Source organism: Pelodiscus sinensis, chromosome 5 (assembly GCF_052426305.1).
Source record: "Pelodiscus sinensis isolate ZL-2025 chromosome 5, ASM5242630v1, whole genome shotgun sequence".
Lineage (NCBI taxonomy): Eukaryota > Metazoa > Chordata > Testudines > Trionychidae > Pelodiscus > Pelodiscus sinensis.
The window spans coordinates 12563402-12683685 of record NC_143056.1 but is presented as its reverse complement, the minus strand read 5'-3'; the positions used below and the strand labels follow the sequence as shown (position 1 = coordinate 12683685).

General features: G+C 43.1%; 1 protein-coding gene and 1 long non-coding RNA gene across 10 annotated transcripts; one reads left to right on the top strand and one right to left on the bottom strand.

Annotated features, from left to right (window-relative positions):
• Positions 1–3700: 3700 nt before the first annotated feature.
• On the bottom strand, positions 3701–113920 carry LRRC9 (leucine rich repeat containing 9). Of its 9 annotated transcripts, none has more exons than XM_075926333.2 (34): positions 113777–113920; positions 109115–109206; positions 106927–107145; positions 105794–105934; positions 101197–101260; positions 100517–100587; positions 97155–97337; positions 95148–95303; positions 88887–89095; positions 84647–84775; positions 79277–79456; positions 73313–73421; positions 70143–70275; positions 68572–68718; positions 67270–67391; positions 64784–64996; positions 62242–62361; positions 60814–61005; positions 58043–58168; positions 56854–56994; positions 53926–54103; positions 52334–52554; positions 51352–51474; positions 50916–51046; positions 48931–49039; positions 48175–48314; positions 36161–36297; positions 34883–35100; positions 34636–34704; positions 32298–32423; positions 28312–28495; positions 26519–26614; positions 20754–20925; positions 3702–4010 (listed from the first exon to the last, which is right to left on the bottom strand). In XM_075926333.2, the coding sequence occupies exons 2-34, from the start codon at positions 109166–109168 to the stop codon at positions 3962–3964; spliced, it is 4662 nt and encodes a 1553-aa protein (XP_075782448.2). In that variant the 5' UTR covers positions 109169–109206; positions 113777–113920; the 3' UTR covers positions 3702–3961. The 9 variants fall into 9 exon arrangements, with proteins under 9 accessions (XP_089634447.1, XP_089634449.1, XP_089634451.1 ...); XM_075926334.2 differs by lacking the exon at positions 3702–4010 and adding an exon at positions 10704–14838; XM_089778321.1 differs by lacking the exon at positions 26519–26614 and having other exon boundaries at positions 3701–4010.
• Positions 26064–40033, top strand: LOC142829061 (uncharacterized). The gene is made up of 3 exons (XR_016349579.1): positions 26064–26137; positions 27688–27858; positions 39899–40033. It is a non-coding gene; the product is annotated as an uncharacterized LOC142829061 (long non-coding RNA).
• Positions 113921–120284: the final 6364 nt, after the last annotated feature.

The window sequence follows — 120284 nt, the reverse complement described above, 5'->3', positions numbered from 1 at the left end:
CTTCAAGATAGACCGGAATGGAAGACTCAAAGCATGAGAACTAACCAGAATGGTTCTGGCTGCATTTGCTTATGATGGACTAAGAAACAAAGATAAAGGGACCAGGAGGGAGGAGGCCCAGGAAAACAGCAGGGCCGTGTCTACATTGGCGCGATCTTGCGCCAAAGCGGCCACTTTTGTGCAAAAACTTGCTGCCTGTCTACACTGGCCGCGAGTTCTTGCATAAGAACACTGATGTTCTAATGTATGAAATCAGTGCTTCTTGCGCAAGAACTCTGATGCTCCCACTCAGGAATAAGCTCTCTTGCACAACTGTTCTTGCGCAAGAGGCCAGTGTGGACAGGCAACATGAATTTCTTGCGCAAGAAAGCCCTATGGTTAAAATGGCCATCAGAGCTTTCTTGTGCAAGAGAGCATCTACACTGGCAGAGATGCTCTTGCGCAAAAGCACATCTCTTGCGCAAACGCACATGCCAATGTAAACGCTCTCTTCTGGAAGAGTTTTTGCACAAGAACTCTTCCGCAAAAGAGTTCTTGCATAAGATCATACCAGTGTAGACATAGCCCCAGTAGTATACTGAAATGAATAGTATCTGGCTGCTGTTTATATGGTCTATGGGCTGGAACCTGGAGTAGTAGGCAGGTTCAGGTTCCCCCACCAGCTATGGGCGAAGTGGCCTAAGCCCTGAGAAGGGGACAAGCCTTGTGTTGAAACCTGAGAACAGGGCTGCATTTAATGACTACAGAGTTGAGGCGGAGGACCGTGATGTGGGTAAATTAGACAATTTGTATTGGATTCTTTACAACTCTGTTGGACTTTGTGACTTGGCTAGAGGGCTGAGCCACTAAGGATCTGCCAAGTGAGGTGACAACTGACAGGGGGCACCAGAAACAGGAAACAGATGGCACTCCTGCAGAAGCAGAAGGTGCTCAAGAGGTAAATGCACCCTATTACAGGTTGTTAGTCCCAAACCATGTTTCTTAGCTTCTATACAGAAGGACAAGGGTTTGAGTAACTTGTGAGCTAGCACTATGCCATTCAAATAGATGGACAGATCTGTAAGTAGCCAAGAAGCCATATACGAGCATTATCTGTGCACTGAAGGTAAGATTTCAAGCTGAGAGGGTATGTCTACACTACAAAGTTAGTTCGAACTAACTTAGTTCGAATTAGTTAATTCGAACTAAGCTAGTTCGAACTAACGCATCTAGAACTAAAAACTAGTTCGAACTAGCGTTTTGCTAGTTCGAACTAGTAAGTCCACATTGAGTGGACTCTGAACAGGGCTTAAGGATGGCCGGAAGCAGTGCCGGCAGGGCATAAAAGGAGGACTTAGAGCATGGAGATGCTGTCTCAGGCTAGCCGAGGGCTGCGCTTAAAGGGTCCCGACCCCCACCCCGGACACACAGTTCTAAGGGGTGCCCCGCTTGCAAAGAAGTTCTGGCTTGGAGTGCCCTGAGTGCCCACACTGGGCACTCACACCACTCGGCCATCAGCCCGGCTGCACTTGCCGAGGCTGCCATCTGGGGAGAGGGAGTAATTGGGGGGCTGCAGGAGATTCCACCCCCAGAAGCCCGCAGAGCCAGCCCAGTCCTCCCCATCGGGGGCTCGTACCCCATTCCTCCCTCACCTCCTTCCACTTACCCTTCCCTAGCCCCCCTTCTTATTGATGTACAAAATAAAGATAACGTTTCTTCCAACATTGACTCTGTCTTTATTGAAAAAAACTGGGGGAGACTGGGAAAAGGAGGTGGGAGAGGGGAAGAGAAAGGCTGGGAGAAGGGAGGGCAACTAACATGATCAGGGGTTGGGAACAGGTCCCAGATGAAGAAAGGCTACAGAGACTGGGACTGTTCAGCTTAGAAAAGAGGAGACGGAGGGGGGACAGGATAGAGGTCTCTAAAAGCAGGGGTTGGGTGGAGAGGGTGCATTCAGAAAAGTTCTTCCTGAGTTCCCATCAAGAAGGACTAGAGGACACCAAAGGAAAGGAATGGGTAGCAGGCTTCAAACTAGTAAGAGAAAGTTGTTCTTGACAAAGCAAATAGTTAACCTGTGGAACTCCTTGCTGCAGGAGGCTGTGAAGGCTAGAACTGGAACAGAGTTTAAAGGGAAGTGAGATAAAGTGATGGAGGTTGGGTCAATGGAGTCCTATTAGCCAGAGGGTAGGAGTGGTGTCCCTGCCCAAAGTTTGTGGAAGGCTGGAGAGGGATGGCACGAGACAAATGGCTTGGTCATTGTCTTCGGTCCATCCCCTCCAGGGTCCCTAGGGTTGGCCACTGTCTGCAGACAGGCTACTGGGCTAGATGGACCTTTGGTCTGACCCAGTACGGCCATTGTAAGCTCAGGGCTCAGTGTCGGGGGTCTCAGTGGACCCCCTTGATTTTCATGCACACCTGGTCCTGGGTGGCCAGGCTGGCAGCTCTCCTGCCCTAGACGGCCACTTTCCTGTGCCTAGTGCGGAGATCGTGGACGAGGTCCACGATGTCCGCACTAGCCCAGGAAGGTGCCCGCCTCTTGCGGTCCAGGGCAAGCTCCCGGGAGCCGCCAGCCTGGTCCCGGCAAGAGGGGGTGGGCTGGGGGGCATCGGGTGGGTGGCTCTGTGCCGTGCCAGGTGCAGGGTCTGCTAGCTGGGTGCTGGCAGGCTTGCACCTGGCACGGGCACCGTAGCCAGCCCGTGCCCCTTTAAGGGGTCCGGGGCTGGGAGGGGGGCATAGAGTTTCCCTGGTGTTGGCCAGAGTGGCCACCAGGGAAACCTGGGGAGGGCTAGCCTCCCACTAGTTCGAACTAAAGGGCTACACAGCCCTTAGTTCGAACTAGCTAGTTCGAACTAGGCGTTAGTCCTCGTAAAATGAGGTTTACCTAGTTCGAACTAAGCGCTCCGCTAGTTCGATTCAAATTCGAACTAGCGGAGCGCTAGTGTAGCACCTATTAAAGTTAGTTCGAACTAACGTCCGTTAGTTCGAACTAACTTTGTAGTGTAGACATACCCAGAGAGTCCAAACAACTGTCCAGCCTGAATTTTTACAACAATTTCTGGTTTAGGAAGACTGTTGTCTTGTTTGTAGATGGCAAAATCAGGGATTGAATGAAGCAGGCATGGAAATGGCTGGAATGTAATTCTTATTGTTAATTCATGTAAAAATTGGTTTAATACACACAAAAAGAAGGTAGCCAAAAAGGGAGGTTATTTTTAGCCCAATAGATGGAGAATGAAAAAGGTTAATGGCATTTCCAGATCCTATTGTATCTCTGTGATAGGCCAAAAACAGATTTCAGACAAGTTCACAGAACAGATCAGAAGCTGCAATGCCCCGATTAACAGTCTCTCTGAGCTTCTGGTTATGTAAGAGAAGGATAAAACTTACTTGGCAAACAAACAAAATGCAATAACTGAAACGCAATAGAAGCTAATACTTCATTTTTTCACTGAAACAAAAAGTTCCAGCAGTTTGGCTGCAGCAGTGGGCCTTTCCATTTATTGGACTATATACCTGCTGACATGTATGCCTTTGTCACTGGCTGGAAGGAAGCTTGAGATTCAAGAGGGAAAATCATGTACCAATGCACATCTTTCTAACAGCAATAGTTCTCAAGTACATGATGTTCTATATTTAACTGTATGGAAATATCGCAACCAAGCTATTTTTCAGCTAAAAAGGAGCCCAGCATTTAGAAAATAAAATTATATATCCTCACATCAGAAATCCTTGTCATACATACACAGTCCTCCCAACCATGTTTCATTTGTTCTGACTGCAGTATGACTACAAGATCCGTATGTATCTATTCTTTCATCCAAATGCATTAGAAACTATCTTCTAATAATTTACCCAACCTACTTTTCAAATGTCAGCTTCTTCTTTCCCGTTTCTCTAACTTGTTTATTCTTCCCTTTGAAATACCCAGCTGCACAATATATTTTTTCTGATGTTTACGTGCATTGGCCAGCCAGATCTGGAGTTATCCCAAGTTACTCTTCTCTGTACTTGAATTCAATCTAAATTTAAACCTGAAAGAATAGTCAAAAGAAGTCAGCATGAAAGAAAGAAACATGTTCAGGGCTACTTATTAATGATGATGATCCTTACTTGGTCAGATTTGAAAACAAGAGGACTGAATGGTTCGGCATTGGCAATGGCACACAGCTCTTTTCAGTTCTAGACTCTCATTTTGAATCCAGCCCAGCATCCAGGTTAGCAGTATTTGGGTGCATCGACACTGCACCCTTATCTTGAAATAAGCTACACAATTTGAGCTACATAAATTGCGTACCTTATTTTGCGTTAATTTCTAAATAGCATGCTATTCTGAAACCTCCCTTAATCCTCATGGAACGAGGCTTACGAGGGCATCGGAATAGTGTGCCCATTATTTTTCGAAATGATGGGTTTGCTTAAAAGATGAAGAATAGCTGTCTTGGGATACTTCTGGTATCCCAAAATAGCTCCACAGTGTAGACGTAGCCTTTGAAAGCAGTTACTTTCTGAGAGCTGTTCAGTGTGATGTCATTGATTCCTCTTTTGGTAGTTTTAGAAGAGAGAAATAAGATTTAATAGTCATGGAAAACAAACTATATTCACACCCTTATACAAGATAAGTGTTGAGGAATATTGGGTAGGGCAATGTAGGGAATCTTTCACTGAAATTTTCAGGACAGTATCCATTCTGTTGACATATATGGGATTTGAGTCTCTAGGCCTGAAAACCCAGCACTTTTCATGAGTACTAACATACTAAATTCTCTTTTAAAAAAAAATCTCGTAAGGAGGACTCTCTACTAATTCATGAAACCAGAGCTCTTGCTAAGTCTGCAATGTATTATATTCGCATCTATCAGTACCTGTTAATTTTGTGCTTTGAGGGGCATGCAACTGCACTTTAAGAGCTTCCATAGGTGATGCTTAAAAGCTCAATAACGGCTACATGCTTAAAGTGAACTAAAAAAAAAATCACATTGAGAGAACACTAAGGATACTGGAGAGCCAATGGAAGCAATTACAGTTCAGGATTAAACCTTCATTTGAAAACACTAAGGTTTTCAGGGCTCCCTTGCTGCAAGACTTTTTGTCCTGTTGTGCAAGCACTGAATATTGATATAGCCCATCTACTATTACTAGGGAGAAAAACAATAACAGCAGCAACAACAGTCTGATCCCAACACTAAGTCAATGGAGTTAAAGCAGGGTGTGAAGCCGGATCAAAGACATGTCATGGTTTTTTTTTTTATTAACTCACTCCAAAGAAATGAGGCAATCAGCAAATACACATTCACATAGAATAATTAAAAGAATTAAGATAGGACTTAGTTTGTGTTGCAAACCAATATGTTCTTATGTGGAATTTCACCATATGTTCTCCAATACCTAGACACAAAGATGAGCCACCTTAACCTCCTTAATACGCCCCATTTTGCTATGCATTGGAGCATACATTGCTGTACATGGGTGGTTTAACTCAAAGCTTTCAAGTCTTTAAATGTCATTTTAATTGTGATTATATTAAATGATATCAACATTACTTGGGTGAATATTTAATTTTGTGCCATCAGTTATTCCACCATGTTTTTAGTCTTAAAGAGAAAGTAATACAAATAATAAAAATGAAGAAGGTGTGAATACATGCAATGCAAATCATTTTTGGGAGGAGGGGGATTATGTCTTCTTTTTTGTAAGCAGCTCTATTATATGCCATGCAGCTGCAACCAGGCTAACAACAACCATATGATGGAATATCTTGTAATCCGGTTGTAGGTTTCTGTCTATAGAGACAATCTCCAAGTAGATGAGTTTTAAATCTCCTTAGAATTAAGAAGGGTAGGGCAACCAAATTAATTGTTTTGGGAAAAATCCTTCTTTATGGATCGCGAAGAGGATTTAAAAAAACAAACAAACAAAAAAACACGTCCTCTGTAGTGGTTAGTCAGATGTTCTTTTGGAGTTACAATGATTTCTTCCTTAATTCCTCTTCTTGTTGACATTCATGTTAAAAGAATAATGAGTACTATGTTCACTGCCTTAATGCTACTCATCCTTGTGTACATTATGAAATCTTTGCATTAAGCTAACCAAATGAATTGAATCACAATGTAAGGCAGATGCTTAAAACAACTGCACTCAACTGTAAGATGGCATAAAGGCTTAGCATAAATTGATACACTACTGTACAAGTGTTAATAATTGCCAGTACACTGTACAGTAATTTGTTTTAAAGAGGTGCTTGGACCCAGATGATTGAAAGCATGCATCATACTGGCTTAGCGGCTCTGAACTGGTTTTGTATTTCGATTTTTAATGTTACATACTTACCCTTTTTCCAGTATCGCTGAGACACAGGTGATAATTTCCCAGGTATATGTCTATTTATATATATTTGTGGATATGTGATATATGTCTACAAAGGCTACATTACTAAATTATTCAATTTTAATGAGCTTTGGGATGCTAAGAAAAAATGTTAATTATTTCAGATTACAAGTCATAAACAGAGCTGGGCTAGTACTTATAATACTTTAATTAATATATAAAACCAGGAGACAATTCTTTTCTTTACATAAACTAAACATAAAATATACCAATTTTGACTTGATTTCTATCCGACTGAACTGTTTATTTGCTTCAGCTTTAAATCCTTCCACTCTGGTGTTCTTGAGCACCCGTTATAGAATTGAAGCTTGCTTTTCACCTATCTGTTAACAGTTTAACATAGATGTCTGGGTCCAGTCCATTGTTCCAATTGTATATAGTTTAAAAAGCTCTGCAGTATTTTACTCCTTCCATTGTATCTTAGCTTCCCTGAGTGCTCTGCTCGCTGCATTTTACTTGTACTGGTTATGTTTTCTAAGCCCATTTATGCCTTTTTTCTTCTGTACACACTTGTTCACTGGGGAGCTTAAATTGACTTCTCTCCATTCTGTATCCTTAACTAAAAATGCACCATTAAGGTTGATTGAAGTCTTTTGAAAACACTTCATAAAAAATGAAAGGCCATAAGAAATTAGGCTACCAGTGTTTGCAAATACCTGTTTTCAGCCAAATTGATGGGAAGGCATAAGAAAGAATTGAAAACTTAAAAATGCTACTGATACATGTTTATATGCTATCTATTTTTGTGTGAATTGGAAAAGCACATGTCAAACATTTTGGGGAATAAAATACTAAGAAATGCCAAGAAAATGTTCCATTCTCTAGGTTTTTGTTCTTTAAAACCTTTCTATCTCTTAAACATAAGGTATAGCTCTAAAGAGATTAAATGGATTAATTAACAGATTTATATAATTCTGTTATTATTTTAATTATTTTTTAAAGGAAAAATACTTCGAGTCCCAAAAATGTTACTCTTTAATTGATGAGTATTTTTTAAACTACACACCGTATTTGTCAGGTTTAGAAAGAGTAGATAAAATACTGCATTTAAAACTAAATAAAAACGTTCAGTAAAACAAACTTTAAGGCTTCTTTCAGCTAAAAGACTTATGTGCAATGACTGAAAACATTAGGCATGTCTAATGTTCAGTACATGGTAACTAATTAACAAAGAAACCTTATTTGGCAAGTCACACTCCAGGAGAAATGAGAGTAATTTCTGGACATCACACAATATGTAAGGGAAAAATTGTATGAGCATATGGAAATGAATCTTACTTTAAAAAGAGAAATATCTTGAGGGATTTATGCAAAGTTTAAAAGGAAACAAGTACTTCAGAATCACAAGTGATTTACGTCGAAAATGGCAACTAGGTTGTCAAAGCAGCTGAGACTGATCCTTTCAGTGAATAAGATACCAACCAATTAAACTGTTTCCAAACTCTCCCAATGTTGCTGTTTATTACTAATAAATGCATATTTAAGTGCTTTAGTGATTATCTGAAAGAATAATGATTGAATTTTAAATTTCTCATATTTCTTTTTCTTAACTATTTTCCTTTGCACCCTATAGATTTAATTTATAAGCTCTGCTAACAGTGGAATTTTTTTTAAATGTAGTTTGAAAAACAATCTATCCACAAATTCATTTTGGCAGTAGCTCCACCAAACTGAAATATCTAAAATTCAGAAGAATTTCTCAAAAATTAATCAGCAAATTGTAAGTTTAAAATTTTCTCCAAACTAGTTCTTCTTATCAGAGTCTATTAAAAATAAATATAACCTGTGATCATACCTTTAATTATTCAATGAAAGCATTGCCACAGCAATATAATGTTATCTTTAGCAACACAATTCATTTAGAGGTTTAAAAAAATATTACTATTTTATATAAGCAATGGAATAATTGCCAGACCTAAAACATTATTTAATGGAATAATGTGAACAGAAATTGCAGCAGAGTGCATGCTTTCCTTTAAGAATTCTCCCATTAATGGGGGGAAAAGAGCAGCAAGATCAACAGGAAAAGTAGCTAAGTACACGGAGGTCATTCAGAAGCTATGAGTTCTATAGCAGAGGTACAAGAAAAAACTGTCAGTTTCCATCCCATTAAACAAGCTATGAGCCATGTGTTAGACCCACTGGGATTACCAGCAAACCGTTACCAGGATGTGCGCTAGCTCCTGCTCACATAGCTCTATAAATTATTCAATTCCTTTTATGCAAATAATGTTTCTTAGACACATAGGGAATCCATAATGGGAGGAAGAGTAACATGCATTTAGAATTAAATGCTAGGTGAAACGAATGACACTTTGCAGACTAAAGTTACTGAAAATAGCACTGCTTTTTAAAGGTCTCCACACATACACACAAACAGAATAAGGAGCTTCCATATTTTCTTTTTATATATATATCATGATCTCTATGTATGTATGTAATCTAATATGTAAAGGAGAACGTTTGCATGTTTGTGCTCTAATAACTTGGACACTATAAGAGCTACTGCAACCAAACTTTCCATGGGATAACCTTTCGTCCAGGAGAAGGTTTTAAGGGACTGTGAAAGGGAAGAGATGAGAGATCAACACCTCTCCCCGGGGCTGCACGGAGCTTGGCAGTGCGGGGAGAAGCGGCTTCTCCGCCATTGCTGGAAGCATATGGAGGCCCCTCTTCAATAGTGCAATTGACTCGCAGTGGAGGGGGAGGGGCTGGTGTTACCGCTCAGCTGCCACTTTGAAAAAATGTCCAGAAGGAGGCGCATCAAGGACCCAGAGGTGTGGGGGGAGGGGCTGGACCATTGGGGGCGAGTGGGGGGTAGGGCAGGATTGGGGGGGCTGGATCTTTGGGGGGTGGGCTAGTCCTGGGGGGCTGGACCGTTGGGAGCGAGTGGGGGGAGGGTAGGATGAGGGAGGCTGAACCATTGGAGGTGTGTGTGGGGGGGAGGGGATGGATCGTTGGAGGGCCGGCTGGACTGTTGGGAGCGAGTGGGGGGAGGGAAGGATTGTAGGGAGGGTGGGGCTGGACCACTGGGGACGAATGGGGGGAGGGGGAGATTGTAAGGGGATAAAGGAAGTGGGGCTGGACAATCCTGAAGGGAGTGAGTGAGAAATGAAGCCCATGGTGGGGGGCGGGATCTCCTTTGAGGGGCACTGGTCCAAGGGGCAGCACTGGATGATGCTGGGTGGGTGAGAAATTAATCCAATGTGTGTGGGGGGGGGGAGATCCCTCAAATCTGGGCACTGGTCCTGGGTTTGATATTGGATGATCCTGTGTGTGTGAGTGAGAGAGAGAGAGAGATGCAGCACTGGCAGTTGCGGTGTGGCTGGAGGCTGTCAGGACCAGCTTCTGTTTTTCCAAATTTTGTTCCTCCAGTTTCCCAGGCAACGCTGGATAAGTCCAGCTAGTGCAGCAATAGTTGCTCTTAGAGACACTCCTTCCTACATTCACAGGTATGCACAAGGGTAAAATCATAGAATGAGGCCTCACAGAGAATTTCTCTAAGACTTCATTTTAAAACAAGAGAATTGTTTATAGGCAGCTTGGCTGGAAAAGGTGTTTTTAACAATGAGACTAGATTTTTTTGTAGCCTTTGGAGACAGAAAAAACAAGGTCCATTTCTTCACTACTTTCTCAGGTAAAACCTGCCATCAACTTCAATGGGTGCATACTGCCAAATTCATCCCCGGTGGAATTCCACTAGAATTCATTGAGTCAAAACCACAAATGGCAAAGGAACTGCAACTAGAGTTGCCAGATGGTTTCAACAAAAATATCGGACACACTTGACATCACAATCTACAATTACATCACAATCTACATTACATCTTATTTAGAAAATACTGGACATTTATATTTTCTCATTTATATTTTCTCAATTTGTTTCCTGAACAGAAAGCTCAAATACTGGACTGTCTGGTTCAAAACCAGACACCTGGCAACCCTAACTGCAATTCCATTGGTAGATGTGCACAGAACACTAGGGCTATGTCTACACTCGCGGCTTCTTGCGCGAGTAATATGCAAATGAGGCTAAGCGTGGAATATTGCCAAGCCTCATTTGCATACCTAATGAGCCACCATTTTTTTCAGAAGAGGCTCTTGCGCAAGAAGGAGCATCTACACTGCCCCTTCTTGTGCAAGAAAAACCCTCTTGCGCAATGCCGTTCTTTCTGAAAAGTAAAAGGTGTAACGGCATTGCGCAAGAGGGTTTTTCTTGCTCAAGAAGGGGCAGTGTAAATGCTCCTTCTTGTGCAAGAGCCTCTTCTGAAAAAAATGGTGTCTCATTAGGTATGCAAATGAGGCTTGGCAATATTCCACGCTTAGCCTCATTTGCATATTACTCGCGCAAGAAGCCGCGAATGTAAACATAGCCTATGTGTCTCTCCTGCCAGGGAACTGAATGTGTCTCCACTGTTGGATGTTAAATCCTTGGTCTTGGCTCTTTTTGAGGTTTCATCCTTTTTTTAAAAAATCAGTAATCTAATCAGAGAAAGTCCTTGTTCAACCACCTGTAAACTGTCTTCCCAATTAGGCATGATTTGCCCTAGCAAACCATTCTTGCTTACCTGTGTGTTAGCATTATCAAAATAAATATATAGATATAGTAGATATATAAAGATATAGATAATTAAGTTGAAGTGTTTAGTGTTTTATACAATACTTGCAGAATGCTGCATGTATTGTTCTTACTTACCTTTACCCCAGGTTGTAAAGCGATAACAAGCATTTGCATTATAAACCTGTGACTATGTAACTCCTCAAACTAGGAGAAAGGGCTTGACTAATGCAGACAATGGTCTCTAACAAGAAGAGGTTAAATTCTGTTCATTACATGCAAATGAACCATCCTACAAGATCAAAGATTGCAGACTTTGATAAGTGCATTCCACCCCATCTTTCCCCTCCCCCCAAGAAAAAGGGATCTGGGTGGAAACTGTTGCTATCAGCTGGGTATCTGAGGGATGAAGACATATAAATGTCTCACAAGGAAAAATGATAATCTCGTTGCTGTGTGAACTCTCACAGGGACAGTCTCTAAACTGAAACCAGAGCTCTCCCAGGGTTATCCCAAGTTTTGCTCTGAAAGACAATTTTGAATGGACAGGTCAATATAATGTTACTCTTATGATTTAATTTGCATCTCATTTGCTTGCTTGAATCTGCAAGTACCTCTTATTTCTTTTTCCTAGTTAATAAATATTTAGATAATTCATTACAGGTTTGGCTGCAGCATTGTCTTCAATCTAAGACAGTGGTGGGCATCCTCTTGCCCTGCACATGGCTCCTCAGGATGAGTAAGAGATCCTTGTTATCTCTCTCACAGCATCCATGAGAGACTGCCAGCTGATAATAGCCAGGCAGGTTAAATAAATAAATTCATTAATCTATCCAATTTGTTTATTTAAGAGAATCCTACACCCTTCAGATTGGTACGACAAAACGTATACACACAAGACCTGCTTCTGCTCCCAATAAAGTGAGGGGCAAAAGTTCCCAATGATACCAGTGATGCATGATTAGGCAGGACTATGTACTATGTACTGTAAAATCGCAAGTATAATGCGCACTTTCCCCCTGGTTTTTTTAGTGTCAAAGTCGGGGTGCGCATTATCCATAGGAGGTTTTTTTTTTAAGTTTTAAACTCACCCTCGGCGTGCACGAGCTGGGCGGGGGTGGGAGGAGGAGAGCCAGTAGGCTCGAGCTCGGCATGCGGGCAGCTGGGCAGGGGAGGCCCCCCCGGCAGGCGTGAGCTCAGCGCACGGGCAGCTGGGCGGGGAGCAGGTTTCCTTCCTGTTCCTTCCCCCCCGTTCTTCTGTATAATGGGTGTGTATTATACATAGGAGTTTGGTTTTTTCATGATTTTAAGAGTCTAAACTCAGGGTGCGCACTATACATAGGTGCATGTTATACTTGAAAGTTTATGGTATCCTATGTTTTCTTTCTTCACCCCTTGTCTCTCCTCTTCAGCTCCTTTGTTATCTAGTATTCCCACCTGGGGGACTGTGTCTCCAGACTGCAAACTCTTTGGGGATGGGCCTCTCTCCATATAGGTCTTTACTTTGCTTTTAACAGATTTTGGATCAGGGCCCAGGTTTGTATAGCTCCATCATGATAGGGGCCCCGAGGCATCAACATAATCCAAATAACAGTGGAAATCTGAATATGACATATGTTGCATCCTAGTAGCTAAGGCCCTGAATCTGCAATTTCCAATGCATGGGCAGACTGCCATGCCAGTGTAGAACCCTGTTGACTCTGCACAGAGTCAGTAGTCTGCCCTATAAATTGCATGACTGGGGCTTATGGCCTAAACGGTGAATAACTCTGCTATACCAATGGAGTTAATCTGGATTTACATGCATGTAACAGTGCAGAAATTGATCCAAAGTACTAACATGTTGTGGCAAATCTACTCTAGAAAATCCACGGTGCAACAAAGACACCTGGTGGCTGTCCTGCAAATTGCACATCTTTAAAATGACTCCACAAAACAAAGACAAATGCTACCATAATGGGCTATCTGACACAGGCAGGTCTGATAAGCAATCTTTAGGCATGTGTACACTGGGAAGTTATTTCAAAATAACTCCACTTATTTCAAAATAAGAAGCAGAGCATCCACACTGCCAAGCCCATTATTTCAAAATAAGGGGCTAGTTATTTCGAAATAATAATTTCTGCTTGTGAAGAGGATTAAGCTTATTTTGATATAGTTATTTCAGGAGTTATTAGTTCAAAATGCATTATTTTGAAATAATTTTGTAGTGTAGCCATGCTAATTAAATGTAAGAAACAGCTTAATTATATTATTTTAATTTTAAAAAAATTCTGTGATTTTCTCCTAAGATATACAATTCTCAAGAATTATACATTTTCAACATTCCAGAATTTTCAAAATATTAACACATCTCACTGATAACATTTAAAAATGCAATAATTTTAGTAACCATTTACTTTGGGCCTGACATGTAAAATATATATTGTAAAAATTACATCAAGCTCTAATGGTATATTCAATTACATTAGAACAAGAGCTCTAATGTCTTTCACTGCTTTAATTTCAATGTGTAACACGGAGATTTACTCAAATAATAAACTCATGCTACATTTTTAAAAAACTGAACCAGTTTAATGGAATTTCAGTGGCTTTATAACTGATGCTAGTGATATCTTCTATTTTAAATTTCTGTGATAAAACTTAAAATAAAATATAAATGTAAGAACCCAAATGTACCTGTTCCTAAATATTAAAGTCCATTTATTGGCATCAGCTATGCTTGCATGGTTCCTACTGACTTCAGTGGCCACACTTAAATACACGGGTATGTGAAAAGCTCACTGTTGCTAAAACAGGTACAGTGAAAGCTTTGTTATCCAGCACTCATGAGACATGGGGGTTGCCAGTTCACTGAATGTGCTGGATTACAAAGGTTATTGCTCTGCTCCTGCCTCCTGCTGGCAGATCTGACTCTCGGCAGTATGGCTGGCTGGAGAGGCAGGAGTCATGCGCACACACCTGAAGATGCAGAAGTATTGTGGCTGGGGGGAATGCCTGTGAACAAAGTTTCTGGTTAACAGAGTGCTGGATAACACAGCTTTCACTGTACATATATTATAACTGAGTGATAAGTTCAGAGTCATATTTTCAGATCAGTTGCCTAAATCCTGCATGGGAGTTCTGCCAGAGTTAAGATTTTGCAGGATTGCTTTCTTAGGGCATGTCTACATTACGGGACAAGGTCGAATTAAGATACACAACTTAATCTATGCTAATACTCTTCCTTCAACTTCCATTACTCCTCGTGGAAGCAGGACTACTAGTATCGACCAGAGTCCTCCTCTCAGTTCAAATTAGCTGTCTTCATTAGACCGCTAATTCAAACCCTGGAAGATTGACAGTGGCAGCTTCAATCATTCTCTGTAGTGTAGACATACCCTAAGCTACTGATACCATTTCTTCTCATTTACTGTTGCAAGATGACGTACCATGCTATGATTTTTTTCCAGCCTAGTTAAACCAAAGAGCAATTAATTCATATTTTTGTGAAAGTTCCTGAGGTTGTTGAAAAAAATCCTGTCAAAGAAGGAAATACCAAATTCTGCCTTCAGCTACATCAGAATAAATGTGGAGTAACTATTTACTTCAGGTGACCTTTCTCACTGAATTCAATGGATATACAACAGCATAAATGAAAGCGGTATTTGTCCTAAGGCATGGCTATTGTTTGGATCATGAATGTTTGCTTCTTCAGCCTTAGGAACTTGATTAATAATGATTGATATGAAGTGTGAATTGATTTTTTACCTCGTGACTGAATCTAAATAGAATGGGACAAATTCTTCCATGGTGTAACTCCACTAAAGTCTGTGGAGTAATGCCAGGGATGAGTTTGGCTTAATATTTCACTCATGTCCATTTTTCTTATCGAAGTTTACATTCGATTTGGCCTGGAGGGGCTATTGGCTGACATCCTGCAAGAGAGAAACATTACGAAGTCAAACGACAGTGATAGCTTTATGAAATAAGAAGGTAATGTAGAGCAGTAATGGAAACAACAACGATCACTGTTACAGCACAATAACAAATTCAACGACTTTGATATCTATTCCAATCATACGCTCAGTTGACAACCACCTTCCTAGGTGAAATTCAGGCCTTGCTGAGGTCAAAAGGAAATTTATTATTGACCTCACTGGGGCCTCCATTTCATCCTCTATGCTCTGTGAATACTTCATAGCTAATACAATGAAGTAAGGATTATGAGTAAAATTTTCAAAAGCATATAAGTCACCCCAGCCTCAATTTATAAAGGTATTTAGGCATTGCTCTGTATAGCAAGGTCTAAGTGATTCAGCTGGCATAATCCTATTCTGAAAAGCACTTAAGTCACTTATGAGCCTTTGACTTTAATTTCGGATTTGAGCTCATGATTTATGTTGTGACGGGGCATACCCCACACCAGCATGGATGAGGTTAAAGTGCCATGAGGAGCCAGCTAGCCTCAGGCCACACCTGCTGGGGAGCTAAGGGGCAATGAGACTGAGAAGAAAGCAGGAATAGGTGGGACTATTCTAAAGCCTACGAGTTGAGGGAAGAATGCAGTTGAAGGGAGGTGAGCCTAGTGTCATACTCCCTGATTCAAGACGTAGTAGGAGCCTGAAAACAGAAGGGTAGGAGCGACAGACTTGAACATTGCTGGTTTGCAGGTCCCTGGATTAGAACCTGGTGTAAAGGGTGAGCCTGGGCTCCCCTACCAGCCACTATGGGAGTTGCACAGTCACTGTAGTGGAGTTGGAGACTGCCTGAGATTTTGAGGAAGGAGTGTCTGGCAATACCCCAGAAGAAGCAGACAATGGTGATTTGGCCAGAGGGCTAAGCCATGAAGGAGAAGCACTGCAACTTTGGACTAGTGGGAGAGCAGTTGCAGTGTGAGTGACTGAGGTAATGCTGAGCAATTGCCAGATGGTGCGGACATTGCTGAATTAATTCCCCAGCTGAGCCAAGCAGTGAATTGTAGACCCCATGACATAGGTGCTTCTGAAAATGTTACCCTATGTATGTATGACCAGGCTGGTTCACAGATGTTAAGCAAATGAAATGTGCCATTACTGGCTTATAAATGACAACATTCAACATCTGATTATATGTTCCACTCTGATGGGTTTTCAGCCAGTTCCATCTTGGTGATGTCTTTGGAGACTGAAGGTATATCTGTACTACAGAGGGCTGGAGCTTTGAGGGTCCCTGAGCCCAGGTGCCTGAAGGCAAATTAACTGCCCCTTTACCTGAGCTGCGAGTGAGCCATGGGTTTCTAATTGCAGTGTAAACATACCCTGACAAAGCTTTTGACCAGCTGTTAGTGTGTAATCTAAATGTACACATGGTAACAGTGTCATTCCTGGCTCTCTGAGGTTAGCATGTGAATTGCAAGAATCCCTCCCAGCTTTAGAATGTGGGATTTGCTTATGCGCCCCTCCACTACCAAATGCTAGGACTTTTCATTCCTGTTAAAGGGATCTAGTGCCCTTGAATTGTCTCCAACTATTAGCTTAACTTAGAAAGAAGTAAAACCAGTATTTTAAAACCTGGCTGTGCACTGCTAGGTGTTTACAATCCTCTTTAGGCATCTAAATGGAAATGTACTGATTTCCCGCCCCCCGCACTCCTCCCAATGCCATTCTTATTAACTTGGAAGCATCTCACTGGCATGAAGTTTCTTTTAGACTACAATATACAAATGAGATGTTTTAATATTCAGCCACTCTAGGGAACCAAGACAAGAAATACATTATATTCTGAAGGTGCTGTTTGGGATTTCAGAGTTGAGGTTTAAGTTCTATTTTGCACTTAAATCAGGGATTCAATCTTTTTGTTTTGTAGGAAAAATAGGGCACATCTCCAAATTTACAGCACTTGCTCTCCGACTACAGAATTAATTTTTGAGAATTTACAAATAAGTCTTATTCATTAGTTTAAAAAATTAATTAAAAGTTGTGTCCTTTGAAAACTGTTGCATCCTGCAACAAGACTCTTGTCTTTTCTTTGAAAAAACTTTAAATTTTTCATAAATGTAAAATTAATTGAAGTCATATGCAGACTGAAATTGGGCAGACATTCCAGAAAGTCCTCATGGGATGGAGTTGTATCAGCTACTGTGAGCAATAAAGTTGCTGCATGCACCCTGAACAGCACTGTGAATGGTGCTGGGCCACTGACTCAAGCAGTATCACTTTCAGTATCACTCTTATCATCCTGATACCCGTGGCTAGGTGAAAATCCCACAGCAGTCCCTAACGCAGGGCAGAACTGAGATAAACTGCTGGAAGAGGTAGGTGGCAAGGAATCAGATATCTCTGGCACTTCAAAGGCACTGGTCCCTGGATCTAGGCTGATGTACCAGCTCTTTTCTATGGCCAGTCTGGCACACCAGTTCACCCTGGATGCACCTTTTGATCTGTCTGTATCTTTGGGCAGGCTGCAAAGGACAGCTCTTCAACTATGTTCTTGGAGAAGGTGGGTTTGCTTCCCCTGTGCTGAAGGGAAGTAAAGGAGCTCTTTTCTTTAGTTGGCAGGATTCCTTTCTGAATCATTGTAATGTTACTGAGGTTTTATTGTATTATTAATTATGTATTAGCTCTGCAGGGCTTTGCAGGGGCTTCTTTTTATTATTTAAATTGAAGCAACTATATCATGCTTGCTTTTCAGGCACCTCTCACTGTATTGGCACTGAGGAGGAAGTTGCTTACAAATGGTCTCTGGTATCCTGTTCTCCATGCGTCTTCTCTAAGCTAAATTGCTTCAAAAGAGTTGCCATGGCAACAGTCAATACTACTGCTTGCATTGGACCCTTTGGTATTAGAGACATTTATCAGAACAGAGGAGCCCAGGGCCCTTTGGGGAGGGCTTTATGCAGCTCTAACACCTCAGCACCAACCTCTAGAACTTGGGAGTTTATCTTCCCCCACTCACCCCTCAACATTTTCATAAATATCACTGGACTCCTTTTTCTGGTGTGTTTTTTCACCAGATAGCCAGATTTGAACACATTATTCAAGGTGAAGCGTGCACCACCAACTTACTGAAAAGCAAATTAATATTTTCAGTATTTTCTATCCATTCCCTTTATAGCCTAACATTTGATTTGCTCTTTTGATTGCCATTGTGCTTCGAGCAGGAGGGTCACAGTGTGATCCTCCTTCTTCATGCAAATTTCTCTAGTAAAAAAAGCATGGAATTAAATCTTAACTGTGACCTGCAGAATCCTTGCTATAGAGCACATTTTGAAATTTTCTTTGTGAAATCAACTGATTGCACACTTTAGTGCAAATAAAATGATAAAAGAAAATGTATTTAAGTTGCCTAGAATTGTCTGTTCTTTAGGTATAATAATGTGCAAAATTTGTCCCATGAAAAATATCCTCTTGGGTCCTGATCATGCAAACACCTGCTATTTAGCGTAGTTCTTATTGCAAAGTACAATACCTAGCATAATGTGATCCTGCTCTGTGACTAGGCTTCCTAGATATGACAGTAATAAGAATAAAAAACCATTGCATATTATTATTATTAATTAAGTCTCAAAAGCTTGTAGTCTCAAGATAAAAAGTACTAGGCTTGGTAGTAAGCGTTAGTGGGATCGGGCCTTTGTTCTGAGATGACTGTTTCTAACCCTGAATACTCCTGGTCACAATAACAAGTTCACTCTTGATTGTTGCTACTTAGATATATTTAATTTTTAAAACAGTAAACAAAATATTATGAACTGTGGAGAAAACAAAAAATGAAACAGGATGCTTTGAGTAAACAATAGCAAAGAGTCAGGTTGGATCTGTGGGACAATTGCTTGCTCCTGTTCAGTACGTTATGCAAGACACATGCCAAATGAGTTCTCATTCTAGCTCTAACCCTTTCATCTGGTCTTACTACAGGTTGCACCCCCCCCAAACTGGAATTCTCTTGTCCGGCAACATCTGCGGTCTGGCAGGGCTACGGATGTTCCTTGATCAGAGAACCCCAATAATCTAGTGGCAGGAGGGCAATCCAGGAGGGGCTGGGTTGAAGCAGCAGAACAGGGCAGAAGCTGGTGGCAGCTCCTGACAGCCTATGGCACTGGGACCAGGATGGGGCAGCCCCCAGCAATGCAGGGCTGCGGCCAGAACCCCAGGCAGCCCATGGAAGCGGGACCAATGCCGGGCTGAAGGCAGCCCCCAGCAGTGTGGGGCTGGAGGCCCAGACAGCTTGCAGAAGTGAGGCCAGAGCCTGTGGGTTGCTGTGGGGCAGGAGCCCACACTCTTGGCAGCCCATGGCAGAGGGACCAGGTCTGGGACTGGAGAAAGCCCCAGTACCCCATGGCAGCGTGGGGCCAGGATCCCAGACAGTCAGCAGAAGCCGGGCTAGAGCCCGCAGGCTGCCATGGGGCTGGGACTGGAGCCTGAGGCCCTGGCAACCCGACCAGGGCCAAAACCAGCTCCCAGCAGCCAGTGGTAGCATGGGGCTGGAGCCTATGGCAACGTGGGTTGCTGGGGCCCAGCAGGCAGTCCGGCTGGGGAAGCAGCAGTGGGGTCAGCGACTCAGCAGACAGCCTGGCAGGGGCTGGAGGGAGTCCCTCCGCCTCCCCAGCTACCAGAGTCGGCAGCTGGGGGCTGTGACTGGGAACCATCTCTGGTCTGGGGGGCAGCTGTATCACCAAGGGAGTGATCAGCAACACTGGGGTCCACAATCTTGCATGCCAGCACACTAAGAAGCTCCCCACCCCAAAACCTTTCTTTCCCTCCCAGCCCTTGGCTGCAGCACCGGGGTGAGAGGGAAGAGAGAAAAAATGCCCTTGGTGACTGGGTGGGAGGGTGACAAAAATACCCCTGGCAGCCAGGGGAGGTACGGGGGACACAAAAGGACTATGCCAGATAGGACCTCCCATCCTGAGCCCCTTCTTACCCTCACTCTTGCACCTTCTCACCCGTCTCCTTCACTCCCCCCCCCCCCCACACATCCCCAAGGCCCTGCCCTAAGTCCTGCACCCCCACACTGCCAGCCCGCTGCCCTGAAAGACCTGGGCAATGCTGGGTAAGTCTGCTAGTGATTTTATATACAGGCAATATGATATTTTCTGTCTTATTATCTATTTCTTTCCTAATGGTTCCCAATATTCTGTTAGCTTTCTAGACTGCCACTGCACACTGACCAGATGTTTCGGGGAACTGTCCACAATGATTCTAAGATCTCTTTGTTGACTGGTAACAGCTATTGTAGAGGCCATCATTTTGGTATGTATAGTTGGGTTTACATTTTTCCATGAACATTATTTTGCATTTATCAGCACTCAATTCCATCTGCCCTTGTGTTGCCTAATCACCCAGTTTGGTAAGAGCCCTTTATAAGACTTTGCAGTCAGCTTTGAACTTAACTATTCTGAATAATTTCAAGAATATTTATGAGAAGTTTAACAACACGGGTCCAAGTGCGGATCCGGCCAGCAAACCACTATTTATTCCTACTCTTTCTTCTCTTTTAAGTGGAGTACCTGGCAATATTTTCATGATCTAATGATCCTTCAGTTACTTGAATGACAGACCCTTTGTTATCTTAATCACCCTGCCACCCTCTGTTTATAAACAAACCCCGGCCCCAAAGGCAAAGCACTGCAGTTAAGAACTGCTTCTGGGGCTAGGGCATGGGCTTTGAGCAGACCTCAAGTATTAAATTCAGGGGTTCTACCTTTAGGGGGGCTACTGACCCCCATGCCCTCCCATGAACGGCACACTTTTTTGTCAGCCCTGGAAAGAAGAAAAGGTCAGAGTTTCTCAGATACAGAGTGCTTAAAGAGGAAGAGAGGCGGTATGCTAGTAAAAATAGGAAAATCAATGTTTATTGCTGGTAAGAGCCTCACCTGCCGCCATTTTCTCTGCTGCCCTGGTGGAAATGTGCAGTTCGGAGAGTGCCGTGTTGTGTCAACTGGTTTAGAAGATTAGCTGTTGCTCCTTTTACTTGCCTGAGAGCTATTTCTGCATGAATGCTTCGAGGATTATTTGTCACCATTCCTGGGTTCTTAGATTTCTTATCTGAAACACAAAATGTATGTGGATACCCTCTAAACATAACAGCAGTAGTCCAGCCAAACCCCCACATGCCCATTTCTAATCATCAGCAACTCCATCCATTCCTCTTTTCCTATCCACATCTATAATTCTGTATCTTTCTTATTGTTTCCTTACAGATATAACAAGAACTCTGATGCTCATGTCATCACTTTCCTTTTGAGCTTTTAGCATAGTTAGTTCTTCTTCGGGGATGTCCCCGCGGGTGCTCCACTATGGGTGCTGGACTTGCCCCGGCGCCGCAGAAGGAAGCTTGTCATTAGCAGCGTCTGGCCGGACCACGCATGTGCCGCAGGCTCGCGGCTTTCGCGCTCTTTCTGTCACGTGGTCCGGCCCCCCGCCAGTTCCTCTTCACCGCCTCAGGCTGCAGACGTTTGTAACCGCGCTCCTCACTTCACAGAACTAGACTGCTTCTAGTTCTCCTTTTGTATATAAAATTCCCTTTTCCTCCCTCTCCCCTCTCTTTCCCCAAAAAGTAAAAAAAAAAAAAAAAAAAAAAAAAGGTTTTTCAAGAGAAGAAGGACAAAGAAAGTATCGGGAGTAAAAGCAGAGACCACTCTTACCTCCCGCCTCTCAGCTGTTCTCCTGTCAGCTTCACTGTAGAGCAGGGGTGTCCAAACTTTTTTCAAAGAGGGCCAGATTTGATGAAGTGAACATGCGTGAGGGCCGACCATTTTGCCTGACATTCTTTGAACCATTAAAATTAAATGCAAATTAACTATTTTATGCAAAGTTTATTGCAAACGGCATACTTTTCATTTCGTCACATGGATGACAAATCTAAACAGGTGTTAAATCACTCTGCCTTTCATATCTGAAGGCCAGATGAAAAAAAAAATCCAGGAAGCTGAAATATGTCAGGAACATTGTAAAGTACATTACATATTATTGGTAATAAAGGTTGTCTGTCAACTTTTAAGTTCAAAAAATATGAACAGGAACAAAACACCAAGTATACATGTTGTGTCCAAATATATTTATAACTGATTTAGACCAACTGACATTAACTGAGATTATACAATGTATTCATCTCAATACATATGGATTCGTTGGGGGCCATAAAAGATAGATATTGCCAAATTACCTGGGGGGCCATATTAAACCGGAACACGGGCCACAATTGGCCCGCGGGCCGGACTTTGGACATGCCTGCTGTAGAGAGACTGTTAAGATAAAAAAGAACAAAGATAGCTGGGTAGAGTCATTACCAGGCTATCAGCTTCAACAACTACCTACTGTTTGGAAAAAAAAAAAAAAAAGAATGCCAGCCTCAGACCGCCATGCAGAATGTATCCATTGCCTGGGGGAGTCACATCCCCCAAAAGTGTAACCATTGTTCAAGGCTCACTTCCAGAGCCAGGAAAGATAGGGAGAGGCACCTTCGTATGCTCCTCTTTGACACAGCCCTACAACCACAGCAAGCTGACTCTAATCAGCAGCTGCATAAACGCGGGGCTTCCTCTCCCACTACGGGACTTCAAAAGGAAATGACTTTGTCCCCAACGAGATCCCTGCCAGCTGCCTTTAATGGCAGGGAGGGCCAGGCAGAGACACCTGGGATGTCTGGCATTGTGAAGCCACGTCCTCCTACCTCAGCGGCTTCAAAGCCTAAGCGGCCACGGGAGCCTTCAAAGACGCCGGCTCCCCAGGCGGCAGCAGCTCAGCCGCTTCTTCCTCCTCCGGCGCCGAGCGCTGAGCCGGCGCCGAGAGCAACCTCGTACCCGATCATGGCACCGGCCCTGACACCGGTCCTGGCACTGCCCCCGAGTCACCACGTGGTGCCGGACTACACGGCGCCATCCCGTTCCGCAGCCACTGCGGTGCTGATCATTCCTGCCCCGCCGCACCATGAGCCAACCGATTCAGCGGCTAGCGCCTCATTCACCCCGGAGCCCTGCTGCTCTACATTCCCCATACCACATTCCCCATACCGCCACAGCTGCTCCCGCTCTCGCTTCTTCTCCCCGGCACCATCCTCTCTTCTGCCGGCACTCTGATCCCCACGCCGGTCTTCTCATCGGTGCCGGTCTCCTTGCTGCTCTTCAAGACTGCCTTCCCCATTTCTGGCAGCTGCATCTCCTCACCGCAGGCACCGGTACAGGCATCTCTCTGCCTCTCCTGCCTCCTCCAGGGCATCACACCTCCGCTCCTGTTCGCCCTGCTCCCCTTACCATTATCGGTATGGCAGCTGCTCCAGCTTCCATGATGACTGTTCACCGCGGCATGGCACCAACCATCGCGACGATCGCGACTCTCGACATTCTCACAGCAGGTATTCTTGCCGACCACGATCCGCCTCTGACTACATTTCACGCAGATGCTCTCCAACCCCGGCTCCCCTTACTCCTCCGCACCAAGCATGGTCCGGCCAGACACTGCTAATGACAAGTCTCCGTCTGCGGCGCCGGGGCAAGCCCAGCACCCATAGTGGAGCACCCGCGGGGACACCACCTCGAAGAACGACAGTTACTACACCGGAGGTGAGTAAAAGCCTCTGTTCCTGAAGTCCTTCGGAACTGGCTCTATGGCACCCAGAGAGAGAAGGCGGTCGACCTCTAGTCTGAGGAGTTTCGTGAGAGGGGTCCCTGAAGAGGGACGGTGTGGGAGGAGTGGTTGGTGGGATGGCTATGAGAGGGATAGGATAGCCGAACTGAACAATCTCGAGGACCCATTTGTCCGCGGTGATTTTTGCCCATTGATGTAGAAAGGGTCTTCTTGGTGGTGGAATAGCTGGGTTGAACGATTCACGGTGCTGCCTGTGGCTGTCTGCTCGCCCTTGACCAACACATCAAACCTGTTGCTTGCTGTTGGAAGGCATGTTCGTTCTGCCGGTTGGGTTTTGGCGTCGTTGAGGCCTCTGGCGAGAACGCTGGTTGTCAAAAGGCCTCTGTTGTTGGTGCTGTTGTTGCCACTGGTGTCTAATGTAGGGGTAATCATATCTGCGCTGATAGGGTGAGTACCGACGTCTCTTAAAGGGGAGCGTATACATCCCCAAAGTTCGCAGGGTTGTCCAAGAGTCTTTAGAGGAGTGCAGGATTGCGTCCGTGTCTCTGCAAAGAGCTTATCCTTGTCGAAGGGTAAGTCCTCGACTTTTGTCTGTAGTTCCTTTGGAACTCCTGCCGCTTGAAGGAAAGAAGCTCTACGCGTAACAATAGCCGTAGCGGCAGAAAGAGCCGCAGTATCAGCCACGTCCATGGCCATCTGGAGGGACGTTCTCGCTGATGTGTAGCCCTCTTGGATGACTGATCTCAGGATCGATCTTTTTGAATCGGGGAGGTGATCCATGAGGGGAGTGAGGCGTGAGAATGTATCGAAGGTATGATTGGAGAGATGCGCCGAGTAATTGGCGATTCTGAGGAGTAAAGTCGCTGAGGTGTATACCTTCCTGCCCAGGATGTCGAGCCTCTTTACGTCTTTATCAGAGCCCTGGTGTTTGAGGTGAGGGGCTCTAGATCTCTGTTGAGCTGCGTCGACTACCGAAGAGTTAGCCTGTGGATGGGCAAAGAGGAATTCCATGCCCTTTGGTGGCACGAAATATTTCTTGTCGGCTCTTTTGTTGGTGGGAAGGGCCGACGCTGGAGCATGCCACACCTCGTCAGCCAGTTCCAGGATGCCTTCGTCGATAGGTATGGCGAGGCGTGAACTATGTCGTGGTTGGAGATTCCTGAAGAGCTTATGCTGCTTATCTTTCAGCTCTTGTAGCGGAATCTCCTGTGTAATACCTACCCGCTTAAATAATTCTTGGAATTGACGGAGGTCGTCTGGAGGAGAGCTGTCATCGGGGTTCACTGCATCCTCCGGAGGAGATGAAACCGGAATGGAAGACCCCGCGGTATGGTGCATGAAGAGAGTATGTTCCGGCTCTGAAGAGTGGTGAGATGGTGATGGCGCATGATGCGGAGGGGTAAGGAGAGCCGGGGTTGGAGAGCGTGCAGCGTAGTCGGAGACGGATCGTGGTCGGTAAGAATACCGGCTATGGGAATGCCGAAAGTCACAGTCGTCGCGATGGTAGGCGCTATGGCGCGGCGAACAGTCATCGTGGAAGCTGGAGCGGCTGCCATACAGATAATGGTACGGGGAGCAGAGCGAGCAGGAACGGAGGTGTGATGCCCTGGACGAGGCAGGAGAGGCAGAGAGATGCCTGTACCGGTGCGATGGGGAGATGCAGCAGCCAGAAACGGGGAGGGCAGTCTAGACGAGCTGTGAGGAGACCGGCACTGATGAGGAGACCAGCGTGGGGATCGGAGTGCCGGCAGAGGAGAGGACCGTGCTGGGGAGAAGAAGCGGGAGCGGGAGGAGCTGCGGCGGCGTGGAGAATGGGGAGCAGCAGGGCTCCGGGGTAGCTGAGTTGCGGCATGCGCTGAAGCGCTAGCCACTGAATTGGTTGGCTCCTGGTGCGGCAGGGCAGGAGCGATCGGCACCGCACCGGCCGTGGAACGGGTCGGTGCCAGGGCCGGTACCGTGGTCAGGTCCGAGGTTGCTCTCGGTGCCGGTTCAACGCTCGGCGCTGGAAGAGGAAGAAGCAGCTGCGCTGATGCAGGCTGGGGAGCCGGCGTCTTTGAAGACTCCCGTGGCCGCTTAGGCTTTGAAGCCGCCGAGGCAGGGAGACGTGGCTTTACAATGCCAGATGTCCCAGGTGTCTCTGCCTGGCTCTCCCTGCCATTAAAGGCAGCTGGCAGGGATCTTGCTGGGGACAGGCTCATTTTCTTCTGGAGTCCCGCAGTAGGGGAGGAAGCCGGGCGCTTATGAGGCTGCTGATTAGAGTCAGCCTGCTGCGGTTGTAGGGCTGAGTCAAAGAGGAGCATATGGAGGTGCCTCTCCCTATCCTTCCTGGCTCTAGAGGTGAGCCTTAAGCAATGGGTACACTTTTGGGGGATGTGAGACTCCCTCAGGCAGCGAATACACTCTGCATGGCTGTCCGAGGCTGGCATTACCTCCCTGTAAAAGCCGCATTTTTTAAAGCCGGTCCCTGACATTTGCCCCGCCCGCTGCTTCTTATCTTTTGTTTTTGAACAGTAAGTAGGTGGTTGTTAAGGCTGATAGCCTGGTAATGGCTCTGGCCAGCTATCTTTTGTTCTTTTTATCTTAACAGTCTGTCTTTTTTTTGTTTTTGTTTTTTTAGGTGAATGGAGCTATATATGGAGAAGCTGACAGGAGAACAGCTGAGAGGTGGGAGGTAAGTGGTCTCTGCTTTCACTCCTGATAGTTCTTTCTTTGTCCTTCCTCTCTTGAAAGAAACTTTTTTTTTTAACTTCATGGGGAAAAGAGGGGGGGGAGAGGGAGGAAAAAGGAAATTTTATATACAAAGGAAGAACTAGAAGCAGTCTAGTTATGTGGAGTGAGGAGCGTGGTTACAACTGTCTGCAGCCTGAGGCGGTGAAGAGGGACTGGCGGAGGGGCCGGACCGCACGACAGAAAGAGCGCAATAGCCGCGAGCCTGCGGCACATGCGTGGTCCGGCCAGACACTGCTAATGACAAGTCTCCGTCTGCGGCGCCGGGGCAAGCCCAGCACCCATAGTGGAGCACCCACGGGGACATCCCCGAAGAAGAACTTACCTTCACAAGTGGCATAGATACTCCTCCTGGTGTACCTCGAACCACCACGATCCGACACGTCCGTCCATTTCCTCCGCACTGGACTATGCACTGCACCTAAAAAACAAGGGTCTCGCGTTAGCCTCCATCAGGGTGCACCTCGCAGCAATATCAGCATTCACACCACCTATAGATGGCGTTTCTATTTTCGCCCATCCTACAACTAAAAGAATTCTCAAGGGCCTCATCAACATGGATTCACCGCGCAACCCAGTCCCACCTGTGTGGAGCCTGGACGTGGTACTCGACGCCCTAATGAGGCCACCGTTCGAGCCTTTGGCGACCGTATCCTTACAATTCCTCACTCTGAAAACGGTTTTCCTGCTCGCAATAACCTCTGCACATAGGGTTAGCGAGCTTTCCGCCATGATGGCCATCCCACCATATACGATTTTCCGTAGCGATGGAGTAGTCTTGAGATTACATCCAAGGTTCTTACCCAAGATTGTCTCCAATTTCCACATTAATGAACCAATCATCTTGCCAACCTTTTTCCTGAAGCCCCATGCCTCGCCATGAGACGCGGCCCTACATTCCTTGGACATCTGCAGGGCCTTAGCATTCTACATAGATCGCACTAAATCATTCAGGCTTACGGACCATTTATTCGTCTCCCTGGCACACAGGTCAAAGGGTCAACGCCTATCTTCCCAAAGAATTTCCAATCTCGTAACCGCATGAATAGTGCAATCATACGCAACAAAAGGTTTACCCCTAACGCCCAACCACACACTCATTCCACTAGAGCCATGGCCACATCTACAGCATTCCATAGAGGCGTATCTCTGAAGGACATTTGCAGAACGGCGACTTGGTCCTCTCATGGAACTTTCGCTAAGCATTATTCTATCTCTCTCTCTCACTCAGATGGGGCAGTGGCGACTGCGGTGCTCTCCACAGTGGATAAATAGGGTCTCCTTGCCCTCCTTCCGTTTCTGGCGACTACCGCTATGCAGTCACCCATAGTGGAGCACCTGCGGGGACATCCCCGAAGAAGAAAGTGAAGTTACTCACCTCTGGTGCAGTAACTGTCATTCTTCGAGGTGGTGTCCCTGCGGGTGCTCCACTACCCGCCCTCCTCCCTGCTTCAGAGTCCTTTCTCTCTCTCTCTCTGCTCTTGTCTTTTACAGACTCCAAGGCGGTTTCGAGGAACTGGCGGGAGGCCGGACCACGCGATAGAAAGAGCGTGAAATGACTGGCTTATGACAAGCTTCCGTCTACGGCGCCGGGGCAAGCCCAGCACCCATAGTGGAGCACCCGCAGGGACACCACCTCGAAGAATGACAGTTACTGCACCGGACGTGAGTAACTTCGCTTTTTCTTTCACAGACTGAAATTAAATAACTCCAAAAAGTTGAAATATGACAATTCTTATGTAAATTCTTCAGGTTGACAGATGCCCCCAAAAGAACTCCAAAAAATGACAAAAGCTAGAAAAACTACAAACTGTTTATTTTTTCTCTGAAAACACATGAGTTTTTCATAATCCTCTGTAGGATAGCACAAAGATTTAGTTATATATAAGTACTGTAAAATAAAGTCAACTATGAATGAACTGATATAATTTTTTTATGCAACTGAAATACCATTAGTTCCAGATCAGTCTCCAAAATATTTTTGCCAAGTTAAAATGTCTTGTCCAAATTATTCTATTTATCCTCTATGTAAAATGTAATGAACAGTACTGGAAAATATATAATGATATTTTACTTTCAGGAAAGAAAACAGAAATACTACTATTTGTTTATACTCACGTTTATTTGCCTCATTCAGTAAAGGATCCTCAAGTACATGTGGAAACACGAGGTCAGATCCAAATAAATTGTTGATGCCTTCAAGCAGATTCACATTTGTTACTCGTAGGGGAGGCTGTTTCGAAAAAGTAATCGGCAACCCAGAAAATCCACAGTCCATAGGTGAATTTGCAATTGGGATTCCCTGCATAATAAAACAAAAGGCAAGTAAATAGATCTTATGATTTGGTCTTTGAGGCAAAATACATAAGCTGTATAGATACCATAGTAAGGTAAGATCCTAAAAATTCTCATACACAAATAATTCTTACTAAGCTAGTATTTGAGAGGAAGAATGGTGTTGGTGGTAAGACACTGGAGTTGAACTGACGAGAACTGTGTTTGACTCCTGGTTCTGTTGCAGACTCCATGGGACCTTAGGCAAGTGAGATAACAGCTATGTTTGTGGCTGTGAAATGGGGATGATAATATTTTGCTTCTCCCACCTTTTCTTTTTGTCAATGTAGAAAGGTAAAATGTTTGGGACAGGAACTGTCTCTGAGTTAGCAGCAAGCAAAATGGAGCTCCAATTTTGTTTATTGAATCTAGGCACTACTGTGATACAGGCTGTCCTCACTATAAGTCCAATATACATTCCAAAAAATTTGGACTTGTAGCGAAACAACTTAAAACGGAAAATTCTTTTCCCCCGGCTGATTTCCATTTGCGCAAATTGGGGGGGGGGGGGGGGATTTTGCGCACGCGACTTAAGAGCAGGGAATGGGTGAACTTATAAGGCATCAGTTCCTACAAGAATCAACTTATAATGGGGCAACTTATAGGAAAAACTTTATGTAAAGAATTGTTGGATTGGGCAATCAGTCTGCTGTTGCTAACTTGAGATTTAATCATTTTAGTTGCTAATTGAACTAAAATAGCACAAAAAATAGTTAGAAGCTAGTTAGAATAGTTGAATGGGTAGGGTCCTACCAAATCCACGGTCCACTTTGGTCAATTTCAGTCATAGGATTTTAAAAATTCATAAATGTCATGATTTCAGCTATTTAACTCTGAAATTTCTTGGTGTTGTAATTATAGGTGTCCAGCCCAAACAGGAGTGGATGGATGATCGCAAAGCTATTGTAGGAAGAGTTGCAGTACTGCCACCGCAACTTCTGTGCTGCTGCTGCTTGTGATGGCACTGATTTCAAAGCTGCATCACTGGAGAGCAGTGGCTGCTGGCCAGGAGTCCAGTGCTCAAGGCAGAGCTGCCACCAGCAGCAGCGCAGAAGTAAGGATGCCATGGTATGGCTGTGATAGTCTGTATCTTGGAGAAGTATTCTGTAACTCTCATATTTCTCCTTTATAATCATGATCTTACATATAAAGCATGCCATCAAAGATATCAGGGAAAGGTTATGAACTGCTGAAACCCATTGTTCTATCTAAATATATATGTCCTTAGTGCATACGAAGTTATGAGATTGTATTACATAGTTGTCATTAAAACATACTGTAAATTGGGGAATCAGCCAGATATTATCTCCCCAGAGATAACATAAAGAAAAGTAACCAACACCCGTCAGGTGTGAAACAACCACTAGCAGCCATTATCCAGCAAGGGAGCTACAATTCAATGAATCACCCCCATAAGTCCACACCAAGGAGTTGCTCAGTCTTGCCTGAAGACTCAGCAATGCACACCAGACCTGCTGGTTTAGTTGGTTAAAAGAAATTTACTATTTTTAAAATGCAGAAACAAATTGTAAAAGAAACCCTTACAAAATATGCAAGTAAATTGACTGACTGTCCATCATTTCCAAGTCAATAGTGAAAACAGTAACTATGGGAGATAAAAAGACGCATAAAGACGAAAAAGAATGGTATACTATGTACAGAGTGTTCCAACAACAATCTAAAGTAGTGGTAAATAAGGTGCTAACCTACTTTGTGCTGAGAAAATTTCTTTTGAAGTTTAACATCAAAAGCGTTTTTTCTGCTTAAATGACACTCCTTACTTTCTAAGCACTTGAAAAAGCACAACTAGAATGCATCTGACAAACTTGAAAAATCTTTTGTGTTGTTCCACTTCAGTGATCTAATGAGATAATGGCTCAGTTCTGTTCTAGCTAATGAGATACAACATCTTCATTGAACCTTCATATAAAACAGAGCTCTCTAAAGCTAATGTTTTAACGTACTTCCCTTGCTTTGCTAATCTTGCTATGTTTTTTATTTAAGTGATGTCCAATGTATAAGAGCACAGGTCAGTTTTGAAATAAAATATTTACACATGAAGTGACTCAATCCACAAATGCCTTAAACTCTCGTATACAAGCACTATGGCTTCAAGTGGCAAAAATATATTCACTAGCAGAGTAACTCACTAAGGCTCTGATCATACGTTTATATTGACATGCTAACATATCCATAAAGAGGTCTGTGATAGCATGCGTTTCCAAGATCAGGTTTAAAACAGAATCTGATATACAGGGATTTGGACATAACTGGATTGAGTATGATTTATTATCAATATCAGGGAAAGCAATTAATACCCTTAAAAAAAAAGCAGACACCTTTAGGGAGCCTTATCACAATAAAGTACGTCATAAACAAATGATAAAAAGACTGTTTCTGCCCTCAAAACATACAGTCTAAATGTAAGATGAGAGAATGAGTAATTACTATAAGTAGATGGGTAGCAAAAGGCAACAGTGAGATTATTAGGATTAGTGTAAGCCGTGGTCACAGTGACTGCTTAGCCATTGTCATATTTTGTAGGTATCCTGGAGGAGTTGAGTTTAAGGCAAAATCTGGGGTATAATGGCTTTGTAGATGTTATGCTGAGCTTCTCTCATACATAAGGGACAGCATAGGATGGACACATTTGGGGGGAAAGTTGGACTAATGACAAATATAACCTGTCTTCACTGGTGCTTCTGATAATCTTGATTACTTATAGTATTTTATCCAAATTCAAATTGCTTTATTCAGGTGGGCTCTTAGAGATCTATGAGATAGGTCTGACAATTTAAGGCGCAGCAGGTACTCAAACATTCTACATGTGGTCTTCCATTGTCCAAATTCCCTGACTAGAGGTCCAGATTGAGAAGTGTTTGAACAAATATATTTGATCCAGTGCACTAGTTTCTATTATTCAGCAGGCACAATATCTCTTTTCTGCTTTATCTAACCATAGGGTGTCCATGCCATTAGGTACAGGCTGTCCAGCTCTGGGTGCTATATCTAACCACAATGCTCTAATAGAAGATTTGGAAGGAGGGAAAGAAGTCTTGTAAGCTGGAATGATAGACTGAGTTAGAATGGCATTACACCTCCTTACACAAAGGACTGGTTTTGGTCCATCAAGCCTACACCTGAAATCCACATTTCAAGAATAACATCTATGACTCTAAAAGAAATTCAGGTTAAGTCAGAAGGAACTATCATGATAATATGACCTACACAGACCACAGTAACTTGCTCAGTAATTTCTGCATCAAGCCAGTAACTTCTGTTTGAGTTACAGTATCATCCAGTCTTAACCTGACCACAGTTACAGTGTTAGCAAACTAAAAGGCAAGTGTACTAAAGGGTTCACCAAATAACAATGACAAGATTAAGTGTAACTTGAAAATAAGAGGCAGACTGAACAAAACAAGACACTCAAACCCTTATTTTTCTCTGAAAAAAAGGTTGAAAACTGTCACAGGTGGCAAGAGATTTAAGGGCAATAGTGAAGATGTAAGGGTAAATGGAGGGGACCCCTGAATGCCTCGTAATCGACTGGTCGAGCCCTCACAATCAACCAGTCGATTGCGATCGACCAGTTGTCACCACGGGGTTATGCCATAACCTCTCAAGTGACATAGTGGGATTTCCACTAATTGAGACCAAATTGAACAATGCATAATAGTGTTTGTGAAAACAATCCTTCATTAAAAGAGAATACTGCCAGGATCTAACAGGTCTTTTCAATTCAGAGTTCTAGGATTTCAATTTCTTACTTGTTGTTCTATTAAATGAAGCTCAGCTCTTGCCCGCTCCTCCATGTTCACTGCAATTCCATCTAGCACTTGCAGGCTGGGCAATCGGAATATGAGCAGTGGACGGTGGGTCATCTTGCGAGAAACCTGAGATGAACATAAATTATCCTAAATATGGAATCCTGATCCAAAAAGATAACCTGAGAATAACTTGCCTCGAGACTAAATGTCTGAATCAAACCATAGAGTGAAATATGAATGGAGATGACTATACACTGTTCTTGTCCTGGGCAGTGTTACAGACAGAAGACAATATACAATTTATTATCTATAATTTAGCACAAAATAAGACCAAAAAAGATAAATGTGTTATCTGTAAATAGGCTTTTCCTGATATTCCACCCTATTAGTGTCTGAACCATGCTGACAGATGCTAACAGAGGCTTGCTGATTCACAGTAGCAGGTGTACCTTTTATCACTACCTTGGATAAGAGAGCTGAAAGTGCCCCTCTGGAGCAGAATTGTAGGGTTTGGAGTTAGGTAATTCTAAGGAAGATACACCACACACAGCTAAGTCTGGAGAGAGAGTCTGGGTAGGAGTTGATGCTGCTTGGCTACCTGAAGCTTCTGTTGAGCTTTCTGCTCCTTCATAAATGCAGCCAGGTTTTTCCCTGGGCTACAGCCTGAACTTGCTGGAGTTGATTCTGCTGGGTTTTCATCTCTTTTAGAATCTCATTCATTTTCCCTTTTTACAGCAACCTGATTTGCTTTTTCTGTGTGTTTCTAGCCAATTCTCATTTTAAGGTCAGACTCTTCAGATTTACTATCCATAAAAATACTACAAGAACATTTAGGATTCTGGCTTTTGTAATCCGATTCTGCGAGGTGCTAAGTGTCATCTGAGATGCCTGAAACTGTAAACTCCAGTGATCCTTGGTACTTAGATCCACATTTATAGTGCTAAATTTGTTTTCCTATTATGAGATATTTTTCTCTTTCAAAATCACAACAGAAAAGTTTTTGTTTGGTGCTGCTTTTAAGTGTGTTAGTTAGAAGGCAAATTATATACATCAGGTGGTAATCCTACAATCCTTACTGAAACACGTGGTGCCATTCAGATCTATCTTGCTCCTTTTTAAAGTCAATCGCTATTTGACTGATTGGACCCACTAATGTCCATAAGGATTGGCAGGATCCATAGTTACATATGTGTAGGACAAAGGGCACAGAATCTTCAGTGTGGAAATGGTTGAAGACAAGTTTTTCATTTCTATTTTATAATCTTATAAATTTCTGTGTTCTCTTGGAGAGAAGAATCCAAACAATCCAGGGAGATATAAAAGCACAATTAGAGAAAAATTCAACCCTAAAAATCTCTATGGGTGTTTCATGAAGGGCAATGCATAAACAAACAATTATATTATCAGGGAACACCTTACTGTTTATAAAAAAGGTTCAGATATCCTTTAACATTCTTTGAGCTATTTGATAGACCTGACCTGCTTTGGAATATTAAAAAGACAGGCCACCACCATACACTTACTTTTTGAATTCAGCTTGTGGCACTGAAAAGAATAAAATATCAAAGAATGACTGCACTCAAATCACTCCTATACCAACATGATAAAAGCTCTTTAAGAAATTAATCAACACCCATATAATGACTACAAAACGGTAAGTGATTGATACTTAGTAGTTAATTAAACAAAAATTCTTAACAATTATAATGAACTAGCAGATAAGGCCCATTGCTTACTGGGCAAAGTCATTTTGCATAGATTACACATTTAATTTCTTGAACTTTCCTATATGTAATAATTTTTTTTATTAATGTGCTCATAAAAGGGAAGTAAAAGAACAGTTTTAAATTTGTAGGATTTCAACTTCAAATATTATTCATTTTATTGAATAATTACCATACATAGTAATTTGAATCAGTAAAGTTTCTGTTACTCTTCCTGTAACTAATTTGAATTATTTTGTGATTTGTAAGAGTAAACATTTTCTTTACACTAAAATGACAGTTGAATAGGCAACTCAATTTTAATTTTGTTAGCAGATATTATTTATGAGCTCTAATCATAGTAGTCATGACTTTTTTCTGATGAAAAACAAAAATAATTATTTAAACCTTTTACCCAGCATATTCCTGTGTAAAAAATAGTGCATTCAGCTAATTTAAGTGGCAGGATTGTTTAGGCAAAATTTGGTATCTCTAGGCCATTGCAAAGTATGACTTTAGTTTGCACAAACAAATCTACAAACAAACTCTTCAAAATATATAATAGATTAGAAAGGTAAATTATTCACAACAAGTATACATCTAGTTTACATGATCATACAAAATAAAATACTCACTGGATTTCCATATACTGAAAGCTCTTTAAGACTAGGAATAACTTCAAGTTTTTCGAGTTCAGACAATTCCTGTTCACAAGATATAAAATAAGATAGATGCTATCACATTTCAAAGCCTCTGAACCAAATGTATTTACTTTGGCCAAATGCAAAGATCTTTACACAGGCAAAGCTATTGAATGTAATAAGAGTTTTGTCTGAATATCTGGCTCATTGAATTTACAGTCTGAACACTAATGTATTATACCTGAATTTTATTAAGTCCCAGGAAAAGTTTCTGTAATTTTACTAACGGCTGTAAATTGTTCAGTTCTCTCAGTCGGTTTTCTTCTAGGTGAAGCGCCAAAAGGGAGCTCTGTCTAGCAAAGGAGCCCTCTGTAATTGTTTTAACACGGTTATGATCCAATACTAGCTCCTGCAGAAATGGTAGGCCTTCAAGTCCTTCGATTTGACTGATTTCATTACCTAATGAACCAAGATTATATGTGGGAAATGAGATAAAAAGCAGCTGGTATTTGATAACACAAAATAACCTTTAACAAAAACCGTTTATGGTAGCAAACTTCCAAAATTACCTAGAGACTGTGTAAAAAAGCATTTCTTTTGATCCATTTTAAATGTACTACCTTCAAATACCACAGAGTTCCTCTCTGTTACTGTATTATAGAAAAGGAGGAATTTGAGTGGCCTTTTCTATACCATTACAATGACTGCAATGTTGCCCTTTAACTTTCTCCTTTGGGAAGTATTATCTTGCTTTGTATTACATGGGAGTTCCCCCATGCTGGTAGAGATATCTATGTCCAAAATTATTTGGCCAATTTTTATTTAAAGCAAATTATCTTTCTAATTAGCATGGCTGTTCAAATCCTGTATGAATTTTAATGGCATAGTATCTTATGCATCAGGATCACTCTCTCTCTCTTACACTCTCTCTCTCAATTAATGGTTTCAATCTTACAAACACTTACTACATTGAGTAGTCCCAATGATGCCCATGGAGCTACTTATTGCAGCAAGTGCTGTGGTGAGATTCTCAACTAAGATCTAGTCCCAGTGGCAAAGGGGACAGATTCTAGCCACAAATAGCCAGCAACAAATTTCTTTAGCACTGGAGGATATCCACTAGGGGTTTGGTCAAACATATTCCTGGAGGTTTCATCTCATGACATATCTTTAATTAAAGATTAATCTTTAATTCCTGGAGACTTCAGGATAATTCTGGGTAGTTGGCATTCTAATACCCACTGGCATAAAACTGACAGTGGTGTCTTTCTGAATTACCCGTCTCTTCTCTTTTCAATATATGGATGTGTTAAGATTGGACAGGGATTATGAGAAGCTATGGTGAGGTCCACTATATTGTATCTGAAGAACCCTAAACCAGGGGCATAAATTAGAGCATCCCCATAGCTGAATTGAGCTTGGCCTTATGTTGGCCAGTGTTAGCAGGACCGGAATCAATGTTATCTTGCTCGTAGGATACTATATTGGTTGCACAAACATAAATACTTTTATTACTTACCCTGTAGAAACAGCAATTTCAAATTTTTTAGCCTACTGAGCTGTAGTTGGGCCAAGTTATTAATTCCATTGTAGCCCAAATGAAGAACTTCTAAACTTTGCATTATTGGGGGCAGATTTTCACCAAATCCTGCATCCCTAAAACAATTAAGCAAGTAGTAACATGAGGCCAGATAATTTCCAAACATTTTTCCTTGTAAACAGTTATTCGAGCAATTCTCTCCCATTAACATCAACTTCAGAGGGGTAGCTAAGTCAGTCTGTACACAGAATAAACTTAAAAAACAACAAATAGTCTGGTAACACTTTAAAGACTAACAAAACATGTAGATAGTATCATGAGCTTTTGTGGTACAGCCCACTTCTTCAGATGACCGGAGTGTTGGATAGCAATACTCCGGTCATCTAAGAAGTGGGCTGTCCCACAAAAGCTCATGATACTATCTACATGTTTTGTTAGTCTTTAAAGTGCTGCCATACTATTTGTTGTTGTTTAAATTGATCCATTAACATCAGTTATAGGCCCAATTTGTAAATTCCTGTTTACAGGTACAAGTAAACAGGAATTTACAAATTGGATCAGGTTCAATAGAAATTGTACTTGGTTATTACACAAAGGCTGAAAAGCATTCAAAGAAATCTAGTTTTTGAAGTTTCAGTAGCCTTATACAGGCTTCCATGCTTATGCAAGCTTGGCCAGGTTTTACTGGATGCAGACCATGGAAATCAAATAAACATGGAAAACCACTCTTCTGCCCACAAAAGGCCTGAATACATATAATGGGAACAGCTGGAAATTGCTATTTAATTTAGTAAAATATTTATGTAACCTTTGGCTGTATTCTCACAACAGCCATATGATGATGTGGGAAAACCAACCGAACAACAGTATGCAATATCTGACTACTTTATTTATAAAAGCTTCATTTTTGTAACATATAACCATAGTGAGAGAGTGTGGTGTGATAGACTGAGAAAGGCACTGGTGGACAGGAACTTCTGCATTATTTCAGTCTTGCCACTGCCTCATACCCAATCACACAGGTAGCTGTATGACTCTAGGTGTGCTGAGCAACCTGAATTCTCATTAAAACACTAACATTAGTAGTTGCTTAGGTGCAAGTGATCATGACTTGATTGCATTGTTAAGTGCAGAGTAAAGCTCAAACCAATTACAGGCAGTCCCCGAGTTACGCAGATCCGACTTATGTCGGATACGCAGTTACGAACGGGGCTTTTCTCGCCCCGGAGGACGGGAGCGGCGGGACGCCCAGATGAGCTGCGGTCCCACCGCCCGCGTCCTCCGGGGCGAGAAAAGTTGCTCCCCGTCTCCCTGGTCTGCTGGTCAGACCAGGGAGACGCGGAGCAAAGCCGCGGAGGATGCCCGCAGCAGGACAGCCCAGGCGTGCCCTGGAATCAGCCGCTGATCAGTTTCAGCAGCAGCTGACTTGGGGACGCCTGGGGTTCTTAAGTTGAATCTGTATGTAAGTCAGAACTGGCATCCAGATTCAGCCACTGTTGAAACTGATCAGTTTTAGCAGCGGCTGAATCTGGACGCCAGTTCCGACTTACATACAGATTCAAGTTAAGAACAAGCCTACAGTCCCTATCTTGTACGTAACCCGGGGACTGCCTGTATATATATACACTTATTACTTTTTAAAAAGCCAGTTTCATAAATCTAAAAATAATTATGAACCAAATCAGTTGGAAGAAAGAATTTAAACAGAGAAATGTGAATGATAATTGGGAACTGTTTAAGAATACTTTACTAGAAGCTCAAAGTTACAATCCCACAATTAAGAAAGCAAGCTATAATAGTTTAAAACAATTTGGCTTAGTGCGGAAATAAAAGCAGCTATACATTTTTTAAAAACATGTAACACATGGAAAAAAAGGGGAAGCTGATAGCAATGAATATAAATTAGAATCTAGGAGTTGGAAAAAAGCTGATAAGGAAAGCGAAAGGACAAGGAGAAATCCATGTCCAGCAAAGTCCAAAACAGTGAGAATGTGATTTATAAAACTACAGGAGACTTCCGATAATCCGGCACCTTTGGGACCTAGGTGGGGCTGGATTATCGGATATGCCGGAGTACCGGGAGGTACTATAAGGGGGCATACTCCCAACCCAATCCCCCTCCCCTTCCCTCCTCTCGCCTTCCCCAGAGCCAAACACCTCCCGTCCCTGCTGTAACCCAGTCCGCCTTCTCCCCCAACCATATGTCCGGGTCCCAAGGCAGCTGCCTATGCTCAGCGGCCGGCTGCTAGCAAGTGCAGGCTGGATGCTGTGTGCGCTGGGGACCATGAGTGGAACAGCGCAGGGCCATGAACGCACATGCAGCTCACAGTGGCCCGGCCGTAAGAGCTGCTGACCGGAGCACTTCCGGGTTTCAGTTGATGCCGGACCATTGGGAGTGCCAGACAACTGGATGCCGGACAATTGGAGTTTTACTGTATATCAGGGAAAAAAGGAATCTTAATATTTTATCAGCCTGTTACTAGATGGAAATGGTAGAATTATCAATACAGGAAGTCCCCGACTTACAAACGGGTTACGTTCCGAACACCTGGTCGCAACTTGATTGGTCGCAACTGGTAAGTCGGAAATACCCTTAAACGTGCTGCCTGCAAAACTTGACATACATGGTTCTCAACTCGAAAATATTATAATAGAGTTAATGGGAGGTTGGTCGTAAGTCAGGATGGTCGTAAGTCAGTGTGTTCGTAAGTGGGGGAGTGGCTGTAATAATGCAGAAAACTAGGCGGAAATCTCATGAATATTTCTCTTCTGTTTTTGGAAAAAAGCCTGGTCATGTATCAATATAGCAACATCCCATGGTTGTCACTATGTGTGTCACTCTAGCCTAAAATGATAGAGTCAGTGTGAAAGGACAGAAGCAGGTGAGAGGCTTTTTTGTCCAGAATATCACTAGGTTGAATCATGATGAAGTTCCAGAGGACTAGATGAAAAAAGGTAGTTACTCACCTTGGGCAGTAACGAGTGTTCTTCGAGATGTGTGTCCCCGTGGGTGCTCCACTGTAGGTGAAGGGTCGCCCTGAGCCTCAGATCGGAGCTTTGTATAGCAGTTTCCCCTGTTGAGCCACGCATGCCCAAGAGGCGTCTCGAGCCCTTCCCGCCTCCTGAGGAGCGCGGCTCAACCCCCTCCCTTTCAGTTCCTCGTCTCCGCCCGAGTAATTTCGACTCCGAGCAGAGGGGAGGCAGGGAGGGTCGTGGAGCACCCACAGGGACACACACATCTCGAAGAACACTCGTTACTGCACAAGGTGAATAACTCCCTTTTCTTCTTCGAGTAGTGTCCCCATGGGTGCTCCACTGTAGGTGACTACAAAGCAGTATTCAGTATATGGCTGGAGGGAGCCGGAGTCAGTGTTTGGCAGTGGTGGAGAGCACTGCCGTGGCAACTGCTGAGTCACTCTTAAGTTGTGGAAGAATAGCGTAATGTTTAGCAAAGGTATGATCTGAAGACCATGTTGCTGCCTGGTAAATGTCTCCTAAGGGAACATTGCCCAGAAAGGCTGTAGAAGCAGCCATGGCTCAAGTGGAATATGCTCGTGGTGGGCGTTGTAGCGGTCTATTGCCCAGAGAGTGGCACTTAATTATGCAGGTCGATATCCACTTTGAGATTCATTGAGATGATATTGGTGCCCCTTTGGATCGTTCAGCAGTGGAGATAAAAAGTCTTTCAGATTTACGAAATGGTTTTGTTCTTTCTAGGAAGGTCAGAGCCCTCCGGATGTCCAGAGTGTGCAGGCTGGCGTCTGTCTGCAAAGAATGCGGTTTTGGGAAAAAGGTAGGTAATACGATCGGTTCGTTGAGATGGAATTCTGTACCGACCTTTGGCAAAAACATGGGGTGGGGTCTAAGTATGACCCTATCTTTTGTGAAAGCTGTGTAAGGAGGTTCTGACATTAATGCTCCGAGTTCGCTCACCCTCCTGACGGAGGTGATGGCTAGGAGGAAACAGACCTTCATAAAAAGGAAAGGAAGTGGTACTGTTGCCAGTGGCTCAAAGGGAGGTCTGGTGAGGCAATTCAAAACAAGATTTAGGTCCCACAAAGGGGGTGGGGCCCTATGTGGTGGGTACACATTCTGGAATCTTTTTGTAATAGGATGGTTAAAAATGGAGAAGCAGTCTACTAAGGTATGAAATGCTGCTATTGCAGAGAGGTGTACTCTTAGGGAGGAGATTGACAGTCCTGATGCTTTAAGGTCCAGAATGTAGTCTAGGATTGTATCTAGTGGTGAGGCACGGGGCTCCACTTTGACTCGCTGACACCAGTGACAGAAACGTGTCCATTTCTGTTGGTAAGTTTTCCGAGTAGACTGTCTCCTGCTGTGGAGGAGGACGTCTTTTACTCGCTGGGAGCAGCGATCTTCTACCTCCGAGAGCCAGAGAGAAGCCATGCCTGAAGATGCAGGGTATTGAGTTGTGGATGCAGTATCCTGCCGTCGTCCTGAGATAGTAGGTCTATCCGGTACGGTAGTGGGTAGGGAGGCTAGACCGCTAGCCTGTGAAGGTATGGGTACGTTTGGCGAGACCATGATGGCGCAATCAGGATGACTAGGGCTTTGTCTCTCAGGATCTTGCGCAGAACTCTTGGGATGAGCGGTATGAGAGGAAAGGTGTAGTGTAGGGGGGCTGTCCATTTGATTAGGAAGGCATCCCCCAGAGAGTGTTTGCCAAGTCCTGCACGTGAGCAGAATTGGGGATATTTGATGTTCTGGGTAGAAGCGAAGAGGTCTATCAATGGCCATCCCCACTGGTGGAAAATCGAGTTCATCACCTCTGTATGTAACTCCCATTCGTGGTCTGAGGTGAAGTTTCGGCTGAGGGAGTCCGCTTTGATATTGTTCACTCCGGGCAGGTAGGATGCTATAAGGGAGACTTGGTTGCGGATGCACGAGTTCCACAGGCGAATAGCCTCCACGCATAAGGAGCGGGAGCGGGCTCCACCCTGTCTGTTTATGTAGAACATCGTGCAGATGTTGTCCGTTAGGATGCGGACTGTGTGATTGGCGATGTTGGAGGCAAAGTGTGCACAGGCATTGCTTACTGCCCTCAGTTCGAGGAGATTGATATGTAAGAGTGTCTCGTTTGGGGACCACCTGTCTTGAAATTCGTGACCGTCCATATGTGCCCCCCAGCCGAGCAGGGAAGCATCTGTGGTGATTTGGATAGTGGGTTCGGTTTGTTGGAATGGAACCCCCGCCAGAAGATTGTTTGGCACTGTCCACCATTGTAAGGATGCCAGCACGTCTGGTGGGATAGTAACCGTTTTGTTTCGAGGGTGTCGTGATGGGATATAAACGGTTGCAATCCAGAGCTGGAAACATCAAAAGTGCAGACGAGCATGATGGACTACGTAGGTGGTGGAAGCCATGTGCCCCATTAGTCGGAGGCATGTAAGTACCATGGTGGTAGGAACTGTAAGCATTCCATTTATAATTTCTTGCATAGTTGCAAAATGTTGCTAAGGTAGGTATGCCCGGGCTGTAACTGAGTCCAGGCATGCGCCAATGAACCGGGTGCAGAGTTGACTTGTCTTGGTTGATTACAAGGCCTAGATGACTGAGGAGGGTCGTGGTCGTATGTATCATAGAGGCGGTTTCGGCGTACGAGGATCCCCTTAGAAGGCAGTCGTCTAGATAGGGAAATATGATGAAGTTCTGTTGTCTGAGATACGCTGTTACGACCGCCAGTACCTTCGAAAATACCCTCGGAGCTGATGAGAGACCAAAGGGAAGAACCTTGTACTGGAAGTGGTCTGGTCCCAACGTGAAGCGTAGGTAGCGTCTGTGGGAGGGGTGGATGGTTACATGGAAATAGGCATCTTGGAGGTCGAGGGCTGCAAACCAGTCCCCTTGATCTAGCACAGGAATGACTGTGGAGAGTGTGACCATCTTGAAATGCTGTTTCTTGAGAAACTTGTTCAGTTTGCGGAGGTCCAATATAGGTCTCCAACCCCCTGTTCGTTTTTTGGTTAAGAAATAGTTCGAGTAAAACCCTCTCCAGTGGAACTCTCGGGGTACCCTTTCTACAGCTCCGATGAGGAGGAGTCGATCGATTTCTTGTTTTAGAAGGGTTTCGTGAGAGTGGTCCCTGAAGGAGGATGGGATAGGGGGGATAGAGGTAAATGGGATGGTGTAGCCCACTCGAATTATCTCTAAAACCCAGCGGTCCGATGTTATGGATTCCCATTGAGGAAGGAATGGCCGCAAACAGTAGGTGAATAGATGGCCATGTTGAACTCATGGTAGATCGTAAGAGAGGTGTTGCAGGCCCACGACCAAATCTTCAAATTTGTTGTTTAGATGGTTGGGTAGTTGGTGGGCGGGCCTGGTTGAGGCGCCTTCTGGGACCTCGTTGCCTTGGTCTAGTGTCTTCATAGGACCTCTGTGGTCGATTGTATTGCCCATATTGGTATCGGTTGTATGAGTTATATGGGGTGTATCGTCCGCGTTTATAGGGCGGCGTGTACATGCCCAACGTGCGAAGTGTGGACTTAGAATTTTTGCTGTTATGGAGCATTTCGTCCGTAGTAGCTGCAAATAGCTTTTGCTTGTCGAATGGCAAATCTTCCACTTTAGGCTGGAGTTCGCGGGGAACTCCTGACGACTGGAGTCAAGAAGCTCTTCGCATGACCACCGCTGTAGCTGTAACTCAGGCTGTGGTGTCAGCAACATCCATTGCGGTTTGGAGAGCAGTGCGGGTGATCATATGGCCCTCATGAACTATTGCTTTCAAGATGGATCTTTTGGACTCTGGGAGATGTGGCACCAGTTCTCCCAGTTTCGAGTAATTGTCAAAGTCATGATTTGCTAAGAGAGCGGAGGAGTTCGATATTCTGAGTTGTAGGGTGGAAGAGGAGTATACCTTCTTGCCAAAAGAGTCCAACTTTTTGTGGTCCTTGTCTGCGTTGCCCGACTTATATTGTGGGAGCTTTGCACGTTGTTGTGCTGAGTCTACGACTAATGAATTAGGCTGTGGGTGTGTGAAGAGAAAGTCATTGTCTTTTGATGGGACAAAGTACTTCCTGTCTGAGGTCTCCATTATTGCCTCGTCTATAGGCAGGGCAATCTTGCTATGTAATGTAGGATGGAGTTTTTTTAGCAATTGGTACTGTTTCTTCTGGACCTCTTGCAGGGAGACATTCTGGCTTGTCGCTACCCTCTTGAATAGTTCCTGGAACTGTTTTAGATCATCAATTGCTCCAGAATCTGATGGTACTACGGCTTCATCTGATTGTGTATCAGGAGCATCAGAATGTGTGACATTTATTGAATGAATGTCTGATTCATTGTCAGAGATTCGGTCCGCCTCTTCATCCGAAAGAGTTGCTGGAGGTAGGGGCTGCGGCCGAGATGAGCTTCTCCGGGATGGAGTGGAGTGAGTTGGGGAGCGTCGTCCACATGGCTCCCAGTGTCCCCAGGGTCCCCATTGTGGTAGATAAGGTGGGGGTGGGTAAGACCAGTATGGGTGCCATGGGTTTTGTTGTGGTAGAGCCCTGTAATGGTGAGAGCGAGACTGCCTAGGTGATGCGTGCCTCGAGGCGTGTGGTGGTCATCCTCAGGAAGAGGAGCGTCTTGGCAGGATAAGAGTGACATAGACCTGGGAGGGGATAGCCTTGATGGGGACCTCCCAGGTGAGTAAGATGTGGAAGGCAGGCACTGATAGTAAAGGCTGCTGTGTGAGTCAGTTTCCTGGTGAGGCTGATCCCTAGCAGTCTCATCTGGCTGCTTGTCTGGGTGTGCTGGCAGCGCCAGTGCAGCATCATGCTGCTTAGCTGGAGCTGGTGCCGGGCACTTAGCAGGCTGTACTTCGCTCTGCTGTGGTGCCGTGGCTTTAATCGGCACTGCACCTTTAAGCTGTGCTGCAGCTTTTGGCGCCGCCGAAGCTTGAAGCAGCGTCGGGGCTGGAAGCGGTGCCGCGGTTTGCATCGGCGCCGGATTTTCTTGCCGTGCCGGCTGCTTGGAGCGCTCCTGGGGCTGCTCAGCTGTAGCGCGTCCCGATGCCGGTGCGGAGTGGGAGGATCGCCCCGAAGCCTTCGTGGCAGGGGTCCTCCCGCTCTGGTGTGCCTCTCCTCCATGTTTTGGAGAGGAAGAGGCTGGTAGGGAGCGGGATGGTGAGGGTCTGCCCCTCGGCTCACTCCTGGAGGGTGGGGTGGGGGGACTCTTGTCGCGTTGCCGCCTGTTCCCCAGCGGGCTGTAAAGCCTTTTCAAATAAAATCATTCTTAGGCAGAGCTCTCGGTCTTTCCTGGCTCTCGCCGTGAGTGAGTTGCAATGAGTGCAACTGTGGGGAGAGTGAGATTCCCCCAAACAGCGAATGCACTTTGAATGCCCATCTGAAGCCGGCATAGGATCCCGGCATTGGTCGCATTTTTTAAAGCCCGAGGAGCCGGACATGGTCGGTTCTCTCCTCTTTGAGCTTGTTCTATGTATTTATTTGGCTGTTGTTGTTGTCGTCTGTCTCCGTGTGTTGGGTTTTTTTGTTTTTGTTTTAAACTCTTTTCTTTCTCTCCTGTGTTTAACACCTGTGAGAACACCGGTACCTCAGAGTCCCGGTTTGAAGCGGGTTCAAGTCCCCCTGAGGGGGGATTTAGCTAAGTGTATTCTTCTTGTTACTAATTTTTTTTTTTTTTAAAGAAACAAGGAAAGCTAACTTGGAATAACAGGGAAAAAGAACTATGTCTAAACTGGGTAGAGGAGAGTAGTCAGAGAGTCTGACAGGGAGCTCCTGTTTGCTCCGTCCGCTGACGAGGGCGGTTAAAGAGGAACTGAAAGGGAGGGGGTTGAGCCGCGCTCCTCAGGAGGTGGGAAGGGCTCGAGATGCCTCCTGGGCATGCGTGGCTCAACAGGGGAAACTGCTATACAAAGCCCCGATCTGAGGCTCAGGGCGACCCTTCACCCACAGGTGAGCACCCATGGGGACACTACTGGAAGAAGAACAAATGTTGTGCCAATATTTAAAAAAGGATAAATGAGATGACCTGGATAAGTATAGGCCTATGAACCTGATATTGATCCTGGGCAAAATAATTAGAGAGCTCCTGGCCGGGAGCAGGGATGGCTGGGAGGCTGGCAGCAGAGCAGCTGGAGGTGGCCAGGGGTCCAGAGAGGAGCTGGTCCAGTAGCTGGGAAGCCAATGGCCTGGAGCTGGAGCCTGGCCAGAGGGCTGGGAATGGACCTGATCCCGTGGCCAGGGGATTAATGGCCTGGTTCCCTGCTGGGGGATTGGGAGTGGAGCCAATCTGGTGGCTAGTGGCCCAGACAAAGCTGGCAGAAGAGTCCAGTGACTGGGGCCAGCAGCGGGATTGCTGATTGTGAGGGTAGCTCAGCAAGGGAAGGCCCAGAGGATGGCAGCACGGGGGCCAGAATGACCATCTCTGGTCTGGCAAAATTCCTCGTTCCGGACTAGTCAGATCCTGAGGATGCCAGATCAGGGAGGTCCAACCTGTATTGTATATATTGTATACATAGTAGTTAAAAACTAAAACCCACATAAAGGCACATTTATAAGGTATCCACAAGGCAGTACAAACTGTGATCAGTAATCGACTGCTACTGGTACACAACTTTCAGTACATTTCAACTGAAAATATAGAAAGCTCTTGTAAATACTTGCGAGATATTTTTATAATTAAGAATATGCATTGTGAAAACAATGTTTGTATACTGCAAATTGCTGACATTTGCCATTTTTGCAGCATACTAAACAGTTTAATCATTTCTTAAAATAAATAGATACCCTTGTAAAATCAATACAAATCTTATAGTACATTGTCATTTGGCAGCTTTGATCAATAAAACACAACATTAAGGTGCTAATATTTACTTAATAAACCCTGCAGTCATAGGCAGACTGCAGTGTTTTTGGATTTGTGCAAAGATACACACTTTCCCTCATTTTGGGTATTGTTTCACCTTGTCTACAGGCTTACTGCATCATTTGACAGCTCCAAATCATACCTGATCCTAGTGTTCATAAAATATGCTTTCAAATAATACATGATGTGGATGCATGTAGAATAGAGTACAATAAACTCCAAAAATATGACCCTTTTTGAAGAATTGCTATATGCTTTGTTTCAGCCAGTGCCTTCCCCCTCTCCCCCAGCAAATTAACAACAAATGCATGCATTTTCTACAGAAGCTTCCTATTCCCAACTAAATCTTATTTTTCCTCAAATTTATCCTATCCCCTAGAGAAGGAAGAGAGTTTGGGACAAGAAATAAACACAGAGTTGCCAAATGAACACAAAAAATGTAGGTGGGAGGAGCTGGACACTCATTTGAGAAATACACATATACACTCCCAAATCTCACTTTTTTCTGTGATGCTTTGTCACTAATAATATGGAGGGAACTCTGGGTAGCAGTTTGGCAAGTCTTGTCTGATGGGATTGGACTGAAATAGGCTATGGACACTCTCATAGTTGTAAAGATCTGACTGAATGAAACCTGACATGTTCTTGAAGTTTCAGGCCTGTTAGAATGCAAAAGTGAGAAATGCAAACTGAAAGCTGATTTGAAAAAGTTCTTCAGGACATAAACTGATCTAATGTGTTGGTACAAAAAAAAAAAAAGGAATGGATTTCTGTTGCAAGGGATGAGAAAAACAGCTCTTTTAGGAGTTGGGATAGGAGAAAGGATTATTGGCAAATAAGACTTCTCTGATTAGACAAAATACATTAGACTTCCGATAATCCGGAACCTATGGGACCTAGGTGGTGCCAGATTATCAGATATGCCGAACTATAAGATGGTTATATATATACTGTATACATTATATACTGTATATAAAGTGTCCCTAGCCCTTTTTATTGTACATACTGTATACAGTATACTGTAATGTTTTAGTTTTTTTAAAGCCTTTTTTACCCTTTTTGCTCAGTTCAGCTGCTGCTGCTGTTACCTTGTGACTCATTTTTTGCCGAAGCTCACTCACTAGGCTCTTGCCATTTTGATGCTGGACTGTCAGGAGTGCTGGACTATTGGATGCCGGACTATTGGAGTTTTACTGTATTAGGAAGGAAATTTGAATGAATATGCAAAAGCACTACAATTGGTAGGGTATGGCGCTCACTGGTTCTAAGAAGGGGTTATAAGAACTATCAGAATAATTGCTTGTCTAAAAGGACAGTAGCTGAGTCTTTACAGTTCAGGCTCAGGAGATGTAATACCTAAGTATCAAGATTGCAATGATTCAATATTATAGCAGGAGCTTATAAAGCCTTTAAAGATTTCAAGTAAATAATGTCCATGATAGGCCTGATAAGAGACCTATAAACATGCCATATCAAATCAAATCAATGACCATGGAGTACGAACTTGCCTGTGATCAGTATCAAATGCTTGAGAGGAAAGCAAAAAAGCCCCATAAATATCTGTCCCGTTATGCAATGCTGTACAAGGAGAATAGGAGGAGAGAAGATTGAGAGAATTAGTTTGACTATCATGTATTGAGAAGCTGTGGAGAGACAGTGTATCTGATGGTTAGAGCAAGGAACACTTGTTTTCTATTCCTGGCTCTTCCAGAGATTCAGTGTGATCTTCACTCAACTTTATGGGGCTTCAGTTTGCCAATATGAGTCGGTGCCCTTTAGAGTGTCCTTGAACCATAGAGTTATAAGGGTCACTGGCTTCTGATGCAGTAGCCACTGCTGCTAAAGACTGGGAGTAGCACACTTTTCCCTTCTAAAGAGCGTGGGAAGAGAAGGGGCAACCTTATGCTGCCAATCCTCTTCCCATCCTAATAACTGAGGATGGTAGAAGTGATCCAAAGAGCCTAAGAGAGAGATGTGCTGAATGCTCCCAATCATGTCAGAGGTGCTCAAGTGGGTGGCAAAAGGTCACTGGGCTTCCTTGCCAGAAGACAGCTCAAGTTAGGTGGGGAGCAGAGCGCATCCCAGGCTCCTCAGTCTCCAAGGACTGTCCTTTTCAGCAAAGGAATAAAGGATTTACAAAAGTTCATTTTACAATTTGACAATACCTGCTTCCTTTTGAAGGTCCTTGCTGTCCATAGCCACTAGAGATCACTTTCTGGTACAGCTGCTGCCTGTTTGTTAAATGATTTTGAGGCTTTTGTCTGGGTAGTATTGACTCAATGTGATTGTAGTTCAGACACAATATCTGCATAAAGCAAGCCACACAGAGGTGAAAGTAAGTGGGTGCGCCCAGGTACATAGTTCTGGCAAGATCTGGCTGAGCTGCAGCAAAAGCCAGCAGGGAAAAGAACTGGCAGGGACCCAGGTTGCAACAGGACAGGGCCTGTAAGAAATTTTAAGGTACTTCCACCACTGAAGTCACATGAAATGAACAGAACACTGCTCTGCTAATATAGCAGCAAAGGTGTCATTTATAACGTATTTCTGGTCTTTCAAATTCATATAACAAGCTAATTAACAGATTGGTTGCCGAATCACTGGTATTCAGTGCTTCAAAAATTCTTGATGCAATGAATAGGCTAGTGATACATTTATTTCAACACATGTTTAAATAAGTGGTTTTGTTTTTTTCTGACTCATTTGTACTGGATTAACACTGGTGCCTGAAATAACTGTAGAAAGCTATATTTAATAAATTAGTATACAATAAATGTAACAAAGATTCCTTCTTGCTCTATTATAAAAGACATCTCTGAGACAAGAGTAAAGAAATGTAGACCTTTATTTAAAAAGAAAGAAGATTATAATTATTGTCACTATAAAAACAGGAAAGAAAAGCACAGAATGAGTAATTAACTCACTTTAACATTAGGCAGGAAGATTAAGCCACTGAAAGAGGTGAGATTGTTGTTCTGTAAATTCACATTACAAATGTTTCTAAACTGGTCTGCTGGTACAAGATCCACTGTTCTGAATCGGATAAAAGAAAATACAGAAAAAGGTATTATGTGACACACATTTCCTGAGCAGGACTGTTGGTGTTAGATTTCTGGTGAGAAATGTAACATCATCTTTTTACAGGAGCATCCTGATAAAACCTTACAATAAATACATTGTGCTGTTTTCTCAGAGAGTAATACAGAGCTGTGCAGAGGCAGTCAAAAAAGCAAACACAATGTTGGGAATCATTAAAAAAGGAATAGGGAATAAGAAAGGAAACAGCATATTGCTGAATACACCATGCAGATGTGGTTGCCCCATCTCTAAAAAGATATATTGCAATTGGTCCAGGGGGCAGTTAGGGACCAGGGAGAGAGGAGTTATATAGGGGACTAGGGCCAGGCCATACATGGCTGTTTGGAGAGGCATAGCCTGTCCTAGACTTCCCTGCTCAGTCCTCCATAACATTTCTGAACCTCAATGTGGCCATCCAGACAAAAAATTTGCCCATCCCTGACAGGTGTTTGCCCAACTTGCTCTTAAAAATGTTCAATGATGGAGACTCCACAAACTCCCTAAGCAATTTATTCCAGTGCTTAAAAGTCATCTTTTCTAGACCTAATTTTTGTTGCTCTTCTCTGGACTTTCTTCAATTTGACCATACCTTTATTGAAACATGGTGCCCAGAACTGGACACAATACTTCAGTTGAGGCCTTATTAGTGCAGAATAGAGAGGAAGAATTACTACTTCTGTCTTGCTTGCAACACTCCTGCTAGTATACTCCAGAATGATGATTGCTTCTTTTTCAAAATGGTTCCAATGTTGACTCATATTTTGCTTGTGATCCATTCTGACCCCCCAGTTTCCTTTCCACAGTACTCTTTGCTAGGCAGTAATTTCTCATTTTGTATGTATGCAACTGATTACTTCACTTATAAAAGAACACTGCATTTGTTCTTGATTTTCATCCTGTTTACTCCAGACCATTTTTTCAGTTTTCCCAGATCATTTTGAATTTGAATCCTATTCCTGTAAGCACTTGCAATCCTTCCCACCTTGGCATCATTCGCAAACTTTGTAAGTGTGCTCTCTATGCAATTATCTAAATTACTGATGGATATATTTAACAGAACTGATCCCTGTAGGATTCCTCTTTACGTGCCCTTTCAGCTTGACTATGAACTCTCAGTGAATGGTTGTCCAATGAGTTATGCACCCACTTTATAGTAACTCCATCTATGTTGTATTTCCCTACTTTGTATATTAGAAGGTCACATGAAACAGTATCCAAAGCCTTACTAATGTCAAGATATACCAAATCTACCACTTCCCCTTATCTACAAGGATTGTTACTCTGTCAAAGGGAGTGCACAATTTGTCCTTGATAAATCTATGCTGTTACGTACCACATTATCTTCTAGGTGTTTGCAAATTAATTCCTTAATTATTTGCTACATTATCTTTCTGAGTACTGAAGTTAAGTTGACTGGTCGGTAATTCCCTGGATTGTCCTTATTTCCCTTTGTATTGATGGGCACTATATTTGTTCTTTTCCAAGTCTCTGGAATATCTTTCAATTTCCATGACCTTCCAAAGATAATTGCTAATGGCTCAGCTATCTCCTCAGTCAGCTCCTTGAATGTTTTAGGAATATTTCATCAGGCACTGGTAATTTGAAGACATCTAACTTGTGTACGTAATTTTTAACTTGCTCTTTCCCTATCTTAGCCCTCTGATCTTACCTCATTTTCACTGGCATTCACTATGTTAGATGTCCATAAACAGAGAGACATATGAATTAACAGAATTAAGAAAGCATAGGTACTGGGTTTAATTATATTTTTCTAGCTATGATATTAAATTCCATTTGTAACATATGCATGCACATTCAAAAATAATTGCACCTGATCGTAGAGGTTGTCCAATTTAATTCTTCCATTTTAGTGAAGTCTGAATGTCCTAGTCTTTCTGCAATCATATCACAGGTAAGTCTGCCGCCAAATAAATCTTTAGCACTCTCAATGTCTGCTGGCTCCTGTAGAATGACACTTAAAATGAATTCTGTTATATTAAAGCAGAGCTAGCACTATAATAATACGGCAGGCATGAACATTTTCAACCCCAAAAGTAATTTTAAAAAATAAGTGCCTGAAAAGTCAGGACTTAAAACTAAAAAAAGTCTCCACAACCATCACATTAGCCCTGGGCCTGTAGTATTAGGCACTAAAACGATTGCTTTAACAAGGATCAGAAATTATCAGGATGCCCATGCCCTCTTGATGCATAAAAAAGCTGGTTTTAACAAGTTACCATAATCATATGATATCTAGTATAACTTACTACTGCAATGCCATCTAAAGCTTTGAGAGATGGAAGATGGAATATTACAGACAGTCGGTAGTTATCTTGTTTCCACACAATTAGATTTCCATACATGTCCAGCATGACCAGATTATTTAAACCCTAAGAAATAAAACACATAGATCAAGGTTTAATAGTATATTTTTAAATGTTTGTAAGGAATGAAATTCAGGGTACTCTGTTTATCATTAATCCTTCTCTTCATCTTATGACTGCAATGGTCAACACTGAAGCACTAAGGTGTCTTTACATCACTCTGGCAGTGTAAAGGAGCCTTAAAGTGGACACAAGTTATACTCATACTCACTTTAGAAACCTTTTACACTATTAGAATGCTGTAAGGAGTCTCAGATAGCCAGTTTGTAATCAAGACAATCATGCTTGTATACATGCCAACAGATACAAGTTGAAAGAAACTGGGGTGGTGCATGTGTGGAACTTTGTGCTTTTGACTTTATTTCCAGTATTATCCTTTTGATTGCAGAGTAAGGCTAGGCACAATAAAAATGTATAGTGTGTGGTAAAATCTGGGCCCAATCCTGTTAGGAGCTCAGCACCTCCTTCAGAAGTACTGAGCTCACTCAAATCCAAAAGGAAGTTCAGAATAAAGCTCTTAGGAAGGATGATTACCATGGAAGTTCCATTGTAATATCTTTGACTGGACCAATTTCCGCTGGAGAGAGAGACAAGCTTTTACACTATACAGAGGAACCTGAGGAAGAGCTCTGTATCTCTCACTCACCAACAGAGGTTGGTCCAATAAAATATTACCTCACCCCCTTTTCTCTTTGTCCTGTGACCGACATGGCTACAACACTGCAAGAACATTTAGGCAGCCATTTTTAAAAAATGGCTTCCCATATTTCAAGACGGGAAAGATATTATATTTGTACTGATTTAGCAAGCAAATTGTGAATTTACTTTTACCTGCAAGTCCTAAAGCAATCAAGCCCCCATTTACCTTTAAATGATATATCTCGTGGTAGGCAGAAACATAGTTATTGCTGATGTATAGTTCTATTAATGTGTAAGCTTTCTGTAAACCAATCAATGAAGTAATTCTGTTGCTCTCAAGAGATAGGTAGTGAAGATGAGACAAGTTTTCAAAAACACATCTTTCCAGGCTGGTAAGATGATTATTATTTACACTAAGTCGCGTTATTTTGGTGAGTTTTGCAATTCCTAGAAAAAAATAAATAAGATGATCTAAAGTATATACAGATAGTGAAAAGCTAAAAAAGTAGTTATCTCAGATGGTAAAATAAGCTACACATGACAGGCAAGTGGCCTGCCCAATCAGGCTGTGAAGCAAGCGGGATCAAGAGAGACCATTTGGGGCATGCTCTTGTGTGACAGCTAGAACATTTTCCAGATAGAGGCTACTCATGGTCTAATTCACTGCTTTGGCAATAGCAGAGGTCCTTAGGGAGGCTACTTGGTGCTGATTCCTTCTCCAGCAGTAGCAAAGAGCATGGTGAGAGGGACTAACGGTCTTCTCATCTCTCATACAGAAGGTTCCTTTTGTTGCACCCTTCATATGCCACAGATGGGCCTTCTTTCACAATACAGAAGACTATGGCCCATATTTTTAAAGATATTTAGGTGGTGTTGATCTCAGCACTGCAACACCTATCTGATTTAGGAGTCTAAATATCCTTTTCAAAATGAATGTAGGTACTTAGGAGCCAAAATAACACTGACAGTTAATGGTATTTAGATTATGAAGTGCCTATGTATGTTAGTATAAGGACATTTAGGCTCCTAACTCAGGTGTTACAACATTGAGCATGACAACAGCCAAATACCAATGTTCCCTCCAATCTTTTCCACGTGCAGAATAAATTTTATGTGCAATGAGGCATGTGTAAATGAGCACCATCAGCAGAAACAAAAATCTAGGTGTGGGCACTCTGCTAATCTGCTGGGTGACATTTGAAATTCTCCTGAGTGGCTGGATAAGCACACAGTTTACAGAGAACACTGCCAAATGCCTTTTAAAATCTGGGCCTACGAACCTAATTTTCAAATAAGCTGACAATAAAAGTATCTGCCATGACCTATACGGGGATTTGAGGAGATGTATCAACTATCCAGTAGTTTCTGGAACAGTCATTTAGAGTGGATTAGGCAAATCTATTCTTTTTAAAAGTGAATTTTTGACCTTTTGGAATTGTTAGTTTATTACGTTCTTGTATTAAAAATTGATCCAACATATAACTATCAAAGGAAAATTTATGGTTTATTGTAGGAATGTTACATGTCCAGAAGTCTACTTACTAAAAACCATGCGTTATCAGATTTGAAAAATTCCTATTACATATTTGTTTTGCTTTTCTGAAAAACAATCTACTTTGTCTCTTCTTCATTTCTGCTGAATAGCCACCAAAAAGCTATAAGGCAGTTATATTTTTTAAATCTGAAATCTTTAAAATTATATGCAACTAATAAAGATAAAAATAAAAGGTCACCTTTTGAAACACTGGATTATATGGAAACATGTCTGTTGTGCCTAGCTTAATGTTTTGATTTTCATTAACTTCCTGTGTACAGTACCTTCTAGATTTGAGATGCAGTTTCCATCTAAAGTGAGCTCTTCAAGATTAAGGCAAGATTCCAGTCCTTCAATTTTAGTAAGATTATTGTTGCTAAATGAGGCCCATCTTAAATTCTCCAATTTTTCTAAGTTGGCAATTTTGGAGAGATGTTGTCCATCCAGATTTAAGACTGTGATCTGTGAGAGAACTCAATTTTAGTATTGAAAGAGCTCAGTCAACTAATTCCAACATGAACACTAAAGCCAATGAGTCAAATAATACACTGAGGGCCACATGCTGCTTTCACATTCATCATTTACATTTCCCAGTAACATCAACAGGGCATTTCTTCTTGGACATTGGACATCATTAAGCCCTCATCTTGCAATACAGGACTTCATTTCTAAAACCCTAAAAAAAACCCAAACCAACACAGAATCCTCAACATGTGCCAGAACAAACAATGATTCATCAATATAATCTAACCAACTCCCAAATGTACCTATGCAGTTATAGCTAATGTTAAAAAACAGGTACAATTTTTTTCTAGTGTAGATCAGACCACAGTATTAAGATTAATTTTACCTCATCCACCAATGTATGATTATCCTATTGATTAGCCTGCTTACACATATTTTCATTCTATGATCCAGGGGTGAAATATAGCCTCAATGAACTCAAAGGCAAAAACATTCATTGACTTCAGTAGGATTAGGATTTCACCCTGTATCGAGTAACTGTCTAGCTCAGTGTGCTAGCAGAATTTGAGTACGTACTAAGGAAGGGTTTATCCCTTCTAGTTTTAATTCACAGATAAGTATTCCTTTTTTTCTTTAATGTGTGTAACATTCCAATTCATTCCATTTTTCTTCTTTGCAAAATTCTTGGGCAGGAACAAATGAAATTAGATTCCAAACACATTTTTATCCTTTGGTGTTGTCACAGAACTTTCTTTTACATACACTTGCTGTGAATACTCACTTCACAACATGCTCTCTACATAATGGGAGCAATCAATGACCCCATCCACCTTAACGCATGGCCATGATTCCATCCTTTCTCCCAAAACGACCAGTAAGGCCAGGGCTGGCATTAGGGGGGAGGCAATTGCCCAAGGCGTGAACCACTGGGGACCCCACAAAGCTAAGTTACAGGCACCAGCAGGACTTGGGGAAGAAGTTTCATCTCTACCCTCAACTCATCTTACCAGGTCATGTAACACTGTGGGTTAGTATCAACCACTAGTTCCACCCTCAGACTATCACAAGTACCTTTTGTAGGGGTCCACTTAATTTCTGCCCTGGACTCCAGTGACTATAAGGCCAGTCCTATGTAAGACTGCAATGTTCTTCATCAGGTTTCACTTCTTCATCAATAATGAAAAAATGGCCACATGGCTTAATTTAGCAAGGTGAGTTTCTGACAGCACAGGATATTCAGCATGGTCTCCTGTCTATGCCAAAGAAACTTTACAAAATTCAAAGCTATTTCTTTCACAGATGATACTAATAGCCAAAATACAATTTATATTCTGTAGGGTAAATTAAGGCAGTCCATGGTATCTTGCTGAGAACTGACAAACTCAAACCTGAAAATATTAGGCGAAGCTTGGAAAAGTAAAACAGTTCAACAGTTACTATGACCCTGATTCCCATGGCAACTACATTCCAAAGGGGCCTCTCTCACTCTGATAAGGCCTGACTGATATCAGTCAGGCTGCGCGGGTTTCACTGTCTCTTGTGCTTTCAGATTAATGAGCTTGAATCTCAAGGATTGTGCCAGGATGGAGATGGAGTCGTCCGTCCCACCTAGACATCACAAGTTCAGCTAACAAGCTTATAGCAACATATTAATTCTGGGGGCTGCCATCCTGTTTATGTTGGCACATTTAGCTTGTTAGGAATAACTACCTGTATTAGTGATAACATGTTTAATTGGCGATGGGCGGAAATGCTGTGTAACTGTCTTAGACCACTGGCTTATGTGCATATCTCACTTCCGCTGCTAGACCTATCAAATCACTTCTCCTCCGTCCATCTGCTAACTATATAATCTAATGTATGTTTTGGTTAGGTTAGTGTGCTCTGGGCTAACTACCTGGTCCGCACTCCACCAGCACTGTGTGAACCAAGAAATCCTCTGCTTGTTTTCACCAACACCCTGTGTCCGGAGATTATTCCCAACATATTCTCTTTTCTGTCTACTATGACATTCATTTTGGATAAGATTTTTTCCTTCCTCAATAACATATTATATCCCTGTATGACCCCTACTTAATTCTGGTGTCACAAAGTGTAATGTTGACACCATATACTGAAATGTTGGTTCTCTTGGCAATATCTGTAAATGTGAATTCCTTAATGCACACAGAGTAAAACACTATGCCCATCAGCAGAAATGTGTTTTCCTCTAGCTATTTTATACTCTACACAACAAATTGAACTGACAGAGGAGCTTTTAACCTTTTATTCTTGGCAGATTAACATGATTTCAGAGGAGAGGTCAGACCATGGATTATGACAGGCTACAATGAACTCCGATCTTCCTATATAGTGTTCCATGGCTTTAAATTATGTAATGGAGTTGTAGTTGTTGGCTGTCATGCTAAAGAAGGGCCAATGTATATAGCCCTGAAATTAAACCTAACACCTTTCTTCATGTAATATGGTCTCAGTATTGAAAATACTGTGCTTCAACACTGAATATTTGAAAGTTTCAATATCCTGCCAAATCAAAAGAAAAGACCTAATATGGTCAGAAGATTGTAATCTGATATGGAAACTTTTATGATTTTACATTTTTAACTTCAAGTACTAGATTACATTTTTCAGTGATCAAAAAGATACATGGTTAATTAACATGCATGAACTCAAAACAAAAAACAAAACAAACATATGACAGATAAATCTATGTCCTAAGGCATTACAATTAATAGAGACAGCCTTACCCTAGGATACCAGCTGCTATTGAAATGTGTCTGTGAATCCAACTTGTTCTTGCTAATTTGACTCAGAATTTTGGCATAAGGATGTACACTAAGAACACGTGGCCTAGTTTCATCAGTCCTAGAATGTTCTAAGAGAGATGCCTGACAAAATGAAAATACTTCATAAATAGATAATACAATGGTATAAATAATGCACAATGTCCACCGCATAACATGAAGAAAAAGGCTTTATGGCTTACAGTATTCCAATCATAAAGAGATGGCCATATCATATGTTAGTAGATCTAATATAGCTGAAATCTAATAGGTCTAGTAAATCTGGCATATGTTAATAGATTTCATCCATTTCTAATTTGTATTACTCTAAAAAAAATGATCTGGGCAAATTGTGAGGCCCTTACTTTGTGTTTGATCAGTCCTTACTCCAGCAAAGTTTGATTCTAGTCAATGGGAGTTTGCTAGAGAATAGACAGCGTAAAACCTGAATAAAGAATGAAATCTTGGCCAAAATCTTTGAAAAACAGTGTAAATTAATTTAACCCCCTTTTTTGCTTGCCACCATCTGAAATACCTTCTCCAGGCTTGTAAGTGTGGCAAGTTACCCAGGGTTCTACAGTACAATATTGTTCTACAGTACAATAACTTGCATACACTATTGCTTCATCATATTCCAGGACTTGTATTATAACATAGCAGTGTCCACACAGTGAATTAGTGAGTGGCAAGATGGTGTGCCAGATCACACTCTAGCTTGCTGCACACTAACTCACCATGTACACAAGCCTTCAGAAGCCTAGGTAGTTTTTTCTGTTTCTTGAGTTATCCTTTTTTTCATTTGGCAAACATATTTAATTTCCTGTTTTGACTAGATATGAAATTAACCAGTCATTTTAACAACCTTAAAATGATATAAAATCTAGCATTATGAAATCTTTCACCATGTAGCATGATCATTACCAGTATCAGCGAAGCCAAGTGAGAACTAAGTTTGTGAAATAACTGCTGCTTCACAGCTAGCTGCTGAGAGTGCAAAATGCGGCATTTTTACACACACAACAAAACTAGATGATTTTAAAAATATGATTAAATACAAATTTTGAAACAGAAGTCAGATTGTATGATTGTGCCTAACAATTCTTGTTTCTGATCTTGCATTTGCTACAAGTTACAGTAAAATGGAACACCAAACCTGAGTAATCTTTGATCCAGCAATAAAACACAAAGCAGCTGCAACCTCTGCTTCGGTAATCTGGACTCCATCTAAATGAGTAAGAGCCTTTAATCGGCCAATGACACTCAAACGCAACGAGGCTGGCTTGGAGGAGAAAAAAAAAGCAAAGTGAGACGATTTACTTTTTAAAATTATTTATACGGCTACATAAAAAAAGGACATATGATTCCTTTTAATCCATTCTCCTCTCCTGTTATGCACATTAAGGACTAGACTGTGGTCCATCCTCCTTGCACAGGGAAGTAAAAAAGAGGGCATAAAATGTGCCTCTTTAATGTCCCAGATATGCCTATCATGGATAACAGTGTAGAATGGGAAGCAGCCTCCACAAGGTTATTATGCTCTCTCTGCTCATCTGGATTGGGAATGGATGAAAAGGAAGGGGAATGGGCTACGTCTTGCCATCCTGTACAAAACTATAAGGAATGACATACATTTGGGCTAGGTTTGGTTACACTGATCTAATGTGGCACCCATGTCAATAAATTACTCTGGATTTACATGCATGTATAAGAAAAAAAACTAGCCCTGAAGGATTGTAGTTCTACATAGCTATGGAGGACATTAAAGGTACGTCTAGATTATATGCCTCTGCCGACAGAGGCATGTAAAATAGGCTACCGAACATAGTCAATGAAGTGGGGATTTAAATATCCCTGGCTTCATTAAAATAAAAATGGACGCCGCACTGTGCCAGCTCAGCTGATTGTCAGCACAGCATGCGAGTCAAGACGTGTGTCCGTTGACAGGGAACGCCTTTGCCGACCGATCCTGTAAATCTCATTTCACGAAGCATAAGGGAGCGGTCGGCAAAGACTTTTCTTGCCGACCGATCCGCGTCTGACTGCCGTGTTGCGCCGACAATCAGCTGAGCCGGCACAGCGCGGCAGCCATTTTTATTTTAATGAAGCAGGAGATATTTAAATCCCCACTTTGTTGACTATGTGGGGTAGCCTAATTTACATGCTTCTGCTGGCAGAGGCATGTAGTCTAGACATACCCTAAGTGTGGTACAATAACAACAAAGTTGTTAGCACCAACTGTACAAGTCAGAGGCTTGCAAGTACTACAAGGGTTATTACAGGCAAGGAATTTGATGACCTCAGAGGAGGTGAAAAAGAAGCTCAAGAGATTTGGAAATGTCAGTCTAAACTCAAGGTAGAACTACAATCCTAACTATGATAGAAAAATATTTTAAAATTCCCATTAAATAGTGCAAGAAAAACAGATTGGTTAATCATACTGGTAATGAAAGTGAGTAATAACATCCTTATTTCTGGCTGCAAAATATACTTATTAAAGCTACCAGAATAATAATTACCAATTTCATATTTATAAAGTAGATGGGGACTATGTGCCTGTGCATGGCAGAAAGAGTATGCACATCCTTTAACGAGGCCTCCAAGTATTCAGGGGAAGAGGACTACGCAAGTAGTCAGGGAATGGATGGAGAGGGAGTGAAATGTACTACATTTTGGATTGCTCCCCCATGTCACAGCCAGCACAGCTATGCTGCTACTCTGGGGAATGGGTGTGTCACCAAGTAGAAGGTTGGCATTGTACATTTTCCCTGAGACTGAGGGAAACTGTCTCTGCCCTGTCCCCTCTTTCACTGGCCAGTAGAGCTCAGTAAGAGCAGTGGGGGCAAAGGTTATTTTTTATGGCTGGTGTAGACCATCCGTAAAGTTGCCACCTACTAGAACAGGCCTGGGCAATAATTTTTGCCCAGGGGCCACTTCACAAATTTTTGAAGTAGCCCCAGGCTACCCCAGAAGGGGCGGGGCCTAAACAGAAAGTGGCGGGGGTACCCACCCCCAGACCATTATTGGTCTGGGGGTGGGGGAGCCCATTTGCTCCCCTTCCCACTAGGCACCCATGTCCTGGAAGAGGCCTGGCACACTCCCTCACCTACAGGCCAGTCAGGGCCTGGGAGCGGGGAAGCTTCTTCACACCCTGCGAGGAGCACATGGCACTTCAAGGTACCGTGGGCTCCTTGCAGGGTTGGGGCAGGGCAAAGGAAGGGCCTTTTCCTGACTGGCCTGGGGGCGGGGGAGCACACAAAGTCTCCTCCGCTCTCTTCCCCCCTGCCCTGCCCTGCGAGCAGCACGCAGCGCTTCAAAGCTCCACATGCTCCTGGCAGGGTGGGAGGAAGCTTCGCGTGCTCCCCCACCCCAGGCCAATTAAGGCCTGGGGGCTGGGGAGTGTGTGAAGCCTTCTCCGCTCTGCCCCTGCCATGTGCTGCTCTCAGGGTGAGGGCAGAGCAGAGAAGGCTTCGGGCGCTCCCCCGCCCCCAGGCCTTAATTGGCCTAGGGGAGCAGCAGAGCCTCCATGGACCAAATTCACCCACGTGACGGGCCAGATCCAGCCCAGGGAGACCCTTGTGACCACCCCTGTACTAGAAGCAAAGAGACGCATTATTCCTCAGAGTAGTGTCACTGAGTCACAAGGCTTCTAGGGGCCACTCCAGCAGCTTATGCACAACCCCTTGCTCAGGACTGTGTAGAAAGTTAAAGGGGCTTGATTTCTAGTTACCTTAGGGCTCTGAAAGCATAAAGAATCCATACAGCGGGCATACATTACATATACCCCCACTTTAAGACCTCTTACACAGTGAGAGTGGTGTAAAAGGGCCTCCATGTAAATGAGAACCAGGTCCAAAATTTAGCATTATACAGGCTAATTGTTGTTATGGTTAGGTTTTCCTGAGACTTTTAAGCACTGACACATACCTTATGCCATGGGTTATGTCTGATATCAAGACTGAGCAAGTTTGAAGTGTGTTTACGTAATACACTTATTTCCTCTCCAGTCTTTTTCAGCTGATTCCAACTCAGGTCTAAATACTTCAGTTTGCTTAAACCTCTAATACCTTCCAGGGTGATCACATGGTTGTGGCTTGCATCAAAATACTCCAGATTGGGCTGCAAAACAGTACTGATTTGACAATAATTGCACAGAAAAAAGCATAGCAAGGAAATATTTGATAATAAACTTGATTTTAATAGACATTCCTACCAAAGGCATTGTTGTTCAGATTCAATGCCCAAGATGCCCCTGACCCAGCAGCAGGAAGTCCGCCAAGAGAAAAGTCTGGTTAAGCAATCGAACCTTTAAAGGCATATCTGAATCCAGCCCATCCTGGACATCTCCTGATCCATCCACTACCTGAGAATACAGTACAGTTTTCTAGTTTTCTTTTTCAGGGTGAAATGCATCCCAGGTGTGCTCAGCCATGCAAGGCCCTGTACACCTCTTTAGTCAGAGAATGAGACAGACAACCACACGATTTGAGAGCAGTGGGATCTACTGCGAGTCTTTAGAAGGTGGCTGAAGGGTCCACATCTTGTATACCTCATGGACAGGGTGACTCTGTACTGACCCCAAACAATACAAAACAGACAAGTTATGATTTTGGTCACATGATCTAGAATCACCCAGAGTCAGTGGCCCAGAAATCCTGCGTAGGGGTGCTTAGCCACTACACTAGAATGGTAACCCTGCAAGAGCAGCACTGTGTGGCCAGGAGGTAAATGCCATACTTCCTATCCCACAGCTAGAGTTCCGCTCCAAGTCTAATCAGTTGTATGTTGTTAATTGTTGCATTTGATATTATTATTATTATTTATTTGCATTAGTGTGGACACTATAAACATACATAGAAAGAAACAGTTTCTGACCTGAAGCATTTACAATCTAAACAGACAAGAAAGACAAAGGATGGGAGGCAGGAAGTAGAGAGAGGAATCCTAAATAACAATAAAACCACCATCTAACTCTTACAGAGCAATTTCCAACTTCAGATCTCAAAGCACTCTAAAAGGAGCTAGGTATCATTATTCCATTTTACAGATTGGGGAACTGAGGCAAAGGAGCCGAAAAGACATGCCTAAGACCACTAAGCAGACCGACTGCAGAGCCAGAAATAGAACTCAGGTGCCAATCCAGTGCTCTACCTACTAGTCCACACTTCCTACTACAAAGCACAAATAGGAACAAAGGTTCTGTTCAAAAGTAGTGAACTTTAACCATTAGGAATAAATCAGGCTTGCTGCCATGCAACTGACAAATATATTTAAGTCATACACACAAAGGATTTTTTCAATTAAAATATTCCTTTAGTTTAATTTTCTTTAAAAATGTAGAGCAATATTTCTTACCAAGTGGTAAACATCATCTAAACAAGTAAATTCATTGAAGCTGACAATAAGTTTTCGAAGCCCTGTCAGTCTAGAGATGTCCCGCAGTTTGCACAGGCTGTTCCCATGTAAATTCAGAACCTAGGTAAAAAAATAATATTACAACTCTACTATATACATAGTACATACAGACAGACAGACAAAAATGTCTGTGAATCTGTTTGTTCAAGAACTCATCAAGAGCTAGGACCACCAAATGTGGTAGGCGGCTTTCTCTTATCCTAACTTAAAGCAAGGTCAGGGTTTGGTTGTGGCAAGAAAACGGGAAGTGCTGAGAATGTGACTGTTTTCCTTAACACGGAAAGGGAGGGGCATAGAGAGAAAGAACATGGTACAAGACCGAGTATGTAGCCCCCCCTGCTGGACCTTGGCTGCAGCATCAGGGAGGAGGAGAGAGAGAAGGCCCGGCAGCTGAGGGAAGGGGCTAAGGAGAGACAGAAGGCCCCTGGCAGCTGGGAGGGAGGAGAAAGCCCCACTGGATGGGACCCCCTGCCCTGAGCCCCTCCTCACCCCCAACCCTCACTCTTGCACCCCCACACCTCTAGCTTTTTGTCCTACTCCCCCACCCCATATCCCCAAGGCCCTACCCTGATGCCTGCAACTCCACACACCGCCAGCCCTGAGCCCTGAAGAACCCAGGCTATAGCAGATAAGTCTTCAAGTATACATACACGTTCTGGGCTACTCCATCATTGTTTTTCACCATTAAAGAGCTTCAACTGCTAGTGTGTAAGAGTAAATGTAAAATTCTACAGATTATGAAAAAGGCTAAGAATCACAGAACACTAGAACCGGAAGGCACCTCGAAAGATCATCAAGTCCGGTCCCCTGTCCTCACGGCAGGATCAAGCACTGTCTAGAAACTCTAGATGATCCCTGATAGATGTCTATCCAACCTGCTCTTAAATATCCCCAGGGATGGAGATACAACCCCCCTAGGCAATTTATTCCAGTGTTGAACCACTCTGACAGGAAGTTTTTCCTAATGTCCAACCTAAACCCTCCTTGCTGCAATTTAAGCCCATTGCTTCTTGTCCTGTCCTCAGAGGCCAAGGAGAACAATTTTTCTCACTTCTCCTTGTAACACCCTTTTAGATACTTGAAAGCTGCTATCATGTCCCCCTATGCAGCACCATGGAGAGCTCCATAGGGAGAGCAATTATGGACTCTGGGACTTGAGATACATGCCCTGAGGTAAGAGCAAGAAGCGGTCACCAGTAAGGGTAGCTCCAGAGCCACCACTCTATCCAAATAGGGAAACAAAAACTGAGACACAGAAACAGAGGGATACTAGCAGAGGACACCAGAATGGGCCCGTTAGAGGTATGCCCCGGAAGGGATTGCAATTCACACCAGGCCGAATAGCCGAGAAAGGCTTAAATTGAGACACTGCAGCCACATGCACTTGACCAGATGGGAGCCACCCTGTTACAATTTCGTTTATTTTGAAGGATATTTGTTCTTCAACTCTCCCCTCTCTCTGAAGTAACAGTAGGATGGGATGATGAAGACTCAGTTCAGAAATGTTTTTATTGGCCCATTGAAAGGGATCATGGTAGGATCAAGGGAGGACAGTTTCCAGTCCTTCCCCAGTAGAGCTCTTGTTGATTGGTGAGACTGATTTGGAAGACTGACAGCTGGAAACTGATCCATGCCCAGAATACAGCAAGGGGGTAATGGCACCCAAAAGAGAAGAGGATGACCAGATCTATTGAAGCCCAGTTCTCAGGAAGGGGAGTTAGGGGTGAATGCCAGAGGTAGGGGAGAGCTGTTTCTACTCCATCAAAGAGACAGGAGCAGAGATCAAAACTATTTAATCATTTGAAGGGTCAAATCTTCAACAGGCTACCTGCATCATGTTTGTATAGAGAGAAATAGTAACTGCAAATGCAAAACAGCAGTTAGATATGTAAATGCATGCAGAACTCCTTTAATTGCATATTTGCATAAGGGGTTTTGTGAGCACATCAGTTGCAATGATATTGAAAATCTGTCCATTGTTACGGACTGCCACAGTCACCCCTTCCCTGGATATATATTTTTCTGATGTCAAAACTGACACAAAATCTTTTTAAGAGCAATCACTACGCTGATACAACCATAGAGCCAAGAAAAGACACACAATTAAAGCTGGCACTTTAGGCCTTAACCAGGGCTCACAAACACTTTTTTACACATGATTTCAATGGCATTATTCTCAGTTTATACAACAGAAGGTAAGATCAGAATCCTGCCCAGTATATGTAATTTATATTTTTATGAAAAACAAATGGCATAATTTAAGAATGGAAGACCTTATTCTGATGTCACACTAGTTTTAGATCTCAAATTACTCCAAAAGCCCTTCACTAGTGTAAAACAAGTACAATACAAGGATCCAGCGCAATTGCTAGCCTTAACTTGTGCCATCCTGCCTTTGGCTGGTTTAGGAGGTAATGTGAATAATATAATATGGGTTATATAAAAAACTTCTCCTGTTGTACATGTAACAAACTATACTCACCACTATTTGACTGTAAATATTAGCCTTAGCAACTGAAAGCACTGTCTTTTCATCCAAGCAAACAATTTTTGGTCTGGCTTTTACTGTAGGCTCCATGTTCATAACTTCATCATCATGTTGCAAATCACCAGACAATATAAATCCTTCTGTATCTTTCTTTCCTTCTTCTACAATTACATTGCTGAGTGTAGAAAACAGGGACTGAACTTTGACCTATGCAAAATAATATTTGTCAATATTTGTAAATTTCTATTTTAAGTTAGGTAAATTATTTAAAATTGCATAGAAATATACAGAATGTAAAGATGATTTCCTAACTCTCAGTAATGCAGCACTTTCAGAAGATTACAGCAGTGCTTTTGATTGCATAAGAATTTAAAGATTTCATCAAGCTATGAACAAAAAGAGTTTATGGGCCATGTCCTGTCACTAGATAACTAGTGTTATGTTGAAACAACAATGCAAGTGTCTACACAGCCATTCCATTATTTTGAAATACAGTAATTTTGAAATAACAGACAGCTTATTCCAAAATCTGTAAACCTCATTCTATGAGGAATAACACCTATTCCGAAATAGCTATTTTGAAATAAGGCGTGTGTAGAAGCTTCACTGCTACTATTTCAAAATAGCCCCTCACCAGAGCCATTCTAAGTTATTCCTCCCCCATGTCTCCTGGGGCTCTAAATCGAGAAAGCACATCTACATTAGAGAAGCCTGCCTCTGACTAATTTTGAGGTTTCCCTGCAGGGTAGACGTGCTATTTCAAAATAAGCTATTTCAGAATAGGTATTCCAGAATAGCTTATGTTGAAATAAGCGTACAGTGTAGATACACCCACAGAGAACTTATACTGAAGACAACAGACATCTGCTTCTTTATTCAAACCCCCAAAGTCCAAGCACTGAAATAGTTAACTTTCCAGTGAAGGAGAGCTAGCTGCAGACTCACCAGAGCCCATCACTACTGCAATTGTTTTTGCAGTGGCCTGCTCAAATGTGACTGAAAGGGCAAATCTTCCCCAGGAGCTGAATACTCTACTTTTGCCACACACCCTGCTTTTGCCAGGTAGCGAAGGTCTAGATCTGAGCTGAGACCCCTGCACGATGGCAGCAAATTACCCAGCCACAAAACCACAAGGCCTGTCCACTATGTAGCTTATAAACATTAACATAAAAGCTTTTTTAACTGAGAAAAATCCTGGTCAGGACCCCAACCAGTAGCAGAATATCTATGCATGCTTCAAAACTATATACATCACACATTGAAACAAAATACAATAAAAAATTAAGGATTCCATGAAGCAAGGTTTTGAGCACTATCAAATTTCATTCATTCTAGTGTGTCATGACCTCAAAGGATGGCACATTTAGGGAGGGAGGGAGGAGCTAATTTTCAATTGTGCATCATTGCACTGCCAAGGGTTCGTTTAAGTCTCTGCGTCTTTCCTGCCACACTTGATAATGTTACAAAATAAGAGTCTGAGCTAACTCTCATTGCAATATATGAAAGTTTCTCATTCACATCAATGGGAATTTTATTAGGCTTTTTAGACAGTTGGAGGGGACAGAACCTTGAACTTAGATCATATCAGATAATGTGAGAGGAGGAATAATTTCAACTAGCTGTTTTTCTCTTAATATTTGAGATCTGTTGCATAAAAAAGCCTCCGCCTGAGCTCACTAGATTTATATACATGGATTTTCTAAAGCTACACCAAACCGTAAGGTCTAAGGATTTAAACTAACTTATTATGATCCTTATCAATCTTTGCAATCTGTGTAACTCTCAAACTTACTGTAAACTGCAACTTTGTAACCTTTGTAACATGCAGCCACCTTGCTTGTAACTTCCCCTAAGCTGCATTCTCCCCTGAGTGAATGGAGAGAGAGTGTGAGTGTGTTTGAAGAAGGCTTGCAACAATGGACCACATGGCAATGAGTCATCACAGTCTGGGCATGCTCTCTGCTGGATAAAGGGAAGTCTGGGCATGCTCCCTGATGACAAGGTGAATGAGTCACAGGAGCCATTCAGACACTATATAAAGAGAAGAAGCACATGTGAGACTCTCTTTTTCCTTCCCCTGCTCCTGAGAGGCTCCTCTCCAGTGTCTCTCTCTCCTGACCAGCTTCCCCAGCCATGATGAGCAGACAGACCCTTCAGGATCCACATGCCTTGGCTCCTTCTGCAACCCATATGTCTGTATAAGTGTGTGAGTGCCTGAGGGCAGGAATGAACGGGTGTGAATGAGTGAGTGAATGGAGGGGTGTGTACTTGCTTGCTTGTCTATGTGTATGTGTATGTGAGAGAGAGAGAGTTCTATCTTCTTCAGCTTAAACCTTTGGTGGCTGCTTTCTCCTCTTTAGTTCTACCTAGTGGAAATAAACCCCTACTAGTGTAACTCTGGGTGGTCTCCAGTGAGAATATTTTTTAAGGTAACAAGATCTTACCCTCTAACATCCTATTAGAGAAAACAAAGTTCATACCAATGTAGTGTACTCAAATTCAACGAAGTATTCAGGCAAGACCAGCTCATGATCAAACACAAACCACTCACACTGTCGATGGTGGCAGCCACAGTTTCTATGCTCCATGGAAGAATACATTTCTACAGCAAAAGAAAAGATATAAACATAAGTGGAAGGAATAAACAGAAGATTGTTCCATGTTCATTGCAGGTTGTAATGAACAAACATTTAGGAGCCTTGTTGCAATGTCTAAAAATCTTACTTCACACCTTTGTTCTTGCGCTACATATTCTGGGAGGGCAGTAAGGTAAGCAGCACAGCTGACAGGTTCCTGAATAAGTGGGAGGTAACCTCTCTGGGGCCATTACTCACTCTTGTGCTGGTTGGAAGAGTGGGCAAGCAGAGGTGTGTGGATTGGGCAAGAGATTTGGCTCTATTCTCTGCCCCCATCCCCAATATTCCAGAAGAAATATTTTCCTGGCCCAGGCCAGACAGATCATTTCCCCTCCGAAGTGAGGAGGGAGCCAAGGAAAGAACTGCAGCTGTTCTGCATGGCAGCATGATTGAAAAGGGAACTTTGCTTAGGCCCCCATCGCACAGACTGCTACACTGTACTGTTACCCAAACCTAGATTATTTCATGGTACAATCACCTGTGCACAGAAGGACAGATATAATCACATCCCCTGCACATAAACAATGGGATTGCTCCTTTCTGATATTCCAATGACTGCAAATTCCCCTGAATGGACAGGGAAGAGGTAAAACCATGGCTTTGTTCCCACTCTGTAATTTCCTGCAAAGTTGGTCAGCCTCATGAAGCAAGCAGGATTGGCCAAAGATTTTTGTACTGTTCACATTATATGTAGTACACAGATAGTGCAAGTGATCATGACTCCCTCTGAACACAATACAGCATATGTCTTAGCATTAAAGGAATTCTCCTTCTGCTCAAGCAGAGATGACTTGGGGATTTTAATGATGAAGGTGTTCCATCTCCACTGAGGTATGTATACATGGACACACACACACAGACTTACTAGTGGTGGAAAAGCACAATCTGGTTCTTCATGCTTTCCTTTGAAAACTCTGTGTGAATTAAACTACCATTAGTAATCATTAAAACAGTGAACATCTTTTATTATCCTCATTAACATTACTTCGAAACACCATGCACTTGGACTGGGTCAAGACAATATTCTGAGTTCCTATAAGAACCAAAATTCCACGACAGGCTCCTAAACGTATGAAAGACAGGGCTTAGAATACAACCCTGACACAACCTTCACTTGGTGCTAAGAACAGCCTATAGATACAGTACCCTCAGCAGTTCTAGATGTACCACTTGGTAAATGTTTCTGAGGCCTGAACACTGAATTAGCTCCTGGATAGTTGATTTGATGGATGGGATCTCTTTCACGAGCTGGAACACTACGTCCAAGAAAAACTTTTGCAATTATGAGTTTCCCTAAGAATGGAAAGAAAAGACGATTAATGATAAGACAAATCCAGTATAAACACAGGGAACTAAAATAGATTGTATCAAGTTGGCCAGAACATCAGGAGACTACCCTCTGGCCTAGCAGATTAATGATCTAATAAGTCTTTCTTCTCAAAATATACTTCTGATAATGTATTACCAAAACAGTAGCATTGGGCTAAGATTCTAAGCAGTAAACTCAGAAGTACAAGTATAAAAGAAGATGGTGGGAGGAATCTGTCCTTAACAGATCACCCTTTTGATGTTCCTTCACACCAGTCCAGACCGTCTAATAGGATTGTTCAGTCAGTCTAGCAGTGGTCAGCTTTTTAGCCTTCTGGTCAAGGTCTTGGCTATTTCTCCCCCTTTCAGTCTCAAGTGAAACAAAGAAACTATTCAAAGTCAAGTATCAGAGAGGTAGCCATGTTAGTCTGAATCTGTAAAAGTGACGATGAGTCCTGTGGCACCTTATAGAGTAACAGATTTATTGGAGCATAAGCTTTCATGGGCAAAGACTCACTTCGTCAGGAGCATTTGACGAAGCGTGTCTTTGCCCACGAAAGCTTATGCTCCAATAAATCTGTTAGTCTATAAGATGCCACAGGACTCCTTGTCGCTTATTCAAAGTCAGCAAAAGAAGCTAAATAAAGGGAAAAATAAAAAAGACCACACCTAAAAGCAGTTCTAGCCAGGATACTGGCCTCTCTTCAAAGAGACCCTGGGGGAAACCATGGTCCAGTCCCTTCAGCACAAGGTATGGGATACAATCTCTTCTCCCTTTTAGCAGTGAACTTATGCTTCCTTTTAGTGAGGGCAGAGGCTCCGACAGCTATCAGGCTTCTTTCTGGAAGCTGGGAAGCTTAACGAACAGCTTTCTTCCAATGCTGTCCACTCTTTTTAAACATTTTCACTCCTGGCATGACTTGCAGACCTGGCTCAGAGGCACTTCTCTAGCCTAAAGAAGATTCTTACCCACTTTTGTACTGGTGAAGGATTGATACATCATGTCATTGATGACTGTTCCCTCAGAGTGCCCTGTCGTGGCTTCATATTAACACAAGCCCTCTATTTTTCCCCTAACTCCCTCTTCTTTTGAGCCTAGAAAGGTTAAGCTTCATCTAATTAGCTTCCAGATGGGAGTGCTCTCTTAGTTGCCTCTGAACCTGCCTGGGAGTTAGCTCCAGGCCATCATATGTCTTGGTGGGGTTTCCTAATAGAAAGGGCACGTGGTTAGATTGGAGCAAGTCTTCAGGATCCCTTCACAAAAAGACCCGTATGTTTTGTCACAACAATCTACTGTATTTACAAGACTTTCTTGTACTCACAAGATAAAACACTTTGCACTGACTTATAAAATGAGCCTTACAACTATCAGTGAGGTTTGAAACCACCTTTCCAAGGTATTACATTACCATGTATGAATGATTCCTCAAGATCATTGCTATTTTTACATTCATCCTTGGTTTGTTGCAGCAAAAATTCTATTCTGGGACGTTCACAGACACTTAGACTGTTAGAGAGGAGGACAGCGTCTCTTCTTAAAAGCTGCAAGGATAAAAGTAAAGTCTAAGTATCTTTATTTGACAAACACCCCCTGTAAAAATGTCAAGACATATATCCTTACCAAGCAGCTTTACCAGATGCAAATGAATTAAGGAAGGGGAGACGAGTGGAAGGGGAGAGGAGTAAAAGGGAAAGGAAGGTTTATTTGTTTATGATATCACAATCTAGTCAGGATAAGAGAAGGAGCAAAGAAAATTAGATTCTAAACACAGAGGAATCATATTTTTCTTTAATTCTGAACAGCACCTAACACAATGGGAGAGGCAACTCTAACTGGTGCCTTTGAGAACTTCCACTTTCTATAACAAAAAAGCAGAGAGGGAAATGGCAAAGAGCAGGCTTTTCCCAAAGATACAATACCACTACTTAAGGTCTTCACAAAACAGAAAAACAGGGAAAGGCATGGTATTGGTAAGGCAGGCAAAATGAGGATGCTGTGGAAAAGAAAGCTGGAAGGCTGTCCTATTTCATCTCTCTACAATTTTCAAGGGTCAGAATGAGAAATTTTTACCTGTTAATTCTGTATTAGCAGCTTCTTTCCTCATTCATCACTAAAGGGATAATGATCCTTATGTGTGGCATTCAAGACAGCCCAATGTTTTTGTTGTAGGCTCCAAAGCTAAGCTCTGCCCTTTAGCTCAGATTGCAAGAAGAGTTCTTTCAAGGCTGCCGGAACATTCCAGCAACTGATTATCAGCATTAAACCTGAGGCGGTATCTGAGCCTTTAGCTATCATCTTTGAAAAATCACGGAAGACAGGAGAGATTCCAGAAGACTGGAAAAGGGCAAATATAGTGCCCATCTATAAAAGGGGAAATAAGAACAACCCAGGAAACTACAGGCCAGTCAGTTTAACTTCTGTGCTGGAATCTTGCTGGAAGGGCATAACAAGTGGGGGTTCCGCAGGGGTTTGGGTCCGGTTCTGTTCAATATCTTCATCAGCGATTTAGATATTGGCATAGAGAGTACGCTTATTAAGTTTGCAGATGATATGAAGCTGGGAGGGGTTGCAACTACTTTGGAGGATGGCGTCATAATTCAAAATGATCTGGACAAACTGGAGAAATGGTCTGATGTAAATAGGATGAAGTTTAATATGGACAAATGCAAAGTACACCACATAGGAAGGAACAATCAGTTTCACACATACAGAATGGGAAGTGACTGTCTAGGAAGAAGTACTGCAGAAAGGGATCTAGGCGTCATAGTGGACCGCAAACTAAATATTAGTCAACAATGTGACACTGTTGCAAAAAAAGCAAACATGATTTCTGGGATGCATTAACAGGTGAGTTGTGAGCAAGACACGAGAAGTCATTCTTCCGCTCTACTCTGTGCTGATTAGGCCTCAATTGGAGTATGTGTCCAGTTCTGGGCATCACATTTCAAGAAAGGTGTGGAGAAATTAGAGAAGGTCCAGAGAAGAGCAACAAGAACGATTAAAGGACTAGAGAACATGACCTATGAAGGAAGACTGAAAGAATTGGACTTGATTAGTTTGGAAAGGAGAAGACTGAGAAGGGACATGATAGCACTTTCCATGTATCTAAAAGAGTGTCACAAAGAGGAAGGAGAAAAATTGTTCTCCTTGGCTTCTGAAGATAGGACAAGAAGCAATGGACTTAAACTGCAGCAAAGGAGGTTTAGGTTGGACATTAGGAAAAACTTCCTAATTGTCAGGGTAGTTAAACACTAGAATAAGTTGCCTAGGGAGGTTGCGGAATCTCCATCTCCGGAGATATTTAAGAGCAGATTAGACAGACATCTATCAAGGATGGTCTAGATGGTACTGGCTCCTGCTGAGAGGGCAGGGATCTGGACTTGATGACTTCTCGAGGTCTCTTCCAGGTCTAGTGTTCTATGATTTTTCAGAGTTTGTGTGTCTGTCTATCTCCCCCAGCCAGGGGATATTGTTGAAGCAAAACAAGCTTCTCTGTGATTAGGCAGCTAACAAACAGCTTTATTGATCAATAAAGCACAAAGTGAGCCAAACGTGGTCCCAGCAGAGCCGGGCCCAGTAAGGCTGCTAATATAAACAATCCTAGTATCTTTATACCCTTAACCAAACAAGTCTGACGTCAGAGAATCCAATTACAGAAATCATCAATTAAACTTAAAAAAGCAAAACTGTTATCAGCAAGATAGTGAGCAGGTACTAGGGAGTGAGGCTCCCTTCTTAACCAGCTCAATTAACACATTCCAGTAGCTCATCTTGCAGGCCCCTGACCTGGGGCAAGAGAAAGTTCACTCACTGGTGTACATGCAGAAGCAAGAAGCTGAAATGGTTTCTGTTATACAAGATGGCTTCTAGCTAACTATGAAAATGGTTTCCACAAAATGCACCCCCTCTCCTGGCTGTACTTGCTTCAGCTGTAGCAGCCATGGGCAGGTGACCTGGCCCCAAGATGCTGCCTTGACAGAGGGCTGGGGTTGTCTTCTCTCCCCGAGGCAGCCCGCATACTGAATCCCTCATCTCCAGCCCTACCACATAACAATGATTTAAATTAAGAAAAAAAATGCTTTTTTCAGTTAAGGATCCAGACTACCCCCAGTAAATGTTCTAGATAAATTATAAGACAAACAGATTGGTAGAAACTCAATTGCTAACTTGTTACACTGCTGGAGGCAAAGAATCTGGCACCTGAGGTGAAGGGTAGGAATTAGTTCTGAGGCCTCCATCAACAATGGGGGCATTGACTATTCTTGATGAGTGAGGAGTAAAACTGTGAAATGGAAAGCAAGGGAGCAAGGAAAAAAGAAGGGGGAAAAAAGGCAGGAAAAGGGGCGCTGAAAGCAAGTTTCAAAGCACTGATCATTCTTGTGCCATGCGGGACAAAGCAAAGAAGGAAGTGGAGACAACAGGAGGAAGGTCAAGAATAAAGGGAGAAAAAGGGGACAGATGAGTGGGACAAGGGTTAAGGACAGAAGGAAAAAGAGGGGAAAGGAGAGCCACACTATTTAAGCCACGGTGAGCTGGGTTATCCACTACTAACCCATAGCTGTGCAGACTTGATCTCACCTTGTGCTCTTCCACTGCCTGGAACCCATCCTCAAGCACTTGTAGTATTTGCTTTTTCTTAACTGGCATGTGTGGGTCAAACACATAAAAGAGACATTCTAGCATCTTCCTGGAGTTCCATAACAAGAATAAGAAGCAGGAAAATATTTCAGTGTTTCTGTTTCAAAAACAGTACGCAGCCTAAATGAAGTAAGTTCTTTATATAATGTTCACTGGGGCTGTGTCTACATTGGCACCCTTTTCCGGAAAACGGATGCTAATGAGACACTTCGGAATTGCAAATTCCGCGGGGATTTAAATACCCCCTGCGGCATTTGCATGAACATGGCTGCCGCTTTTTTCCGGCTCTGGGGTTTTGCCGGAGAAAAGCGCCAGTCTAGATGGGATCTTGCGGAAAATAAACCCTTTTCCAGAAGATCCCTTATTCCTACGGGAGGTCCTATGGAATAAGGGATCTTGCGGAAAAGGGTTTATTTTCCGCAAGATCCCGTCTAGACTGGCGCTTTTCTCCGGCAAAACGCCGAGCCGGAAAAAAGCGGCAGCCATGTTCATGCAAATGCCGCGGGGGATATTTAAATCCCCGCGGAATTTGCAATTCCGAAGTGTCTCATTAGCATCCCTTTTCCGGAAAAGGGTGCCAATATAGACGTAGCCTAAGGGTATGTCTATGCTATAGATACATTAATTGCGTAGTGGAATTTGAACACTCTTTCTTTAACTTCACTTACTCCTTGTGGAAGAAAGACTTCTGACATCAACCAGAATTCCCCTCTCAGTTCGAATTAACCTGTCTTCACTAGACCTGCTAATTTGAACCCTGGAAGATCGACAGTGGCAGCTTCAATCTTCTGAGTAGTGTAGACATACCCGAAGAGTTAGTTGGATTGCAATTAAGGCATCCATCCACTTACATAAGAAATATAAATAACTTCTTGTTATTCAGCGTGCAATATCTGGTGAACACTAAAGGTCAACTGAATAATAAAAGGAGTGTTTGTGTCCTTTAGTGTAGAAGGGTGCTCTCCATTTCCTTTGCCCCCTCAAAAATCTACCCTTTTTTTGCATTTCAAATATCAAATTCTTTCTTACTTCTCTTGCTGGAGATCCTTGGCAAGCTTACTGTAGCAGCAGGGAAGTAGACTGGATAGTGGAATCCATGTGGACAAAACATCTCAAAGAACTACAGTTTCTATAAGAGAAATAACTGTTCATCCATCTTCGAGTGAGTGTCCACGTGGATGACACTTCTGGTGACTAGCAAGCAGTGATTTCACAATCAGACTCATGATTATAGGATATCAGTGCCAAAATTGGCATTCTGAGACCTAAACTAAGGAATAGTGGTGGGACAAAACAAGGACTGGTCCCTACATAGCTACCCTGCACATTTCTGAAACTAACACACTTTTCATACCATCAACATAAAAGTGCCTGAGCCCTGCCAAAAGGGGCTCTCACCTGCCTGAGTGGATCTGCTCTAGCTAGCTCATAGCATAATCTAATACAATTAGATATCCCTTGGTTAGAGCAATACTTGGAAAAGAAAACGGATAAGTGATTCACGTCATTCAGATGTACATCTGAAATCTTTGGCAAACTGTGGGTGAGACCTAAGGATCAATGTGTCTTTATGTAACAGCATGAAAGATGTACCAGCCATGAGTGCTGAATCTTTCCTACCCATCACATTGATGGAATAGAAAGTAAAAAATCTTATGTTAAAAGACAGGTGATATAATGAGAGAGATTCTAGGAGCTCAAAAGGAGGTCCCAGTAACCCGGCTAAGACTATATAAAGGTCATAGAGAAGAGGGAGCTCCCAAACTGAAGGAAATACATGAGCAAGGGTGTGACCAGTTTACCAACTGTAGGGTGGGAAAATATGGTGTGATCCTGGCCAGGAGATGTAGCTGCTAAACATATTCTTATAAAGCTGATGTATGGTCCTGAATGCTTAGGGACAGCAGATAGTCCAGAACAGCAGGAATCAAGTTTTCTAAAGGAGACAAGTGGAACTCTGGTGCCTAAATAAAGCATCTTGCATTCTTCTGCACAAGTCAGTCTAGTAGAATCTTTCTGCTATGCACCAGTGTATTCTAGACATTAGCTATTCAGCTCCTGTTGATGGTAGTTAACCAGTCAGCCTCCATGCTGTTGGACAGAATAATGCTGGGTCTAGAATAAGATCTGTCCTTCATTCTGAGAGGGAAAGTTATGTAATACTATTGGGAACTGAGCTGAGAGGAGTTTGAGGAGGTCTATGACTCTTTTCACTTGGTCCCAAGGGGAGCAACTTACACCAGTACTCAACCTGAGAACAATGTTCCTTCCTTTCCCTTTCAGATGACTGAGTGGAAGAAGACTTAGCTGCTCTTTGTTTCAGTAGATGAGTTTCTCTGAAGAGAGAACTTGGGAATTTGGCGATGAACCACAGTTTCAAGTACACTGATGGAGGAAACCTGCTAAGGCCTACTAGGCCCTCTTTCTCTAACTCTGAAGATCTTATTGAGCACTACTGGAGAACATAGTTAAGACTGAGTAGCTGCATCATAGGAGAGGCAAGTTTTGAACTCCAAGGACTTCACTTCTGATGTCTAAATCTTGATACCAGGAAGTCCCCTCACACTAATGCAAGGTTTTTCTTACATATACAAAAAAAATAAAAATAAATAGAGTGAGAGAGAGCACACAGAAAGGGTACATCTACAACAGATGCTTATTTCAAAATAAGCTATTCCAGAATAGTTATTATGAAATAGCTTATTTCAAAATAGCACATCTACGCTGCAGGGGAGCCTCATAATAAGTCTGAGGCAGGCTTCCCTAATGTAGATGTGCTATCTGGATTTGTGGCCCCAGAAGGCACTAGGGAGGAATAACTTAGGCTGGCCATGGCGTGGGGCTATTTTGAAATAGCAGCCGTGGAGTGTCTACACACGCCTTATTTTGAAATGGCTATTTCGGAACAGGCGTTATTCCTTGTAGAATGAGGTTTACATATTTCAGAATAAGCCGTCCATTATTTCTAAATCATTATGAAATAACAGAATGGCTGTGTAGACACTCGCATTGTTATTCTGAATTAACGCTAGTTATCTCGAAATAATGGTGCCGTGTAGACACGCCCTAAGAAACATAAAAAAGACATACCACTACATTATACAAGATCACTATCTAACTCTTTGGGGCTGCGTCTAGACTGGCATGATTTTGTACAAAATCTCGCCGCCTATCTACACTGGCTGCGAGTATTTGCACGAGAACACTGACTTTGTAATGTACAAAATCAGTGGTTCTTGCGCAAATACTCTGATGCTCTCGCTCAGGGATAAGCCCTCTTGCGCAAGTATTCTTGCGCAAGAGGGCCAGTGTAGACAGCAATGTTAATTTCTTGCGCAAGAAAGCCCAATGGCTAAAATGGCCATCGGCGCTTTCTTGCGCAAGAGAGCGTCTACACTGGCACGGATGCTTTTGTGCAAAAGCAAATCTTTTGCGCAAAGGCACATGCCAGTATAGATGCTCTCTTGCGCAAATTCTTTTAACAGAAAAACTTTTCCGTTAAAAGTATTTACGCAAAATCATGCCAGTCTAGTCGCAGCCCATATGCACAGAAAATAGCAGTAAAGTCACAAACTGTACAGAGAAGAGGCTACTGCAGGTGATCCATCTCTCAGCTATGGGTGATAAGAACAAACTGAGGTATGGGTGGGCGCAAGATTTCTAGGCTGCAGGCACAGCTTTTTTGGATACTTGCTGGCTAAAATAATCCTATCTTACATGTACATTTACTGAAAGTGCAATCAACATGGATAATCACTAGAGAAACCTAATTTCTAAAGCTTTAGTGCCTGATCACGCTATCACTCCACGCATAGAATTCCCAGTGAGCTGTTAGTTCGAACGTGTTTCCAAGGAACAGGCCTGCCATTAAGATGTGCAGAACGCTATTTTGGGATAATAGTGAAATAGTGAAATATCCTGAAATAGTGTCCCTGTGTAGAATTAAAATTATCCTGCCCCTTCCCCCCCCCTCCCCGGGAACCTCCGTATAAACCAATCTTTAGTTTCTATTCATTGTGTATGATTTAATACCATCTCCCCACTTTCATGAGATGTATTGGAATGGAAGTTACAGAAGCAGGAGTATATATGGAAGAAGTTGCTTGTGTTAATGAAGTTAATCAAGTCAGGATGGAAGTGGGAAATGGCCTTTGTAATGCATTAACCAGTTAACACTATCAATTTATGATTGAATAAGGATCTCAATTGGTTAACACATTACAAAAGCAATTTCCCCTCTCTGTATATTCACATCTCCACACCAAATGCTGTGTGCTTCCACATTGACTTGATTAGCTTCCTCAAAACAAGCAACTTCTTTCTTATCTATGCCCCTGCTTCTGAAACTTCCACGCCAATTGATCTGATGAAGTGGGTTTTACCCACGAAAGTTATGCCCTAATAAATCTGTTAGTGTAGACATAACTACCAGGTTATTTTGAAATAACTCCCAAAATAACTATTTTGAAATAAGCTTATTCTTCTTCACAAGCAGGAGAAGAAGATTTTTGAAATATTATTTTGAAATAACAGGCTTGATGACGTGGATGCTCACCTTGTTATTTCAAAATAAGGGAAGTTATTTTGAAATAACTCCCCAGAGTAGACATGCCCTAAGTGCCACAGGACTCCTTGTTGTTCATACGTCTTGTATACATTACTCTAACAATTGTCAAAACTTAAATTAAAAAGCATACATATTAAAAAATCCCATCTTAGAAACTCTTATTTCCAATAATCACTACCAACTGCTTGGACGAAGGGACTCAAGGCCTGCATAGAGCTCAGTACAGTATTAGGGTCTTAATTCTTCTGGTTAGAAGCAATGGAAAGAATAACTATAATAGCCAAATATATCTAAAGTATAAGCAATTTGGACATACCAACACTGGGGCGTACTGTTAGGACAAAGCCTTGCTTTCCTGTGCTGGACCTCAAGATGAATTGCCTGAGTGAAGATAACAGCCCAGCTGCAATAAGACCTTGAGCATTGTTGAAAATGTCTCACTGAGTTTGTTAAAACTGTAACCCCCTCTTGGACTCTCACAGGTTAACAAGAAGCTATTTTGTTAAACCTTGCTGTCTCTGCTCCGTCTTCTCTTATCTACAGAACCAGTTCACCCCAGTCTCTCCCCCCGCTTACCCTGGTCCTGCATCCTTGTGCAAAGATCTGTTCCTTCTTGAACAAAGAACTAATGAACTAGTTGTAGCTGGTTTAATGATATGCATGATGTATGTAACTGATATACAGATAGTCCCTGACTTACAAATGAGTTACCTACCAAACACTTGGTAGTAACTCAATCTGTTCGTAAGTCTGACCCCAATCATTTAAATAGGATCGCGCTGTTCGTAAGCACAGATCATCGTTTGTAAGTCGGGGACCAGCTGAATGGGAGATTGGTCATAAGTGCGGATGGTCGTACGCCGATGCGTTCGTAAGTCGGGGACCATCTGTATAAGACTTGTACTCCTGATAATTCTTTGGAAGCTGCTGTTGAGTCCTCCCTAATGCACTGCTAATAAAATGGCTTAGTATTATCTGTGTGGCTGAATTCTTGGGAAAATAATTCCTTTGCTTAACAGTACAAATCCACAGGGTGAATGCGCAACTAGATATCTACATAGTCACTACTGATATGTGTATTTAGTACAGATGCATACATGTGTATGTTTTTCCTCTTTCCACTACATTTCTTCTTTCCTTAAAAAAAATAATCTGGCCATTCACATGTATACTAACTAAATTCACAGACTTATTAGGAACAAATGACCAAAGTGCTTACTCATGCAAATTTGTATGTTGCTCTGTAAAATATATTACTTAAAACCACAAAGTTCGTATTGCTTCACACAAGAAATATAAACTGCTTCTCTATAATTGTCCTTACATCATCTACTCACTCTGTTTCATTTAAAACTTCTTCTTTATCCAAAAACATTTGGAACTTCTCCTCAAATATCATCCTCAGAATACGGTTGTGCACGCGAAAGATGCGATTTATTTTCACTCCTGTGATACCATATGTTTTGAAATCCCAGGCACAAAATCGTGATAGAATTAGATCATAGCAGGAGTTAAACCTGTACCCAGGAATGAGCAATGAATTACTACCTTCTTTTTGCAACCAGAACCTGATTTTTTTTTCTGTTTTCAAATGAAGGGAAAAAGAGAGAAAAATGATATTTTAAGGTAATTTCTCTTTTGTACTTTCAGAAATTCTCTCTCTCAACTAGAGATGGGTGATGTTGTATCACCTAATTTTGAACATTACAGATTATATTAGGGAGCAAACACTAATATTAATGGTCTGCCATGTTTCTTTCCTACATCTACAGTGGGATATTTAAAATGCCACGATGCATCTCAGACTCCATAAAATCTTCCATAAATGCTTATGACCACTGCTTTAGACATCTTGTCTGGAAAACTGCTACATCCTGCTTGACTCACACAAGTGAGTAATTCTACTGAAGTGAATGTGGACCTATCTAATTAAATGTTAGAAGAGGAATGACAATGGCACAAAAAGGGCAGTGGGTTAGGGCCTAGGATTCCTGGGATCATTTCCCTACTCTCCCTGTGTGACCTTGGGCAATTACTGGTGGAAAATTGAAACAGTGAAATGGAGGAATGACACTTCCATGCCCCACAGGGGTGATATGAAGATAAATACATTAAAGATTGTGAGGTGCTCAGGTATTACAATAATGAGGGCCATATCAACAGCTTATGTAGACAGCTAAAATATAGGTCTTATAATAATTATGGAAATGTAATGGTTACCCCAAAAATGAGAAATCCAAATGGGGAAAAAAACATTTTTTAAATACCAGAGGACAATTTTCTTTAAAAAACAAACAAACAAAAAAAAAAACTACTTACAATGAATGAAAACACTACACTTTCTATTAAATGACTCTGTGCTAAAAACTGATTCAAACATTGACCTCATTTAGAATTTTTCCTTGCCAATAAGAAAAAAAAATCCTTGGATTGAAAAAGCAGTTTTAGTATTATTGTTATTTTATTTAATTCATTAAATTTAAATAACACTCTTTATAGTATAGCTAGAACCTCTGAGCACATCATAACCTGCAGCACTCTATCAGACATAGCTGAACATGAGAGAGCACAGGGGAGGCAGATAAGCTTCGAGTACTCAAGCAGAAAACTGTCCTTGAAATAATGCCAACCTAAGTCTGAGTCTCCCCTCAACAAAGTGTCAAGGTTATTTATACTGAGACTATGTAAACAACTTTTAATGCTTATTTATAATAAGCAGTAAAGCTATCCAGGAATTATCTGTCATTGGTGCCACAATAGTTAAAACAGCTATTAGTCATTTCAGATTGCTCTGTTCTCTTTTATTGACGATATTATTTTTAGGGCTCTCAAGTGATTAAAAATTAACTGCGATTAATAGTGTCATTAAAATCACAATTAATTGTGCGATTAATTGCACAATTAAAACAATAATAGAATACCATTTATTTAAATGTTTTGGATGTTTTCTACATTTTCAAATATATTGATTTCAATTACAATACAGAATACAAAATACATAGTGCTCACTTTATATTTACTTTTGATGACAAATATTTGCACTGTAAAAAATATATATTTAAATTCCTCCATTACAAGCACTGTAGTGTAATATCTTTATCATGAAAGCTGAACTTATTAAATACAAAAAACTGCATTAAAAAATAAAGCAATGCAAAACTTTAGAATCTTCATGGCCACTCAGTCCTACTTGTTCAGACAATCATTCAGACAAACAAGTTTGGGTACATTTGCAGGAGATAATGCTGCCTGCTTCTTGTTTTCATATCAACTGAAAGAGAAAATACACATTCACATGGCCCTGTCCTAGCCAGTGTCACAAGATATTTACATGCTAGATGCAGTAAAGATTCGTATACCCCTTCATGTTTTAACCACCATTCCAGAAGACGTGTCCATGCCTGATGAGTTGTTAGGCTCAATAACAATTCAAAACATTTTTATCATTAGAGACAGATGCTACCAGCAGAAGATTGATTTTCTTCCTTGGTGGTTCAAATTCTGTAGTTTCTGTATCAAAGTCTTACTCTTTTAAGACCTCTGAAAGTATGCTCCACACCTCATCCCTTGCAGGCATAAAGGATCTGCCAACTAAGGGTTCTGGAGTCGGCAGATCCCCATCTAGGCTGCCGCGCTGTGCCGACAATCAGATGATCGGCACAGCGTGGCGGCCATTTTGATTTAAATGAAGCGGCGATTATTTAAATCGCCGCTTCATTTCCCTTTGCCGGCCTGCCTAATCTACATGGCTCCGTCAACGGAGCCATGTAGTCTAGACACACCCTTAGAGACTAACAAAAGTTCATGCTACTATATATACACACAGGCCCATACACAGGAATTATTGTGGGGGAGCGTGCTTTTTTTGTAAATGTGGACTGCAATTCTTTTAAATATAATGGAGTAAAAAATAGTGGTGCAATGAATGTGAATAAGAGAGGTTAATGAAAAATTTGAGTAGAAACAGTGATTGGTAAAATGATTTTGTTATACTAAAAGTTTATACAGTAATAAAAGGTATTATAGAAATTAAATTCTGGGATCACAGCAGCCTCTGCTTGCTGCTGCTCTATCTGCTTGGTGAGGCCAGCACTGGGTGAGTGCTGCCGGGGCTTCTGGCCAGCGGGGCCGGGCTCAGGCTGCATATCCCGGGTGGGGGAGCATGTTTCCCCCAGTCATGCTGCGAGGCTACCAGCTCCGCCTGCCCATCTCCCCGCAACACAGCGTTCTCACATCCCCCTAACACAGTGGTTCTCAAACTTTTTGGCCCGTGTCCCACCTGGCTGAATGCAAATCTTTCTGTGCACCACCAGTTGCTAATGGAAACTCGCTGTTAATTACATAATTACTACTGAGCCATTTTGCTAGTGCTGCAGCCAGAGAGAACGGTTTAATATAATGAGTAAGAAAGGAAAAATTAATTTAAATTATTAAACAGACTAAGCATTTTAACTTTCTCATGTTAGTTTATCGAACTTCATTACAATATAAATTATTGTACAACACAAAAAGTTCCCATTTTTTCTTTATTTATGGCAAAGGTGGAATGAGGAGTAACAGTTAATTCGAACTAAGGACTTAGTTCGAATTAACGTTTCACTGCCACGTGCAGCCGCGCGGCAGTGAGTTCGGGCTAGTGAAATTTCAAAATGGCGACCGGACGGGAACATGCAAATAAAGCCCGAGATATTTAAATCCCAGGCTTCATTTGCAACTCCGGTTGCCTCACTTGCCTACCGAGCTCAAATTAACGAGCTAGTGTAGACATACCCTGCGGGTATGTCTACACTAGCCCCCTAGTTCGACCTAGGGAGGCTAATGTAGGCATTTGAACTTGCAAATGAAGCCTGGAATTTAAATATCCCGGTCTTCATTTGCATGTTCCCGGGCGGGCGCCATTTTTAAATCCCCTTAGTTCGAACTGACTGCCCGCGGCTACACGTGGCAGTCAGAAATTAATCCAAACTAAATCCTTAGTTCGAATTAACTGCTACTCTCCTGCAACCAGGTGTAACAGTTAATCCAAACCAAGGACTTAGTTCAGATTAATTTCTGACTGCCGCGTGTAGCTGCGGGCAGTCAGTTCGAACTAAGGGGATTTAAAAATGGCGCCCGCCCGGGAACATGCAAATGAAGACCGGGATATTTAAATCCCGGGCTTCATTTGAAAGTTCGATTGCCTACATTAGCCACCCTAGTTCAAACTAGGGGGCTAGTGTAGACATACCCTAAGGCAGTGGTCCCCAACGCAGTGCCCGTGGGCACCATGGCACCCGCCGGGCCATTTCTGTGCGCCCGCCGACTGATCGGGGCCGGCCCCGCCCCCAGGCGTGCAACACAGGGGCGGCGCCAGCCCCAGGCATGCAGCACATGGGTAGCCCCGCCCCCAGGTGCATGGTGCATGGGCTGTGCCGGCCCCGGGAGCGCGGCGTATGGGCTTCCCTGCCCCTGGGCACGTGGCACAGGAGCAGCACTGGCCCCAGGAGAACGGCGCATGGGCGCTGCCGGCTCCTGGGCGCACAGCCCAGGAGCGGCGCCAGCTCCAGGCGCATGGCATACAGGCAACCCCACCCCTAGGCATGTGGCATAGGAGTGGCGCTGGCCCCAGGAGTGTGGCGCATGGGTGGCGCTGGCACCAGGCATGCGGTGTGTGCGTGGCCCTGCCCACAGGCACATGTGAGGCTCTGCCCCCGGGTGCCTGGCAGCCCCAAAAGGTTGGGGACCACTGGTAAGGTACTACAAGACTACTCATTGTTTTTAAAGTTACAGACTCAGGCTACGTCTAGACTATAAGCCTCTTTCGAAAGAGACTTTTTCGAAAGAATCTTTTTCGAAAGAGGCTTTTTCGAGAGAGCATCTAGACTGCAGCCACTTATTTAAAAAAAGCAAGCCGCTTTTTTGAAAGAGAGCACCCAGGCAGTCTGGATGCTCTCTTTTGAAAGAGCCCTGTTTGCATTCTAGAACGCCTTTTTTCAAAAGAGCACTTTCGAAAAAAAGGCGTTATTCCCCATAAAATGAGGTTTACGGCGGTCGAAAAAACCGCTGTGTTCTTTCAATTTAATTTCGAAAGAATACGGTGGCAGTCTATACACAGGGGAAAGTTTTTCGAAAAAAAGGCCACTTTTTTCAAAAAAACCCTGTAGTCTAGATACATTGTAATATGGCTACCCCTTTGAGTTGTAAAATAACCTTTTTGTCTTAGCGGTTGATTGAACAAGAAGTAGGACTAAGTGCACTTGTAGGTTCTAAAGTTCTGCACTGTTTTTGTTACATAATTTCACTCAAAAACAAATCTACATTTGTAAGTTGCACTTTCATGTTAAAGAGATTATACTACAGCAGGGTTTTTCAAACTTCAGGTCACAACTTGTCTGGGTAAGCCATTGGCAGGCCGTGAAACACTTTGTTTACCTAAGTGTCTACAGGCACAGCCATTTGCAGCTCCCATTGGCTGCAGTTCACCATTCCTGGCCAATGGGAGTTGCAGGAAGGAGCTATAAAAGCTGCCACCTTCCACAGGCTGTCACAGAGTCAGAGAAACTGGACGCAAGCAGGACCTGAGGGGGCATGGCCAAACCATGCAGTTCCAAAATTTGGATCTTCCTCCATGTACTGCACAGAGAGAAAAGCATCAAGATATCAAGAACTATGGGTGGCATTGAGCTACAGAAACAGTGTTTAAAATGTAACGTCTAAAACAACTTTACCAAGAATCACTTGGTGAGCCTTCTTCAAAGCGAGTATTGCCTACTGTTTCCAATTCAGTCAACAAAAACTGCACAATTAAGTTATTGCTTTTCTTCTTTTTAATTTCCATCTGGTAAATTTTTTCAATTCTGCAACAGAAACAAGATAAATTTTGGTAGGACTATAGTAAATTCTAAAGACAGGTACAAAATTCATTTTGCTTTTTTATAGCAAATTCACAACAAAATAGGGATTGAGATGGCTTTTTATGACTTATTCCGTTCTAAGAACACAGAATTCTTTGTCAAACCACTTTTCATTTGGATAGGCCTTGAGCAAACTCAGCTTTTAATAGTCCAAAACGCCAAAACAAATAAGGCAAGACCTGGCTAAACTGAAGGAACAATGATAGTTCTAAGGTCCTTTGTCTTATTAAAACACAGTAGAATATTTCTCAGAAGGGTAGCTGTGTTAGTCTGTAACTTTAAAAACAATGAACGGTCCCTGTGGCACCTTAGAGACTAATAGGTCATGAGCTTTTGTGGGTAAAACCCACTTCATCAGCTTTATCACTTCATATTTTTGCTCATCTCTAAAGTACCACAGAACTGCTCGTTGTTTTTAAAATAGAATATTGTTAAGCAATCCAACCTTTCCTTTGGTAACACACATTCATTTCTAAAATCTTAGTCATGAGGGATCAGACATCAAAAAAACAGTTAATTCTCATTATTTTCCCACTTGAATTTTGATATGATTTTAGTACCAATCATCTGAAGAATCCCTAGAACTAGAAACTGAATGCTTTATTAGCATCTCAAAGCTTGGAATATCAGCTTCCAAATCTTTAAAGAATTAAATTCTCCCCCTAGATAGGTCTCACATGAGGCCTATAGCACCACTGAAATCCCCCACAAGGCCTATTTTGAGGGGTTGTGCTATGTATAGACCTTGTGCTGGTCTTTTGCTCAGGGATTAATTTTACCCGTTTTGCTGGACCAATATCTGTTTTCAAGGCCTGTAAACTTTTCCATTCACTAGTCCTACGTGGCAAAGAAAATGCTTTGGTCCCAGCCATTTTTGTTCAATTCTTGTCCTCTTTGAGACATCCAACTTTTTTTTTTTTTCAATGAAGACACCTGTGTGCTAAGAAGTAGTTTGAATCCAACAACTCAATTCACACAGGGTAGTTAATAGCCATTTTAATGATTTATTATTGTAGGGGGAAGGGTTAAAAGGTTTGAGTCAGCCTGCTTCACACCTGCCAGGTGTGAGCTATAAGACTGGCCCAGCCTGCACCTTTCCCCCTTTGTTTTAAGGACACACCTAAAGCAGACTCCCTGAGGAGACTTTTCTTTTGCTAGTCCAGTGAAAGCTGGATTCATTTGCCAGTCCAGCTGGTGGCTAAAGAGTTGAAATCACTGAGAGCTGAAATCACTGGTTTGGCTGAGAGCCAGACCTATTGCAGCCAGTGAAGTGGCGGTGACCAGTGGCGTGGCATGGAACGGCAGCAGATGAGGAGTAACCACCAGCGGCGGCAGCAGACAAGGAGCGGTGGCAGGCGCCCAGCGGAACATCCAGTGGTGTGGGATGAGACAGCTGGTGGAGCATGGCAGAGTTTCGTATAAGGTGCTCCCATCTATCCCCCCACCCCTATTTCTACCCACGTTGGGAGGTGAAACCCTGTGGGTGAACTTTGGGACTCTGGGTGGCACGGACCAGGGACAGAGACTTTTGGGGTGTCGGACTCTTTGGACTTCGGGCGATTCTTGGCGGGGGGGGGAGCTTGGCTCATGTTTGGGTTATGAACTCTGTTTGTGATGTTTTCCCCAAATTAATGCCGTGTGACTCCTCCCTCTGTTTCATTAAATGTTTCTTTCCTACACTCAGACTCAGTGCTTGTGAGTGGGGAAGCACTGCTTCTCAGAGGCAGGGGTGCGTGAATTTCCCAGATTACTGGGTTTGGGGCTCGAGCCAGTTCTATGTGAGATGGACCCCAAGATATTGAATCCAGCCCTGGTTACTGCCAGGCCTACCCGGCAGAAGGGTTACATTATTTATTTCTAGGAGATGTTCTTGTGACTTATGGCTCATGAGGCAGTCCAGCATTTCTACCTCCATCTCTCCAGTGATACATTTTTTGCTCCACAATAGTCTGTGTCCATGACAATAGCATCTCTTTCAATGGTTTTATGTCAGCTGTTGTCCTGCTCTTTTTCTTCTTCTGGCAAGTGGTATCCAGCCAAGGGTTTGTCTAGAAACTTTTTTTAAAAAAATCTGCACGTGTTCAAACCACTTCAGCCTTCTTTCTTGAATCACAGACTCTGAAGTTTGTTGGTCAGTATCAGCTTTGCTTGTGGGATAAAATAACCAAACACCAACTACTCTCAGAAAACACTGCTGATAAAATGCATTTAGTTTTCTGTTATGGGTTTCTAGCATTTGCCATATTTCAGTATCACCTGTAAAGTCAAGAGTTTGAAATTTTCTTTTACTCCTCATAAGTCTTGTATCTTCCTTTGATGTTGTTTGGAAATCTCCCTAACATCCTCAGCCATGAAGAGTGAAGCAAAGAATTTAGTGTCTCCACAATGACCTTCCTATATAGGCGCCCCCTTTCCCAAAAGTTTCCCCAGTTCCTAATATATCTAAACCCTTCCTCCATACGTCATCTTCTCATCCACACATTGAGACTCTGAGGTTCTGCATGCCTACCTGGCCCTGCGCGTGGAACTGAAAGTATTCCAGAGAATGCTACATAGGGGTCCTGGATTTTAATCTCTTTCCCAGCAGCCTAAATTTCTGGCCTCCAGAACCTCTCTCCTACCCTTCCTTATGTCATTGGCACCTACACATATGAGCACTACACATAAGTCTATCTAGATGTCTCAAGAGATTTGCAACCTTCACACCAGGCAGGCATGTCACCATACAGCTCTCCCGATCATCACAAACCTAATGGTCTATGTTTCTAATGATCAAATCCCCCATTTCTAACACCTGTCTTTTCCTAATGACTGGAGTTCCTTCCCCTGGAGAGGTATCCTCACTGCGAAAGGATATCACAACATCATCTGGAATGAGGATCCCAATTATGGGGTGGTTTCCCTCTGCTCCAATTGAATGTTCTCCTTCCATGAGTCTTTTGCCCTCCTCAACAGCACAGGGCTATCTGACTGGACATGGGACAGTTCTTCAGTGTCCCAGAAAACCTCATCTACTTACCTCTCTGCCTCCCTTTGCTCCTCCAATTCAGCCACCTTGGCCTCCAAAGCCTGTACGTGGTCTCTGAGGGCCAGGAGCGCCTTGCATTGAATGAACATATAAGCCCCCTGTCCATAGGGCAGGTAATCATAAATGTTACATTGGGCGCAATAAGCAGGATAACCCCCATTCTGCTGCTGGGCTTCTGTCCACTTTCTCTCCTACAGATAATTAAATTCTCGATAGGGTTTTTATTTAAATCAGGTAGTTTTGGTTTTAGTTTAGTTTAAAAGTTTTAAAGAATGCCAAATGTATCTATTCCCTTTAAACACCCCCTCTTAGCTCCCTGTTAGCTGCTCCTGTTCACTAAGCTCCCTGGTCACTTACTAGTGGGCTTTATACAGCCCTGGCCTTCTGGTAGCCCCCGCACCCTGGTTAAGACTTGACCAATGAACAGAGGGTTATAGATTTCAAATCCTCAGTAAGAAGCTTATAGCTTCCAACTGCCGGCCTCAGCACATGGATCTCCAAACAGACAAACACAAGATCAGCACACAGTCTTTCAGGCAACCAGTAAGTAACCCCCAGTACAGCCAGCTACTTCTACAGACAGCCACTTAGCCCAATGATCCCATAATTGCTCCTCCTTCACCTGAAGAGCTCCCTCATGAAACTCCCTGTTAGCTGCTTCTATTTGCTACGCTGTACTTCATCTATGCTCATGTTAATTATGTTCAACAGTATACTATAGAAAACTTGTCTGTGTTCTAAAGTAGTTTTTTTTCCTTGCCAGTTATTATGCACCCTTAAGTTGCCTTTCTTTGGTAATTTATAGAATACATCTTTCTTCTGATCTCCTAGGCAGAACTCTTTCCCTCAAATCATATTATAAAATTAACAAATTTAAAATGCTACCTGTTTGATCCTCAGTTGAAATACATGTAACACAGACTCCAAATCCTATTATCAATTACTTAAATTACCATGCCCCCTCTCAGTGAGTTAGAATGCATACATATTTCAAATTTCAGCTCTTATACAATTCACTATACATACTCATCTAATTTTCTGTTCCAGAATGTTATCCTTTCCCTCATGGCATCTAATTTCATAAAGAACTTTCTCTCAAGATTTGACTCCTCGCTGGCTTCATCCGCGTTCTCACTATCATCAATTGATTTTTCCATTTCCAGCATTTTATTCTTAATAGATTTGTTGCTCTGTATTTGTCTTGATGTCTGCAGCAATGCAAGTTCACGTTCCAGCTGTAAAAAAAAATACATTAGGATTCAAATGCAATAAGTGAAGATATGGTTGAAAAATACAGTATTTGTTTTTCCACAGAAGATAAGCCTTCTAGCTATATACAGTAAAACTCCAGTGGTCCGGTATCCAATGGTCCGGCACTCCTGATGGTCCGGCACCATCTGGAACCCGGAACTGCTCCGGGCAGCTGGACAATTGGAGCTACTCTGCCCCCGGCTTCACCAATTCAGCCGCTGCTGAAACAGACCAGCGGCTGACTCTGCGAAGTTGGGGGCAGAGAAGCTCTGCCCCGGGCTTCCCGGAGTCAGCCGCTGGTGAGTTTCAGCAGCGGCTGACTTGGGGACGCTTAGGTCAGAGCAGCTGGGGTGCTTCCGCATTGGTCCCGCAGCGCCGAGGGGCACACCCCCCCACTCTATCCCAGATACCTCATAGCCCCCCCCCCCCATCTGACATATCTGATAATCTCGTACCCCCTGGGCCCTAAAGGTGCCGGATTATCAGAAGTTTACTGTACTACAAAGTGACTGTGAAAATATTTACTGGAAAATTAATTTAATAAAGCAATAATTTTCTTTTTTTAATGGCATTAAAATTTTCTTGTTTATTTAGTGAAATAATTCTGCAATTTGTAACAAGTTACTTGGAACAAGTAAAAACATGCATCGAACAAGGCTTCAGTAATAAGAGATCGTGCAAAGTTGAAACTCCCACTTATTCAGAACTAAATACATATCTGGCCTATAGTAAATTATATTATAATCAAGAATACAAGACAATGATTTCCTGATAAAAATTCAAATTTAAACACAGTAGTCTTCCTCCCTTTCTTGTTGGATATCTTCAGCTGTTATGGACCTTTATCCCCTTATATTGTCATGTCTATGAGGTTATGAAAAATATTTCATTTGAATTTGATACCCATGACCTAGAATTAGGAATGTTGAGGGCAGGCTCTGTACAATTTCCCCCACTTAGGGCTTCAAACTGGAGTGTATAGAAAAGGTGGAGAGGGGATATGCTCAATAGGGGTACATGCAACAATTGCATGTTCTATTAAAAGATAAACCCACTCTTTACTTTGAGCTAATCTCTGCAACAACACACACCTTTTGTCATGGGCACTCAGCACTGAGAAGGATGTGGGTTGAAGACGTAAAACCATGCTCATTTTAGAGCAAAGGGGCCAACCTTAGCTCTAGTCTAATGAGGTGCCCAATACTTATTGGAGGGTGGGGGAAATCAGTACTTCAGCAGAAGTAAAGCTAGAGTTACACTGCTCCATTACTAACCAATATGGCAAATAGCTCCACTTTGACCTGAGCATGCTCACTGACTTTTCCAATGCACCAGGCTGAAATCTTAGCCTTGTTGATTTCAATGAGGCCAGGTTTTCATCCCTCTCACTATCCCCCATCCACGATTGAACCCTTGGCACTACAATGCTGACATACAATTTCCTTGCCATTGCAATCCAGGAGGTCTTTAGAGCAGCACTACAACTGAGATTTAGGTAAAATCATTTTAAATGAAATTCATGCCTGTATTATGGGATGGCACATGTATCATGTAAGTAACAACTGAGTCCTCAACATAGGGTTTGAGTAAGAGGCTTTGTGCTGGCCCTCTGCAAAAGGAGGAATTTTACCTTTTGTGCAGAAATTAGTTGAAAAATTAAGGGTCCAAAAATTCTTTAGAAATGAAAACATTTCCCTCTTATTTTTAGCATTAATTTTAGCATTTTAGACTTAAATTGTGTAGTGATTTCATGTTGAGTTGGCGTTTTTATTTGAAAGGTTGCAAACACACTTTTATCATTCAAACCGCACTGCAGTATAATATACTGTAAACTGACCAGTGAATGCAACTATGTGATAGGAGATACCATACAGGTGCACTCATTTTGTGAACTAACTTGTTTATTGTGTGGCAATGAGAGTGGGAGTTGTGTGTGGGGGTGGGTGGGTTGTTTTTTTTTGGGGGGGGGGGGGGTTCAACTTTTCAGTTCAATTAAAAAGAAGATAGGAATAAAAGCAAAAAATACTGAAATACTGGGTTCCTAGAGGCTGCAGGAGAGTAATACCTCAGACAGGGCAGCTGCTAGCAGGTACTAGGGGAGCTAGAGAGGTACCTCTTGGCTAGCTGCTGGGCCCTGAAGGCTTGAGGCCCTGAGAAGAGGGCAAAGAAAGTCTGGGAGCATGGGGAAGTGGCCCAGGAAATGCAAGCAGCACTGGTGAGAAGTTAAGGAGAGGCAGTAGGAGTTATAGGGACTCTGGGCTGCGAGCCAGAGTCGTGGGTGGGACTGGGTCCCCACCATTCACTAACTGAGATCTTCCCTCTCCCTAAAAGAAATCTGATGAGGTTCAACAAGGACAAGTATAGAGACCTGCACTTGGGACGGAAGAATCCCAAGCATTGTTACAGGCTGGGGACCGAATGGCTAAGTAGCAGTTTGGCAGAAAAGGACCTGGGGATTACAGTGGATGAGAAGCTGGATATGAGTCAACAGTGTACCCTTGTAGCCAAGAATGCTAATGGAATATTAGAGTGCATTAGGAGGAGCATTGCCAGTGTAACCCACACATCTAGGCTGTGTCTACATTGGCAAGATTTTGCGCAAAAACTTGCCATCTGTCTACACTGGCCGCGAGTTCTTGCGCAAGAACACTGACGTTCTAATGTAAGAAATCAGTGCTTCTTGTGCAAGAACTATGAGGCTCCCGCTCAGGAATAAGGCCTCTTGCGCAAGAGGCCAGTGTAGACAGGCAACATGAATTTTTTGCTCAAGAAAGCCCGATGGCTAAAATGGCCATCGGAGATTTCTTGCACAAGACAGCATCTACCCTGGCACGGATGCTTGTGCGCAAAAGCACATCTCTTGCGCAAAAGCACATGCCAGTGTAGATGCTCTCTTGCGCAAATACTTTAATGCAAAAACTGTTGTGTTAAAAGTATTTGCGCAAAATCTTGCCAATGTAGATGTAGCTAGTGTGGTTACTGAGCAATGCAAGTGGTACCGAGACCACAGCAACAGCTAACATCAAGAGACCTCTACAGCAGGGGCTGGGAGCCAGCTGGCTTTTAGCTCAGAGCGTAGAGGCTTCTCTACTCTGCTTCAGAGGTCCCAGGTTCAAATCCGCTTGGTGGCGGTTATACCGGCAGATCCAGAGAAGTGATTATTCGCCTTTATTCGGCTCTGGTGAGGCCACATCTGGAATAGTGTTTTCAGTTCTGGGCCCCCCACTATAGAAAGGATGTGGATGCATTGGAGAGGGTCCAGCAGAGGGCAACCAAAATGATTAAGGGGCTGGAGTGCATGACTTATGAGGAGAGGCTGAGGGATTTGGGTTTGTTTAATCGGGCAGAGGCGGGGGGGAAAGATTTGATAGGAGCCTTCAACTTCCTGAAGGGAGGTTCCAAAAAGGATGGAGAAAGGCTGTTCTCATTAGTGACAGATGGCAGAACAAGGAGCAATGGTCTCAAGTTACAGTAGGAGAGGTCTAGGTTGGATATTAGGAAAAACTATTTCACTAGGAGGGTGGTGAAGCACTGGAATGGCTTCCCTAGGGAGGTGGTGGAATCTCTATCCCTAGAGGTTTTTAAGTCTCAGCTTGACAAAGCCCTGGCTGGGTTGATTTAGTTGGGATTGGTCCTGCTTTGGGCAGGGGGCTGGGCTTGATGATCTCCTGAGGTCTCTTCCAGCTCTATGATTCTATAAAAAGGAGAAAACACAAATAGCAACATGGTCCAAGGATCGAATCAGGAAGAGGATGCTACAGTACTTGGGCTGAGGCAGATCTGCAGATTTTGATGGTGATGGGTGAGGTATCACCGAGAGAGGATGTGCCAGCTAGCAGAGCTAATCCCTGTGACCTCCAGCAGAAGGCATCGCACTGGTGAATGAATTCTGTGAACACCCACAATACTTTTAAAATCAGGTCATTTATTTAGGTTCCTAAATATTGATTTAAGAGCCTTGACTTTCAGCAAGAAGTGTGAAAATCTTCATCTAGGAAATTTACAAACTAGTCTATCATGTTTGATTACATCAGGCACATAACTCTTCTTCACTCTTTAGGTCTAGATTAAAGCTTTTAGGTTACTCCACCATGATAGCTGACTCAAGACTGCATGAAAAATAGCTAGAGGATCCAATTAACATTAACAACTTTAACCACTGACATATGAGAGAGTAAAAATAACCTTCCCCTTATTGCATTGTAAAAATAGCTCCTAAAAGTTACATTTCCATTAAACTGCACTATTCAGGAACAAGTCAGTCCTATGAGCATCAAAAATCCAGACAGTCTAACTATTCCTTTCTGTGCAATTTAAGAGTACAAATCCCTGATCAAAAACATTTAGATATATGAAAGAATCAAAAAGTCTGGATTATTTTTAAATAGGCATATTTTAAAATAGCTAACTCATGGTACAAAGACTTATTAAAAAGTAAAAAGAGTGTAGACTGCAAAAGAAAAATGTTTTACTGTTTAGGATTATCTGGGACAGCAACAAAATCTGTAACTCATTAACTTATTGCTTGTACTGTATTTAAAGAATAGGAAGATAACATTTTAGCCTTAAAATTAGAAACTGCAACTTGAGCACAGCCTGTTGAGGATTACTGAAACTGCAACACAAGTAATTGTTCTTAAATAGAGTTTAGGTATTTGAATAAACAACAGGGCCTTCTTACAGTATGTTTTTCAGTGAGTTAATCAACCAATCAGTCCCTAAGAACATTGGCTATATTCTGCACTCAGTCACACTGCCCAACCCAAATGGGTATTACTAAAGGCAGGATTTAGCCACATCTACTATATATTTGAGAGACTGTCTGTCCATCCATCGCATCTGATTATTCTAGAACTCCACCTAAATGGTAAGAGCTAGGACCATCAGTATACCACTTCCTCTTATCATTACTTAAAGCAAAGTATGGGTTTGGTTGTGCCAGGAAAACTGGATGTGCTTAGAATGGGACTTCTCATAAAATCATACATAAAAGAGACAATCATCAGGCAGGCAAAAGGGGCTGGCTGGGTGCACATCCACACATACATCCAGGAGTGTCCCAGCCGCCCATCTCCCAGAGGTGTGTCTACACAGAAATTATTTTGGAATAATGGCCGTTACTCCAAAATAATTATGTGAGCTTCTACACAGCAATTCCATTATTTTGAAATAATTTCAAAATAACAAATGGCTTATTCTGAATTCTATAAACCACATTCTACTAAGAATAATGCCTATTCCAAAATAGCTATTTCGAAATAAGGAGTGTGTAGACGTTCAACTTCTGCTATTTTGAAACAGCCCCTTACCAGGGCCATTCTAAGTTATTCCTCCTGGGGCTTTAAATCGAGATAGCACATCTACATGGGAAGCCTGCCGAAGACTAATTTTGAGGCTTCCGGACAGTGTAGACGTGATATTTTGAAATAAACTAAACTATTCTGGAATAGCTTATTCTGAAATAACTGTGCAGTGTCGACGTAGCCCAGGTGTCCTTTAGGGAGGGCAAAAGTGGAGTTGAAGCTTCCACCACCCCAATTCGTACGGGGACATAAGTGGTTGTTGCTCTTCATCGTGGAGCAAGGGGAAAGTGCACAGGTTGCTGCATTGCTCACTTTGCTTGTGGAGTGCAGAGGGCAGACTAATCTCTTCCTGCTCCAGCCAAGGTTATGCATTCCTCCCCCAGCTATGCCCATGGGTGCTACAGCAGCCATAAAGAGTTGCTTCTCACCTAGCCCCAGGCTTCTGTGCTGAGAAGGGGCTGGAATAATCCTTTCTCCCCAGAGTAGCCTGCATACTGAACCCCTCATTCCTAGCTCCACCCCAGAGTAATAATTTAAATGAAGCATGTATATTTTCAATGTATTTTCAAAAAACAAAAATTGAATTAAGGAACCGAGCAATGCCAATTAAATCTTCTAGTAAGCTTATAAAAGAATTTCTTCATCCTAAACCGTATCTCCTCCCACAATAGACATTAACATTTCTTACAAAGGATGCATATTTTTGTTGATGTTTAAAAGTATTTAAACTTACATGTTTCATGTTGCAGCTGAACAATTTTATGCGATCTTCTGGCAATTTCTGAAGTTTCCATTTTCTTTCTTTTAGCTTTTCAAGTTCCTCATTGAGCTGCCTATGAACACTCTTTACACGCATATTATAGTACATTATCTTTTTCATCACTGTAGCCTTCCAGTGTCAGGAAAACAGGACAAGTTATTTGCCAGAATAAAGTTAGCAAAATATGACTGTTACCACATGCTGTTTTCTAGCAATTCAGCAAACTCGTGACATTACATTTTATATTTGATTGGCTCCTACAATTAACATTTTAAAATAATCATATCAGGTACTCGATTTTTATGGCATTGTAAGAGCTTCATTCATTTCATTTTGGGGAGGTTGTTTTCATTTTCTTTGTGATGTTCCCAGTGCACTTACATGCAGTATTGTTTCAATCAGCACTGCGTTAATGAATGCACAGTAGGGAATCTTTAGTATGCACCAAAATAAATTACATGGACCAATTAATACACAGTATGTTTGTACATTTAAAAAAATCACACCTGTAGCTCTCATTACTACTACACATGGGCATGCTCTTAGATACAATTCACTATTTCCAGGGTTTTTCCAATGTTTATTGGAAAAACACTGATTTAATTTTTGTAGTATCTGGGATGTTTCATCAGTATTTATTGGTTACAGCTGAAACATCAGAAGCCCTTGATATTGTATGCTGTTAGGTTAGCAGAGTTCAATTTTTACTTTCTTATGATTTCAATTGATTTGTAAGCATTTTTTCTATTTTTATCATTTTAAAGTTTCTCAGTTGCAGAAAATATGTGGGATAGACAATAGTGGAGGCCAGACAATTATTTAATGATTATATACACTGACATTCAAAGAGTGAAAGCTTTATAACCATTAAAACACAAGTGCTCAACATCATGTCAAAATATACAAAAGAAATATCCTTAAATCGAACCCTAAGTTCCTTAAGCAGCATTTTACTTAATTTGTCTAGCTGTAATTCATCATTCTTATCAACAAAAATATTTTTCTCTCTCTGTGTGCTCGCGCGTGCTTTAACTGACATTTACCAATAAAAATCTAATCCTTCCTAGCCTATATATTGCTATTAGATGACTTGTCTTCAAGTTAAAACATTATAGTTGTTTAAGAATGGTTTTAAAAAATGAAAAATAAGAGGGTTTTTTGTCCATTTCTAAGGAGAGTTAAGCTCGACATATTTGATTTTTAAAACCACTTTACTTGGATAGGATCATAATCAGCAGTAGCTTCATAACAGGATGAGCCACATAGAAAGGGGAGGACAGAACTTAAGGATTTGCTAGAAAGACTATATGGAAACGGTATATGAAAACACTAATAAGCTTTTTTATTTTTAAAACGATGTCATGCTTGATTTTCAGTTCACCTTCTTGTAGTTATTGCTATTCTATGAACTGTAATCTGTTTACAGAATACAGATGATAAAGATTGCCTTTATAGAAGTATTAGATTCTTTAAATAATGAAAAAAATATATAAAAAGGACTTGCAATCAATTTTCAAAAGAAGGGAATGGCTTCTACTACTACAATAACATTGCCTCTCACCAACGAAGAAAGGTGGCCAATAATACAAACCTCAAGCATTCAAAAATCATGAGCTGGGCCTTCTAAAATCATGAGATTAACAGTAATAATAAAGACTGTCCTAATTTATTTGCTTTCAGGTTCTGTTTGTTTAGGTTTTATGTTTTCATGTTTTTTCTCCTCATGTGTAGTAGAAACTTACTTTTAAAATTAATGCTGAGATTCTTTCATAATCATTCACTGGATATTGTGAGACTCATGATAAAAATCTCAAAAGCTGGCAACACTGCATGGTATTCATTTTGATATGAACACCTCAATTTTGTTGGCTGAAAGACAGATCTTGGGCACTGGAGGTGTATCATCAAAAACTAAGATAAACAGGAAAAGCGGTCACAAATATTGTTGGCATAGCCATGTGGTGAAAATCTTACCCTTACCTCTGCCAGGACCTTGATTTGTTTTTCAGACACATCATATGTATCCAGCCTTTGAAGCTGAGGCATATGATACAGCACATGTGTAGCATAATTACAGAGAAGACAAATGGGGTTGGGGTCATACTGAGGATCATTCAGACTCAAATCTTTTAAATGAGGTAGGCTTGCTAAATTAGTGAGTTCCTGGAAAAAACAATAAAAATGGTAAATCAATAACATATTGATTATCTTTATTTCAATAAGTCTGCAGTACAGCATGAAGGCAGGTCATTACTTTTAATTACTAAGAGGATATATGCAACAGCAGAGGGAGCAAAATCAGGCAGATCTGGGGTAGTATTAAAGGAGTATCTGTATTGTTCTCTTCTTCTCCCAGTCCCCAGAAAAGCAACCTTTCATGGACTTTATTGGGATCAAGCTCCATACAGTGGAGAGAGACAAATAGGAACTGAGGAGTGGTCGCTCTCTGTGGCAGCATATTCCCCAAACTTGTGAATTGTAGCAGGCAGTAGTTAATCCTGTACCATTAACTTACCTGTTTTCCCCTTGGTGTTATGGTACCAATGCTCCAAGGCCATTTTCAACTGGTTGCAGTGAATTTACATGTTACAGGGAGCTTAGGGTCTGACTACATAAGTTCAAAATCAGAGAGTTACTTGTCTTGTTGATGTCTGAATCCAAGCTACTGACCTGATAGCAAGCCCTTTTCAAGGTAGTGAAACAGACATCTGAGACCAAGCAAATCCAGAAAAAGAAAGTCAACCCAGGTATATCTTGTCAACCTGCTCAAGGCCAGGAAAGGAAAAGACAACGTCCTCATAGCCCTGTTCCCTCCCAAACCTGAACTTGGGCTGAACTATGTCCCAATGCCTAGAGGGAAGGATCTGCAACCCAATCGAGAGCAGTAAGTATACTAGTTATTTGAATCCTTCCCCTGAGGTGTGTTCAGTGGTACTGGGTGGACACACCTGATGTTTCATCATATAGACGCTGACTCCAGGCAGATGGTACATGAGAGCCTACAGCCACTCCCAAACAGAATGTGGGAGAGCCATGTTAAAACTAAGAATCGCTGAAGAATCACACAGTGAATGGGGAAGACCCATTGTGTTAATGCCCAAACAGAATAGGCTGATGTGGTTCTATATTGATTTCTGAAAGGTGAAAACAATTTTAAAGTTTGATATACGCCTCATGCTAGGGTTTGGCAAGGTGCTGCGAGGACTGGGGGCTGCTAAACATATAACTGCCCTTGACTTTATGAATGGATATTGGCAGATTCTCTTAACAACTGAAATTAAAGAAAAAACACCTTCTCCACCACTTACAAACTCCATGGATTTACTACCACCTTTCAGCAGTTAATGGACAGAGTACTATGACCATATTGATTGTATGCTGTTGCCTAACTGACTGTATTGTCATCAACCCTATGAAGCATGTTATCTTGGTATTACAGGCTCTTAAGGGGTGGGGTTGATGGCCAACCCAGCTAACTGGCCACTCACCTATTTAGGGTCTACATGGGAAAGCATGCTTACAATCTATCATGGACAAAGTATAAGCCCTAGCGGGCAGCCGCATCCCCTCCACAAAGAAGTTCACTATTTCTTGGGATTAACGGGGTGCTAGCAGTGATTCATTTCAAACCTCACTACCTTTATTGCCCCTTTGATAGACCTGCTTAAAGACCTGAATGCAAAAGAGGCCACTGAACCAAAAAAATATGACAAAATATTTAGAGCACCGTAAGATCAGGTTATCTGGGAACAAGTGCTATTCCACTCAGATTTCTCAAAGACATTTATCCTGCAAACAGACATGTCATGCTTGAAACTCAACTATCTTACGATGGAGAGGAAGCTTAAAAGGGAACAACTCCTCTCAGAACAGGGAGGAAGTCCGACCTACCCTAAGAGCTCCTGAACAGCAGTGCCAAATAAATCTATCTATGAGAAAGAAGACAGCCTGTTAGGCCCAGTTGGAGCTGAAAGTTTAGTTGTCTTTTCTTTTGCTATCTTATATTGAACTTGGAGACACAGGGAGACAGATGGTAGGAAGTAACCTAGGAAGGCAGCATCGGGTGCATTCCAGAGTGTCCGACACTGTTGTCTCATAGGGCCCTGGATTGGAAGTCTGAGTGGAGTACAAGAGCCTGGGTTCCCCTACCACTTGCCCTTTGTTGCAAGGAGCATAAATCTCAATTCCATTGCAACCCCCTTGAGTGAGGATAGGGTAAGAACACTGAAAATCCAGTAGTGAAGATCGGCTACATACAAGGGTTTGGAACTAGACTAAAAGCCCTTTCCACTGAGAAGACTGGAAACTAGACTACCTGGCCCTCTGAGGACTATTACATATCCTTCCCCTCCATCATGTCCCTGTCCCAATCCTGTATCTTTCTCATCCCTAGCTCTTTGTTCCAGTCCCATTCTTCTCACCTATTAGTTTTATTCTCCACTCAGACTCCAATTTCCTCACACACCAGGCTCTCTTTCCTACTCACACTGCCCTTCTCTTCTGGATGCGTATCCGTCTCTATCCCCACTCTTGATTCCAGTTCCTCATTTCACGAGGAGTAACGGTAGTTCGAACTAGGAAGCCTAGTTCGAACTACCTAGTTCGTGCCCCGTGTAGCCGCGTTGCACGGGGTTGGAACCAGCGGGGTTTTAAAAATGGCGGCTCCCCGCTTATGCAAATGAAGCCCGGGAAATTCAAATCCCGGGCTTCATTTGCAAGTGCGGTATGCCTACAATACCCCGCTAGTTTGAACTAGCGGAGTAGTGTAGACATACCCTCAGGCATTCTGCAGCAGCCTATCCCTGGGCAGGGTCCAGCTCAGAAGACACCCACAGTAACAAGTATTTCACTCTCACCCCCAAAGCTGCAAGCTAGTCTGTGCAACAGCACCACTCATCTACTCTCCCACTGCCTTGCAGTGTTACAGATACCCTAGATTTTCATGCTGCCCTCAATTCTGCCCCAGTCCAAGCTATGTTCCAGCCCACTTCAGCCTTGTTTGGGCCCTATTTCAACCTTGCTCCAGCCCTGCACCTGCCTCTTGACCCTTGGACGGAGTCCAACCCAGCTTAAATCTTTAGCCTACTTCTGGACTCTGACTACAATCCTGATTAGGCTTGTCGGTGGATTCTGGTCCAGGACCTGGCTCTGGGACCAGTTTCAACACTGTCTTTGGCCTGGTCTCAGCTCTACATCTGGCTTTGACTCTTGGCTTGGTATCTGTCCTTGATCGTCACTCCAACCACAAGGACTGGTCAACTAGGATCCAAGAGCCTGATTGCTTCTGAGACTGAGGTGATGATTAAAAGAACATAAAAATATAATGCAAAGCCTGGACATACCTTGAAGGAACGTATTCTATTACCAGAGAGGTTTAATCTTTCCAATTTTTCATTGGGATCAAAGCAAGTTCCTAAAATAAAACACAAAGGCAAACATAATTAAAGAGAACATGGTTGCACTTACTGTACTTGGCGAAGTACACATTTTCACCATAAATACAAGCTTTAGCCACAAAATAAAATTGCACACAATTCATTATTATAAGTAAATAGCTCTTATGCAAAGCAACCTTTTCTTTTTCTATGCAAAACCAAAGCGAACACGGAAAAGAATCTGAGAAAAATTAGCAGATTTATACATTTCTCTTTTGAAAAATGTAGTGCCCAATTTTACTCTCACTGAAGTCCTGATTCCCATATAGTGTACATTAAAGCCCATTTATACTACTCAGGAAGTGTAAAGAAGCCATGAAGTGGCTGCACACTAATTGATATCCATTTTAACACTGCTGAGACAGTGTTAAAGGGCTTTAATGTAAATGAATTAGGCCTGGAGAGTTTTGCCACTTGTTTCCATAGGAGTGGGAATGACCACACAGGGCTTGATCCTGTGCCATTCAAGTCATTAGGTGCTTGCCATGGATTTGAACTGGAGTGGAATCATGTAAATATACATTAGATTTTACAGCAAATAAGAATTAGTATGCAGAGATGCCAGGTTTCAAATAAATATCACCTACCAATTTTATTTATTAAGTTTCCAGCCAGATTGAGCTCCTTTAAATTCTGCAGAGTGTGCAATCCCTGTAAATATTTGAAAAGATAAAGCTTCAGTCTAATACAATATTACAAATGATGACGTTCCTATTAACTAAAAATCAGAAGGCAGATCATTCCAATTTAAGTTGGTAAGGGTCTGTCACATTTTTATTATTCAACAATCTTAACTTTTATTGTAAGCTTCATTTTGTTCTAGTGTGTAAATAGACAATGAATGCTGCTCAAAATGAATTAATTTGAAAAGCCTTGTAATTTATAATAAAATTAAAATAAACACAGTCTAGCAGCTCTTTAGCTTCACAACTTTTAATCAAAAACCTTACAAAACCATGCCCTGTGTCATGGGTAATCTAACTTTTAGCATCAGCCCACATCTCAGCACTGGGACACCACATTAGGATGCAATACTGATGTCAGTCATTTCTGTGTGTGATGAAGATCATAATATCCTGGGATGAGATTCCAGCATTACTTATTGTAACACATCTAATAATTTTGCTAATGTACCCTGTTTCTTTTCATTTTCTTCCTGAGCCCTACCTCTTCAGTCACGTCTTTCTCTCATTTTCCACAACACCAATCTTCCCTTCTTATTTTATCCTATCTCCACCCTTGTCACTCCCTGTGCCAATACTCTGCCACTGTCAACTCTCCAGTATACTATTTTCTACCTGTTCCCATAAGTCTTTCCTATTTCTCCATTAGTGCACCTGAATGGATTGGGTTTAAATTTACCAGAAAAGTGGGCTGCCTCAGACTCTCCAGACCAGCCCCATTCTTCTTCTTCTCTCACTAGGATTCAAACTTGTTTTCTTCCCACTCCTTATTCAATCTTCTATGCCCAGCATACTTAAGTATGTCAGCCTGACCAGTGAGTTGTGTGGTATGCTACCAATTTACTCCACGACCTCAGAATTTCTGTTTCCTGTAAAGCCCTATGAACATAGTATGCAGATTCCAAGGCTCCTGGTTTAATTAGCCCTTATAGATATTTTCCTCCTCTCTAATCCTTCATCGTAGAATCTCCCTCCACCTGCTATTCCTCACACTCCAATAGGAAGATGGGGATGGAGGTGCAGCTGTTGTCTCACTGAAAGTGGAGAGAGGCAGGTGTGTCCTCTTCTGACAGAAGGGTGTATTTTATGCCCTTTCCTTCCCTTTACACACCACAGCTCCTCCTACAGCGTTCTCTGACTGAAAGAGATCTCATTTGCTCTGTGATGAGCACTCCATCCCAAAGGTTAGCAGTGCACAGGCAACCATTTATTTTGTAGAACTTGTACATATGAGCTACTTTGACATGACAACAGGAGGAAAGGAAGCAGTAACTTCAAAATGTTCTTCTGATATTGCCAGCCAATAGCAAGGACCACAAGAAACACGGATGTGCTGAAGACTGCAAGTGCCCTTGGGTGAAGCCAAACGTTCTTATAAGTGAAAAAAGACGGAAGCTATTAAAAATTATCAGGTTGTTTCACTGAAAGTGGCTGCCCTTTGCTAACTAGAACTCTGACGTCTCAGAAGGGTAGCTATCTTAGTCTGGAACTTTAAAATCAACAAGTAGTCCTGCAGCACCTTAGAGACTAACAAAGGTATAGGACCATGAGCTTTCGTGGGTAAAACTCATAAATTGGCGTTAATCTGCTGAAGTGGGTTTTACCCACGAAAGCTCATGGTCCTATACCTTTGTAAGTCTCTCAGGGTATGTCTAGACTGCATCCCTCTGTTGGCAGAGGGATGCAGATTAGGCAGGTCGACATTAAATCCCTGCCTCATTTGCAAATATACTGTGCCTAATTTGCATAAAAATGGCCACCGCGTTTTGCCGACTCAGCATTTTGTCGGCAAAAAGTGGCAGCCTAGAGGGGGATCTGCCAAGAAAGAAAGCCTCTCTCGACAGATCCCGTAAAACTCCTTGCAGGAAGCATAAGGGATCTGTCGAGAGAGGCTTTCTTTCTCAACAGATTCCCCTCTAGACTGCCACTTTTTGCCGACAAAATGCTGAGTCAGCAAAACGCATGGGCCAATTTCATGCAAATTAGGCATGGGATATTTAAATCCCTGCCTCATTTGCAACGTCGACCTGCCTAATCTGCATCACTCTGCCGACAGAGGGATGCAGTCTAGACATACCCTAAGGTATCACAGGACTATTAAGTGTTTTTAGAACTCTAAGGGGTCCAATCTAACAAAACAAATTCATGACTGTTCAAGATGTTCAAATTCTAATTTCAGGAAACTATAGAGTGGATCAGAACATAACATAAGAATGTAAGAACATAAGAACGGCCGTACTGGGTCAGACCATAGGTCCATCTAGCCCAGTAGCCTGTCTGCCGATAGTGGCCAGCACCAGGTGCCCCAGAGAGGGGGAACCGAAGACAATGATCAAGCAATTTGTCTCCTGCCATCCCTCTCCAGCCTCTGACAAACAGAGACCAAGGACACCATTTTATCCCCTGGCTAATAGCCTTTTATGGACCTAACCTCCATGAAATTATCTAGCTTCTCTTTAAACTCTATTATAGTCCTAGCCTTCACAGCCTCCTCTGGCAAGGAGTTCCACAGGTTGACTACACGCTGTGTGAAGAACTTTCTTTTATTAGTTTTAAACCTGCTACCCAGACAGCAAGGACCTCTACAAAAGAGATCTCTCCTCTTCCTATGCTCTATACAGGCAGTCCCCAGGTTACGTACAAGATAGGGACTGTAGGTTTGTTCTTAAGTTGAATCTGTATGTAAGTAGGAACTGGCATCCAGATTCAGCCGCTGCTGAAACTGACCAGGGGCTGACTACAGGAAGCCCGAGGCAGAGTTGCTCTGGCCTGGGCTTCCTGGAATCAGCCGCTGATCAGTTTCAACAGCGACTGAATCTGGATGCCTGGGACAGAGCAGCTGGGGCACTGCCGGGTAGGTCCCCGCAGCGCCGCACCTCAGCGCTGCGGGGACCAACCCGGCAGCACCCCAGCTGCTCTATCCCAGGTGTCCCCAAGTCAGCCGCTGTTGAAACTGACCAGCGGCTGATTCCAGGAAGCCCGAGGCAGAGGTGCTCTGCCTCGGGCTTCCTGGAATCAGCCGCTGGTCAGTTTCAGCAGCGGCTGACTTGGGGACACCTGGGGCAGAGCAGCTGGGGTGCTGCCGGGTTGGTCCAGTAGCGCCCCTCCTCGGCGCTACTGGACCAACCCAGCAGCACCCCAGCTGCTCTGCCCCAGGCGTCCTGATTCAGCCACTGCTGAAACTGACCAGCAGCGGCTGAATCAGGACGCCTGGGGCAGAGCAACTGGGGTGCTGCCGGGTTGGTCCAGTAGCGCTGCGGGACCAACCCGGCAACACCCCAGCTGCTCTACCCCAGGCGTCGCGCGAAAAACCTGGTCTGCTGGGGCGAGGGGGCACTACCTTCACCCCCCCACCAGCAGACCAGGGAGACGCAGGTGGCGAGACCGCCAAGACGCGCCGCGGTCCCGCCCACATCCTCCGCGGCTTTGCTCCGTCTCCCTGGTCTGCTGGGGGAGCCCCCCCAGCAAAGCCTTGGAGAACGCGGGCAGCGGAACCGCCTAGACGCGCCGCGGTCCCGCTGCCCGCATCCTCCGTGGCTTTGCTCTGCGTCTCCCTGGTCTGTTGGGGGGTGGGGGCAGCAGACCAGGGAGACGCGGAGCAAAGCCGCGGAGGATGCGGGCAGCGGGACCGCGGCGCGTCTAAGCGGTTCCGCTGCCCGCGTTCTCCAAGGCTTTGCTGGGGGGGCTCCCCCAGCAGACCAGGGAGACGCGGAGCAGCTTTTCTCGCCCCGGAGGACGTGGGCGGCGGGACCGCGGCACGTCTGGGCGGTCCTGTCACCCGCGTCCTCCGGGGCGAGAAAAGCCCCGTTTGTAACTACGGATCCGACTTAAGTCGGATCCGCGTAAGTCGGGGACTGCCTGTACTTCTGAGATAATTCTCTGAGACCCAGAACTATTTACCATATGAAGTAGTAATACCAGCACTAGTGCAGCACTTTTGGGATTTTTTTTTTAAACTGGGAGAAGTTCTCAGAGGGCTGAGGAAGCAGAAGGCTTCGCCATAGAATCATCATTTGCGGAGAGATGTCTTTTTGCTTAACGGGGTTCTTTAAATCTCTGACTAATGGCTTATTCCCCTGTATCTCAGCTATGATACAGTTTTAGGCAATGGGTTTTTTTTTGTTGTTGTTCTGTTTTTTACCTTTTTTACCAAAAAGGAAATTAAATTGCAAAAAGGGCATTGCATGACATAATTCTGAGGTCCTGACAAAAGCCGTACCTGAAATCACCGTAATATGCCCAAGAAATGGAAGAGGTCCCAGAAAAGTGGGTGATTTTATTTATGTTATGTATATGCAGAATACCATAGCACATGCCATTAGTTCTTGATGATGTTTCAACCAAAACATTTCATGACTTTATGCTTAAAACAGACCTTTATGTGGTTTAACAGTCTTAAAAGATAGCTTGGTTTATAAATTGCATTCAGGTTCCATAGGATCCATGTGGCATAATCAGAATGGATTAGCAAGAAGGAAATCAAAGGGGAAAAAAGACTTACCTGTATCACCTTAATTTGGTTGTTATTCAACCAAATAACCTCCAGCTTTGTTAGCGCCTCCAGATTTTCAATTGTAGAAATTTCATTGTAGTATAGGTACAGTTTTTCCAAATTTGTGCAGTATTGTAGACCATCAATTTTCTGCAGAGGAGGAAGATGTATTAGTTCTCAATGAACAAGGAAGAAAGGCACTCTGCTTGTCAATATACTGTATATGTACACAGAACACTAGACAGGAAGGTGGCAAGTCAATTCCTGGAGGGCTTAATTCAATGCCCATTACATCAATGAAAAGGCTCCCCCTCAAGTGAGCTTTGGATACAGCCCACAAAGGAAAAGCAGTAGCTGCTGAAGAACTTCTTGATGAAAGTTGAAGTGGTTCTTTTAAAATGAAATAATTTTCTTTGTATCAGTTTCCTATAAAATTATTTGAACTCTGTACTGTCATTTTTAAAAAAGTTATTGTACAAACACGGGGTTCCACAACACAAGAATATGAAAATTATCAAAAGAAGTAACTTAGTCACATCTAAAACAGAATCTTTTCTGATCTAACAACCAATGTGATTACAAATAATAGGCCAGATTCTGAACCATTTTCTCACATTGAGTTGTACCTTACTCCTTGAGAAGGCAGATTGACACCAATGGAGCAATGTGCTATTCCCTGTGAGCATGTCTACACTAGCATGTAATTTTGAAATAACTCCCAAAATAACAATTTTGAAATAGCGTGTCTACACTACAGGGAAGCCTCGAAATTAGTCTGAGGCAGACTACCTTAATGTGGATGCACAACCTCAACTTAGAGCCCCAGGAAGCACTGTGAGTAATTATTTTGAATGGCTCTGGCAAGTAGTTATTTTGAAACAGCAGCAGTGGAGCATTGACACTACTGCTATTTCAAAATTACTATTTTGAAGTAAATGTTATTCCTTGCAGAAAGCAGGAGTTATTATTTAGAAATAACCACTCCTTATTTTGAAATAACAGGCTTGGTAGTATGGATGCTCCACTTGCTATTTTGAAATAAGGAGCATTATTTCAAAATAACTCCCTAGTGTAGACTAGAGCTGTAAGGAAATCAGAATCTGATCACTTACTTGAAAAGAAAAATCATAGAGTTAACTTACTGTTAAGCAACATTCAGCAATCCATAGGTTTTTGAGTAATGGACAATACTCCAGGTCTGAAATCTTGTGAATGCTTTGTCCAACAAGAGTGAGAGTTGTTAAATTTGGGAAAAATGCCATGCCTACTATCTTGGGATAACCTGAGAAAAACATCTCCAGTGTTGATGTTTCTGGTCCCTCTTGATCAATTTTCTCATAATATAATCCATTACAAGTGCACTGCAAATAAAATACAACTATTTATTGCCCTTTTGTATGGTATGAACATTAGTTTCTATGGCACGAACATTAGTTTCTATGGTATAAGAAATGCATTTTGCAGGAGAATGCCTAACTCCCATTGAAAGTCAATTGGAGATCAATGTTTAAATGTCATTAGTGCCCTTGAAAATTCCACCCCCATGCCCTTGTCTTCAAATATGTATGCCACTCTGTAATGTTTTTGAAAGCCACATCTGGGATACAGCATGTCCCCACTATAAGTCACCCTGGCATACATCTGTTCCACATTAAAGTTGTTGACACTTGCGGGAACCGATGCATTGGAAATCCTCCCATTTCCCGCTCTTAAGTCACGTGGGAAAAAAAAAAAAAAAAAAAGCACAAATGCAGGAAAAAAATTCTCCGCTTTAAGTTGTTTCGCTATAAGTCCAAGTTTTTTGGAACATATATTGGATTTATAGCGAGGACGGCCTGTATTATGTTTAGTTAGGTTTCACTCACAAAAAAAAAAAAATTCAGTTCTAGCCTCAAAATACATCTATTTCATTATCAAAATACCTAATTGCATCCTGATGTAATTATAAAATGCATCAAAATCTATTTCCATTAAAACTATATGTACATGATAAAAGGAACAGTATGCTAGTGGATCAGTATGCTAATTTTTCACTTCTGGAGCACTTGGTTCAAATGAACTATAGGGTAAGTCTATACGGTATATTTCTTTCAGCAGCGTGTAGAGTACACACTTGGGTAACCTCCCTACTATGGATATAAACAGCAACATAGATAGGGAGGCACTTCTAAGGCAAGTAGAATAAAGACACACCTGATGGGTGTGGTGTTGTACATGAGCACATACCCTTTACATGGCTCTCTATTTGCCCAAGCCATGCCTCCCTGTCTACACAGCTGTTTTAGCAAAGTAGTGCCCTGCTGCTGCAACTTTTCTCTGCCACAGACAAATTTCTCCTGCTGCCATGAAGGACTCTGATAGCTCCCTACTGCAACCCTTCTCGACAACTGGAAAAAACTCAGGCTATAAGGGAAACTTTCACGGACACATATTTACATCGCAGCATGGACGCAGCTTGCTACAGGCCGTCTTCACTATAAGTCCAAGATACATTCCAAAAAACATGGACTTATAATGAAACAACAAAGCAGGGAATTTTTTTCCCCACATCTGACTTCCATTTGTGCAAATTGGGGTGGTTTTTTTTTTTGCATGACTTAAGAGCGGAGAATGGGAAGACGTCTAACGCATCAGTTCCTACAAACAGCAACCATTTTAATGTGGAATGGATGTATACCGGGGCAACTTATAGTGGGGATGCCCTGTATTCACTGCAGCATGTAGCTACGTATACCCTCCATGCCACCACCAGAATAGCCATAGTAAATACAGGTCTCTGTGGAAAAAAAAGGTAACATAACATTTCATTAAAATATTAAACATGGCAAAAAGTAAAACATGACTTTTCCAAAAAAGAATACTGTTAGGCCTCTTCCTTCAGTATCTACTAGGTAAAATCCCATTAATTTCACCAATGTCCTGATCCAGCTCAGTCAGTGGCAAAGCATCCATTGACTTTCCTGGTGCAAGACAGACTTTAAGAACTTGTCTTGAGTAAAGACTGCAGTTATTTTGTTTGACTATGTTATGTCCATATATTTGGATATCTCTGTACTATACTTCAAACAAAAAGGACAAAGGGAAAACTACCTTGAAATTCTGCTTCCCTGCAGATAACCTCTTACAAAACTCTCACTCATGGGACTTTTTTTCTTACATGGGACTAGCAGCCCACTATTCTTCGGTTTTTTGACCCTTGTAAACCCGTTGTCAATGTATGCCAAGTTCTGCCCTCTGAACAAACAGTCCATGAGTGAGAATTCTGCACTGAAAATATTAATAGTGATTGCTATTTTGAGAGTTTAAAAAAAATAAAAGCAAAAAACTTACCAACTCTTTAATTATTTCCTCTCGGTTCTGGTTTTGGTTATCACTTTGGATCATTGTCTGCGTATTTAAAAGTAATGATCATTGTAGAATATCTGCTTGAAAAAAAATGACAATTATCTGTTGTGTAGCCACCCCCATAATTTAGAAGCCTCAAATAAATTTGGGGAAAAAAAAATCTCAGTTCCAAATAGATACAGTTCCAGTAGGCAAGTCTTTCATGGGATAACAGTTATGTTAAATGAAAGAAAATAAGCAATGTCCTGAATGTTTGGAATAATTACTTTTTTCATTTATATGCATAGATTTTAAAGTCAGAAGAGACTTCAAAATTTAAGGTTGATCATCTAATCTGACATCTTGTAAAACACAGATCAAAGAATTTCATCCAATTACCCCAATAATGAGCCTGATAACTCATGATATCTTCTAGAAAGGCATTCAGTCTTGACTGGAAGACATCAGGAGAGAATAGAATCCTCTACATCTCTTGCTAGTTTGTTCCAATGGATAATCACGCTCACTATTAAGAATTTGTGCTTTATTTTGCATTTGAACTTGCCTGATGTTAAGTTCCAGATATTGGTATTCATTGTGCCTTTCTCACCTAGTTTAAAGAGACCTTTACTAACTGGAGGGGTAGCTGAGTTAGTCTGTAAACATCCCCCAAAAATCGGGGGTCGTCTTATACGCCGGGTATAAACATACTGTAGCTTCGGCTACTGTGCACCCCGTCCCTGGGTGCGCCCGCAGACGACCCCGGCAGCGGGGGGAGGAGAGCAGGAGCCGGCTCGCTCCCCCGGCGGTGTGGCGCGTGCACCCGAGTCTGCCCGCCGCGTTTAAAAGGCAGCCGGACCAGCTGGTCAGGGGCGGAAGCGGCGGAGAGCGTGGGGCCGGCCGGGGCGTCCCAGGGAGCGACCGCAGACGCCGGCCGGAGGAGGATCGCTGCGGGCATGGCTGGGAGCAGGGAGGCAGCCAGGGGGCCTCCGGGGATGACTGCGGACGCCGGCCGAAGGAGGAGGCCGGCAGAAACCCCGGACAGCGGCGGCGGGGGCAAGCGGGGAGCACGGAGCTGGCACGAGAGGCAGGCACCGCGGCAGGGTGACCCGGGGTGCCAAGGCGGCAGAGGTGGCCCGAGAGGTGACGAGGTGGCGGAGGACGGTGACGTGAGGGGAAGAGAGTTCCAGACCCCCAGACGTGCACTGGACCCGGAGGCGAGGCGGCCCGAGACGCTGGCCCTTGGAGCTACACTTCCAACAGACCCAGAGGGGCTGTGAGTAGCCCCCCTGATGGGCGCCGGGTCCTCCCCATCCCAGATTACGGGGACTCTCCCCCAACTGGGGAAGCGGACGGCTTGTTGGGCGGTAGGTTGGTCTCTCCCAGATAAATGGGCGTAGACCTCAACCTAAACCCCCCTTTGCAAGCAAGCCTAGAGCAAAGCTAGGGAGTGGGGCCTCCGTGCAGTCAACGCGAGGACCCGTCCCCACACGGGTTTGGGGGGGGGGAAGGGGGAGGCGGGCTATTACAACCTTTGCCAATCCGAGCAGGCTTTGTATGCATTAATAGAATACACCGCTTGCCGGGATTGGCTCAGTGCGGTACATACAGTATCAGCACAGGGACGTTCTGTATAGGGGGGTAGTCTTATACGGCGAGTATAGGCCAAAACCTATGTTTTACCTGGAAAATTAGGGGGTCGTCTTATACGCCCAGTCGCCTTATACACCGGAAAATACGGTAAATTAAAAAAAACACACACACACACACACACACAAGAATGGTCCTGTAGCATCTTAGTATGTCTACACAGCAGCATTATTTCAGAATAACTGATATTCCAAAATACTACAAGCCTTTATTTCAAAATAATGTCAAGCTAGAGGACTTCTTACTCCGACTCATGGTAACCCTCATTTCACGAGGACTAAGGGAAGTCATAGAAAGAGCGTTCTTCCTACGACTTCCTGCTGTGTAGACAGAGCCAAAAGCTGAATTAAGCTATTTTGACTTAAGCTATGCAGTTGATGTAGATGAAGTTACGTAGCTTAATTTGACTTTAGCTCTGCTGTGTAGCTTTACCCTTAGAGACTAACAAAATATATAAATAGTATCATGAACTTTCATGTGCACTTCTTTATATATTTTTGTTAGTCTGTAAGGTATTACAGGACCATTGTTGCTTTACTAATCAGTATTTTCTCACTAAAATTAAAAAAGCAGTCATGTTAGCTCGTCACCTAATAAACTATCTTGTTAGCCTTTGAAGTGCTACATGACTGCTTTTTTTGTTTTACCAAGATCAGACTAACACGGCTACCTCTCTGTGACTATTTTCTCCATGTGAAGAAACTTATTCCTCTTCATCTTCTTTTTCATTAAATTCTTTAAGTTTCTCTCTGTAAGGCATTTTCTGCAGGCCTTTTCTACCCTCTACAGTCTCAGTAATGCTGTATACAGAGATTAAAAATTACAGGCTGTCCCTGCTATAAATCATTCCAATACACATCTGTTCTGCACTAAAGTCATTGACAATTGTAGGAACTGATGCATTATAAGTCCTCCCATTCCCTGCTTGTAAATTGCACACTCCCCTCCCAATTTGAGCAAATGGAAATCAGCCATGGAAAAAAAATTCCCCACTTTAAGTTGTTTCACTATAAGTCCAAGTTTTTTGGAACATATCTTGGACTTTAGGAATAGATAGGCACAGCCCATCTTCACTTTCTCACTACTCCCTTATTTATAAAACTCTTTTCTCCACAATATCACACTGGGAGTTCATGTTCAGTTTAGGCATGATGGTATGGGCTGCACTTGTTTTCCTAGATGTTGGACCGTACATTTCACTGCATTAAAACAATACAGTATCTGCCTTTTAATGTATTGCTCTTGCTGTTAATAAAATTAAAGGAAAGGCACTTTTAAATTAGTCATAAGCAGTGTTCCCTATAAACTGTACCCTTGGGCAGAGATTCAACTGCTTCCCAACTGATTAGCAGAGCACTCAGCTAGGATTTTAGTTTCTACTCATGGTCTACATTCAACATGCCGCGATGCACATAAAAATTCATTTTGCACATGAATGGAAAAAATTGAAGGGAATATTGGTCACAAGAAGGAAATGCCCAAATTAAGAGGTAAAGGACACACATGCAGACATGAAAATATGCTGAAGACAAGAAAACAATGATGTCCTACTGAGAATGGATTTTTTTTATTACACACATTTTTAGGTGATTAGTCACATTAGCTAGCCCTTTATATTATCAGTTTGATATCAGAACAAACAATATTGCAATTTACATCACACATTTCCTCTCCCAGGAGAGGGGAATATTGGCAGCAGGGGCTTGAATGGCTTCCTAGGAGTAGGCAGGTGTGTGTGGGCCAGGAAAGGGATACCCCTTTGGAAGTGAGGGGGAAGATGGAAAGGAGGATGCCAGGCATAGGACATATCCTTCAGAAAGGGAAAGAAGGAACTCCAGCAGAGCTTGGGAATGGGGAGGAGGGTGGGAAGGGAAGGCAGGTGAAGGATACCCCCAGAGAAGGGGAGCGAGGCAGGGGACAGCCCCTTTAGAAGAGAGTGGGAAGGGCGGCAGGTGAGGGGAACCCCTTATGGGGAGTGGGAAGGGGGCCAGGCTGAGGCTATCTTGGGGGTGAGAAGGGAGCCAGGTGGAGGACACCCCCATTGAAAGAGGATTGGAAGGGGACAAGCAGGGATCACCTTGGGGGAAGTTGTGGAAAGGCCAGGCAGGGGACCCCGGAGGAGGTAGGAGAACCAAGCAGCAGACCCCTGGGGGGATGGGAAGGGGACCAGGAGACAGACCCCTCAGGGAGTGTGGGAAGGGAGCCAGGTGGGGGATCCAGGAGGGATAGGGGAACTAGGAGGGCGACCCCTGGGAAGTGGGAAGGGAGCCAGGCAGGGGACCCCTCAGGGGGATGGGAAGGGGACCAGGAGGGGAATCCCGGGGGGTAGGGGAACCATGCGGGGGCTCCCGGGAGGGGGGTAGGGGAACCAGGCGGGGGCTCCCGGGGGGGGGGGTAGGGGAACCAGGCGGGGGACCCTCAGGGGGTGCGGGAAGGGGGCCAGGAAGGGGACCCCGAGGGGGGGTAGGGGAACCAGGCGGGGGCTCCCGGGGGGGGGGGGGGTGGGAAGGGGGCCGGGGGGGGGGGGCGGGGCAAGGCCCGGGGGGGGGGGAAGGGGAACCAGGCGGGGGCTCCCGGGGGGGGGGGGGAACCAGGCGGGGGCTCCCGGGGGGGGGGTAGGGGAACCAGGCGGGGGCTCCAGGGGGGGGTAGGGGAACCAGGCGGGGGACCCCGGGGGGGGGGGGGGCCAGGCGGGGGCTCCCGGGGGGGGAAGGGGCCAGGCGGGGGCTCCCGGGGGGGGCAGGGGAACCAGGCGGGGGCTCCCGGGGGGTGGGGGGGGCCAGGCGGGGGCTCCCGGGGGTGGGAAGGGGCCAGGCGGGGGCTCCCGGGGGGGGGAAGGGGGCCAGGCGGGGGCTCCCGGGGGGGGCAGGGGAACCAGGCGGGGGCTCCCGGGGGTGGGAAGGGGGCCAGGCGGGAGGTTCCGGGGGGGTGGGGGAACCAGGCGGGGGACCCCGGGGGTGGGAAGGGGGCCAGGCGGGGGCTCCCGGGGGGTGGGGGAACCAGGCGGCAGTCACGTACCTGGGGCTCCAGGGACCCGGCGTGGGCAGGGCCGGAGCCGGCTCTGTGTGTACCGCAGCCTCGGCCGTCGCCTAGGAAACCATCTCCCCGCCCCCGCAGAACGGCAGCGAACGGGACGAAAGGAGTCACATGACGCGGCGGGGGCGGGGCTCACACCGCCTCCCTAGTCCGCGGTCTGTCGCCCGAGGGCGGGAGCAGATTTGCTCCGCCCCCTCCGAGGGAGGCGGGGCTTACACCTGCCCTCCCACTCTCTCTTGGCGGGAGGGGAGACTCAGACCTGTCTCCCACTCTCCAGTGGCTGAGACCTGCCCTCCTAGTCTCTCTCCAGAGGGTGGGGCAGACGAGCTGAGATTTGCCCACCCCTGCACCCTGTGTCAGTCTGCCAGCCCCAAGTGTGCTAGTCCCTGGGGTGAAGCGCTCACACAGCAGGGGCCACTGGCAGTGCAAAAGGGGAAAGCAGCCTAACTCCACCTTCCTCTTGTTGGGAAGATAGAGGGTATGTCTAGACTACAGGGTTTTGTCGAGGGAAGTTTTGTCGACAGATACTGTCGACATAGAGCGTCTAGACACATTCAGTTCTGTCGACAAAGCAAGCTGCTTTGTCGACAAAACCCTGTAGTCGAGACGCAACCCTACAGGCAATAACACCTTCTGTCGCCAGAATTCTGTCGACAGAAGGCGTTATGCCTCGTAAAATGAGGGTTACCAGCGTCGACAAAACTGCTGAGTTCTGTCCACGTTATGTCGACAGAACTCAGCGGTAGTGTAGACGCAGGTATAGTTTTGTCGACAAAAGTCCACTTTTGTCGACAAAACTCAGTAGTCTAGACACATCCACAAAGTGCTCCTCCAGTCTCACTCCACTTCTGAAACTCTCACAAGGAACATCATGGGATCCCTACCTAGAATTATGTGCCCAAAAGCAGCGCTGAGCAGGTGTAGAGGCTCTTATCCTGCTGTGGCCTTTCCCCAGGCAGGCATGAATCTAGCATTGTATCTCAGGGTAAAAAAACCATCTGGCCTTAATTCTCTCCTGAGATCAGATTTACCCTGGTGTAAGCATCCTGATTTCAGTGGAGTTACTCTAGGTCCAGACCAAGCTAGAGGAGACTCAGGCCCCGTCCTTCCCTACCTTGGGAAGAAAAGGGGAAGGGTAGGGTAACACCTTGTACTATTTAACAATGAAAATTTAACACATTTATGCTTGTGTTTAAAATACAGTATTCCCCAAAGCTCTACCTCTACACTAGTAGTTTCAGAGATTACTGTTTCTCACTGGATCTCTAGTTATGTTGCTATCAGTGTATATCCTATAACCGACATTCCCAAAGATCATAAAGCTTGTAGCCAGGGAGACAGTTCTATTTTGGCTCATTTGTCTTTCTTGATCTGGGTAACATTTGTGCACACAAAAAAAATTGCTCAAGTTTAACTTCAAGTGTGAATTTAAATGGCTATAGTGAAATGGGTGCAAAAAAACCTATGTAGACGGTCAGAGTAGCTTATCTGTTCCTTACTGAAATGGATTAGAAATCTTAATTTAAATTCAGGATAATCCAGTATGATCTACTCCAAAACTACAATAAGTATCCATACAGCCTTTTGTACCTGTGAAACTATATCTATTTAAAACTAATTTAAATTAAATCCATGTCATTTTATTGGACAGACAATAAGACTGAAAATTTTTTATCAAACTATTTTTTGACAGAATTTTTTTAATGAACTATCTGCTTTCTATGGAAATTTTTGAATTTTAATGGAAAATGTTTGGGTTTTGTTTGAAAATGTATTTCTAAATTCTTATATTTTCATCAAAATTTCCCACAATTCCCCAGTTTTCCAACAGCTCTAATAGGCAAACCTGAACCTCAAGCTCTTTCATGTGTTTGCATTTACTCTTTAATGTCACCAGATGTCACTCTAACTCCATATAATACAACTTTCATACATTTAATACTTGATTAAAGATTTTCTATTAAGGATCTGCATACTTCTCAACTAGCAGTATTGCATCTGACTTATTAGTTCACATAAATGTGGTAGGTTTTTTTGCTCCAAATAAAATGAATATATCAATTTTTATATACCCTTATAATTTAGCACTCCACAAAACAACTCATTGCTCCCATATAACACATACATATCAAAACATAAAAACCTTTTTATATAAAATGAGGTTAATAGCATGATAGATGTGACTGGAAATTAAATAAATGCTAATTTTTTCACTTCAGAGAAAAAACAGCCATCAGTTATCTACCCTGCCTAGTCTAAGTTATCTTTCTGTTGCAAGAATTTAAATGCCACTACCCTGGGTTCTGCAATAAAAATTTTGCAGTCTATATGCAGCTGCTAGGCAGCCACTTGTGAACTATCATGTGCATACTTCAGATTTGCAATGTATTTTTCATTATATCAAAATACTTTCATTTTACTGTCTTGCCTAAATCAGCGACTTCAATTTATTTTCTAAATCAGCGATTTTCAACCTATGGTCTACTGAAACCTGGGGATCCACAGACTATGTCTGAGGTGTCCATTGGAAAGGTGATGATGGAAATAAAGATTCTGATCCCAGAAAAGGACTATTTCTGAATACAGTAGTCAAAAGTATGTGAATACTCTGACCTACAGGTCAAAACCTGGCAGTGTGGTTGTTATTATAGAAGCCCACAGTTTAGCACCCTTTCCCACACCACACTAAATGCCATACCATGCATATGCAACATTTATAGTTGAATTCTGTTCAGTCAATTTTCAGTCTAAAAGTTGTATGGCATGTGTGTGCGGGGTGCTCCATGGTTCACAGGTTGAATTTCCACACTTCCATTTAAAATGTTTAAGATGTACACAAATGAAAAAAGAGAAAAATGAAAAACCACTACTCTAGATCAACAAACAAGCCACCCTGGGGCTTGATTCTCAGCTGGTGTAAATCAGCATAGTTTCATTTCAACTATACTGATTTACACCAGCTGATTGTCTGGTCCATAATTTTAAAACAGTGGGTAGAGAGCCATCCATTAAAAAATAAGCACTTGTGTCCAAAACTGAATGGTTAGTAATACTAATAATAATTATAAGTAATCACCTTTGTTTCTGAGCCTATAGTTGAATGACTCATCATTGGAATCTTTTTGCATAATATCTCTAATCTCTTCAACTGCTACAGACATGCAGGGAAGCATTGCAATATTCATTACTAGCAGATTTACCCAGCATTGCTTGGGAGTGTAACTCAAGAAATGATTGGTTGGGTTTTTTGGGAAATAAAAAGAAAATGCAGATATGTTATGTAAATTACTGCAATTCTCAAAAAGGAAGGAAAAAAGAAGTTTGTATTAATAAAAAAAATGAAAGTGAATCATACATTACATAGAGCTTGTTGATAGACAATATTTGCAGTTTTTCTGTCTTTTACTAGAATGAACAGATTTTTGGCCCTTCCCACTCTTGGGGTACGTCTAGACTACATGCCTCTGGCGACAGAGGCATGTAGATTAGGCTACCCGACAGAGTAAAATGAAGCGGCGATTTAAATAATCGCCGCTTCATTTAAATTTACATGGCTGCCGCGTTGAGCCGACAAACAGCTGATCAGCTGTTTGTCGGCTCAGTGCGATAGTCTGGACGCTCCCCTGCCGACATCAAAGGGAGTTGTCGACAACCCAGGTATGCCTCCTGGGATGAGGCATACCTGGGTTGTCGACAACTCCCTTTGATGTCGGCAGGGGAGCGTCCAGACTATCGCGCTGAGCCGACAAACAGCTGATCAGCTGTTTGTCGGCTCAACGCGGCAGCCATGTAAATTTAAATGAAGCGGCGATTATTTAAATCGCCGCTTCATTTTACTCTGTCGGGTAGCCTAATCTACATGCCTCTGTCGCCAGAGGCATGTAGTCTAGACGTACCCTAGATGTAACAACATATAGTTTCCCATGTGGAAAGCTATCTGCTCTCAAACTCACTCCTGTAATTGTGAAGGACTGACCCCCACAATGTATTTATTGTTATTGCAAAAGCAAGTCGTACTGGGAATTGGAGATGTTTAAACTGAAATGGGTAATCAATGGAATCCGTGGTATAAAGACTACCTGCCCTTTGGCAAATCCAGTCAAAATGGTAGCTTTGATGATGTGTGACTTCAAAGATTTAATGCAAAGTCTTGAACCACTTGGAGCATCTAAGTTTCCTAAAAGCATGACTGGCCATCCAACTTTCAACACCAGGTGATGCGGCACACTGCTAGGATTGAGGGAATTAAGAAATTACATGAGATATTGAACAGCTTCATTGACATCCACAACTGTGTCAACTGAGTTCTAGCACACAGTTTCTTCACCCTGGGTGAAGCAATGTGGGAAGGGCGGGGGAGAGGGAATCCACAGGAGGCGTTCTTGCACAAACAGACAGACAGACAGACATTACATTTCTAAAATATATAGAGAGATGAATTCAACTCAACAAGAAACAAAACTGACATTACTGCTAGCTAATTTCCTACAAATTCATAAAGCTGTTAACAGCCATATAATGTTCATATGTACAGCATTTTTAAAATGCAAGGCAGCAGCTGTTAGGGACTCTCTTTTAATGTAAAGGATTTTCAGACTTCTCTCAAAATGCCTGAATCATTTCAAAGTTCTGCAGTGTGCTTTCACCTTCTGCTATGGTACGTTCTTCTTTAATGACACTAAAACATTTCGGTATAATTTGAGATCATTTCATAGGATAGTGAAGGGAGTTGTTTAAGTGCTGATGATGCTTTACTAATGTACATTTACTTTTTGGGCTTCTCTTTGTTATAGTTTTGCTGACTGCTGCAGCAACTTTTGACATCACTGACCATAGATTCACTTGGATAACAGTGCATCATGGGTTCATATTTCTGCCACTGTCTTTTACTGCTGTTGATATTTTTTACAGAGCAGCAGACAAAGTGCTTTCACTGGGAATGCTAAGCAGGCATCATTGTATTTGTTCTGGAATGCTTACCATCCTTAAATCAATATAGTTTGCAATCTATATGCCTCTCTTAGGCAGCCACTTGTAAACTGTCACGTGTGCTTTTGACTTGCAACGTGTCTTTCATTATATCAAAATACTTCTAGTATCATTGTGCTTTCCTACTTATACTACATCAAGCATCAGATTAAGTGCTTAGATACTATGGCGATGGGCACTGTAAAATATCTAAAATAGATTCCTTGTTAAAAACCAGATTTCAAATGTTTTGAATTAATTGTAGTCAACCAGATTGAAAAATTTTAGCTGACTCTTAGAATCAATTAAGAAATGTGACAGTTGTATACAGGCAGTCCCCGGGTTACGTACAAGATAGGGACTGGAGGTTTGTTCTTAAGTTGAATCTGTATGTAAGTCGGAACTGGCGTCCAGATTCAGCCGCTGCTGAAACTGATCAGTTTCAACAGTGGCTGAATCTGGACGCCAGTTCTGACTTACATACAGATTCAACTTAAGAACCCCAGGCATCCCCAAGTCAGTTGCTGCTGAAACTGATCAGCGGCTGATTCCAGGAAGCCCGGGGCAGGGGCTTCCTGTAGTCAGCCACTGGTCATTTTCAGCAGCTGCTGACTAGGGGACACCTGGGGCAGAGCAGCTGGGGTGCTGCTGGGTTGGTCCAGTGGCACCCAGAGCGGCGCTACGGGACCAACCGGCAGCGCCCCAGCTGCTGTACCACAGGCGTCCGGAGCAAAGCCGCGGAGCACGGGGGCAGCGGGACAGCCCAGACACGCCGTGGCTATCCTGCTGCCCTCGGGCTCTGCGGCTTTGCTCTGCTCTGCTCCCCGTCCGCCAGGTCTGCAGACCAGGGGGAGGGGGAGCAGAGTAGAGCAGAGCGGTGGAACGCGCGGCCAGCTGACAGCCCAGACGCGTCTGGGCTGTCAGCTGGCCGCGTGCTCCGCTCTGCTTCCCCCCCCCCCATGGTTTGCAGACCAGGGGGAGGGGGAGCAGAGCGGAGCAGAGCAGAGCGGCAGAACGCACGGCCAGCTGACAGCCCAGACGCATCTGGGCTGTCAGCTGGCCGCGTGCTCCGCTCTGCTCCCCCCCCCCCCTGCAGATCAGGGGGAGGGGGAGCAGAGCGGAGCACATCAGAGCGGCGGAACGCGCGGCCAGCTGACAGCCCAGACACGTCTGGGCTGTCAGCTGGCCGCGTGCTCCGCTCTGCTCCCCCTCCCCCTGGTCTGCAGACCAGGGGGAGGGGGAGCAGAGCAGAGCGGAGCAGAGCAGAGCAGAGCAGCAGAACGCAAGGCCAGCTGACAGCCCAGACGCGTCTGGGCTGTCAGCTGGCTGCGCGTTCCGCCGCTCTGCTCTGCTCCGCTCTGCTCCCCCTCCCCCTGGTCTGCAGAGGGGGGGTGGGGGGCAGAGCGGAGCGCGTGGCCAGCTGACAGCCCAGACGCGTCTGGGCTGTCAGCTGGCCGCGCGTTCCGCCGCCGCTTTGCTTCCTCTCCCTGGTCTGCTCGAGACCAGGGAGAGGAAGTGACCC

Coding starts and splice junctions, on each gene's coding strand:
- LRRC9 (XM_075926333.2), bottom strand. CDS start 109,168: ATGATCCAAAGTGATAACCAAAACCAGAACCGAGAGGAAATAATTAAA. Junction 58,169..60,813: donor GACATAACCCATGGCATAAG/GTATGTGTCAGT, acceptor TTCTCCTCCAAG/CCAGCCTCGTTGCGTTTGAG. Junction 36,298..48,174: donor GGACCTTCAAAAGGAAGCAG/GTATTGTCAAAT, acceptor TAATTGTTTTAG/GGATGCAGGATTTGGTGAAA.